The following is a 143,232-nucleotide window of genomic DNA, read 5'->3' on the forward strand; positions in this document are numbered from 1 at the left end:
TGAGTAATACTCAAAACCATAAGCACAACTAAAGAGTATCAATATCAGTGAACATGTGTGGGCACCACAACCCAGTGTATACACACACACACACACTCCTTAGCAGAAACACAGGAAAAAAACCTCATGATGTGGCTAGGATTCATATATATTTGGTCATATATTGGGTCTAAGCAGCAAGAAAAGAACAGTTGCTGGAGCACAGCAGGGAGGACATTTGCCTTGCATGCAACCTTACATGTAATTCCTAGCATTACCCTGTGGCTACCCAGAGCCTGCCAGGAGTGATATTCTGAGTGCAGAGCCCAGGAGTAACCCCTGAATGCTGCCGGGTGTGTCCCCAAAATCATGGGGTCCCGGTGCCAGGCTGCAGAGGGGGAGCACAAAGCCCACAGACCCCAAAGCAGAAGACACATTACCACACAGGAAACATAACACATCCTGTTAGAAAATATTTATTCTAAAAAATCACACTGTACAAATTTAGATAGAACATTCTCAATGCACCTATTTATAAAAATGGGAACATAACAGACGGGAATTAACGAACGCATGTTCATTGCTATCATTTCTTTTTAAATTAAGAAGAAAAAGTGATTCTTTTCAGTTACACTGATGGGAAAGACATCTGCAAGACATCCATGGGGCCAGCACAGGACATGGGACTGCTTTCTTCCGGTGGTCCCCTGAGGTCGGGTGATGGTCCCATGGCCAGCCATGGGTCAAAGCGGAGCAGGAACAACAGCTGAGACATTCTCTGGTTCACTGAAGTCGCCGGAAGAACTCGCAGGAGCCCAGAAGATCTCAGCTCTGCCACTTTGGGCCTCACAGTTGGTTCCATTTCCTCTTCTGAACTTCAACTCTCAGGAACTTTGGCTGGCTGGGCCGGGTTCAGAGGGGTTGTCAGCTGGGTGGGGTCACAGCCAAGGATGCCAGGCAGGGTCCATGCGACACAAGTTGTCCAGACTGTTGGCAGCGGCCACCAGGGTGCTCACTTTGCTCTCACCACCCTCAAACTGGGCGAGGTTGTGCAGGCGGGTCATGATGGCGGTGACAGCCTTCTGCACCAGGGACACCAGCTGCTGCCCATCCATGTTCTCGGGCTGCCCGGCAGCTGACAGTGGGGATGACGTGTCCTCCTGGGTTTTTTTGTGCCAGGCGATGATCTCGTCACGCAGCACCGTCTTCAGGATGCCGTCCACCTGAGCATTAGAGGAGCATGTCACAGGCCTGCATGCAGGGTGTGCGGGGTTCCCATTCATCTCATCCCAGACTTGTCCAGAGGGTCCCCCTATCTGTATGACCCCTTCACTCCAGGCTTACTCCCAGTCAGGTCAGGCCCAGATCCCTGATCCCTATCATGTGTTTCAGACCTAACTCTGTACTTAAAAAATTCTCTGGGGGGAGTCACACCTGGCAGTGCTCAGGAAACCTTTTGGGATGCTGGGAATGGCCCCAGGTCAGTGATGTGCAAGGCCCTCCCCACTGTGCAATCGCTTGGTCCCCTAAACATGAAACTCCGGAGCACACACAGTAACTAGAGCCCGACAAACTCTTTGGGGGCAGGCTGGGGAGAGAAAATCAGTCTCTTGAATTATTAAATCTGTTGGGGAGCCCCTCACTAGGGGCCTCAACACAAGGGGCATACCCAGGAAGTGTAAGACATGGCCACTGTCCTTTCAAGTGGGTTGAGGGTCTGACCTGGGTCTGACACTGGTCCCTGCTCAGTCCCTTGGTCTCTGGTCATGTGTAGTCAGTGGAGAAACTGCTGGGCCCTGCTGGGCGATGATTATTCCAGAGGTGCTCACAGGCCACTGCTTACTCACCTTAAAGTTTGGCTGTGCGAAGCAGCGGGCAACGGCAATCATGGAGGCAGTGAGCGGGCCTGAGACCCCGATGGTGGTGAGGAACTCTGAGATGTTGGGCGTGAGGCGGAAGGGGACTGGGCGGTTGGCGTCCAAGTCCCCCGTGGCGTCATTGATGTCAAAGCGGAAATAGGCGACATTCAGCTTGCCAGTGTCCTGAGAAGAACAGGAGGTGGTCAGGGGCACTACTGGTGGGGGAGGGGGAGGAAGAGAGGGAGGAAGCACCCCTTACCTGGGCGATCTGGAGCATCTCGGGGTTGAGCCTGTTGAGGTGCAGCACAAACTCTGCAAAGCCAATGAGAGCCAGCTGGATGGTGAGCACCTTGCGGAAGGTCCAGTAGTCGGTGGCATTGGGGAGCGCGTGCAGCGCCCACTCACGGAGCATGCTGCGTGGGACCATGTTGCCTTGCACCTCCTTCAGGATGTCTCGGAGCACCTGGAATGGCCCCGCCCAAGATTCACTATGTCACCCCATGCACTTCCTCGCCAGGAGCCAGCCCAGACTCTGGCTGGGTGCTGGGTCAGGCAACCATGGGTGCTGCCAGCCTCAGCACAGTCCCAGGAACAGGAAAGGCAGACTATGCCAGGGCCCCACCTCCTCTAGCTAGGCCCTCATAGGGAAGAGGGAAAATTTCCCACCTCACAGCATTTCAGTCACTGAACAAGCATCCACCAACCCTGAGTTCTACATTCTATTAAATGCCCAATCTGTTTATCTTTCTTTCTTCTTATAGGCCACACCCAGCAGTTACTTGAGGCTTACTCCCAACTGTGCTCAGGGATTACTCCTGACGGGGCGCAGAATGCCACATGAGGGGGTTGAATGTGGGTTGGCCAGGCACAAGGAAAGTGCGTTAGTCCTGATCTCTCTAGCACCATCCAGCATGAAATTAGGCAAGAGGCTCAAGTAAAAAAATAACTGGCACAAGCAACGTCACCTGTCATCATCACTGCCCAAAATGAACTCCCCAAGGCTCTGCAAACCTCCCTGCCCAGCAGGACCCCATCTGTAACTTTGCCAGTTCCTCAGCAGAAATTTACCAAGAGATTGGTAACTAATTGACCTGGCCCCCACATTGCCATGAGCACCAGTGCCCTTAGAAAATCACCCAATCACCCCATCAACTCCCCAGAACTATCCACGGCTCAGAGGGGATGTTCTGCCTAGCACTAGTGCTGAGCCCCAGGAAGCACAGGGCAAAAAGACCCACCTGGTGGCTGGCCTGCGTCCCACGAGCCTGCACTGTGGCCAGCCGGTCATAATAGCGGGAGATGGGGTTGTCGTGCTCGATGCCCTTCTTGGCGCAACGCTGCTTGTAGATCTCCACGAGTGACAGCGAGGATGGGTTGTCTTCCACCAGGCGCATCTGCGGGGACACGGCCACGACTCGGGGCACTGCGGAGGGAAGTGGAGAGGCCACAGTCAGACATCCAGGGGACAGAGCCTGAATGGCCAGAGCACGAGTTAAGGACACAGAAATTGTCCACTAGGCCCACCTGCTCTTCAAGGCCTGAGGGCTTGGCCTTCTCCTGAGCACCGACCCTGGGTGTCCTAGGTTAGAATGACTGAATCTGATGGGAGCTGGACACTTTCAAGGCCCCATGATCCAGATTAAAACAACAACAACAAAAAACTAGCCCCTGAATACGGGGCCTGGGCTACCCTGCCGTGACGTGGCTGTGGGCACAAATGAGCTGGTGCAAGCTCCATTCTGGCTAAATGCTCGGCCCCAGCATTCGGGTGGGTGTGGTGGACTCTCCCTGTCCCCTCAGGTTCTTTCTATACATTTTTGGGGTGCCATCTGGTGCCAGGAATGGAATCCAGGCCTCTAGACCTTCTGTTCTGATCAGTGCCTCAGTTTCTCCAGTGGAGAAATAGGTATTTCAGAGGGCAGCTGACCCCACCTCAGTTGACACCAGGACTAGGTCAGGCCTGACATGGTGTTTCTGTCGAGCACTGGTTGCAGCCTTGTCTCCTGGCACCATTGTCTCCTCTTGTTCTGCCCAGGCCCAATAGGCCACTTGGTCAAACACCCGCTAATCTTCAGCCACTACTCACTTCTGGGCAAGAAGTTCAGAGCAGAACCTGCACCAGGCCCAGAGGCAGTGTGGGTACAACCGGGACTTGGTGCTGAGACCTCATCTGGGCAGGTGCAGCTCAGGAAAAGGCCTGCCCATCAGATGGGGAAGGGTCTTCTCAGGGAAACCTAAGGAGCCACTGCTGCACCCAAGCAAGGAAGAGGCATCACTACACAGAACCCCCTAGAAAGTGCCACTTATTGCCAGTAGGCACCAGAAGGCCTGTGTGGGGCCATGAAAAGAGGGTCATCAGGCGCCTGGGAGAGGTGTAGGTGAGTCTGTCTCTCTCTGATCCATAAAGTCTAAGGACCTCTTGGTGGTCTCACCTGTGAAGAACAGATGCCTCTTGGTGGTCTCCTTCCTCTTCTCTAGGCAGGGGTTGAGCAGCCGCAGCAGCTGCAGCACTCGCTCCTCGCGGCGCGACTCAGTGAGGCAGGCGTCGTTCATCACCAGGTATGGGTAGATCTTGCCGTTGTGCCCGCGGATGTAGAGCCTCCGTGCTGCCGTGTTGTGCTTTTGCACGATCTCCACCCGCGGCATGAACCTGTGGACAGTTGGGCATGCTGACACTGCGTCCAGGTGGGAGCCCACACACAGGGGGCTCAGCAGACTCAGTGACTGCATGGGAATGTCAGGCTCCCTGTGCCCAGGAAAGCCATTGGGGCAGGGAGAGAGAAGGGGGAGCAGCTCCCCACAGCCATGTCCCAAAGGAGAGGCTAGAGGGGACAGTGTGGCCAGGGGGGGACCTGGCCTGAGGGGTGCTTACCTGGCAATCTTGATGTAGTAGTGCGTGGGCTTCGGCATCAGAAACTCGCCTGGAATCTCCACCTCGGCCGTCTGGGCAGAGAAATTGCTCAAGAAACGGCACTTTTCTTCGATGAGGAAAAACTTGGGTAGCTGCTTGGTTTTCGCTTCCAAAATTTTGATCCACTTTTTCAACTTAGAAATGAGATTATGAAGCTTCATTGATCCTGGAACACTGAAATCAAAATCTATAAAACAAAAGGTGATGAAAAGCAGCTTAACTCATTAGGTCATTTTAATCACTAGGCCATTTTGAACCCAGCCTCCTCCCACCACAACCAGACACATGCATGGACCTGGTTGTTTTCCGTGGTGCCAGGGATTGAACCCAGAGCTCACCCCAGCAACAAGGCAAGTGCTTCACAGCACTGTGAGCCATGCCCCAGCCCCAGCACTCTGTTGTGGCCCCATATAAACATGTCTTGAAGTGCAAACCAGGAGGCCCCTTTTGGTGCCCTGTGGGGTACCTTAGTGAGCCCAGAAATCAGCCTATGGCCAGAGGAGAAAAGAGAACCCCGAATTCTAGACAGTTGACAACTGGGTGCTCAGAGGGGCTTGGACATATGGGCATGAAAACCCTCGTCATACTTCTCAGGTCCTAAGTCAATGGAAGGCCAGAGTCACGAAGAGTCCTGCCAAGATGCCAGAGCCACAGCCAGTGACAACTGAAGGCTGGACAATGCCTAGGTCGGTCATGGGCCCAGACAAGCCTTAAGCCTATCCAAAAGCAGCTGCATGTCTCAGCAGGCAGAGGGATGGGGGTTCAGGCCAGAGAAGCAACCAGGAGTCCCTAGACCTGTCCAGACACAACTGCAGGAGTGCATCCTGGGACCAGAGAGGCAAGAAAGGACAGTGGCCCCATGGAAGTATCCCGCAGCATTGTCCACCGTGAGGAATGTCCCAGAGAGTCTGACTGGACACTTGTGCCCAGGGCATTTTATATGTTTGTTATTTTTGTTGTGGGGCATTGGGTACAATGGGTCCTCACTGACTGTGCTCATCACCCCGAAAATGGGGGAGCTGGGACTGGCACAGCTTTGGTGGCCAGGATGTTCCAGGAACCTGGGGCTTGTGATACAAACACACCAGGGGGGAAGCAGGCAGGGCTCCACTGGAACCATCCTCGTTGTAACCCCGAATCCCAGTGTTTCCAGGGAGGTGGCTGGGAGACTGTGGGTACTCACCACTCGTGAACTGGCCCTTGAGCTTCTGGAAGACGGGGTCCTGCGCCGTGGCCTGAGCGCGCCGAGCCAGGGACTCGGAGGCGGCGCTGGAGAACATGGTGGAGACGTTGGACACGTTCTCCAGGCCCACCCCGAATGTGCTCACCAGCTTCTTGACGAAGTTGAGTGTGTGGGGTGTGATCTTGGCATCGGACACGGCTCCGCTCTTCTCAAAGGCCACCGAGTAACACTTGGCCAGGCCCTGCTGCAGCTGCCTGAGCACCTGGTGGGAGAGAGCTCAGGAATCACCCACAAAACGGCAACGTGCAACTGAGATCCTCTGTGGTGTCCCCATCCTGACCCTACCGGCACCCCCACCAGAGAATGGAGATCTCTGATGAGCCGCTGCTGCTGCTGCACAGACAGGACTCCCTCAGGGACGGTAATGGGGACAGCCTGGGGAATGGAATGGAAGTGTCTAAGGGCAGAACTGGCTTCCTGGCTCAGTGTCTCCCTTGGGCAGGACTGCATGGTGTGTGGCTTGCTCCTGCCCTACCACTCCACCAGGCACCCCACAGCCCCAAGCCATCCTTTCGGGAAGAGTAGCCAAAGCCACACAGCAGGCCGCCAGGGCCCCTGGGCAAGAAGTCCTGTGTTCACCGCGCTAAGTACCTCTTCGTGCCAGTTTTCCCGGAACCAGACCATCTGATCGACGATGCCTTCCAGGGAAGACAGGAGGGTGGGGTGGAGCTCCCGCTGCATGTGCATGATTCGGCTGCAGCGCCACATGGGCGCTGTCGCTCTTATGGGCCCTGGATCTGGTGCAGAATGGGACTGGTTACCCACTGAACTGGGCTGCTGCTGTCCAGAATCTGAGAGCGACACACACAACGTCCACGTCAGCGCTTCCCCGAGCCACCTGAGCGCTCGTGCTCCAGAGTGGCACCTCCCAGCCGGGGCCACAGCACAAACCAGGGGGCCAAGTGGGAGGAGACGGGGTGGGGGCGAGGCTGCAGTGGGCAAAGACCCGAGTGTGGCTCCCAAGGCCAGTGGCTGTCCCAGGCATGCCCCAGGCCAGAGAGCAGCTCTGGGGCTCCCGATTGCCTTGGGAGGAGGAAGCCTGGGTTTTGAAGGCAGACACCGCAGGCTATAGCAACTGTGGGGAGCGCAGGGCTCCCCTTAACCGACTGCACCTCTGAACGCCTGCAATGTTCTGGGGAAAGGCTAACCACATGGACATTTGCTCATTTGGGAACTTCAAACCATAAGTGTAAACTGATAATTCAAAAACAAAACAAAACAAAACAAAAAAAAACAGTCACTTGCTAGGTGAGAAATATTCTTCAAACAAAAAAAGCCAAAAACGCCCCAGTTCCGACTTTTCACTTTTCAGTTCAACTTCACTTTACTTTTATTTTCAGTTCAAACAAACAAAAAACCCAAGTCTTCATAAAACCAAACAAAATCCGGGAGCACCCTTCAGTCCTAAGTGAAGGGGGCAGGCCACTCCTTCACAGGGGCAACAGAGCCCAACAAAATACCGTGGGGCGGGACCCCAGGACGAGAGGGTAGGGGGAATAATTCATGCAAGAAACCTCCCGTGAACAGGATTGTAAACCACAATGCCTGGAACAAAATCAACATGAAAAGCATCAAGAGACAACAGAGAACATCCCAACAAATGATCTGGCACCCAATATTAATGCAGCTCACAGGATGCCTCTCTGACTTGCTCTACCTAGGCAAACTTGAAAATCAGCCGTCAGCACAATGCTCTGTTCGTGCAGACCAACTAATCCCCAGGGACACCCACTGGGGATGAGGGAACTGAGACTAGTGGTTCCCAAGTGGCCTCTCCCAGGGGCAGCAGTGAAGATGGATACCCCGACCCACAAGTACTTACCACTCTTATAGCGCTCCCGCTGCTCTATCTTCAGGGTCAGGTAGAGGGTCCGGATGGGGAAGTAGACCGCTTGAGGGTACACTCGTCCAACCTGCTCAAGAGATGGGGAAGAGGGGTATTGCTCAAGATCTGGGTGGCTGGTAGGAAAACAGCCAATGTTGGCCTGTGATGTTGCAGGTCTGTGGCTGGACCCAGGGAGCAAACCAGAAAAGCAGCTGAGGCCAGCAGCAGGGAAACTCCATGCTGAGCCACAGACCTAACAGCCCAGAAGATGCTCAAGGTCTGGGGTGTAGACTCTGAGCCCTGATTTGGGGGGGGGGGGGCTTTGAAATCAAAACCAAATAAACCCCTAGTGCATTCTATCATCGGTACTGCTGGAGACCTTCTAGGACAGAAACATTCACTGGAAGTAACAAACCTGACCAAGGTGAGAAACCGAGTTTCTGGATCTTATTCAGGAAAATAACAGGAGAACACAGACCAGCCAGTCTTGCCACAGTGTTCAGTGAGAAATGTGGACTAATTCTAGATGAAAATTAATGAAACAGTCTGCATAACTGAAAAGTTCCACTTAAAATAATTACCAAACTGGGGTTTTATGGCTGCAAAAAAATATGGAAAGTAGCAAAAATCATACTATGGAAGACTTTCAGTGTGTACAAAAAAAAAGCAAGGGGCTTCCAGGATCTGGCCTAGGGTGGTTAGAAGCAGTGTTGATAGTGGCTGAGAAATGTGGACTAATTCTAGATGAAAATTAATGAAACAGTCTGTATAACTGAAAAGTTCCACTTAAAATAATTACCAAACTGGGGTTTTATGGCTGCAAAAAAATATGGAAAGTAGCAAGAATCATACTATGGAAGACTTTCAGTGTGTACAAAAAGAAGCAAGGGTCTTCCCTTCCAGGATCTGGCCTTGGGTGGTTAGAAGCAGTGTTGATAGTGGCAGTGAAACAACTGTTGATAACTTCCTACTTCTCTTCACCCTGAGACACCTTTCCTCCTCTGAGAGGGGCAGCCAACAAAGTGCTCAGGGGGACATCACATCAGGGCCAGGGTCACCAAGGAAGCTCCAGCCAGACTGTTCCTTGCATATGCTACGAAGTCTGTGACTCCACCTTGGATATTACTTGTATCTTTACCTGCAAGACCCCCCATTCCTGGGAGGGGTCTTGGGAAGGTTAGATAAGGCCTTTGACCCAGGGGATTGAGGTCTTTGCCAGGATGGAGAGGTAAGAGGAGGAGACATGGCTGAAAGAAGTTAAGACGCAGGGCAAGCTAAGTATAGCACGCGTAAATGGTTGAGATTGACCACACATGTGGTGGATAGGGTATGAATAAAGCTGATACTCCCTGAAGCCTATCTGAGTGAGTCTGATTCCCACCTCGACCACCTGAAGATGATGACCTGACGGTTAATGGGTGTTGTGGAGCCAAGTTGTCCTGAGCTGAAGGACAAAGGCCTCCATCTCCACCATCCAAGCCCACCCTAACAGCTGTAACACTACAGGAAGTCAGTGGTGACAATGATCCAACAGCTACCTCATGAATGGGAACTTGCTGAAGAGACGCAGACGTGTATCTGCATCCTACGTGACAACATGTTCAAGCACAGAAACATCATCTTAATATCACGATGCTCTGATGATGGTCTCACCCCTGGCATGTTTTCTCGTATGCTTGCCTTAAGTTAAATCACTGTGCTATTATACCAAGCCACATGTACCCAGCTCTGCAGAATTTCACTGATGTGGCAGCGTGTCTGCCATCTCACAGAGAGGGAGACCAAAGATCCTTTCTGGTGACAGAAACACAGTGATTGCCCCACCTGGCTGATGAGGTTTAGGAGCAGTTTTCCTTCGGAGCCCACCAGGCAGGTGAGCAGCTGCGGGATCCATGACAGCCACTGGATGGGGGGCACACCGATGCAGTACTTGTCCACAGCATCTGCCAGCGTGTTCTTGTCATCATCAAAGCTCAAAAGCCATAGCACCTGGATCGAAAAAGAAAATTCTGGGATTGGAGGAGAATCCTGAGGAGCTTGATCCACTGACTTTTCCAACAGCAAGAGATCCTAAGGATGCTAAGGAGATGTGAGAAACTAACTACCGAGTTGGGTTCACTAAATGTGAACCCAGGACAAAAAGGCCACTGGAACACGTCTCTTGGCAATAGAAATACACTTAGAAGACAGTGACAGTGCAGCAAGATAGTGACCTCAAGGACAAGAGGTAGGAAGGGAGCACCCACTCAGACTGGCCCTAACATCCACATTAATGACACCTATCTGCTGACTCAATAGCAGTCAATAGCCTCCAGAGGGTCACAGACAGCTGGCTGGGACCTGTCCCCCTGAATCACCCTGGCCAGCTCGCAGCCAGTAGTATTTTAGCCCAGAGTGCATAGAAGACATCAACCATGTATCAGGCTCCAAGGTGCTTTTACTATCTCTGGCGGCAGCTTCAACTATGTGCTCATCTATAATCCCAACTCGGACACTAAGTCTGGAGATTCTTCTTTTGTTTTGTTTTGGGGCTATATCCGGGTGATGCTCAGGGGTTAATCCTGGCATTGTTTGGGGATGTCAGACAGGATGCCAGAGATAAAACTTGGGTCGGCTGAGTGCAGGTATTCTACAAGCATCAAACCTCTCACAGACTGATCAGAAAAGCAGGAGACTTACAGCTTCCCAGGAGAACTCTGCCTTTTACCTGCCTGTCTTGGGAGCTGGAAGGAAGCGGCTCTAAAGGAGTAATATCAGCTACATATGATCTATGGGGTCACGTGTCTGTCTGCCAGCAAGTATGTCTGCCCTAGAAGGTTTTTATTTTTATTTATTTATTTTTTTTTAGGTCACACCTGGCGGCTTTCAGGGGTTACTTCTGGCTCTGTGCTCAGAAACTGTTCCTGGCAGGCATGGGGGACTATATGGAATGCTGGGATTTGAACCACCATCAGTCCTGGATCGGCTGTGTGCAAGGCAAATGCCCTATCACTGTGCTATCTCTCAGGCCTTTGCCCTGGAAATTGTGGACCATGGGCTGTGGTCAGTTTCACCAGCACAGAGAGCATCAGCTGGAGGGCAATCCTGCAATCAGGCAGACTTCTCCCAGAGTGCAGATCCCGGGACAACCAGACCCAAACGCCTGGTTCAGCTGAGCTGCTCACCAGTATGGGCTCCACATTATTTCCAGGCTCCCTCCTGGGAACGAAACCCAAGAAGACAGGCAGGTGGAATATAATGGAGTATGAAGGGGGCCAGGAGACATCTATGCAAGCCTCACAGGAGCAAAGCAGCTCACAGCTCTCTACCCATTCTCCCATCTGGGTCTGGGATCACCTTGGCCAGGTACTTCCTGGACTTGCTCTCGTTCTGGTGCCGGCACGCGTGCAGGTAGCAAGTGATGGCAGACACGCCCAGGTGCAGCTGCCGCTCCTTCACGAAGATGTTCTCCAGGTAGTCACCCCACATGGCCCAGGCCTTCACCAGAACATCGTGCATCTGGACCGCTGCAGAGAAGGCCTTGTTGGCCTCCTCCGATCTGATGGCACAGCAGGGAACAGACCATTTGTCACTCACTGAGAGAGCCCTTTAAGAATTTAGGTACCCTTCCCTTATTCAAACTGCAGAACCTGGCACCTTGATCTAGTTGAGGATCATCCCAGTACTCAAGAGCCCTAACCATGAGGCACCCCCAGCCCCTGGGACCGCCATTCTTCTTCAGTGGGTTTCCTTTGTGGGGTGAGAAATACCAGGACTATGGAGTTTTTTCACGGTGGGTTCCCCTCATGGGGATGCTTACACAAACATCCCAGGGCCCTTATGTTTGAACATTTTACCAAAATCCAGCTAACATTCATTTCCCTAAGAATTTCCAAGACAATCTTATTATCTAAAATAGTTTTTTTGGAAAAAGTCCTCAGGCTATTCCCAGAATGTTTCAACCCAGACCCTGGGTTCAAGTCTGTCAGGGATGGGACCAGAGCCTCACTGATGTCCGCCCCCTCCCCACCTTCTCAGTCCTGTATATTCTCCCCCAGCAGCCCTTGTTGTGGCTGCCAAGCCTGTGCACAGATGACCACAGTGCTGGTGTGTTCTACATCAGCTGCACAAACCTGTGATGCTGGCCAGCCTGAGGGGCAGAGCGAGCTGTCCCACTGCCACCTCACTCCCAAATGAAAACAAAGGCAAGCAGCAGTACTCCAGGAAAGAAATGAACTTTGGGGGCCAGCGAGGTGGCGCTAGAGGTAAGGCGTCTGCCTTGCAAGCACTAGCCAAGGAAGGACCGCAGTTCGATCCCCCGGAGTCCCATATGGTCCCCCCAGGCCAGGAGCAATTTCTGAGCGCTTAGCCAGGAGTAACTCCTGAGCATCAAACGGGTGCGGCCCAAAAAACAAAAACAAAAACAAAAAAAGACTTTGGGCCCGGAGAGATAGCACAGCGGCATTTGCCTTGCAAGCAGCAATCCAGGACCAAAGGTGGTTGGTTGGTTCGAATCCCGGTGTCCCATATGGTCTCCCGTGCCTGCCAGGAGCTATTTCTGAGCAGACAGCCAGGAGTAACCCCTGAGCACCACCGGGTGTGGCCCAAAAACCAAAAAAGAAAAAGAAAAAAAAAAAAAGAAATGAACTTTGCTCCAAAAGGCTCATGAGAAAATGGGGGAATGAGTCCATGCTATCACTAGATCTGAGTTTGAACAACTCATTTGGAAAAAGGATCATATGTGCTGCACATTAAAGTGCAAACTTATAGTTACCACCTTCAGAGGTGTGATGCCTAAAATATCAGTCAACTATCATTAAAATCATACCAATTTCTTGCTCAAGTTTCCTACTGACTTCAAGTTATAAATAACTATTGTGGCAAAACAAAACAAAACAAAAAAAACCCACCTCTCGTATACAATATACGTACTTGTTGATCTGCGCCAAGAACATTCCTTTCAGAGCATAGAACTCGGCTGTCATCTCTTTTGTAAAGTATTTCAAGTTTGTAGATTCAATAACTTCAAGGCCCTGTTTCAGAAAAGAAAGGAAAAATCCTTACAATATCTAGATATTAATGTAGAAATGTCATTGAGCTATTTACCTAGGCAATGTGGCCTGAAAGGTCATTGACAAATGTTCTTGAAATTTTTTTTTTTTTTGGTTTTTGAGTCACACCCGGCGGTGCTCAGGGGTTACTCCTGTCTGCTCAGAAATAGCTCCTGGCAAGCACAGGGGACCATATGGGACACCGGGATTCGAACCAACCACCTTTGGTCTTGGATTGGCTGCTTGCAAGGCAAACACCCCTGTGCTATCACTCCAGGCCCATGTTCTTGAAATTGATGAGACTTGCTTACCAGTAGTATTGATCAACTGGCAATACTGATTCAGAGTGATTGACTGTAGCACTGGGGATTGAACCCAGGGCCTCACACAAGACACATGCTCTTACCATTGAGCCATGGCCCTGACCGTAATATTTAAACTGAACCCCCAATTACAATTATACTCAGTTCTGGACACTTTCTGGTCTCATTTTCTCCCACATTATCTGAGGTGACCAGTGTGTGTCACCATTTTTGTCTCCTTCACACCCCTGCCCCATAGTTTCTGATTTTCCTTCCTTCAGCATAGCAACCAGAAAAGATGATTCACACACCTGATGAGTGACTTCCTTTCCTAATGTCCTGGGAGGGCTGTTTCCTTAAAGCTGAGTCTACACAAAGTTCTGGTCCCCACTTCCCTCTGCCAGGGCCCTGCTCACCCTCTCACCAGTACTCACCTGCATACACTCGTTCTTCCCCATGACTCCTGCCAGCTGCAGGTAGCACTTCACCTGCTGGCGAATCTTCTGGAAGCAATCCACGATGGGCACAGTGGGAATCGTGTGGATGCGGCTCAGGATGTCTAGCGCGACGTTGACCAGCCCCTGCTTCCGGGCAATCTTCCCATACTGGATGATGGCAGAGGCTGATGCGTGGACCCCGAGCATGGCGTTGTTGGAGCTGGGGTCATGCTGAGAGCTGTTTTCGTACGCTGTCACGATAGCTACAGAGCAAAGAAACCGAGGGTCAGTCCTCACTAAAGGCTTCTCCAAGTTCTCTACGATCAGACTCAAGTATATACGGGAAGCACATGTGGCGCTTAGAGATTGGGGCAGGCCACACACACACACACACACACACACACACACACACACACACACACACACACACACACACACACACACACACACACACACACACACACACACACACACACACACACACACACACACACACACACACACACACACACACACACACCCCAGGATTGTGCTGGCAATTTTAGAAGGTGACCAGGAACTGGTAGCAATTCTGTTCTAATAGAAGGGATCCCTTCCCTCTTCACCATTCCTTCCTCTGTGCCCTCTTCATTCCAACCACCGCTGACCAAACCAGCCCAAACCCAGGAAATCCGGTAAAGGCAACTGCTGAATCCCCACAAGAAAGATGATGTAAATCAAGTGGAAGGGCAGGTGGGTAGGTGGGGCATCACATGGCGGGCCAGATAGGTTTACCCTGATAATGATGTTGGCGCCACATGAAGACGCTGCTCCAGTGGGACAGGTCATCGGACACGATGGGCAGCCGGTTGCGCCATGTCTTCACGACTGTCTTCATGTCGTGCAGGCTGTTGCTGCGCCCCAGGTTGCTTGGCTGCAGGCCTGCGTTGATCTGTGCAGCCTCCTGGAGCTCGATGATCTGCTGGGCTGCCTGAATGAGGCCGTCCAGGGGCACAGTGTGGGTAATCTTGCACACATACACCAAGACCCTCAGGTAACCCCGTTATGAGAAGACATGTGAGGTTCAGTGATGGAAAGAAACACCCTAACTTAACACACACCTCAGCCCACAGCTAATGCATTCTTCCCTAATTCTACACCCAGATGCCTCCAATCTTAAGTCTCTTGCTCCCGGCTACTGCAGGGAGGAAACTCACAACCACTGTCAGGGAAGGAAAATCTTGCTGTTTTGAACCTCTGTCGGTTGAGTCAGTGGTTTTGCTCCCTTTCAGCTACTCCCACAGGCTGCAGGCTGGCAAGGTGTGTGTCGTGTTCAGTTTTGTGTGCTGTGTGCTTGTGAACACACGCATAGGGGCAAGCCGAGAAGAAACTGCAGCCCTTGCCACAGTCACAGCTCAGAAACACAAAGGAGCTGGGGCTGAGCCTCAACGTCTCTTAGGATGAGACATTTTCACCGAGCCATGGCTTCATGCTGAGGATGGCACAAAGTGTGGGTGTGTGGGTGTGGTGTGGTGTGTTTGGAAAAATTCTCAAAGCAAAATCATGGGAGAAGCCCTGACACTCAGAGAAAAAATGTTCTCTTTGCATTGTGATTCTGGCCCTCCCTTCACTATAGGAGACCTACGGTGGGAGAGAAAAGGAGAAGGGGACGGGAGAGGCGAAAAGATGGGGTGAGGAGGCGTGGGTGTACCTGCAGCAGAGGTGTGTGCACATGTGAGACCACGTGGGGCAGGCGCCGCCACTCTCGGATGGCCAGGCTGCTCGCCATCTCCACCAGGCGCTCGATGAAGTTGAGCTGCTGCTCGTCGGGGTGGCAGATGGCCAGGTACCCGCGGTACATGTTCACTTTCCAGGCCATCTCCTTGGGACAGCTCACCTCAACCTGGGACAGATAGGTCGAGGTGTCAGTGGGACAAGCTAGACCTGCAAACACCAGAGAAGCTGATGCGTGGACTCTGCTCTGTGGGGTCCAAGGAGGTAGCTTTCTCGCCTGCAGGTTGGCCACGAGCTGTTACAGTCGTGATGATCAAAGAAATGTGCCTTTTTTTTTTTTTTTTTGCTTTTTGGGTCACACCCGGCGGTACTCAGGGGTTACTCCTGGCTGTCTGCTCAGAAATAGCTCCTGGCAGGCACGGGGGACCATATGGGACACCGGGATTCAAACCAACCACCTTTGGCCACCTTTGGTCCTGGATCAGCTGCTTGCAAGGCAAATGCCGCTGTGCTATCTCTCCGGGCCCAGAAATGTGCTTTTTAAATGACGACAATGAGCTAAATCTACTCAAGAAGTCTTCAAGGTCTTGTGTAGCAAGAGCAATAGGACATTCCCCTTCTGCAGTGCTTTTGGGAAGAGGTAAGAATCAAACTGACGCTCTGTTCAAATGTTATGAGAATAAAGGGCCGAGAAGCCAGCAGTGAGGCTTGGGGGTGGGGGGGCCCTATCTGAGCCCCGAGCATCTCCAGTTGTGGCCCTGGTGCATCATCCCCTACTCTGTGCCAGAGCAGCATGCCTAGCTTTGGGCCCAGCATGGAACTGTTTGAATCCTTTGACCAAATATCCATACAACTAGCCCCTAGCTCCCTGCATACTGCTTGGCTATCTACCCTCCTCCCTCACCTCAAAGACTATCAGACTCGTAACAACCCACCTGCGCATGCCCGCCGGCCTTCAGTCTGGTACTGAGGGGCCTTCTACACACCTAACCAGGGCTCAACCCCTTGCATCCCATATGGGTCCCCCAATTCCACCAAGATCTCTGAGCATAGCCCACTGCTATGTGTGGCACAGGCACCTCAAAACACCCTCCCCCCCCCCCAAATAAGGTTACCTGAGAATGTACCACTGCAAGTAATCCTATTCTTTTGGGTTTCTTAGGGGAGTCTGGGCTCTCCCTAAACTCCCCTGAAGTTACATGCACTACACCAATATTGCTTCCAAATACACAGAAACCCCGACTATGACCCCATTTCGGCCCTGCCCACACATTCTTTACCCCTAGTGCCTAGGTCAGACGCCTTCCTCATAAGCCACCTCCAACCTGTTCCTTCGGACAAGTTCTGGGGATGAACTAACAACCTGCAATTAAACTCATGACTAGGGGCCGGGTGGTGGCGCTGGAGGTAAGGTGCCTGCCTTGCCTGCGCTAGCCTAGGACGGACCGCGGTTCGATCCCCCGGCGTCCCATATGGTCCCCCAAGCCAGGAGCAACTTCTGAGCGCATAGCCAGGAGTAACCCCTGAGCGTTACCGGGTGTGGCCCAAAAACCAAAAAACAAAACAAAACAAAAAAAACCTCATGACTAGGGAAGAAGCTGAAATACAGAAAAATGACCCTCGCCCGACCAACCCTGGAGATGTTCTTGCAGCTCAGGGGGGCCTGGCCTGGGAAAGGGGAGCTCTCCTGCTCACCTGCACAAGTGCCTCCTTCATGGCCGTCCAGTTGGACACCCGCCAGGCGCACTCCAGCACAAGGTATGGGTTGATGTGCCCTTTGGATTGACCATATTCCGTCAGGGCTTCCCACTGGTTCAGCTCTTTAGAGCACCTGTAAGATCAAAACCTTAGTCACCGACAGACTGAGAGCCCCAGAAAGGTCGGGGGTCCTGGCACATGCGAGGGCTTCCGGCAGTATAAAGCCCCCTTTCACACCGAGAGTGCATGACACAGCATCATAGCACTGACCCAGAGTCATGCAACAGGAAACATGTCTTGCCAGTCTCTGCAACCTAAGCCATAATACCATGAGGCTCTGAGGCACTGTGGTCTAAGGGGATCAAATGAGTCCTCTGCACACAAGACAGGCATAGATGGGCTTGCTGGGAGAAGACCAGGATGAAGCGCAAGCACCCTGTCCCACTCACCGGATCCAGTGATCCTCCCACAGCTGGTACTCGGGAAAAATGGCCGGAGATGCGCTGCTCCGCTCGTGCTCCTTCTTGGCTTTATCCATCGCTTTCTCATAGGACTCCTGGGCCTGAGAGGGGACAATGCCACAAGCTGCTGATCTGCAGGATGCTTCTCTGCAGCCTTGGCTCAGCTGTTTCTGTAGAGCTGGACCACCCCCAGTTCTTCACAGAGGCCCCCCTAGCTGACACCAGAGGGAAAGACTATAGGGGGTATCTAATGCCCCACATAGCACTGTAAGGGGAGAACCCTGTCCTGGAGCCATAGATGAAGTCACAGCCTGTGCCTAGGCTGGAGTGGGGAGCCATGCGCCAATACTCAAACTCTGCGTGTGAAAGCCAACCTTCCACTCACAAGAGCTAGGATAAAAGCCTCTACTCTCTGATGCTTCTGCACAAAGCATTTTTTTTTTTTTTTTGGCCCTTACCTGGTGGCATTCAGGGGTTACTCCTGGTAGGCTCAGGGAAGCTAACCTGGTTGGCCATGTGCAAGGCAAACACCCTTCCTGCTGTGCTATCACTCTGGCCCCCCAAAAAAGCTTCTTTGGGGGAGCTTGGGTCACACCCAGCAGTGCTCAGAGGTTACTCCTGGCTCTGCACTCAGAAATCACTCCTGGCAAGCACAGGGGAGCATATGGCATACTGGCGTCTGTCCTGAATCAGCTGCGTGCAAGGCAAATGCCCTACTGCTGTGCTATCTCTCCAGCCCCTCACAAAAAGCTTCTTATGGTGGATAAACACCACCCAGCACTCTCAACCTCTGGTTGAGGCACCTGGCTCAGCACTAAAGCACAGGTGTGACACATGGATTCGATCCCTAGCACCATAAAGTGAAAATCAAGTGCCGCATTAGGTCGGGCAAAGGGTGGCAAGGATGGCAATGGGAGGTACTGAGACCCACCTGCTCAAAGAAGCCGTGCTGCTCGTAGGCAATGGCCGTGGCCGTCTCTGAGTACTTGCACCGCTTCTGCCACAGGCCGGCCCACATGTCTTCTTCTTGGAGCAATGAGTACAGTTCGGCAAGGGAGTCCAGGATCTCCTATGAACAGGTTCAGTGTCTGAGTGCTTGGGGCCAGGGCATGAGTATGCCCTGGTGGCGCATGTGTGTGTGTCTACCTGCTGAGGTGGGGTTATGCTCTCCTGCTCGTAGAATTCTGTTGTCTGCTTGGGCTTGATCTGCAGGCTCAGACCTTTCTCGAAAGCCTGGTGCTCCAGCATCAGCGTGGAACGGAACCAGAGGTTGTGTGTCTTGCCCAAATACTTGAGGACACAGGGCCGGATGGGAGTGGGGGGCACGCATTGGGACATGGCCTCCACGAAGCAGTTGAGAGCGCTGGGCTGGCAGTCGCGCTGGGCCTGGTGGCTGCCGCTGCACAGGAATGGGCTGATCTCCCCAGCCAGTGCCTGTAAGAAAATGAACGAAGAGCGAGCCCATCAGTAGCTGACACCTGCATGGTAGTGAGGGAACATATGGTCATTCCCTTTCTCACCTTCAGGAGTCCAGGCAAGGTCCTGGGACTTGTCGGACTCCCTCTCTCCCCTGTATTCATCAGAAGCTTCCATTCCATTTTACAAAGGGGCTGACTGTACTCACATGCTGCTGTCTGTCTGACAGGATCTTCCAGAGCCTGGGAAACAGCTGCACCCATGTCTTCTCAGCCAGAGTCGTGGAGATGTGGCACAGCTGGACAAAGGCGCTGAGCAGGGCACCAGTCTGAGAGAGAGAGACATGCAGCTGGGCTCCAGCTCTCAGTTCCCCTCTCCCAAGACACCACCTGCCCCCACTTGGGCCTCCATGAAGCTGAGCAAAAGCACATCCGAGAGAATCTGAGCAGTGGCCCAGCGATGAGGCCAGGGCTCCCTGACAAACAGTAAAAATGAGGTGCCTAGCCCCAAACCCAAAAGACAAAGATGGGAAAGAGAAGTCAGAGAGAAGGAATAGGGTTGGCAGCCAACCCTGCTTCAACCCATGGCACTACAAGGTGCCCTACACTTCACTAGGTGCAGCCCTAAAGGCCTCCAAGCACCCTTGGTTGGCCCAGCCGCCCTCCCCACCACCCCAGCACTGTATCCTCACCAAATCCTCCAGCCCTTGCAAAGGACCATAGGTCCCTCTGCCTCCTGAGCACCACTTGGGAGACCCAGAGGAAGAAGTTAGGTGCCACAGGTGACCCCTAAATTGTGATGGGAAACATCCCTACAGTGGGCCAACCTGACAGGGGCTCAGGGCACTGGGCTGCAGGACACAGGACCCAAGGGCAGGACCCCACTACCCCCTTACAGACCCCACAGACCTTGACCTCACGGAGTGTATCCAAGAACTTGTCATGCCTGTTGGTCAGCATGTGCAGCTGGTTCCCGATGTCCTTCTCAGAAAGCTCTTTGGTTTTGGGCGTGCTTGTCTGATCCCCTGGGGCGAGCTCAATGTCGATCTCTACATCCTGAAACACACACATTCACATCTCAAGATGTCAGATAGTTAAAGAAAACCCAACACAACTGAAACCCAGATATGATTTTGCAAATAAAATTCAACTGAGTTTTCAGGCTGCTGACATAGCTCTGATCCCCAGAGCTTAAACACATGGAGCCACCTGATTCCTGGACACTCGCCTCAGGTGTGGAGTCTCTGGGATTCCTGTTCTACACAGCACCCTGCTCTTCTGTGGGGGTGGAGGGGACCTTACTTTGTCCTAAGGTGCCGAGAAGCCAAAGCTCATCATTAAGCTGCACCCCTAAGTCAGAGCTATCAACACTTTAGTGTGGGCCCCGGAAAAGAAGCACCTCACAAGTGACTTGTTCTTTCCATCTAGAAGGACTATAGAGAAAAGGGCTGGGGGTGGTAGCTCAGCCCACACGCATACTCTTCAAGGAGAAAAAGGAAGGTACTAACAAGTGATCTAGTAGGAAAGGGTAAACCAAACTGGTTCTTGCTAAATGTTAGATCACACCCTGCTTTTACACAAAGCAAAGGTGGTCGGTCCCCCAACTTCCTCTTTCTTTTCACCAAGCCCCTTGACTTGTAAAAGTCCACCTGGATCTCATTAGACCCTCCCCCTCCTGATAAAATAAAAAGGTTTCTCAATTTGGCTTGGCCAAGCAGGAGAGGGGCCATGAGGCAAGAAGCCAACCTACTCCATGATTCTCTCCTGACCAGCTTGGTTTATTAACTCTTTGCAGCTACCCTGCTTCAGATCCATTCACCAGGGGTTGGAAAAATGGCGCATGGAGTGATTTCATAGCTAAAGAGCAGAGACCACACATGGAGGGGATGGCTGACCACCATCGGGCCAGTCAGCTAAACCTAGCACCCAGGTCCCCCAGCTCCCATAACCCAGTGCTCAGAGGAGAGACGAGGTAAGGTTGTGCCTTTAGCAGTTGTGCCAAGAGCAGAGCTGCAGGCTCCCCACACCACACTCCAGAGCAGCACTCGCTGAGACCAGCAGGGATGGACACACTCAGCAGCACAAGTCTCATGATAGCCCAGAGCCCAGAACTGCCCACCAGAATTTGGCACTTCACACCTAGGGCTTCCCGGGGACAGTGCCTACACCCTGCTAGTCCCTTTTTCTAAAGAAACCAAAGAAGCGGGGTTGGGTCATTCGATGGCAGCAGCCTCCCGCCATCACCTCCTCTTTGGACTCGCTGTTCTCACGCTCCCGTGGCTCTTGCTTGACGTGTGTGACCATGGCAAAGGCGGCACGGTCGTGGCTGTCAGCCAGGTTGATGACATTCGTGATGGATGGCAGCATGGCCCCCTGGCAGCTTGTCCCGATGGAGGTGCCCTTCTCACACACGGCCAGGAGAAGCTGCAAGGGGAGGCAACATCAGCTCCTCTCTGTACCCTGCTTCTCAGGGACACAGCCCTTCTACTGGACCCCCCCTCCCCCAGCATAGTCCCCTATACATCTCCCTTGTTTTCTACTGAACAAGCCAACTGCGGTATTTGAGGGAAGCCCTCCTTAACACATACCCATGTGTAAGTGATGAGGGCAGCAGTGGTGGGTGGGCTTGGCTGTGGCCCTTGCCCTTTCCCAGGTCCCAGTCCCTCTTCTTTGATCTGCAGATGCTGACCTTGAGCCAACACTGAGCCCACTGGGAGTTCTGCTCGCCCCAGTGCCACAAGCAAGAGCCCATATGTCCTCCAGCCAGATGGAAACAAGCACACCAGCCCTAACTGAAACATGGCACCACAGTGCACTTCTCTGGACTCATGAAACCAACTGGTCAGGCAGTTTTCTGATCATTCAAGGAAAGTGACAAGGATACTGACAACCACCAGAGGCATCAGTGTTGGTATATTGATGGGTGAGGAAGAAGAGGTGCAGGGTCAGGAGGAGAGGCCAAGAAGTAGCACTGCTACCAAGGAAATGGGCTTCAAGGGAAGCCTAGCAAGGACCCAGACAGTAGCACCCTGCCAACCTGTGTGTACACATATCGAAAGAGAGATGAAAATGCTGATTTATAGTGCAATAAACCTTCTAGAGCACACTTTATTTTTCATGGTGCTGCGGTCCAAACCCAGGGCCTTTTGCTTACAAGGCATGAGCTCTACTGGTGAGCTAACATGCCAGGTCTCATTAGTGACATACCATTTAAAATGAAACTTCATCTATTAACCAAAAACACTGTGTTCAGCTTTCAGGACTGAAAATAACTTTTTTTTTTTTGTTTTGTTTTTGCTTTTTGGGCCACACCCGGCGGTGCTCAGGGGTTACTCCTGGCTGTCTGCTCAGAAATAGCTCCTGGCAGGCACGGGGGACCATATGGGACACCGGGATTCGAACCAACCACCTTTGGTCCTGGATCGGCTGCTTGCAAGGCAAACGCCACTGTGCTATATCTCCGTGAAAATAACTTCTAAAACAAAAATAACCGGAGTGATAGTAGCAGGTAGGGCAGACTCCCCAGAATCCCCTCTGTTCCCCCAAGTCCTGTCAGGAGTGATCCAAAACCAAAACCAAAACCAACCAACCAATCAACTAACCAACCAAAAATACCCTTTTGGAAGAAAATACATCTTTCTCACCACCAGCAAGAAAAGTAACCCTATGGCTGAGATTTCTCATTTGGTGTGTGTGTGGGGGGGGGGGGGGTCACCCCCAGCAGTGCTCAGGGGACCATATGGGATGCCGGGATTCAAACCACTGTCCTTCTGCTTGAAAGGCAAACACCCTACCTCAATGCTATCTCTCTGGCCCCGATGGCTGAGCTAAGGCATAAGCAGAGCTGCCTTACCTCAATGCACTGCTTGATCCAGAAGTGGTTCCCCATGGCCTCCCAGTTCTGGGAGCAGGTCACATACAGCAATCTTTCATAGACCCGGCGCTTCATGGAATTGTCAAAAACCTCGAAGAACTTGGCCCGGATGAGTGGTTGGGCACAGCGCAGGCCAGAAAGGAAGGCGGGCTCGAGTTTAGCCGTCAGTTCACTGCCAGACAGAGTCTCATCCCTGTGACCAGAAACACCAGACAAAGGGAACAGCTCTTATGGGAACCAACAGCACCTCACAACACTGCAAAAGGTTCCTTCTGCCAAAGGTTCCTTCGTGACACCAATATAACTTAGGGATTGTTCATTTATGGTTCATTTACTCGGCTTTTAATACTATTTGTGATACACAAATAAATAGTGACTTAAAAATAAAAGATTAAAAATAAAAAGTTTTGTTAGGCTGGTTAGTCAGAAAACCCAAGGACCAATAATATCCATTAAATCCAAAGTTACCTGTAAACATAATTAACAAGGTCTAAAAACTGGGCGTTTAATTCGAGGTCTTCTGGAAAGCGCTTTTCTATGTAGGTCATCATTTTCACAAGCAAGATGGATTTCTCCCGGAGTGTAGGTGTCTATAAAAACAATTTATTATTTTTAAAGAGCTGAATTATTTCACTTTGACAAAAGAAACATCTGAAAGCATACCAGTTGCCCAATTTGCTACTTATTGAACACCACAAATTTTTAAGTGAAATGAGAAAAACAGAAAAATTAGATGCTTCTATCTTTGGATAATAAATCAAGACAGATGGTGGGGCTAAAGTGATAGGGCAGTGGGGAGGGCGACTGTTTTGCACACAGCCGACCAGGACTTCATCCCAGCATCACCCTAATCAGTGGTTCTCAAATAGTGGGGCGCACCTCCCAGGGTGGGTGCCAGGCTCCGTAAAGGGGGGCGCATTTGACCTCAGCAAACACTGTCATAACAAGCTAAGCCCCGTGTTTATGTCTCTGTATGTCTCTGGAGCTGAGAGTTGCTTTGTCCTGCTTCAAATCCCGCTTCGAAAAGCTATGCAGTGTAAAACGTGCTCATTGTAGCCATTAATCCAGACATCACCTCTGATTAAAAAAAAATCAGCTCAAATTATTTTATAGATTTTTGTTTCGCAGGTTAAAGTTTTCTTGAAATAAAGATACTATTTACAGTTGTGCGGGGGACATGAAAAATGTTTTCTTCTTTCTGGGGGGGCATGACAGAAAATAATTGAGAAGCATTGCTCTATATAGTCCCAAGTTCAGCCAGGAGTGATCCCTGAGCACCACTTGGTGTGGTGGCCCAGAAACAAAACAAAAATAATTCAAGACAGAAACACATTTTCCTTAAGGCTGTAGTTCACTCACTGTGACAACTACAAGACAAAAGAGAACTTATCGACTTCTTGTTATTACTATCACTAGTATAACTTCCAGATTTCCCTTCACCACCATAAAAGAGTAACAGACAGGTTCACTTAGCATTTTAACAGAAGCAGAATCACAGCAAGATGACTAGTGAGTTATGGAAAATTCCTAATTTTAAAAGCTGTAAGAAAAAGTAAAAAAAAAAATGAAAGGTTAAGATTTTCTACAAGAAGAGAGAAGCCGTCAGTCAACTTCCTTCCACAGATAGGGCATGCCATGAGGTGCAGAGTTCCTCGCTCACCTGACTGGCTGCCATCGGGGAGTTATTTTTCACCCATTCTTCCACAATCTTGACCACTGCACGGAGGATTTTGGCATCAGGCGACTTCTCAATGAGAGAGGTCAGGATGGCTTGGATGAAGTTCTTTCGCATCTCCATGCTCATCACGGCCAGACGCGTCTTCACCAGCTCCAGGCTTAGCATCACCAGCTCGCTTGTGCCTGTCCCAGCAAAGATCACAGACGAGTGTCAGCAAGAGGTCTGCCAGAGCCAGCCCATATCTCCCCACGTTTCCTCAGGTAGCCAGAGCTTTGGGACTGGAGTATTATCAACTTCACTTTGTGTGTGTGTGTTACTCCTGACAGTGTGTGTGTGTTACTCCTGATAGTGTGTGTGTGTGTGTGTGTGTGTGTGTGTGTTACTCCTGACAAAGTGCTCAGAAATTGCTCCTGGCTTGGGCGACCATATGGGATGCTGGGGGATCAAACTGTGGTCTGTCCTAGGTTTGTGCTTGCAAGGCAGATGCCTTACTGCTAGCACCACCACTCTGGCCCCTCAACTTTACTTTCTACTCCACCTCCTAAGACAGAGCTGCTGGGACCAGAATAGTCAAGACCTAGACCGCATGCATGGCACTCGACCACTGACCACAGAACCTCTCTGCCCTCACTAACATATCACAACGCCAGATTTGAAGTAGATGGCTGTTAACCCTCCCCAATTCCATATGTTGATATCATCTGGATAGTGAGACCCACTCACAGCAGGGAGGGGGTCTTTGTTTTGGAATAAAGGTGTTGCGGGGGGGGGGGGGGGAAGCAGAGGCAGCAAGGGTGCATGGGGGGCAGCTGAAAGAGGCTGCTTAAAAAGCTTAGCATAGAAACCACGTGAGAAAAATGGAGGTTTAGGCCATGAAATAAAACTGGTTGTGTCCCAAAACTTCAACTGACTGCTTATCCTGCAAGTTTCAGACCCACTGGCCAAGGGCTACAGGCATCATGCCAAGAAAGGCCTTAGGTCTGGAATCTGCAACTTAATGCTTCTTCACAATTCAACACATGTGATGAAGCAACCTGCTTTTCTAGCAAGAGACATCTCACAGGTGAATGTGTCAAATCACATTAGCATTTGACCATATGTCTCTCTTGAACATGTATTCCCTCTGGCTCCTCTCACATATTTTTAAATGAGTTTTGTCCAATAAAAACTATCTTGCTTTGGGGCCGGAGAGATAGCACAGTGGAATGGCAGTTGCCTTAGATGCAGCTGACTCTGGAGGGACCCAGTTCGACTGCTGGCATCCCATATGGTCCCCTAGCCTGCCAGGGGCTATATCTTAGTGCAGAACCAGGAATAACCCCGGAGAGCTGCCAGGTGTGGCCCAAAAACCATTCAATAAATAAAAATAAATAATGTCATTAAAAAAAAACTATCCTGGCTCATAATCCAGTTTTAAAAAGTGCCTTTCAAACACAAAACCAGAACTAACTCCTGAGCCCTGCCAAGGGTGGCTCAAAATCCAAAACAAAACAAAAACAAGAAAACTATCTTGGTTCACTGAAAATAAAATGAAATAAAAATTAAATTAAAAAAACTAGTCTTGGGGCTAGAAAGATAGCACTGAGGTAGGGCATTTGCTTTGCAAGCAGCCAATCCAGAATGAACGGTGATTTGAATCCCGGCATCCCATATAGTCCCGCATGCCTGCCAGAAGGATTTTTAAGTGCAGAGCCAGGAGTAACCCCTGAGCACTGCCAGGTGTAACCCCCCCAAAAAAACAAAAATAAAAAAAAAACAAAAATACTAGTCGGGGCCGGAGTGATGGCGCAAGCCGTAAGGTATCTATCTGCCTTGCGCACGCTAGCCTAGGACAGACTGCGGTTCGATTCTCTGGTGTCCTATATGGTCTCCCAAGCCAGGAGCAATTTCTGAGCACATAGCCAGGAGTAATCCCTGAGTGTCACCGGGTGTGGCCCCAAACCAAAACAAACAAACAAACAAACAAAAAACTAGTGTTAAGGGACTGGAGCAGTAATAGCACAGTGGATAAGGTGTTTGCTTTGCAAGTGGCCAACCCAGTTTTGATCCCTAGAATCTCAAGGGCAAAGCCACGAGTAATTCCTGAGCACTGCTGGGTGTGGCACTCCAAAAACATCTTAAGTTGGTTTTATTTTATTTTATTTTATTTATTTATTTATTTTTTTGGTTTTTGGGCCACACCTGGCGGTGCTCAGGGGTGACTCCTGGCTGTCTGCTCAGAAATAGCTCCTGGCAGGCACGGGGGACCATATGGGACACCGGGATTCGAACCAACCACCTTTGGTCCTGGATCGGCTGCTTGCAAGGCAAACGCTGCTGTGCTATCTCTCCGGGCCCTTAAGTTGGTTTTAAACAAAATGCTCAGAACCTCACTGATGAAGAGTAAGAGCTAAGAAACCACAAGTAATAAACAATGGAAATTCATCTGTGTGTGTCTGATCACGCACAAATCAATCCATTTACGTAATAAGCTAAGGTCAAAGGAGACATTCTAGGCATGAGACCTGAGGCTGCTTCGGTGCTCCCGGAGGCCGTCTGTGGGTTTAGGTGCTCTCGGACCATCTTTTGCAGGGAGCGCATGAAGACGGAGATGAGCCTGTCGATGTAGCTGGGGTTGTTGCTGCAGGCAGACTTGAGGATCATCAGGGTGCCTGAAACAGAGAAGGGCCCATGAGATGTGGCTTTTGCCAGAAATACATAAAAATTTTGAGAAAGACCAGAGCAATAAAATAGTGGGCAGGGTGTTTGCTTTGCACATGGCTGGTGACAGTTTCATCCCCGGTATCCCATATGGTCCGAGTGTTCCAGGATTGAGTGATTCCTGAGCACAGACAGAGCCAGGAGTAGAGTAATCCTTGAGCTCTGCTAGGTGAGGTCCCAAAATAAAAAAAATAAAAAAAATTTGAATAAAAATAACCACCTTATTTTCTCTGCTAGACTGATAAATAACTTAGAATTAAATGTATTCCTCAGTTTGAAAAACCACAGTAGATCAAAATCAGCAAAACTAACACCAGAAAACATAAATCTTGAGTTTGGAGAACATCTCTCAGTCACTTATTCCCACAGGCCCTTCATCCAGGCTTGACACCTTGTCTGTGAAGCGGGGCAGAGTCTGGGCAGCCCAAACACAGGATGGGAGAGCTCAGCCAAAGTGGGGGAGACTTGGGACAGCAAGCACAGTCTGGTGGGTGTGGGGATGGGCAGTGCCCTGGAAACGAGGAGGGAGCCAGATGGGCAGAGGTGCTCACCAAAGAGCTGGGAGGGGTTGGCGCTAGTGGCCTTCTCGTAGTTGTTGAGGCCCTCATAGATGACCTTTCCTACCGCCGCATACAGACACTCCAGCTCCTCGTGTTTGGAGGCCACACTTGAAGTACCTAGAACACAGCAGAATGTCCTCACTCAAGGGACTTAACAGTTCAGGGACCCCCATTAAGAACACACAGTGTTGTGTCTGGGCAGACTCCGATCGAAGAGCTAAGTAACAATCTTCCACTGCATCAAACCATGATGGAAACACTCCTGATGCACTTACCCTTTGCACTTATATGCAAAGACAAGCCCCTCTTCGTTTTCTCCTTCCCTTTCTTGCAGTGCCAGGGATTGAACCTAGAGCCCCAGACACCTAGAGCAAGTGCTCTGCCCCAGAGCTAGAGATATCCCAGCCCCAACTACGTTTTCTTCACCACCTCACATTATCACGTCCAACCATGGAAGAGCTGGCAGAAATGAAAAGGACAGCCAGTTACTAAGACTAGGTTCTCTTTCCTCTGTGTTTCTTCAGATTCAGGCAGAAGGTGCCTGGGAAGCCAGGAGAGTTGCCCTGTCCCCCACCACCTCGCCTCCAAGTGACCTACTCGGCTCTGTTGGGAAGATGCTCATCAGGCGTGACAGGAGGCTGTGTACGGCCCGCAGCACCTTCGTGTTCCCACATGTCATGCAGGCAGCAATGCCTCGCTGGAGCGGCTTGAAGCTGCTGAGGATGGCGGGAGACTGGAGGACCGTCAGCAGGAAGCTCAGCACCTCTAAGCCAGTGCAGATATTCCCATAGTTGACCTGATTTGGCTGCTCCTAAAACGCAGAACACAGGCCACACAGAAACAGAATAAATGCTCCATATGGCAGCTTGAGCACCAATAAAGTTTGCAGTGGTTTTTTGTTTTGGGTTTTTGGTTTTTGGGCCACACCTGGTGATGCTCAGGGGTTACTCCTGACTATGCGCTCAGAAATCTCTCCTGGCTTGGGGGAACCAAACCACGGTCTATCCTAGGTCAGCACGTACAAGGAAAATGCCCTACTATTTGCGTCACCGCGCTGGCCCAAAAGTGTGCATTTTTGAGACTTATGCTAAATAAATACATGTGCACTCCAAGCTCATGCTCAGGGCCTGGTGACAGCTTCTAGAAACTGTTGACAGGACATTCAACCATGCTGCATTTCATAGGGAAGGATCTCTTTCAGAGAAAAAAGAAAGCCTGCAGACAACTGGCAAGTTATAAACCAACCAGAATCAATGCACACATTCACGAAGCAACAATGGGTGTTGAAGCCTCATCCATAAGGACGAAATGCAACAGGTGTGAGCATCCCCAACACGCAGCAACACCCCAGAGAGGAAGGCTTGCAAGAGGCTCCCAGTCCCAACAACGAGCTTTCTAACACCATCAGGCAAACCAGAACTGAACTGTGTCACGGTGTTCAAACAGATCAGGCAAGGAACAAAGCTTTGGCAGATGCCAGAAAATGACAAGGTGGTCATATTTCTGTCTACAACAGCCAAAATCAGTTCTCGTGGTAATTGTTCTATTCCTGGCCAGAGAAGACTCAAAAGCAGCCTGTGAAAGGCAAAAAAGAATCGTCTTGTTCTCAAAACGCCAAACAGGACTTATGCCTGGGCACTGACTTTGTGAAAGGCCTTTTTAGCTGCCAGATTTTGAAGTGGAAGAGGCCATGCAGCACAGAGGGATGGAGGGACAGATGAACAGAGAGACAGAGGGTACAGGCACTTACCACACTCATCAGCAGCTTGTCAAACCACTGCAGCTTGAGCTCGGATTTGGACCACATGTCGGGCCGCAGGGCCGTCTTGAGCAGTGTCACACAGCGGCGGGACAACAACTCCCCGGGAGAGCCGGCAGTGCTGGTGGTGTCGTTCACCTGCAAATGCACAAATGCATGCATATACGTCAGGGCTGACTATGAACCCAGTGTAAAAGGTTTAAGCTTAGGAGCCACATCTGTTGGCTAGGGCCTGAATAAAGCTGATGTCTCCTGAAACCTGTCTGTGGATCTTTTCCTCACTGCTATCCTGAACCCTCAAACCCACCGGCTGAAGGGGGTTGCAGACACATGGCCTGGGCCGGCAGAGAAAGGCCCCTCCATCCATCCCATTACCATCCAGCCCCATCCAGGGCTGTTATTCAACACATTTAGTCATGCTATGCGCATCACATACACCTCCAGCTTTTCACCAGGCCCCAGCACCCCAAGCTCAGGGCCACCTCCTCATCCATGGGCCTCAACCCAGCACTCTCCTTTGGGACTCAGTGGCTCTTTGCAATCAGCAGTGCTTGAGTGATTTAACACCACAAGGCTCCCCAAGAGCGAGGCAAGACCCATGTCTCTCCTAACCAAACCCCCAAGGACAGGCCTCTTCACATGCTACAGCATGTAGACTAGGCTTTTACTAGGTGCCTTGAAAGATACAAGTTTAAAAAAAAAAAAAAAGAAAGACACACGTTTTTTCTTGGTAACTATGGAAGCTTGGTGCATACCTGGCAGGCCACACGGATGAGGAAGTTCACCACCGTGTCTGTGTGCTGCTTCTCGATGGGCTTGGCAAGTAGAGAGTCAGCACCTGGCAAGGACTGGCTCCGCCCAAACACCTGGAAGGCCAGGGAGAGTCCTCAATGCACCTCCACCCATTGAATCACACACACCCTCCTCCCAACCAGCCCCTTGGGACACCAGGGACACCATGTTGTAGAGGAAGTAGGGATCCAGGAAGAGAGGGGGCGCATGTCTGCAGACAGAGAAGCAGACAACAGAGGGGAAGAAGAAACTGCCGGGCAGGACAATTGGACACAAGGAGAGGATCTAAGACCAGGTCACCTGGGCTAGAAAGATGGACCATGTCTAAACAGATGCATCATCACCCCCACAGAGCACATGTGCGTGGAGTATATGCACCGCATCTCACCGCACTGATGGCGCCCGTGGCCGTCCGGAAGCGCTTCACTTCCTGTGCTGAATCCACCGACAGACCTCTCTTAATGGACGAGGACACGGAGCTCACACCTTCGCCACTCGAATTGGGGTCCACGTCAGAATCAGGCTGAAACAACACACACACAGCTTCAATGTCGGCCTCCTCGGCACTTTCCCGAAACTGCTGGGACAACACAAACAAACCGGGGAGGCTCCCTACCTGCTGGTCCTTGATTCTCTGCAGCTCCCACTTGATGACCACCTCAGACAGGTCCACGGCCAGTCTCCGCTGCTCAATGGTGACACTGGGTGTAAAGCCAAGCCTCTGCATGGCGCTCACCATGTGCTGCACCAAGTGATGCCGGACCGGGTAGTACACCTGAATAAGGGCCGATGGTCAGTGGCACAGGGGACCCCACAACAAGGTTTTACATATGCATGCATACCAATGGACCGACCACATCTATACCAAGTGTAATAACAGTCAGGTTCTTACAGTTAACTTAAGCAAGGAAATTCTCATTTCTTTAGGCAGATGCTCGAGTGATCATCACCTCCCAGCAGTAAAAGGATGTCCTAGCCTTTATTCCACCTTAAGAAATGTTAATGCTCTACTGGATTAGGCTGAGTCACACAGACTAAACTTTCAGAAATTACTTTGTCAAATTTTTAAGTAGCAAAGTTCCCCATTGCAAATCCCTGATTCTCCAAGAGACGACTAGGAAAGAATCAGTGTCAAACTTCATCCTTTTAACTCTCCATAAAACTGCTGCAGACTCTGTACCCAACAATCATGCCATAAAGTGGGTGAATGGACTAGAGAAGGTGCCAGAAATAATGTCCCTTGTCAGGGCAGTAACAGGAATGACTCCCACTTTAAGGTGCCCATACTCCATATCCAATTAACTGGGTACATACAAGGTAAAACAGCCTGACAAGAATCCAAGACTGTCTATATCCAACTCCTGCTAACAAAGCTCCCTTCCCAGACTAACCAAGGGAGCACAAACACCACGGACCACAGATGAATGATGGGCTTCACCGCTGCACACGTAAGCCAAAGTTCCAGATGGATGATGGAAACAGACACCACCCCGAAGGCCATGTGTACCTTAAAATGCTGCACAATCAGATGCAGGATGTGTACCAGCTGAGGCACTGTGTGGCCCTCCTCCACGATTATCTTGCGCGTCCAGTGGGTCAGCATCTGGTGTCCGTCTTCCATCCTGGCTGGAACTGCTGGCGTCAGAATAGCCATCGCCTGTCTGACGATGGCGCGTGCCTCCATGGCATGAGCCTTGAGAAGACTGTGGAATACCTGTAGGGCAAGATTCTTGGGTGAGAGCCTGGCATGAGCTCTGAGTTCTGAGCAGGGGCTCTGGGACAGCTGCTTCAGGTGCCAGGGATCAAATTCAAAGTCAGCACTCAAATGTATGAGGCCTGTGCCCTGTCACCTCCCAGCTTGCAAGAGGATCTCTGCCTCTGAGCTGACAACTGTGGAGAAACAATGGCTGCATGCATACAGAACACTAATGGCGGAAGCTTCCCAGTACCTGCAGGACAATCTTCTTGTGGATGGCGAACTTGGCGATGATGTGTGCCAACAGCAGGTGGCCACTGTACTTGCAGGCAGGGTCCACACAGGCCTTGGAGAGCAGGCAGGGCCAGGCGAAGGTCATGAGGCGGCGCAGCTTGCTGTTGCGGTTCTTGTTGTTGTCGTGGATGTGGTGTGGCGCGTGTTCCACAAGCAGTGTGGCAAACTGCAGCAGGTAGATCCTCAGCGAGTCCAGCATGTCTGCCTGCTTCTCAGGGTCCAGCACCTACCATGGAGGGAACTGGTGGTTTTCAGCAGATCCCCATCCACGCACCCCCACACACACCCACACCCATGAAGCAGTCCAGCTGGTCCCACCTTGGTGATGAACACACTGGTGATACTTTCAGGGTTATCACCTTCCGGATTGGGTGGTCCCAGGAGCTGCTCTCCTTCCCCCTTCTCAAAGCTGTGTAAGAAAGCAGGGTTCAAGATGTGCTGCAGAACCTACAGAGTTGGAAATGATGGAGAGAGAAAGCAGAAGGAAACAGTCAAATATCAAATTCCTTATATGGGGCCACACTGCAGAGATAGAATTCAATCAAGAGAGTAACAACAAACTTCTTAAAAGGAACAGTTAGACAAGGTGAAAACTGTGGTAGGACGGGTTAGAGATATTATTGGATCATGCAGTCAACCCTGGTTTAATCCCCACAACCACCAAGAGCAATCCAAGAGCACAGAGCCAGGCGTTACCCCCAAACACTTCCCCAAATTTGCTTTTTTTTTCTTGGTTGGTTGGTTATTTATTTATTTATTTATTTATTTGGTTTTTTGGGCCACACCCGGCTTTATTTTATTTATTTATTTATTTATTTATTTATTTATTTATTTATTTATTTATTTATTTATTTATTTGGTTTTTTGGGCCACACCTGGCGTTGCTCAGGGGTTACTCCTGGCTGTCTGCTCAGAAATAGCTCCTGGCAGGCAAGGGGGACCATATGGGACACCGGGATTCGAACCAACCACCTTTGGTCCTGGATCGGCTGCTTGCAAGGCAAACGCTGCTGAGCTATCTCTCCAGGCCCTTTACTTGGTAATTTAACACACACACACACACACACACACACACACACACACACACACACACACACACACACACACGGGAAAAAAACATGAGTTGTCCTGCTCTAGAAAGACATAGGAGAAAGACTGCTTTTCAACACTGCCTCAGAGATGCAGGTGCCTGGCTTCACTCACAAGATATGTTCAGACACTGAAGAACAGACACAGCAGCACTGGCCCCCTAGAGAATCATCCCCAGGGCCCGTGGCTTTAACACTGAGACTGTGAGATTCACCTTGGCTTTGAGTTCATCGCCAAAGTTGGGGTCAACGAACTCCACAAAGCGGAAAAACAGAGCTCGCTTCTGAGCAATGCTATAGTTCTTAGGGATCTCTTCCTCCATGTACTCTTTCAGGAAGGTCATGTTACACAGGAAACGCCCAGTAAAGGCTCGCAGCAGCTGGAACAGCAGCTCTATGTCTCCGTAGTTCCTTCTGTGGGTGCACAAGACAGTGTCAGAGCTCGGCAAACTTTCTGCTGCTAACTAGCTCTTTGAAGAACTTGCCCTTTAAAGCTTAAAGATCCGGTCCATCTGCTTGAACCCATCTAGGTCTGTATGTGTAGGGATGCACCCTGTGAGTGGAAGGACTGCCTGCCAGGAAGCAGGAGACACACGCTCACTTGCAGTAACTCAGCAGACAGTAGGCCAGCAGTTTGGGCTCCTTCCAGTTGGTGGCCGCCATATTCTCCTTGCGATGCCGTTCTTGGAAGGTGTCACTCACCCACACACGCCTCAGCTGGCTCACCAGGGAATGCTGGCTGGCGAGCCACGAGTCGTCGTTCTTGACTATGATACTAATGATCTGCGCAAGAAGAGAGGATAAGCAGACTGTGTGGCCTGACTGGGCCAAGGGTGCAGGACATGGGCTAGTTCAGAGGCACTTGCTACCTTGACGGCCTGGAACTGCAGGTCTAGGCGCAGGGTGCTGGTGCTGGGGGAGCCAGGCCGCACAGCCGCCTGTGTGCCGCATGGCAGCAGCAGCGTGATGAAGCGGTTGGGGTTCGCAGCCAGCACATCGCGCAGAGGCCTGGAGTCTTTGTGCTTTAAAAAGCTCTGGAAACAAGACACAATGTGGTGCTTTAAGCTACCAAGGCTCCTCAAAGGTAGAGGCTACAAACATTTATGGCATAACTAAGAGTTTCTTACTCCTAACACATTCTTTTATAAGCTACAGAGGAAGGATTCCTGGACTGGACTTAAAACTTTTCATTTGTATGCTAGCATTTCGAAGATTAAAACACACACACACACACAATCTCTCCTGGACTTAAAATTTTTATATGCACGCTAGCATTTCAAAGATTTAAACACACATTCATTTACTCTCTCTCTCTCCCCCTCCCTTCCTCCTTTCCTCCCTCCCTAACCCTAAAAAAGACTAGGAGTCAACTGCACCCATGGCTGTGCACAGCACCTACCATGAACATGCGGCTCCACTGGGGGTCATTGAGCGTGGCTTCCATCATGAACAGCTCCACCGTCTGTGATGGGTGCCGGGTCAGGAACTTGATCAGAGGCTCTCGGAAGGGACTGCCGGCCTAAAACACATGAGGGACAAGCTACAGCTTCTCAAACAGTGGCATGGGGCCCCTCTCCCAGTCCTTCTCCCTGGCAGCACAGGCGTCTGGCTGCTTTATACTGCAGGAAAGCTCACTCCTTCAAACACGACAGAGCCAACAGGCAGAGATCAAGTCAAGACTCGTGGCAGAAGTGGAGGATTACCTCAATCAACATAGCCCGTTCTGTTTTCATCACGACCTCTAACAGTGGCTTGACCAGAGTCTGAGGGGCAGCCGGGATCAGGTGAAAAAGGTTTATAATCGCAGAACAGATTTTCATTTCCTATTGAAGAAAAGCAGAAATGACGGAACAGAAGGAGTAAATTCTGCTCCAGCAACATGACTACAGCTCCGACTATGTTCTAGCTACATTTGCCAGGCGCCAACAGAAGCCAAGAGTTACCACGGACAGAGCCACGACTTACCAACCTCAAGAAAGAGGTGTGACCTAAGGAAGCTGCGTGCCACCGGCCTTCGGGCTTCCTGTGAGCACCTACTTGTGGCTGTGTTTGTTCATGCACACCGACAGTGTTGGAAGGCACCCTGGGGCCACGCTAGCCCCTCAAAGAAACCAGGACGGTCATACCCATGGGCTGGGCAACCTGAAGGCCCCCACTTTGCTGGGATGCCATGGGATCTCTCAATTCTTTACATTATAAGGGCATGGTCTTCTTGTACCCTCCAGTGTCAGTATGGGGTGAAGTCGTTGGGAACGACTGCAGCACTTGCTGAGAATTAAATCAAAGCCTGAGTGACTGGCCCACAGTGCTAAGTTTTTGTCAACCAGGTTTAAGAGTAAAGCTGACAAATCACTCATGGGGCATCTGTGAGCCCCCAAGGATGCTGTGCTAACACAGCTAACAACCCACTGCTCCGTCATCCAGTCTTGGTGCCAGCTCTCCACTGTGTCTGTACCTCAAAAGGGCTCTACGTGGATTCGGGGAGTTCCAACCTGCCCGTGTGCAAAAGCAAAGCCATGACTCTGAGCAGAGTAAAATGGGGGGATATGCACTGGCCTCAAGGGACCACCTTCCTGCAGCCTTTCATGACATTTCTCACTCCCTCGAACCAAAAGGTAGAGCAGGGAGATGGAGAAGGAAATCAAAACAGTGAAGCCCCAAATTTTCCTACCACACTGTCAGAAATCTTAATCTATGGCATCAGCCAGGACGATCTATCCTGAAAACAAAACCTCTGAGGAACAGCACTTTGACGGTAGGGCTGTCTGTCTTCCAAGCAGTGTCATGGAACTACTTTCTATGAGTCGGCAGATGGGAAGGCCACAGCCACCACCCCATTTTACAGAGATAAAAGCTCAGAGTTTGTTGTTCCCCCCCATCACCTCGGCGAGATGGCACGAGAAGGGGGAACACAGGGTGCAATGAAGTTTCCGATCCAAGGCTCTAAGGCCAGGAACTCCCAGCTCTTGGTAGCTAAGATCTCGGCTCTCTGTGGCTTTTCCGCTATAAGGTTGTTTGTTAGCTGCGGTCTAAAGAACACTGCTAGCAAAAATCCAAATCGACTCTTTATTAGGAGTTGTACAAAGAGACAGAAATGGGACAGGGAGGGAAAGTGACGGGGGCATTTGAAAACATCCTAACAGGGAGACATGCGTGGCCCCCGGACAATTCACAGCAAGGAGACTAGCACAACTCGGCCACAGACAGACAATACGGCTCACTGCACTCCAAGGCACGACGCACTCTGTGCACCACAGAACCACAAAGTCACAGCAGAACCAGAGACAACGACCACCCGCAGGGCCTCCACTGGCATTCTCACCTCTACCCCTTCCATGGCAGGCTGAACCAAAACAAAAATTACAGCATGAACAAAAAGGGCAACGCAAAGGGGGGGGGAAAAAAAGAAAAGAAAACAGAAACTGTTCTTCAAGTCAAAAGCTGACTTTTGAATGGTTGGGTTTTTTTTTCTCACCTCAAACTGACAGAATGGAGACAAGGAACATCTCCCGCACTCTGACATGCTCTCCTGAGAAGGGGGAGGAAAAGCGGCTGTTTTCTAGGCACGTTATTTACACACGAACTTCCCAGATACTCAGACACAGTCAGGAGTGTGGGGGAGCACGAGACAAAGACACAACAATCGGGCAGCACAGTCACTGACGGATGCTCCCTGCAGAGCCTGCTGCCCGCAGGGCCCAGCTTACATCTCCCTATCAGAACCAGAACTTTTCTGGGGTGCTGTCTGAGGCGGGGACAGAGGAACGTGAATGAGAACAAGGAAGAACTTGCTGCAGGCAAAGACTTGTAATGTTCTGGTTTCTTTAGAGAAAGTGACAAGATGCCACGATAGCCCTGAGCCATCAAGAGCAGCTTCTCTCTTTCCATCTCAAGTCAGGAGAATCCTAGTGGGTTTTAGGGCATCAGTGAGGCGCAGACAAGTCCCCCAGCCCAGACGGCTAAAAAGTATGTGTGGCTGGGCAGAAGGCAGTCACCTGTAGGTTCAAAGTATTAAAGTGGAAACGACTCTGCTCTGCAGGCTAGTCTAGTACTGATCGCTGGGGCTCCTGACACAAACGAACATGGATGGGGTCCACTGCCACTGTTTTCCATCTAACCTGTGACTCAACAGGCCATAGGGCTTAATTAATGGGGGATTCTGTCAGTAAAGACAAACTACTTTCAAAGACCTGCTGCCAATTCTCTCTGGCTTGAAGAGAAAGGCAGACTGGCCCTGGTCTGGGTCCAAGGCTATGGCGGCTATAGCTGTCGGGAGAGCCACTGTCAGGTGCTCTGGAATCTCAGGGCACTCCAGGACTCCCAGACAATCCCTTTGGGGTCCCCCACTGTGCAGTCAGCTCTGACATAACTGTGCTCACATGTCTGCCTACAGGCTTCCTAGTGTCTGGTCTAAAACCAGCTGTGTTAGTATGTTAAGTGTGTTGGTGGGCTTACTAAAGAAAATCTGCCTGCACTTCTGAGCAGAGACAGCAAACACAGGAGAGAAGCCCTTGCATCTCTTCTCAAAAGAAGGGGACCCAGAAATCTCCCCACCCGGACTCATCTTCCTGTAGGTGAAAAGTAACAAAACCCTCAAAGCAGTCAAGGGTTGAGTTGGTTTAACACCCCGAAGTCTCTCCAAATCCCAGAGCAGTTTTGCTTAGCGGGCTATTTAGAAGCAGCAGGAAACAAGACTTACACGGAAACGAAACACCTCAACACAGAATGGGGAAAACAAAGCGTAATAAGGCCGAAAATAAACAAATGAACTCCAGCCAGGCAGAGACACAGCACCTGACAGACAGGCACGAAGGGCAAGCACTGCAGGGCCAGGCTCTGAGGAGCAGCTGGAGGCCCCACCCAGGCTATAGCTGTGTCCATAGAGGGGAGCGAAAACTTGGGGAACAATCCCACGGACAACACACAACTCACAAATACTTTAGGAAAGAAAACAGATACAAAGGATTAAGGTGTGAAATAGCAAAGATCCTTTTTGTTGTTTTGTTTTTGCTTTGGGGCCACATCTTGCCATGCTCAAGGATTACTCCTGGCAGGGCCTGGGGGATCATATGGGATGCCTGGGACTGAACCCGGGTCAACCGTGTGCATGGCAAGCACCCTTCCCACCGAGGACCCTTAACTTTTAAGAGTCTTTGATGACCAATATCAGATATTTCGTTAACTAAGCTGTTCTTCAAAGTCCCAAGTGTGAAAACAAAACAAAACAAAGTCCCAAGTGTGTTCTGAGGCAAAGGCACTTGACTCTTGGCCGATTGTGGACTATGGAAATTGAGGTCTGGACAATATACATCGCCAGTATTTACAGGGCAAGTTAAGTCCTAGAACTAGCAGCATGTGCCTTTGTGAGGTGAGTTACAGAAAGGCATCACCAGGCAAGCACCTGCTGCGAAGAAAACTCAGAATACATTGTGCAGACTTTAGAGAAGGGCTGAGGGAAAAAAATCTGGCATTTCAAACCCCCAGGGTGCTCATCAACAGAAACATCCAAGTGAACAAAGGGAGAATGCCAAAAAAAAAAAAAAAAAGGAGGGGGTTTTAGCACTTGGGAGCATCAGCAGCCAGATGAAACACTAGTGGAACGGTGGAGAGGTGAGTGGACTGGACTGGGCCGTGTGTCCAGGCCTAAGTGGGCACTATGAAAGACAGTGTTGTTCCCACACCAGCAGGGGGCAGCAGCACTCACGGCTTGCTCTTTCCCAAAACAAAGAGGCACTCACATTCCCGTCACTCCTCTGGCCCCCTTTGTGGGTGAGGACCACCACTTCCATCCACTTTCGAAGATGTTGCTGTGAAGAGAAACACATGCTTAGCCATGGCCGCCCCATCTAGGAAACACCTCTGCACCGTGTCAGCCAGGTGCTGTCCATCTGTCTGTTGGTCCGTCTGTTAGTGCAAGCTCAACATGCAGCTGGTGACGTGCAGTACACATTTTACACCTTTGGGATATAGCACTTATTCCAGTGAATATCTATCTGGGAGGCTTTTGCATAGAAAGTGCCTAACTACTGTGCTTTTCGTACATAACACACACATTTTCCCCCAAAAAGTGCCTCTTATGGAGCAAAAGTCACCTGGAGCTGAAGCCTGAGTGTAGGGGAGGAGAGCATCTAAAAACTATGTGTGTCTTATGGTCAGGTGCATCTTATAGAATGAAAAATAAGATATATCTTTGAGCTTACCATCATCTGATCACAGAATTTGTCGTTGAAGGAGTTTGGGAAGAGCCTGGTGACCGAGGTCAGCCGGTTCACAACATTCAGGGTCAGGCTCCGGTAGTCCCCCAGCATCATCAATAAGGGCCGCATATGAGTGTGGATCTGATCAACTTCTATGGTTGCACCTTCTAAAAACTATGGGAAAAGAGCAGTTATGAAAATAATAAAGGAATAATAAAATTTTATCATAGAGAGCAACGCAAAACAGACTCTACTAGCAAATCCTCCATGTTTTTGGTACAAAATGGAAACAAAACCATCCAGTCCAGATGTTTATGACAAAATGAGGAAAAATATTCACTACACACCTCCCCCCCCCCCTGCTTCTTCTGAGGTGCTGGATTTGCACCCAGGGCCTTACACAAGCAAGGTCAGGTCAAGGCATAAAGCTAGATCCTTTGTGCTATTTAAAAAGGTTCAAAAGGGGCCCGAGCCATAATACAGCACTTGCCTTACAAGTGGCCGACCTAGGTTGGATCCCCATCCTCCCACACCGTCCCTGGAGTGATTTCTGAGCAGAGAGCCAAAAGTAATGCCTGAACACCGCCAGGTGTGGCCCCAAACCCAAAAATAAATAAAAATAAAAAGGTTCAATAGTTCTGGAACAGAGACATAATATTCTAGGGCAAAATTTTGGGGGTTCACCCTAAGGAGACACCTAAACACCCAAGGGCTACACTTGGTGAGATGCCTGAGGGACCACCTAGCAGCCAGGAACTGAATTCAGGACTCCTAAATGCAAATCTACAGCCAGCCCAGCCAGGGGATCCGGACCACCCCACCTTCCTCATGCAGGCTTCCCCAGCCTCCTGGAGCTCACTGTTGGTGGAATTAAGGGCTTTGAAGAGAGCAGCGATGATCTTCTCTCGAGACTGAGGGAGGTAGTTACAGGCAGCAAGTGCGTCTTGAGGGAGAGAAAAGATAATTTGGCTATCATTAACTGGAAAAATGTATCAATGGCTTCCATGTCTAAAAACTCAATGTACGAAAAAGGGAGAAAATCGCCAACCCTTCCTCCTTGGATTCTGCAGTTTTTACCTGAGGGAAGCCAAGTGCTTTCCAGAGGCCAGGACCCATCTTAGCCCATCAGAGAGCAGAAAGGCTGAGGGGAGAGTACAGGGAAGCCCCTGCCTCAGCCCCCAGACACCCTCATGGTAGGGATGCTGACTGCTAGCACCTTCACTGCTGACAAGTGCTAAGGGAAGAGACATACGAGCTCTTCTCCCCACCGCCCCATCTCTCTCATTAGGTGGCTACCCCTGAACAGGAGGAAAACCCTGACAGGCAGAACTAAGGAAGAGGCCTCCACATACAGCCATTTGCTAGCTGAGAGCAGTTAAACAGGAGTAATGCCCATCCTCAATAATGAAATGCAGAAAAAAGAGTAATGCCCATCCTCAACAATGAAATGCAGAAAAAAAGGCATGTGGGAAGCTGCAAACTTCAGCCCGGTGCCCTTCTCTTGCTAGGGCCTGGCTGTGAATTAAAAACTTAGGCCCATTCTCAAAATTAAGGTATGTCCCTTCCTCAGCCCTTCTACCACCACCTCAAGGATTCTGGCAAGATTTTATTAGGTATGTGAGAATCAACAAAGGAAGAAACTAAAAAAAAATGGGTAATGGAAATTAAAAGAAAAATAAAGGGTCTGACTTTCTTAAAGCAAAGGCAAAAGCACGTATATTTTCTAGTTAGCACAATTCTGTTATTCGTACCTAACGCTTCTCAGGAAGTTTGAGGAGACAGCCCAGAGAGTTCCGCATGCCAGAGCCCCAAGTTTGGTCCCCCCAGATTCTATTGAAAGCCCCTCCCACAAAAGCTCTGTACTGAGCACCATGGGACTTGATTTGGAAACCAGAACATGGATTTCTCAGGTATTTCAGAATCCTTGCATCTCTGAAGGCTGCAGTGAACCTGAAGTTGGGACTCGGTGGAAACAGCATTAGATTGTGATGACTCTCCTACAGCTACTGGGTCTTAAGAAATGAACCGAACTGAGCATAATGCCAGAGCCACACCTTTTCTGAGGGAGCAAGTACAAATAGCAGAAGCCATATGACTCACAGCGCGCACTGGAGCCCTCCAGAAAGCACAGGGACAGTGCAGGGGAGCCACAGGGTGGACCTGGGGGCGCCTGTTTCCTGCATGGAGGGCAGTGGGCCGAAGAAGCCTGAGAACCTCAGGTCCATGTATGTGCTCTGTGGGAATCTTGTTAAAATAATCTGAAACGGGAAATGTGATTCCTGCTCTGACCTTTAAAGGGCCCATATGACTTTCTTTGACTAGAAAGTGGAGAATGGCGCTGGGCCCAGCCTCTCCCCTGAAGTTGTTCAACTGAAACATTGAACATTCAGTTGAATGTTCAAATGTTGAATGTTCAGTTGTTCAACTGAAATGTTCTGATCCCACCATTGCCCCATGAGGCTGAGTAAGCCAAAGAAAATAAGACAATGAGTCGCGATTCCCGGGACATACTTAACGCAGCGATTCGCAGAGGCACCAGGGACGGAAGGCTCTTGTAACAGGGCAGCTTGGTTAAAGCCGAGTCTTCAGCTTCACACAGATTCAAGAGCTATAAAAGGAAAGCAGAAAAATTTAAGCTACTCCCATGGCAGAGATGAAGTGATGGCAACGGGACACCCCATCTTCCAAACACACAAACTGCAACAGAAGTAAAAATGACAAAGTAAACTCAACCCCTACAGATTTTATGCATCAAAACAAAACGGAATTTCCTTGTTGAAAGCTAAAGACCTTCCTGGTAAAGCAAATTCTCGGACATGTTTCTCACTTTTGCAGAGTCCCCTGAGCACAGACGTGTATGAACATTCGAACCCCCACTTCGAGCCCTGGCACTGAACATTCCCTGCCATCAGGTGCAGCAGCCATTCTCCCCTCACCCCTCTATCCTGAGCACCACCTGGGTGTTGCCTCCAAACAAAACAAAATCAACAGAAAAAAAATGTCTTCATTGTAAATTTAGACTCAGGGAGAACCAGGATGAATTTGCTTCTTTATCATTTCTGCCTTGGTTTACTCTAACCATGCTCCCAAACATATGATTCACGTCTCACAAAAATCTCAAATTGAAGGGCTGGAGCAATAGTGCAGCAGGGAGAACATTTTCCTTACAAACAAGGTTTAATCCCTGACATCGCTTATAGTCCCCCAGAGCCCACCAGGACTGAGCCCTGAGTACAGAGCCAGGGATTAGTCATGAGAAGTGCTGGGTGTGGCCCAAAAACAAAAACAAAAAAATCTCTGATTGAGACTAAGTACCAGACCCAATCCTTCGTGTCCCAAGAATGAATGAATCCTAATAATCTGGCTGGTCTCCAGCTTAATTTCTCATCATTGTCTGAATGCCCCTCCCAACCTCCTCCCCACCCCCCCGGTCTGGGATAGTCTCAGGAACAGATCAAGGTTCCAGTGCCACCATCTCGTCTCAGCTCAGGGAATAAGTCAAGTCCTCTCCTAAGCACAAAGACCCTGGCAGGACAGTGCAGGGACCAGCATCCATCGCAAAGACAACAATGGAGTAGTCACAGCTCACCTAGAGCTTCAGGTGCTTAGCAGAACCCTAAGGATGCTCACATGTAGTTGGCAACAGTGTGTGGCACCGCTAAGGGATTAGTTACTTGCCCAGTACCAGTTGTAGCCTGGAGGCAGGGGCAGCAAAGACAGGTGAGCTGGTCTTCAAAGGCCCCAAGGAGTGAGTCAGGAGCTCAAGGCTGTGAATCTGGGCCCCAGCAGATCTCTGCCCAATCCCAGGGCCAAGCCAGGCTTTGACTGGCCCCACTCAGACATTTCTGGACTCTGTCCTACCTCTGTATAGAACACCTTATGCTCCACCACATTGAGGTCCATGGTGAAGAGCCGCGGCTGCAGCGTGGTGCAGAACGTGTTTCCCTCCATCAGGCCGATTTGGGCATTGGCTGGTTGGTGCCGTAGCAGGTGTTTCTTGGGAGGGACCATGTCCTGGAGGACCTGCACAGGCAAGAGGAAGCAGCACTAACCCCTTGGAGAGCGATGCTCTCTCATTCCTATAGTTAGAGACGGCTCACTGAACCTCAGTAAGCTGAAGCCACAGCAGTTGCCCTTAAGGGAGAAACGGGAGGCTAGAGGGCCCCAGAGACTACAGTGGGACCCCCACTACATATACATACAGAAAAGGCAAAGCAGCACTACAGTGTGCTGGCCAATCGGCCTCCAGATGCTTCCCCACCACCTGGAAAGTGACATCGAAGTCAAGAGCAAAGCCCAGCAGCATCCCTGGACCTGGGCATCTGGGAACAAGACCTACCTCTTTGTGGGGTTCCATAATGACAGTGACGCTCTTGCCGGTGACCTGGGCCAGCACCTGCAGCGAGTGCATGGCCTGCTTCCGCACTGTGGGGTTGGGGGACGTGACTTCGCGCACCAGGTCATGTGTCACATGGTGGAAGGATTTCTCCTGTGCCCCTACAATGTCCTCGGCACGCTCCTCATCCTTCAGCGGGGCAGCACAGCGCATCAGGAGCTGCTCTAGCGTGGTCTTGGCCATGGCCACAGCCCCGTTCGATACCTGTAGGTCAGGGGCTCCTTAGTACGCAAGGACAGGGCTGGGGCTGAACCTCCACACCCCCCCCACCCCCCCGTCCCCAAACATACCCCCAAATACACACACACACACACTGTCCTAGGGGATAGGTCACACACACACACATACATTCTCTCTTCTCTCCTCTCTCTCTCTCTCCTCTCTCTCTCTGTCCGTCCTAGGGGACAGGTGACCCATACAGCCTAGGGGAGAAGCTCTAGGGATGCTACAAACCACTGCACTTGGGCAGAGCTGACCTGCAATTATCTCCTGCCAACTATAGCCCCACCAAGCCTGCTCCCTGACAGCAGGTGGAGCTCCCTTCCTAGCTACCGCCACCGCCGCCGCCGTACCTCCCCGGTTAGGTCCATCATGACAAAGAGCAGCGCTTTGAGGAAGGTCTGCTGGTTCTGCAGCACCCAGGTGAGAGGCAGCCGCTCCATGAGGAACTTGATGGACACCACACCACCTAGCTTGGCGTACCAGGCCTGCTCATAGCAGCAAGCACACAAGCGCTCCACGATGTAAGAAAACAGGGGCAGCTGGCATGCCTGGAGAGAGAAAGACCAGAGCTGAGCATTTTGCAGCCGTTCTTTGTACTCTAGATTTTCTAGAACGATTGCACAACTGACGCCACTCCCAGGCCCTCCTTACCCTCTCCTTTGAGCCCAGGATGATACTAGCAACATCAAATATCACGGCAAGCGCAACCTCCCCGATCTTGCAGAGCTCCTTCTCTTCGTAGGCCATGCAGATGGCTATGGCGTCAATGAGCACCAAGGGGTCCATCCCCTTCGACCCATTCTCCTCGCTGTGAAACATGGCCGTGCTGGGCTGGCTGCCCGCCTGGTAGCATGGCAGCAAGAAAGGACCTGAAGGCAGAGTGCGTGAGAGCTTGAGAGCTGGCCAGAGACACAGGCACAAGTGAGCACTGGCTTTAGAGCCCAAAAAAGGGGGTGGCCCCAAAATTGGCCTGGGGAAGATCAGTGGTAAGGTGATTCCAAAACATCTCCAACATTAGGGTGTATGCAAATTCAAGGCCCCATTTTTCATGAAAAACAAATGGGCCAAATACATAGTAAACTAAATACATAATATGTATGAATGCATTTTCAGTATTAGATGACTTGATATATAAATAGCAATAATAAGCCTATTAGTATTTATTATAAAATAATAAAGAGTGCTTTTTGTTTGTTTGTTTTTGGGTCATGCCTGCCAGTGCTCAGGGGACCATATGGAATAACAGGGATCAAACCCTGACTGGCCAAGTGCCACCCTGCTATGCTATCGCTCTGGCCCTAAAAGTACATTTTTTCAAAAACCCAGGAGTCACTTTTGTTTGTTGGTAGAGGCTTTAGCATTTCACAACTTTCAAGTAAGTATGCCCATTATCCAATACCACTCATTCCTATTCATGTAGGTAAAAAATGAAAATCTGAACTGACCAATAAAAACTAGCCTCTAAGTTTGGCCTGGCTGGACTCCCCTGAGCTAAGTGCCAGGGCCACACTCACCACATTGCTGGGCCACAGCCACCATGGTGTAATGGCGGATCAGGCTGGCCACAAAGGGCAGCGCGCTGGGCCGGAGATCTTTGATGACGGCAGACATGAAGGCCCCAGTCAGCGCCTGCTCAAATGTCTTCCGAGCGGGGGTATCCTGTGCTTTGTAGCGATGGGAGATGATGACGTTAGGGATGGTCTTTTCTGTGAAGCTGCAAGACAGAGTTAAACCCACTTCTGAGCAGATGCTCCGTACATTTTCCAGCCCGTTTCCCTCATGCGCAGACATGCTGGGTTGAGTTCGTTGCATGGCTCCACATGATGCTATAACAGCAAAGACCAGCCTCATTGGGAGGCCATGTCCAGCCTCCCCGCTTCCTGAAGCAGAAGTTGATTGCCCACGTACTTGGGGTGCGCCAATAGCTGGTAGAGGGCATGCTTGTTGTCCTCCAGGCTCATCATGGCCACCAAGAAGCACTTGATCACCTCCCAGGCCTGTCTGCGGTAGTAGGGCTCCGTGTTGGCACTCTTCAGGCAGTCCAGGGCCGTCTCAATGGCCTACAACCAAGAACATCCACTAAAGGGAATTGTGGTGGCAAGAAGGCCTTCAATGAGGCCTGGGCAGGGGTCCTTATGAGATCTTTTCTGGTGGGGCATGACATTCTCTTAGGGCTCACAGAGAAGCAATAAGAAATGCTGCGGGGAAAATAGTGCCCAAGTTCCGCAACAGAGACTGGGCTGCGAGAGAGTTGGCACCTGGGAAAGAGCAGCACAAACACTTGGTAGGTTATGGAGAGCCCAGTGTGTAAGATGGCCTCATAGGGCTGCTCAGCCCCTTCATGCCATGGGCACCCTGGGCCCTGCAGAACAGGTCTGGCTGTGGCTGATGGTTAGGGGAGGACATAGGCCTCCTCTAGTACTTGATTCTACCCCTCCCAGTTGCCTGGAGGAGCTACTGCTATTTCGGGGATTTTTTTGGTGATGCTCAGGGGTTACTCCTGGCTATCGCTCAGAAATCACTCCTGACATGGGGGACCATATGGGACACCTGGGATCGAACTGAGGTCTATTCTGGATCAGCCACACAAAAGGCAAACGTCCTACCGCTGTGCTATCATTCCAAGCCAGATTTTTTTTTTTAAGTGAAGCAAGAGTTTTTATTGAAGAAAACTTGCTTAGAAAGATTTGAGGGGGGGGACAGAGATATAGCATGGAGGTAGGGTGTTTGCCTTGCTCATAGAAGGACGGTGGTCCGAATCCTGGCATCCCAAGCCTGCCAGGAGTGATTTCTGAGTGTAGAGCCAGGAGTAACCCCTGAGCACTGCCGGGTATAACCCAAAAACCAAAAAAAAAAAAAAAAAAAAAGATTTGAGAGGGGAAAGAGCGAGAAATGTCTTTATGGGAAAACACAGGTTTTTTTCCAGAACAGAAATGAGTCATACAAATGAGACCCCCGGGCTTAAAGAGGCAGCCCTAAGGGACTGGCTCACCCACGTTGGGTTCTGCAGACTCCTATCACACTCTGTACTGATTTGGCTGCTGCAAACAGGGTCCTCAGTGAGGACATCACGGATCCACAGCACCTGTCACTAGTCCACTTAGGGGCTAGTCATGCTTGTCTGGGGAAATCTAACCAAGATCTGTGAGAGTTGGAGACAGGCCTCACCCTATGGAATGAGGTGACAAGACAACACCTGTGTTTGAGGTAGGTGCCCAATGACAGGAGAGAAGCTGCTTACATGGAAGGCAAATGTGCTGAGTTCTGGAGAAGGATGCAAATGACAGAGTTAGCTCAAGACTGAGCTAACTAAGGGCAGGAAATGATGGTTCCAGACCATCCATCAGGCACTGGTGTAAGGTGGACTGTGACAGCAGTAGGGGATGCCAGCTGGCCTGTGGTAGGCTGGGCACTCAGACATACATGGGAGAGGTGTCACACCCTCTAAAAAAAGACCAGCACAGAGCTTGAAGAATGTGTGTGTGTGTGTGTGGGTGACTCAGATCAATCTGACTAAGTTACAATTAAATACTGTGCATGAGACAGGTAGTCATACAAGCAGGTGTGTGCGTGTGTGTGCAGGAAGTTTTCAAGGGGCCAGAGAGTACAGCAGGAAGGGCACTGAGTTTACAAGAGGCTGGTGGTCTGGGTTCAATTCCTGATATCCCATATGGTCCCCCAAGTCTGTCAGGAGTGGGCCTGAGTGCAGAGTCAGGAGGAAGGTCAAAGCATCGCTGGGTGTGACCCTTCCCACCCAAAAATCAGTTTGCTTCAATTCCCACATACCTTCTCCATTGGGAGCTGGAGAGACGCTTTGCAGTCAGCAAACTCCACGGTGATGCTGGGACCCTGAACCTCGCTCACAACGTAGTGCAGCTTCTGGGATTCCTTCAGCATCTTTCTGTTACTGCCGCCAAACTTGCCCAGGACGCGGTAGGCCACATGGGAGATGCTGTCGGCAGGATTCCGCAGAGTACGCCACAAGGCCTGGAGACATGAGCACTGTTGTTAGAGCCCAGCCACGGGATGCAGCCCCGTGATCTGCCAAGCAAAATTTGCATCATGCCAGACCACATAAGGGAGACCCTGGTTTTGGGTATTTCTGGAGTAAAGTTTGTCACTCCACCAGGAATAAACTTGAGTGAAGTCAAGAGTAACTGCTGAGCAGTGCTAGGAGTGGCCCAAAACTAAAGGCAAAGCATCAAGGTGAACAAAGCTTGATCTTTGGTCTTTGACATAAGTTCTAACAAGCAGAAATTCTGAAGTGTTTTTCCAAACAGCTTCATCCGTCATCTGCTCCACTTTCCTTGAAATGTAATGGGGAGCCCCAGCTCACTTTACGAGATTTTATTCCTTTCCTAAAAATGGGATAATAAACCTCTAGAGGAAAGATGGCCCTGGGCAAGAACAGCCAGAGATAATGGGGACACCACTACAGCCCTCAACTGCAATCAAGACTCCTTAAGAGTCAGCACCACCACAACAAAAACCTACTTCAACAGACTTTTTCTCAGGTCTCTCCTCAGCCTGAACATCCACAAAGGAAGCTGAAAGCAACACCCCTTCCTCTTGCAAATCCCACAGCTGAGCAGAGCAGAGAAGAGTGGAGCGGTACAGTGAGGTGCCCAGAAACACTGGTGATACGCGCCGCACCTGGAGAAGGCAGCAGACTTACCTGCATGAGCTCCGCGCGCACAGGCTGAATATGGTCGTAGAGGAAGTCAGGCTGCAGGTTGTCCACGCACAACTCCAGAGTCCTCAGGCCCTGGCTGACTAAGGTCTGTGAGCCATTGAGCGCAGACACCAGTGGGTCCATGAGCATGGGCAGGTAGGGCAGGAGCGAGCTCAGCCGCACGGGCACGGTGAGGCACAGCTCCACGAACAGGTCCTTCATGTGCTGCTTGTGCAGGCCGCTCTGCAGCATGTTCAGCCCTGCAAGAAGGGCAAGGGGATGGGGCACACTCACTCTCGGTTTCTCAGCTTGGGTCCAAGCCCACCAGATTCCAGCCTCAGTCTGCCTCCTGCTATGGTTGCAATCCCCTTGTCTGTCGCGCTCACAGCAGCAAGAATGGGATGCACTTATTTTGTTTGAGGGTCACAGCCAGCAATGCACAGGAATCACTCCTGGCTCTGTGCTCAGGAATCACTCCCGACCTTTAGCGGGGCCGAAGATGTAACCAAGCAACTCAGCGCATAGGACTAACGCCAACCCAGCCCATCCCAGTGTATTACCTTGCAGGAGGTTGGGCAACAAAGGCAGAAACTCCTGGTACAGGAGGTCATGGCTGCCCCCTCCAATGGAGCGGAACAGGGCCCGAAGCAGCAGGAAGTAGTTGTAGGGCTCCTTGGCGGTCTGGGCGAGCTCCATGGAGCTGTTCACAATCTTGTGCAGGTGAGGCTGCGGGGGAGAAAGAGGCCGACAGGTTCTAAATGAAGAGGGCTCAAGGCATGACACAGAAATGGGGGTGAAGGGGGCAATTCTGATGGGCTTATCCCCCACTCAACTTGACCGTACAATCTTTCGTTCTAAACTAACTGTCCTTAAAATAAAGGAATGACACATGTATCCTTCTTAAAAGCTCTAGAAAATCAACAACCCTCCCAGCATCTAGGGTCAGGTCAGTCCTGTCAAATCTTGTCTCTCTTGCTGTGGCCAGCAGAACTGGATCTAACATGGGCAGAATCTGAATTACTTGGCAATACTGAACTATGTGGATACAAGTTACAATAAATGTGATTTTTCTTAGGTAATTTTGAATAGCTTTCCTTTTTTATTAAACATAAAAGTAGCCTGTGATTGGTAACTGATTGCTAAATAACTGAAAATTCTGGGAAACTGTAACATACAATTGTAATCAGAGGTACTGTCAGTATTTTTACATTGACTGGGGGGGGAGGGGAAATACCATATTTTCCAGTGTATAAGATAACTGGGTGTATAAAACGACCCCCTACTTTTCCTGTTAAAATACAGAGTTTGGGCTATATTCGCCGTATAAGACTATCTTTCTTTCTTTCTTTTTTTTTTGTGGTTTTTGGGTCACACCCGGCAGTGCTCAGGGGTTATTCCTGGCTTCACGCTCAGAAATTGCTCCTGGCAGGCACAGGGGACCATATGGGACACTGGGATTCGAACTGATGACCTCCTGCATGAAAGGCAAACACCTTACCTCCATGCTATCTCTCCGGCCCCAAGACTATCTTTCTTTTAATGCACACCAAATAGAAATTAAAAAACTTAAGAGAATGAGACCGGAGCTGTGGCACCAGAGGTTAAGGCAGGTCTGCCTTGCAAGTGCTAGCTTAGAACAGACTGCGCTCGGTTCAATCCCCCCAGTGTCCAATATGGTCCCCCCAAGCCAGGAACGATTTCTGAGCACATAGCCAGGAGTAACCCCTGAGCATCAATGGGTGTGGCCCCCCAAAAAAATAAGAGAAAAAGAGTAGAACCCTCAATGGTTAACAGTATTTGTTTAATAAAACTAGACTTTGGAGTGCCAACAATCATTTTACATTAGTCGTCTGTAGTGCGTGACTGTGATTTAATTGTGAGAGCAGGGAGAAGGGACTCCTCCAAGAGCAGCTGGCTGGGATGCAGTGATTAATAGGACAGCTAGAGGGAGACAGAGCGCCTCCTCTGTGTCCCATAAAAGCTGAACAGAAGACTAAGCACCAGAAAGCCGCATACTGGGGAAATCCGTATACCAGGCGGCTGGATGAGATGGCGGCGCTTGGTAACTCAGCTCCTCTGTGTGCCCTGAAAGATTAAGCAGGACAAGCAGAGGACTGAGTGATGACACCTGGCAGCTGGATGGGTAAGAGGGGGACAGACCACTCGTCCCTGAAGCTGGAGAAAGTTTCAGCATGCCGAATACGGGCATATAAGACAACCCTTGACTTTTTTGTTTTTGTTTTGGGTCACACCCAGCAGCACTCAGGGGTTCCTCCTGGCTCTACGCTCAGAAATCACTCCTGGCAGGCTCGGGGACCATATGGGATGCCGGCATTTGAACCACCACTTCTACATCCAAGGCAAATGCCCTGCCTCCATGCAATCTCTCCGGCCCCACGACCCCCAACTTTTATGAAGTTTTACATGGGTTAAAAAGTCATCTTATGGGCCCGGAGAGATAGCACAGCGGCGTTTGCCTTGCAAGCAGCCGATCCAGGACCAAAGGTGGTTGGTTCGAATTCCAGTGTCCCATATGGTCCCCTGTGCCTGCCAGGAGCTATTTCTGAGCAGGCAGCCAGGAGTAACCCTTGAGCACCGCCGGGTGTGACCCAAAAACCAAAAACCAAAAAAAAAAGGTCATCTTATATGCCGGAAAATACGGTTATGAAAAAGATGGCACTTCCAAATTGAAAACGCCCCCCTGGTGACAATATTCAACTTTCAGTAGTAATTAGTAAATGAAGAGAATTGGGGACTGGGTTGGGGTTGGGGACCAAACCAGTAAAAAACTACATAGTCATTTACAAAAAGTTGAAGACAAAAAGTCCTTAGCCCCTGTAGTATGTCTGCCCCTATATGTGAATTTTTATAAGATTTTTCTTTCTGGGGCCGGGAAGGTGGCGCTAGAGGTAAGGTGTCTCTGCCTTGCAAGCGCTAGCATAGGATGAACCTCGGTTCGATTCCCCAGCGTCCCATTCGGTCCCCCCAAGCCAGGGGCGATTTCTGAGTGCATAGCCAGGAGTAGCCCCTGAGCGTCAAACGGGTGTGGCCCAAAAACAAACAAACAAAAAAAAAACAAAAAATTTTTTTTTTCTTTCTGCCACCTGCTTTTCAGTGGTGAGGTAAGATCAGCTATATAAAATTTGTCCTCTACAGAAATGTCATATGAAACAGGTTCCTCTCCGATACCTTAACAAAGCAACACAAACTGGTCAGAACTCCTGATTTAATGGAAGAAAATCAACAACAGTCCTCCTAGAAAGGGTATTATGGATTGTCCTAGAAGTACAAGGGTAGAGAAAAGCAGCAAAGTTAAGGCAGAAATGGGGCTGGAGTGGTGGCTCTAGAGGTAAGGCGCGATTTCTGAGAGCATAGCTACGAGTAACCCCTGAACATTTGGGTATGGCCCAAACAAACAAAAAAAAGTTAAGGCAGAAAGCAGCCAACTGACGGGAGCTTTTAGTAAGTGATGCCTTGTCCTCACTGGATTTGGGAAGGAAGAAACCTGTTACCTCCCTCCCCCAATGCCATATGCTAATCTCACCTGGATGGTCAGGCCCACCCACACACACCTGAGAGGGTCTATTGTTTGGGACAGAGGATAACAGAGAGGCTGGGGAGAGGGGTAGAGAGAAAATTTGCAACTAGGATGAATGCAGAGGAGCAAAAGAGAGGTGGCTTAGCTTAGAAGCCATGTGGCACATGGCGGTCAAGGCCTTGTAATAAATTTGGATATCTCCTGAAGCTTCAACTGTGAAATGATTTCACCACTGCTACCCTGCAACCTTCAGACCCACCAGCCATAGGGGCTGCAGGCACCAGGCCAAGCTGAGAAAGGCCTCACCACCCCACACCATTAGGACACATTAATTTATATGAATACAACACAACCCTCCCCTATATGCCTTCTGTTTGGTACCGGGGTCAAATTCACAAGGGAAACCTGTGCTCAGCCAACTGAGCCACCTCTACGGTGCAACTGTTTCACAGCAGCAACCTCCCAGCGGTGCCTGGAAGCAAGGCCACCCCTGCTTTCAGGGACAAACTCAGCCTCCTTTCCCCCTCTCCCCCCAGTCACGTCCTCTGGGACTGAGTCTGCCCTGGCCCAAAGCACTCTGGCCCCTCACTTTGATTTCTAGTTTGGAAAGGAGGGGCCTCTGTTTCCTCTCCTCTAACTTCCTACCTAACTCACCTAGATGGTGAGACCCTCTCACAGCTGGGAGGGGTCTGTGGTTGGTAATTAAGAAGTAGCCTTCAGAAAGGAGACAGAGAAGCAGTAATGAAGGAGATCAAAGACAGGATGGATGCAGAGAGGATGCTTAGCTTAGAGACATGTGAGAAATATGCACATGGAGGTTAGGACCTTATAAAAAAGCTGGATGTCTCCAGAAACTTCATCTGACTGCCTGTAGATCATTTCTTCATTGTCACCCTGCAACTACAGACCCGCCAGGCCATAGGGGCTGCAGGCGCCGGGCCAAGAAAGGCCTCACCCATCCATCTGTCCACCACATTAAAACTCATTAATTAATAATTAATGCAACACCCTCTATGTTTATTTGTATAACTGAAAAAAGAAATTAAGTTTTTGGTTTTTGAGGAGAAGCCCACACCCTGCCGTTTCTAGCAGTGACCCCTAGTGGTGCTGGGATTGACCACAAGTGGTACCTGGAATGGAACCAGGTTGGCTACCTATGAGGCATCTTGCACCATCTCTCCAGGCCAAGAAACTGAGTTTAAAAATGGAAATCAGTGCCAGCAAAGCTAATGACAATTTAGTGACCACCTAAGAGTACTGAAGTTTTTGCTTTAAATGCACCAGATAGGGGCCAGAGAGGTGGCGTTAGAGGTTAAGGCGTCTGCCTTGCAAGACGAACTGTGGTTCAAAATCCCGGCATCCCATAGGGTCCCCCAAGCCAGGGGCAATTTTTGAGCACATAGCCAGGAGTAACCCCTGAGCGTCAAACAGGTGTGGCTCAAAAAACAAAGAAAAAATAAAACAAAAAAAAAATACACCAGATAAATGAAGCTCTACTTAGAAACACCTATTTATATTTGTACTTGTTTGTTCATATTAGGCCCCTAATTGTTGCAAGTATGTCTTTAAAAGCACTTTATAGAGTTGCTCCACTTTCTATTCAAAAATAAAAACAAGTACCGTATTTTTTGGTGTATAAGACGACTTTTGAAATGAAAAAAGTCAACCGAAAATCGGATGTCGCTGAGTATATCGCGAAAAACGTTTTGATATGCCACTAAATGAAAATCAGAACATCATCTGGATATTGCCACAAAACTAATTTTCGAACTCGATCCTGCACCAATCACTGCAAGGCTGCTCGGACCGCCTCTCTAATTCAGCCAATCCAAGCAGGCTTTTTATGCATGCAAATTAGACAATGTATAAACTTATGCAATATATAAATTACATACAATTTATACAATGTTTATACAATTTATACAATGTTTATACAATATTCAATTTATACAATGTACCCGGATCTACACTGTCAAAAGCCTGCTCAGATTGGCCAGAGTCAGAGAGGAAGTCTATGACAGTAGAGTCTTTGAACCTTTGTTTTATAGAAAGTAATGTTTACTTAGCCACTGACTTCAGAAATCTCTTTGAGTGCTATTCTCCATACATCGCATATTCCATTTCCTTAACTACAAATAGTCAAGAATAATAATATTTTTGGACTGTTAAAAAGGGTAAATGTCGCGCGGGCGCATCTGCGCCCGCGCGCTTTTAAAAAAGGTTGAGATAAATCTGCTTTGGCTAGCTGTCCAGGGGTTCTTTGGCTAGCTGTCCAGCCCAGTGCTCACCACATGCCAGTGCAAGGGACCAACTCCTGGCGTGCAGCTTCTCCAGGCCCAGTTTTCTGCCTCTGTTGCTTGTGAATGAATGGATGGGGCAGAGTTTTGCTCCACCCATCCCATCCCCCAAGGCCCAGGTTACCAGATCAGGCCATAAAGCCCCTCTGGCGTGGGGGAGTCTGGGCCCTCGGACCGAGGTGAACCTATGTTTTAATTGTAAAATTAGGGGGTCATTTTATATGCCAGAAAATATGGTATTAACTACCACCATCCTACTCACAAAATCCTACTACTCTGAGCCAAACAAGCTTTACCTTCAGCATTTGTTCATTTTCAGCTGCGAAGAGGGAAACTGAGCCGAAGACCAACTTGAAGAGTTTGAGGTATAGGTTCGAGAGCTCAACGTTGGATCCCATCTCAGGCAAGCGGTCAAGCAGGTACTCCACCAGGATCGTGGCGAACAGGGCAGAGGTAGTAGGATTAGCCAAGAAGGAATTGGCAACAATCTGCCAAAGAAACACACTCCTGTTAGAACACCAGTGCTTCCCCCATGCAACTCTTTTTCTTAAAGACTTTTCTTTTTTTTGTGTGTGTGGTTTTTGGGTCACACCCGGCAGTGCCCAGGGGTTATTTCTGGCTCCAGGCTCAGAAATTGCTCCTGGCAGGCACGGGGGACCATATGGGACACCGGGATTCGAACCGATGACCTCCTGCATGAAAGGCAAACGCCTTACCTCCATGCTATCTCTCCGGCCCGTCTTAAAGACTTTTCTTTTCTTTCTGGGTCATAGCTAGCAATGCTCAGGTCTGACTCCTGAAAATGGTCAGGAGACCATATGCATAAGTGATGGGAACTGAGCCAGGGTTGACTGCGCGAAAGGCACGTGCCTTAAGCCCTGTTCTATCTATCTAGTCCAATTAAGCATAAACTTTTCAAAAATATATTAGCAGGCACCCCAGAAATTAGTTTTCCACTGGAAAAAAACAAACATGAAATACATTTACAAGACACTAGGGAATTCAGTTTGCTTCAAGTATGGAATGAGCTACTCTATTCTTAGGGTCAAAAATCAACAACAGTCCACACCCAACACATGTAATTGGTAGGAATGAAAAAAAAAAAAAAAAAAAAACCTGTCTCAATGCATCTTATTCTTCTGTTTGTTTGGTTTATTTTGGAGCCATACAGTGACACTCTGAGGTAAGTTACTCCTGACTTTGACTCAGGAATTACTCCTGGTAGTACTGAGGGACCATCTGGGATGCTGGAGAACTGAACCCAGATAGGCCACATGCAAGGTAAACATCCTCTCCATTGTACTTTCCTTTTTTATTTTTTTTTTTGGGCCACACCCTGTGGTGCTCAGGGGTTACTCCTGGCTGTCTGCTCAGAAATAGCTCCTGGCAGGCACAGGGGACCATATGGGACACCGGGATTCGAACCAACCACCTTTGGTCCTGGATCGGCTGCTTGCAAGGCAAACGCCACTGTGCTATCTCTCCGGGCCCTGTACTATCATTCTTAATCTTTGGGGGAAAAAAAACTTTTTTTTTTTGTTTTTGGGCCACACCCGGCGGTGCTCAGGGGTTACTCCTGGCTGTCTGCTAAGAAATAGCTCCTGGCAGGCACGGGGGACCATATGGGACACCGGGATTCGAACCAACCACCTTTGGTCCTGGATTGGCTGCTTGCAAGGCAAATGCCGCTGTGCTATCTCTCCGGGCCAAAAAAAAAAAAAACTTTTTAAAATGACAAACTACAACTTCTCTAAAATCTTATTCTACAAGTAAATCTTTACACATATATTGAGAAAAATCTTCCAAGTACAGAAATAATATCAAGTACTTGAGACATAAAGGAGTCCCTTTTTAGAGGAGATTTCCCTGGGCAATTCCCGGAATGCAGTTTTGGGTCCAGCTGTGGTCAAGGTTACCAGGGATATGCATAGCTATGCCCAGAGGGTCATGCCATGTGGGGATCAAACTCAGAAGCCTGTGAAAGCCTGTGATCACAGGGCATGTAGCTATCTCCCTGGCCCTCACACTGATGTAGACAGAAATGCAAGAAATAAGGCTTTATACCTGAAGAGCATAGTTTTTGGAGATTCGTTCCACCATGTAAGGGACAGTTGTCTGGAAAATTTCCTTAAATGTTAAGGGATTCATCATCGTAAACACACCAGCAAAGTGCTCCAACACCTCCTTCTCTTCCTTCATTCGAACAGTTTGGCAGTTTGCTACGCGAATGTATGTCTGTCCATTTCCTGCAATCTGGACCTAGGTGGAGGGGGTAGAACACAAAATACCCAAGAACACTGAAGTGAAGCCCAATATTTCTGATCAGATTCCAAACAATCAGATGGCAAGAGCGGGATAAATGACCCATCTTTTATATTTTTAATTGGTTTTGGGGCTACACCTGGCTATCCTCAGAGGTTGCCCTTAATTCTGTGCTCCTGGCAGGCTTGGGGACCACATGGGGTGCTGGGGATGGAACCTGGGTTGGCTGCATGCAAGGTAAATAAATGCCTTGCCCACTCTGGTCTTTTTCCAGCCCCAATGGCCCATCTTTTCAAAAGTCTAGTCTCCTTAATTTCAGAAAACATCTGTTGGGAAGAGGTGGGAGGAGGGGCATTTCATTAAAAAACAAATTTCATAAACTTGAATCTTGTGTTGTCAACTGCAGAGCATGACACAGTCCCAGAGGAACCATGCTCACCATCAATGCAACCACACCCGTTAGAGAGCAGAAACAATCCCAGGTGTTTGAAACACTGGCCCTGGTCTGAATAGTAGGTTTCTCAAGCCATGACCTAATTCTAAGCGGCCTTTTCCCTCCTGTCTACTTCCAGGGAAAGGGTCCTCCTTACCTGATAAATGTCCAAAGCCTGCATCGCATACTTGACAAGTTTTATGTAAATCTGAGTCTCTTTGGGCTGTAACTGCTTGTTAGGAATGAACTGAGCTTCTGGAAAAGAAACAGCGTATTAAATGACCGAAATGCAAACCCACCCCGTGAACAGAATTGTCTATGGAAACACTGAAGAGTAAATTACCACCAGGGGCTTTGCAGGATGTGATGCCCCACGTGATGGTCTTCACGCCACAGACCAAGGTCTTCACCAGACTCCGGCAGTCTGTGACCTGGAATGTCTGCTTGTCCTCCTTGTCCTTTTCTCCTTGCTTCTCGAAGGGAGGCACAGGAGCTGGCGTAACAGGGGTGGCGGGGGTCGGGGGTGGCGGTGGAGGCGGTGCAGGGGCAGGCACGGGTGCAGGCGAGGGAGAAGGGCCTGGCGCCGCGGGGGCAGTTGGCACACCGGGTAGAGCGGCGTCCACAGCACCAAGTTCTGACTGAGGCTTGCACTTCTTAAAAATGGCAGCGAGCTGGTATCGAGCAATCGTGTGGAACTTCAAAACAAACACCTGCACAGAGAGGCAGTGGAATGAGGAGACAGCTGCTCCTCAGGACAGGTCAGCCAGGCTTTCGGAAGACTGACAGTGAGCTGCTGGATCCCATGGCCTGAGTTGCTTCTGCAAGATCCCCTGCTCTCCCTCCCACAGGGAGGGTCTGGCTGAGGAAGGCATGGAGTTGCCAAGTGCAGCCAGCCAGCCCCATGTCCAAATCCCACCCACAACTAGACTTTCTATCACCTAGGTAGGAACTGAGCTGGGCACCTCCCAGCAAAGCTCCCAGGAAACAGCTCTTAGGAAACTGGGTGTTGATGTGTCCTTCCCATTCATGCTTGCCAACTCCCCACCCACCAGCCCCCACAGCCAAGACAGTATCTCGGTTAGCAGGCAACTGACTGGCGCTGACCAACTAACGGGGAGTGGGGAGTCAGGACTTGAAGCCGGGTGGCAGTCACATAGGCCCAGGAACTCACAGGTCAGGCCCTAGCCGGGCAATCATACCTCCAACATCCGCATCAAGACGTCCCTCCCGTTGCCACTCTCCTGCTCGCTCTTAGAGCGAATGCAGTCCACCAGGTTGAGCAGCAGCTTGCAGGACATGGTCTGGATGCTGCTGGGCAGAGACTCGTCATCGATGTTTTTGGCAAAGAGCTGAACAGCGAGGGAGAGGTCGCTGAGGGGCAGGTGCTGTCGGACGTGGTGCACCAGGTCAGCCAGAGTGCTATAGGCAAGGGGCCTGCAGGACAAGACAGGAGTGGCAAAAGGTCAAGGTGGGGCAGAAGCAAATGCCAGGGAAGCTGCCATAGCTTGCTCTGAGAGTTAAGGAGCAATAAGACCTCAAGGCCAGTGCTGTTTTGGACCCCCAAATGTGACTCAGCTCAGAGTCACTTCAGAAGAGCCAGGAATAGCCCTGAACACCCATTCCAGATGGGCGCCATAAAAACAAAAAGAGAAATAAGCATAACCAGTCACATTATCAGAATTCCTCCTTGTGGAGAATTGATTTTTATTTCTTTCCATCTTCTTGGTGGATTATCAAATACTCTTTTTATCAAAATAAGATATATTTATTTTATAGAAAGCAAAATACCAGCATCAGTCAGAGCAATCACTTACAATTTATGGCAAAACAACCACTCTGGTTTCTCCTTTTAAAATAAGAGAAAGAAAATAAGAAACTTTTTTTTTTTTTTTTTTTTTAAGGCCACACCTGGTGGTGCTCAGGGCTTATTATATTACTCTTAGTTTTGGAATCAAGGATCACTCCTGGAATGCCAGAGATTAAACCCGAGTCAACCATATGCAAAGCCTGCATCCCATCTGCTATACTCTCTCTCAGCCACCAACGAACAGTTTGTTTTTTGAAAGGAGGAAGAAAAGGACGTGGCTGCAGCTCTAATAGTAGAGCACAGGTGCTGGATACTGGGGTTCATTCCCATGTGATCCCTACATCAATTAACAAGATAAAACAAGATTGGGGTGTGTTCGCCTTGCACGCAGCTGACCCAGGACAAACGTGGGTTTGATCCCCAGCATCCCATTTGGTCCCCCAAGCCAGGAGTGATTTCTGAGCAAGAGCCAGAAGTAACCTGAACACTGCTGGGTGTGCCCCCCTCCCCAAAATTTACAAGGTACAACCAGGAATGATCCCTGAGTGCAAAGGCAGAAGTAACTCCTGAGCATTGCTGTGTATAGCACAACACACACAGTCTAAGACACTTCTAAAAAGTCCTAGAACTTTAAATTGGAGGAAAAAAAAAAAAAAAAAACCTCAATAGCATGTTTCTTGAAACACTTTTAAATTCCTAGTGGCCCTACACCAGGAGTGACAAAGTTACCATGGGTCTGATCACATACCTGAGCGTCTCACGAGCAGTGTATCCTGAGCCAATCAGGATGGACTCATCAAACAGCTTGTCCATGCATGGGATGAACTCTGGAACACAAAGATCTAGTACTCAGTGCCACCCACTATAAATCAAGACACACCCCTTGCCATCCCAGTACTGCCCCCAGATTCTGGGAAAAGGGTATGAGCTAAAAAGAGCCAGAAGGAGCACAAGGGACTAGGGCACAAGCTTTTTAGGGGGAGGTGCAAATTTGGTCCTAGGCACCAGAGATTCCCTGAGGTACTCCTCCACCCCAGTAACCAAGTCCCAGTGGGTGAGAGGCAGAGAAAGGTGAAGAGAGTAGAATGGAAGAAAAGACACAAAATCTAAAGCAGGGGTCTCAAACTCGCAGCCCTCCGTACAACATTTTGTGGCCCTGCCCTAGAGGAGTCTTTTTTGTTTTGTTTTGTTTTAGTTGTTTGGGTCACACCCCCCAATGTTAGGCTTACTACTGACTTTGCACTCAAGGATCACCCCGACTTTGCCTCCTGCGGCCCCCAGATAAATTGAGTTTGAGACCCCTGGTCTAAAGGTTTGAGGGATTGAAGACTCAGCACAGAGGCTAACAGTGACAGAGTCCCAGCCAGGGCGAGCAAGACATACGGTTTCTGAGCTCTGTGGTGAGGATGTGCTTGGCGGCGATCAGAAGCTCCTTCCGGAGATGTGCTGTCTCAGCTGGACAGTTGGAAAGCAACTGTAACATCCCCTTTACCATCTGCTGAGAATATTTGGTCACCAGCTCCTGAGAAAACAAAGAGCAGATCGATGGTTAAAAAGAGGTGGGGGTGGGAAATTCTTATATTCTCTTTCACTGCGATAGCAAAGCCAGGTCTTGTGCATGCTTGTGCTTTACCACTGAGCCACATCTTGGGCCCCAGGACCATTTCAAAAATCTTCAAAAAACACAGTTAAGATTAGGCTTGAGGGCCCGGAGAGATAGCACAGTGGCGTTTGCCTTGCAAGCAGCCGATCCAGGACCAAAGGTGGTTGGTTTGAGTCCCGGTGTCTCAAATGGTCCCCCGTGCCTGCCAGGAGTTATTTCTGAGCAGACAGCCAGGAGTAACCCCTGAGCACCGCTGGGTGTGGCCAAAAAACCAAAAAAAAAAAAAAAAAAAAAAAAGATTAGGCTTGAGGGGCCAGAGAGATAGCACAACAGTAAGGCATTTGCCTTGCAAGCAGCCAACCCAGGACCATCAGTGGTTCGAATGCCAGCATCCCATATGGTCCCCTAAGCCTGCCAGAAGTGACTTCTGAGCGCAGAGCCAGGAGTAACTCCTGAGCGCCGCAGGATGTGACCCCTAAACCAACAACAACAACAACAACAACAACAACAAAAGATTAAACTGGAGTCCAAAGTGGCAGATCTCAAAACAAGCAGCAGCCAGTTTTTAGATCTGTGTGTACACAGAGTGACATATTGGGGAAAAAAAATAACGATTTCCCAGGGGTCAGGGTCCAGTCCCACACAGAACCTGCCAGCACCACTAACACCACTAACAGCACTGCTAAGAGTAGCCCCTGGCCCAAAAGAGAAAATGAGCAGCTCCTACAGAGTGGTTTTATGGATGTCTTGCTGAGACTTTCTATAGATTTAGGCATGAACATGCACAATTTTACTATGTGATAACGAGAGAAGAAAACTTAAAAAAAATTTTATATAAATATGGTAACCATAGGGTTAATATAAGTTCTTACACTAGAGACATCAACTCAGAATAAAGTCTACTCTTTATGCAGTTTTAGGGAGGCAATTCGCCAAAAACCAAAGCTAACTAAACCCAAAATGTAGATTTATTACACCATGTTTCCACTTTCTCAAAAGACCTCGAGAAGCATGTCCGAAAACATTTGGAAAGGTTACAGATGCTCTCAAGGTACAATTTCGATTTAGAGCTCGTTTTCACTTTTGTTTTCCTGAAATAAAACCCCAAATTAACCTCTAGGACAACTCTAACTGCTATAACAGTACGATGTTTATTTCATACTTTAGGGCCTTATACATGGATTTTATTCAAAAATGCTGTATGATTGATGGCATAGGAAACATTGTTTTTTCTTCATGGTTTTCTCATTTGAGCAGACAAGACTAAACAGCAAATTGAAAAAATAAAAGTGAAACTATGTCATACTCTTCAAGAAAAAAAAACCACTCACACTTCTGTTATCAGTTTGACAATGCCACATTTTAAGTTTCAACCCCTCCCTCATTATGTTAAACAACTCCAAAAAAATAAGCTAAAAACCAGTTAAGTGTCGATATAGATTTCAGAAGGGCAAATTACATTGTGTGAACTAATAACCCTATCTGTCAGTGCTCAGGACTTACTCCTGGCGAGGTGTGGGGGACCGACCATGTAGGTGCTGGGGATCTAACCTGGGTTTGGCACATGCAAAGCAGGCCCTTAACCACCATGGCATTTCTCTGGCCTGAGAGTGATATCTTAAAGCTTCTTTGCCTACATTGGAAATAACCCCCAAATATTCATCAACAACTGATGGACAGCAGAGACATGGTGGTACATTCAAAGGATGCCATATTCCACCTCATCCCAAGTCCACAGGCTAGAGCCCAACCCCCAGCATGACTCTACTAGAGTCTGAAGGTGGTCATAGGGGTGCATGTCTGATATTGAATCAGGAAGACAGCGCATTTTCCTGTCCCCATCGTGTGCAGACATGCCAAGAAATCTCCATCTTCTGCAAGTTGAGGAAAGAGCCCTCAGCGGGCACCCCATTTGCTGGCATCATGAACTTGACCTTTCTAAAATCCCAAACATGTTCACTATTTAAACTACTCAGCCCATGGGATTGTGTTGGGGCAGCCTGAGACCACCAGCCCAAAGAAAGCAATGAGAAAAAAAAAATCTCCAGATCACTAGTCAGAAGAGCAGCCACACTCAAAAGGTTATATACAGGAGAGATAGCACACAGTAGGCCATTGCCTTACACAGCCAATCTCAGACGGACGATGGTTTGAATCCCGGCATCCCATATGGTCCCCCGAGCCTGCCAGGAGCGCAGAGCCAGGAGTAACCCTGAGTGCTGCCAGTTATATACCACCTACCACAGTGTAATTCATTTATAAGGCAATCTAGGAAAGGCAAAACTATAGGGACTGAAACACACCAGTGCCTGTCAGGGGCTGGGGTAGAAGGAGGTAATAGGTACAAATATATACAAGGATACACACCCAGAAGGGTGATGAAAATGCTGTTCATTTGACTTGGTGGTTACAAACAACTGGAAATCCCAGAACTCTACACCTACAAAAGGTGAATTTTTTTTTTTTTTTTTGCAGAGGGGAGGGTGGTTGGTGGCCACATCTGGCAATATCTAGGGCTCATTCTTGGCTCTGTGCTCAAGAAATATTCCTGGAAGGCTAAGGGGGCCATATGGGGTGCCAGCCAGGTCAGCTGCAAGCAAGGCAAGTATCTGCTGTATTACCTCCTCAGTCCCAAAAGGTGAATTTTATTACACACTAATAATCTCTCAAGAAAATACAATTTAAAACAAAGTCAAAAAAAAAAAAACTTACCTGATAAATTCTGATGATATATGCTAAAAATGACAATGTCTTAATCTGAGCAGCAATGAAATCAGCATACAATTCCTTGTTGTAAAGCTTATGTTGCCTGGATATAAAATAAAATTTCAAGGTTAGGACTTAAGTCTTTACATGAGGATCGGATTAAAAATTTACAAATCTGGGGCCAGAGAAATAGCATGGCAGTAGGGCATTTGCCTAGCATGCGGCTGACCCAGGACAGACTGTAGTTCAATCCCAGGCATCCCATAAAGTCTCCCAAACCAGGAGCAATTTTTGAGAGCATAGCCAGGAGTAATCCCTGAGCGTCACTGTGGCCCAAAAAAAAAAAAAAAAAAAAAAAAACAAGCAAAAATTACAAAAACTAAGAAGACCCTAGAAGGTTTAGAGCATAAAGCCAGCAGTTCTCCTGGGCACGGTTTAGCACTTCTAGACTGAAGCCCATTGGCACCACCAACACACCCATTCTGCAGAGAGCATGGGGCCTGGACCAAACAACAGGGGCCACCAGAGCTAATTCACCCTCCCTCGGACACTGCCCTCAATCCAATGAAGAAGCCAGAATGGCTGGGTTTGTTGTTTGTTGTCTTAACAGGAAGGTTCCAAAGTGGAAGAAAAGCTTCATGAGTGGCTGTCGAGGGTGAACACAATGGGTCAGTGGAGTGATGAAGGGAGATGGTTGGGACAAATGTCCTTACTACATTCAAGTGCAAGTATCAGCAGCAAGAACAGGGCTGGAGGGGGAAGAAGGCTTAGCAACCCTCAAGTAATAAGTACAGAGATCCCTAGTTTACAACACACCAAGAAACCACCGTATTATTTCTCAAAATAAAAACAAAAACAAAAACAAAAACAAAACAAAACAAAAAAAACCCTATTCCTGCCAACAGCACTGACTCAAACATAATGTTTTGCTTTTTTTGTGTGTGTGTGGTTTTTGGGTCACACCTGGCAGTACTCAGGATACTCCTGGCTCCATGCTCAGAAATTACTCCTGGCAGGCACGGGGGACCATATGGGATGCCGGGATTCAAACCGATGACCTTCTGCATGAAAGGCAAAGGCCTTACACCTCCATGCTCTCCAGCCCCACAAACATATGTTGCCACACTCATGACTTTCACGTCTTGCTAAAAAATGGGAACAAGTGGCCTAGGGCTAGGAACTAAAGCTCAGGGCAGCAGCCATCCCCACACATCTCACCTGGCTTGTGCAGACACTTGAATCGCAATAGTATTCATAATCAGTGGCACAAACTCAGCAACAACATTGTGGATGTTCAGTTTGTAGAGCTAAAAGCAAATAAATGCGCATGCTTAGACACTCTAACACTGCAAGACACTATAATTCATGATATCACTTATCATGATATGTAGATTCATCGAATTCTCACAGATAAGTAAGAGTGCCAAAGACCCTAAAAAAATTAAACACTCGTACTTGACATTTATTATGATGCACATACCTGGTACATTAATACAACAATAATGGGCAATTCTGCCAATACTTTGAGAGACAGAGATCCTCTTGGAATGATGGAATGCTATAAGAAATAAACAAGCAAGAATGTGGTCAGCATTCCAGCATTTAAAATACCCCGAATCAGAAATATCACCAGTAAATATCACCTCCTGAGATGCAGGGAAAAAAACTAACACATCTTTGCAAATATTTTCTTAAAATGCAAACTTTTCTGAAATCATAGTGCAAGAACTATTAAATAGTTTTAAATTTTCCAATGAAATCACCTTAAAAGGACTAGGTAGGTAGATTTTCTCGGAAAAAAATATATCAAAACTTAGAAATGCTTTTGCTTTCTTTAAAAAGGAACCATAAGTTTACCCAATTTTATTCAAAAATTTCATCAACAGAACAATGCTTATAATAAACAGGGAAAAAATGTCAAAATATTATAGCTTACAAAATAGGTAAGGAAAATGTCAAAACACAGATGGGCAATGGATAGGAACAGACAAAACAGACTACAGACAGAAAACAACTTTGTAATGTATTTATTATCCAAGCACAACCCAAAACATTCCACAAAACCATTTCAGTTTCTAGATGATATAGGATAAAAATTTTAATTTGATCTATGCGTGTCACTTAGGTGCACAAATATGTTACCTGAACATAATACCTGTGTTACCTTCACAAAATTCCGTGAGACAGGATTTTCAGATGACGAGAGGAAAAATAAGGTCAGAATGAAGGATCATAAACTTCCTTACAGTGAGAAACTCCCAGGGGAGACCTGGGCTATCGCCCCAGTTCTCTGCCCACTCTCAGCAGTGACCCATAGCCTCTAAGCTATAACAGAGCTTCGTAATGCCCCAGCCCAGGATGACCAGAGTTAAGCAGGCAGGCAGGCAGGCTGGCCTGCATTTCACAACACTCTCTCCACCTCCCCTCACAAGGGCAGACCACACTGCAACATCAGTGCTGCCTTCACATGGACAAGTACCTTAGTTTATCTCCCCTGCCTCCAAATGTTTGAGGAAAAAGGCAGAAAGCACAGTAAGTGGTGGGAAAAGGGAATTACTACTGCATCTCACCCCTCCACCATGCAGAGAAGACCTGGGTCACACCAAGCAAAATATCCAAGCAAACTTACTGTTCTTGTCTCACTGTCCTCACGCTCGGGATTGACTTTCACAGCGATGGTTGTGATCATACCAACCATTTCGGGGGGAGGAACTGTGTTCTCAGGGATCACCTGAGGGTTCTCAAAGTAGCGGTTCTACAGAAAACAAAGAAACCTGTTTTCCCAAGGCCAACCACAGCATTCCTCCAGGAGAGTCACCCAGCACAAGATGGAAGGAACCAGACATCCCATGTATTGATGAGACAACTCTGAACATAAAGTCCGGTGAGGATGACCCTGTTGGAACGACAGGCAGGGACCAGGTTTCCCATCCCCAGCAAGTGAGGGAGCACTGCTCACAATGTTCCTTGCTCCTCTTTCTCCCTGCCTGACATTGTTTTGTGTAATGTTTTCCCTACAGGGTGCTAACTTAGGGAGGAAAGGATAGTACATGACCCTGTTGAATCAATGGAGGCAGGAACAGGAACAAGAAACAGAAACATTTGTAGAAGTCAGGATGTCACTGGCAACTCTATTTCTTAAGTGAAGTTTAGACATCAAACTAGACAAAACCGTTTCTTACACAAAGCAGCTCTGAGGCCCTGGCAGAAACAGAAGGCAGCAGACTGAAAAGCTCCAAATGTATTTATACTTGGAGTTTCTAAATTCTCAGCTAAAGCTCCTTTAAGTCCCAGGGGACAGAGAGACAGTACAGAGGGGAAGGTTTTTGCTTTGCATGCAGCTCAGATTCAGTGCCCAGCGCCCCAATTGATCCCATAAACCCCACCATGAAAGATCCCTGAGTGCAGAGTTAGAAGCTCTAAGCACAGAGGACTGTGACCCCCAAATCCCAACTTATTTTTGAGGGGCTTTTGGGTCACATCCAGTGGCGCTCAGGGTTACTCCTGAGTCTGCGCTCAGAAATTGCTCCTGGCTGGCTTGGGGGACCATATGGGATGTTGGGATTCAAACCACCATTGGGCCTGGTTCAGCTACATGCAAGGCAAACACCCTACCGCTGTGCTATCTCTCCGGCACCCCCCAAACATTTAAGAAAAAAGCATAAAATAACATAAAGCCCCAAATTTGCCATTAAGTTAATAGTTTTCTAAGGTTATTTTTTTTATTGTTTTCTAAGGTTTTAAGAAAAAATATTTTAAAAATTGATTTTTGAGTTTTGGGGCCTCACCTGGCGGTGCTCAGGGGTTACTCCTGGCTCTTCACTCAGAAACACTCCTGGCACGCTCGGGGGACCATATGGGATTTCGAAGATTGAGCTCAGGTCCATCCTGGGTCAGCAGAGTGCAAGGCAAACACCCTACCAATGTGTTACCACTTTGGCCCCATAAAAAAAAAACTCATAAGAAAAATATCCAGGGCCAGAGTAATAGCACAGCAATAAGGCGTTTGCCTTGTAAGCGGCTAACACAGGATAGACCCCAGTTCAAATCCCAGCATCCTATATGGTCCCCTGAGCCTGCCAGGAGTGACTTCTGAGTGCAGAGCCAGGAATAATTCCTGAGCGCTGCCAGGTTTAACCAAACAAACAAACAAACAAACAAACCAAAAAACAAAACAAAACAAAAAAAGATAAATATTCAGTCACATGGTGAACCAGGGAAAAAGACAAACAGTTCAGGAGGTTAAAGTGCTCATCTGGCACATAACTGATCCCACTTGGATCCCCAACACCACAAGGGAACAGAGTGAAATCTCTGACATGGATCCCAGAGTGGTCCCCGAGTACTGCCAGACATGACCCAAACACTTCATCTCAGTATAGAAAACTGGAAGAATTTTTTGTCTTTTTTTTTGGGGGGGGGCACACCCGGTGATGCTCAGGGGTCACTCCTGGCTGTCTGCTCAGAAATAGCTCCTGGCAGGCACGGGGGACCATATGGGACACCGGGATTCGAACCAACCCCCTTTGGTTCTGGATCGGCTGCTTGCAAGGCAAACACCGCTGTGCTATCTCTCCGGACCCTTGTCTTTTTTTTTCCCCCTTGGTTTTTGGGTCATACCCAGCAGTGCTCAGGGATTACTCCTGGCTCTATATTCAGGAATTACTGCTGGCAGTGCACAGAAATTATATGAGGTACCAAGGATCAAAACTGGGTCAGCTGCATGCAAGGCAAGTGCCCTCTCTACCATACTATTACTCTGGTCCCCAAAAAGAACTCTTTTAAAAGGCTTATTTGTCCACCAAGATTCAGACTACCTCTAAATATTCACCATTCTGAAATCAGCTTCCCCGATTACACGCTCAACTCAATTGTTTACTCCCTTTGTGCTGACTTAGTAATATAATAAGTATTGAAAAGATATCAAAACATACCACTACTTTTGGAAGCTCCTTATAAATCTGTTTCACAAAATCCAAGAAATGATGAATCTAAGGGGACAAAAAGATAAGATGAGGTATTTATATACAGAAAAGTACTAAATTAAGAAAAAAAATTAAATATGAATGTTAATGTGTAACCAAATTAATACATCAGAAAACAAGTACCTAATATACAAGAAATAAAACCTGAGTGTGCAAGAGCTCAAAAACAAATGATAAAATTGTCAGAGTCAAAATATAAATTTTGGTCTTTGGGACACCGGGAAGGAAATAGGCATTCTGGTGATAAGATGTGGTACTAGGAACCGGAGAGATAGCAACAGCAGTAGGGTGTTTGCCTTGCAAGCAGCGATCCAGGATAGACGGTGGTTCGAATCCTGGCATCCCATATGGTCCACCCCCCACCCCATCCCCCATGCCTGCCAGGAGTAACCCTGAGCACCACTGGGTGCTGGAATGATGAGTTCTAAAAGTATAATAGAGTTATAAATCTGGAACACCTCAATAAAAAATGGTGAAAATATTTTTTTTACTAAGTAGCTCAATATAAACATTAACATATAGACATCCTATATCTATAAGGACTAAGTTTGATATCTGGCATCACCCAAAAAGAGTACATGATAATGGGCCCGGAGAAATAGCACAGCGGTGTTTGCCTTGCAAGCAGCCGATCCAGGACCAAAGGTGGTTGGTTCGAATCCTGGTGTCCCATATGGTCCCCCGTGCCTGCCGGGAGCTATTTCTAAGCAGCCAGCCAGGAGTAACTCCTGAGCACCGCTGGGTGTGGCCCAAAAACAAACAAACAAAAAAGAGTACATGATAAGACTATATTAGCAGACAAGTGTCTAAAGGATGTACTGCTAAAACCTTCTGGAAACTGGGGCCGGCGTGGTGGCACTAGAGGTAAGGTGTCTGCCTTGCCAGCGCTAGCCTAGGACAGACCGTGGTTCGATCCCCTGGCGTCCCCCAAGCCAGGAGTGACTTCTGATCACATAGCCAGGAGTAACCCCTGAGCGTTACCAGGTGTGGCCCAAAAACCAAAAAAACAAAAACCTTCTGGAAACTAATTTAACCAAGTATCAAGTAGCAGTAAAGCATTAACACCTTTTCACCTTTGGGCTTTATAGGAACAGAATTATCAAGCCAGTCGCAAAATCATCTAATAGGTAAATAAAATATTTGGTTAGTAAGTAGTAAAATACCTTAGATATCAAAAAATTTCATAAAAAATAGTGTGCATCCACTAAAAAGAAACTTTACAAAGGATTTTTGTATGGGACCAGAAATATAGTACAGTGAGCAAGGACCTTGCCTTTCATGCAGCCAAGCCAGGTTCAATTCCCAGCACCCCAGATGCTCCACTGACACAGAGCCAGGAGTAAGCCCCAAGCACAAAAATCTAAAAGTTTCTATGAAAATAGCTAAGATATTAAATATTGTTTGGGGGCTAGAGTGATAGGAGGCAGGGTGCTTGTCTTGCACACAGATAATCCAAGTTTGATCCCCAGCATCCCATAATGGTCATTTGACCACCGCTAGGGGTAATTTTTGAGTAAGTCCTGAGCATTGATGGGTGTAGCCCAAAAAAATAAATACTGTTTTTTTGTTTTGGTTTGGTTTTTGGTTTTTGGGCCACACCCGGCGGTGCTCAGGGGTCACGCCTGGCTGTCTGCTCAGAAATAGCTCCTGGCAGGCACGGGGGACCATATGGGACACCGGGATTCGAACCAACCGCCTTTGGTCCTGGATCGGCTGCTTGCATGGCAAATACCGCTGTGCTATCTCTCCGGGCCCATAAATACTGTTTTGTGTGTGTGTGTGTTTGTGGTTTTTTTGGGTCACACCCGGCAGTGCTCAGGAGATACTCCTGGCTCCATGCTCAGAAATTGCTCCTGGCAGGCACAGGGGACCATATAGGACGCCGGGATTCGAACTGATGACCTTCTGCATGAAAGGCAAACGCCTTACCTCCATGCTATCTCTCCGGCCCCAAATACTGTTTTTTAAGATGAAAAAATATTCTATTTTGTTATGTTTTAAATTTCTAATCATCATGGATGGCCATTTCGGAACACTGGACCACTCTCAGTAATACCTGGACTCCACAATCTTTGCTAACCCCATAAAAAAAAAAAAAACTTCCTCCAATTTAGAGCTACACTGCTTACACATAAAGGAACCACATATTCCCTTAACATTGAGAGTAAAAACTTTGCACAACCAAGGAACTTGTTGGTGCTTTAGAAAACATATTAGCATAGAACACTTACTTCTTGTGTGATGGGTGGACGGAACTGTTTGTGAAGCTCAATAATTATTCGCAGGCAAATAAGAACATTTTCTTCATTTTCCGTCTACAAAAGTAACATATTTTAAAAATCATACTTTGGAGGATCAAGAGATCAGACACTTTTCTGAGTTTTTTCTGCACTTAGATTTGATGATGTGTCATAGCTTCTCATGACAGGAAGCTCTCGAGGTCTCTAAGGACAATCACCCTGCTGAAAACACTGTCCAGAGAACAACTAAGCACTCACCACACACCAACCCCGGTGCTTGGCATTTTACAAACAAAACACTAAGTGGGGGTGGGTGTCATCCACATCTTCCCCATGTGGAAGCTATATAATGTGGCTAATATAACATACCTAATAAACTCCAGATACCTTTTCAAGAGGGACTAGAAGCATAACAGATTTTTCAATACATCAAGCCAAAGAACAGCAAAAAAATAAAAAACAGAAGTTAGGGGCCAGAGAGCTAGCACAGTGGTAGGACATTTGCCTTGCACACGGCCGACCCGGGACAGACCCGGGTTTGATTCCCAGTATCCCATGTGGTCCCCAGAACTTGCCAGGAGGGATCTCTGAGCGCAGGGACAGGAGTAACCCCTGAACACTGGCAGGTGTGACCCCAAAACAAAAACAAAACAAAATAAAAAAGAAGTTAATTTAGCAGGTACCAATGAGTCACACAGAGTGCTGGAACTCCTGGACTTCAGCATCTGCTAAGTCTGACATGACAATGATGCTAGTAGGGTGAAGGTGTCAACCACAGCCTAAAAGGTTTCTCATCACTAGGTTCACCTAGTGAGCCTACAGTAAGAGAAATTTTACTCCTGTGCACAGAATTTTAGAGAAATGAAAAGTTTTAGTACAGAAATGTTCTGTGCACAGAACTTTAGAGAAATGAAAAATTTTAGTACAGAAATAAATAAAAAAAAATCAATGTTTGAATAATAAGCATTTAAAATAAAATTTAAAGGTTACCTCTAAAAAGCGAAACATCACAGACAAAACATTTTTTGTGTGTGGTCGAAGATGTTCATTGGTTGGTATCCTGTGGATTATTTCAAGAACTAGCTTCCGTAGTTGCTGGCAAAGAAAAGAAAATTAAATATAAAAATTTTTGAAGAGCATAATATCTTTCACATCCTAGAAGTGTCCCCCCACACACATACTAGTCTTAAAGTAAATCCTATTTTAGAAATAGTCCTATTACTTAAATATAATTCAGTGTGTGAGCTGTAAACCCTAATTTGTAATATTTCTACTCTGGCATACCAAATTGATTAAGCCAATCTTCCCTTTTTTTTTTACCTGGTGGTGCTGGGGGTTACTCCTGGCTGTCTGCTCAGAAATAGCTCCTGGCAGGCACAGAAGACCCTATGGGACACCAGGATTCGAACCAACCACCTTTGGTCCTGGATCGGCTGCTTGCAAGGCAAACCCCGCTGTGCTATCTCTCCGGGCCCAATCTTCCCATTTTTATAACTTACCAGGTTCTTTTGTTTTCAGTTTTTAGGGTCATACCAACTATGTAAAGGGGTTATTCCTGGCTCTGTGCTCAGGAATAAATCCTGTTCTTGCTCAAGGAGACCATAAGGGATGCCAGGGATCAAGACCAGGTCATCCATGTGCAAAGCAAGCATTCTGCCCACTGCACTCTCTCTCTGGCCCCTTTACCAGTGTATCTTTTCGGACTTAATCTCACTAATATTCTCTTCAGTTATCTGGGGCCTGAAAACTAATTCCATCTTAGTGGTACTGGGAGACTGAGAACTAAGTCAAAGCTGCAAAATCTGAACTGAATGATGCTTCATTTAGCAATAAACTTTGCAGTCTTATTAAGGTATTTTTGTTTGGAGCAACACACTGTGGTGCTTGAAATCACTTTAGTGATGGGGTGCAGGGAATCAAACCTGGCATTCATCCATTTAAAGCATGCACTACAGCCCTTTGACTATCCATTTTTATTATAGCAATTTTAAGAGCTTTTTTTTTTTTTTTTTAAGGAAAAAGGCGGGGGTGATGGGCAGAAATGTTTAAGAAAAAGACTTTGGGCCAGAGAGATAGCACAGCAGTGTTTGCCTTGCAAGCAGCCGACCCAGACCTAAGGTGGTTGGCTCGAATCCTGGCGTTCCATATGGTCCCCCGTGCCTCCCAGGAGCTATTTCTGAGCTTATAGCCAGGACCAACCCCTGAGCACCTCGGGGTGTGGCCCAAAAACAAAACAAAACAAAACAAAACAAAACAAAAATCCTACTGTTTCCAATCCCTCTCAACTCCTCTGTTGGGGCTGGAGAGCTAGCACAGTGGTGTTTGCCTTGCAAGCTGCTGATCCAAGACCTAAGGTGGTTGGTTCAAATCCCAGCATACCATGTAATCCCCGTACCTGCCAGGAGCCATTTCTGAGCAGATAGCCAGGAGTAACCCCTGAGCACTGCCAGGTGTGGCCCAAAAACCAAAAAAGAAAAGAAAAGAAAAAAGAAAAAGACTTTATGGTCCCCAGCACTGCCAAGTGTTCCTGAGATCAGAGTTAGGCCTGAACACCACTGGGTGTGGTCCAATAACCTCAAAAAATTTTTTTTGGATATCAATTAAGTACCCGACACCATATATGGATTCTGGAGCACCACCAGACGTGATCCCTGCATACAAAGCCAGGGAGTAAGCCCAAGCATACAGATGGAGGAGCAAAAATAATAACAACAAAACAAAAAGTATCAAGGTGGGGAGGCAGTGCCAATCCAATAAAATTAACCCTGACTTACTAGAACTGAAAATAAAAGAACTGAAAAATTTTGAGTAGTGTCAGTGGACTAATGTTTCCTTTTTTGTACATCTTAGAATAGGTCTACAGCAAACAATATGCACACAGCAGCCTGAACAAAATAAAAATGCTTTTCACTGATAAGTAATGATCTGGATAAAGTTATTCTCAATCAACAATTTTCTTTCTTCTTTTTCTTTGATTTTTGGGCCCCAATCTGTGGTGTTTAGTGCTTGTTCCAGGCTCTCTGGGTTCGAGGGATCACTCCTCCTAGCCTGTGGAGCTGGTAACGGAACCGGGTCAGCTGCTGTTATCTCTCTTAGCCTCAGAACATCTTTCATTTTTATGTGTTCTGAGTGATTTTTAAATCATAAACACTTGTAACTTCCCAACATGAAGTCTTTTCCTCCCTAGTGTACCTGGGCTGGCTTCTCCTGCAAGAACTGCACTTCTCCATCTTGAAGAAACGTAAGAAACCGAGGGATGATATGTTCCAGGAACGTCGAATATTGGGGAGATGATGTGACATTCTGGTTATGTAAAAACAAAAACAAAAACAGCCCATTGGTCTATTTGTTTTCATCTCTCAGTCACACATCATAACAACGTCAAAACTATAAAGCATGCTTATAGAATCAACAGTTACTTTTAAAACTTTTAGATGCTTTGACAGTTCTAAATAAATTAGGGTAATCTCTACTTCTGAAAATCAGTTCAGGAGAAATAAATGCTGGAATGTATTGCTAAAACGGGAAAGTCCAATGCTGTGAAAAAGGTTGAATCTGAGCCCGTTGTGGACAATGTCAATATACCTATGAGAAACCATTTATGGGCCGGAGAGATAGCATGGAGGTAAGGCATTTGCCTTGCAATGCAGAGGTCATTGGTTTGAATCCCAGCATCCCATATGATCCCCCGAGCCTGTCAGAAGCGATTTCTGAGCATGGAGCCAGGAGTAACCCCTGAGCACTACCGGTTGTGACCCAAAAACCAAAAAAAAAAAAGAAAAGAAAAGAAAAAGAAAAAAAGAAAAACCATTTTGGCTTTTCTGCTCTAGGGCCACACCCAGTGGTTCTCAGGGTTTACTCCTGGCTCTGTACTAGCGACCACTCCATTCCCAACAGGGCTCACAGGACCACACGAGGTGCCAGGGGGCTAATCTGGGTAGGTTCATGCAAAAGCAAATGCCTTACCTGCTATACTATGTCTTCAGGCCCAAGCCTGAAGCTTTTAAAGGTTTTAGTTTTTTTTTGTTTTTTGTTTTTTGTTTTTTTGTTTTTTTTTTTGATTTTTGGACCACACTGGCCGCACTCGGGTCACACCTGGCTCTGAACTCAGGAATCACCCCTGGCAAGCTGGGGGACCATATGGGATGCTGGAGATCAAACTCAGGTTGACCGACCGTGTGCAAGGCAAACAGCCTAGCCGCTGCACTATCGCTCCGGCACTTAGACTAACTTCATCTCTTCACCTAGGAAATAAAGACTACAACACCTTTCACCACCCTAAAAATCTAAATGATAGGCAATGGGCAGGTGGGGTGCAGCCCTGTTCCATTTAGAAAGCATGTATGCCCCACACTGGTGTGGAAACTCTGTCAGTTTCCCAAGCAGTGATGCAATGCTTCGTGCTTCCTGGACTCAGTTCAAGAATCCATGAAAACTAAAAAAAAGCTTGGATTACGTCTACAGTCAGTGCTCAGTTGGGTATACGCTAACATCAGGGCACCAGCGTGGGGGAAGTTTACCCACTTCCAACAAGTCCAGGAGGGACATATTCATTTATAGAAAAAGATAGATGCCCCGAGGCAGCCTGGTTTCTAGTCTGTCCTCCAGAATACAGTCAATTGTAGCCAAAAATCATAAACTTGCTAAAAGGTAACAAGATTCATAAACTTGCTAAAAGGTAACAAGGTTCAGCAGTGGATTCAAGTCAGGTATACCTCAGACTTGAATTCTTTTTCTTTCTTTAAGAGTGCCTTATATGGGGCCGGGAAGGTGGCGCTAGAGGTAAGGTGTCTGCCTTACAAGCGCTAGCCAAGGAACGGACCGACCGCGGTTCGATCCCCGGGCGTCCCATATGGTCCCCCCAAGCCAGGGGCGATTTCTGAGCACATAGCCAGGAGTAACCCCTGAGCGTCAAACGGGTGTGGCCCAAAAACCAAAAAAAAAAAAAAAAGAGTGCCTTATAAGGGCCGAAGCAATTGCACAGGGAGGAGGGCATTTGCCTTGCACGTGGCTGACCCAGGTTCAATCCCTAGCATCCCATACGGACCCCCAAGCCTGCCAAGAGTGATTCCTGAGCACAGAGCCAGGAATAATCCCTGGATGCTACACTGATTCCTGAGCACAGAGCCAGGAATAATCCCTGGATGCTACAGGGTGTGGCCTCAAAAGAGTTCGCTTGCTCATTCAACTAGTATTTATTGAGATCCCATCGGGTGTTTAATTAAGACCAAATGAAGAAGCAGAGAAACTCAGCTGCAACAGGAGTGAAGACAGGTGCCAGAGAAAGGTCACCAAAGAATGATGTCAGGCTGTATGTACTAAGGCTGTAGAGGCAAGCAAGAAACAGAGAATGGCAAAACGCCATGGACCAGACAAAGCCAGGAGCTCGCCCATGCCAGGTGGAGAGCAGAAAAGACCACCCTGAACAAAGATACAACAAGGACATCTGCAAGGACACAGCCCATGAAAGAGGGAGACTCCCATGAGACTCAAGGTCCAGTGTGGAAAGGATTAGAGCTTCAGAGGGACAAATTGGGGAGTGAGGTGCATTCCTGGGGGCCATCTGCAGTCCTACTCTCAATGGGTAGGAAAGGACGTCCTGGGGTTACTCATCACTTAAAGTCACCTCAAAGATACCAGGGAAACAGGGAGGCCCAGGAAAGGGGACTGCCAATTCCTGGCCTGTGCTCCCAAAACTCTCTCCAGGGCCCACACAATTCTGAATGGGAGCTGCCCCACGGCCTCTCTCCAAATGGACTCACCAGGGCAGGAACTGTGCTTTGAGGTCAAGGTTCAGAGAAAGAGGCAGAAGGGACCGAGCTCATCCATGCACAATACTGCACTACTCGGGCATGAAGGGTTGCTGAGCTGCTACTTGGCCCTCTGGCTACTCCCATGCTGTCCCTAGCTTTTGAACCCAAAGGTGGTTTCCATGGGACTTCTAACTGGATGAATCTTTTGATGGTTTGTTGTTGTTGTTGTTGTTAATTGGTTTTGGGTTTTGGGCCACACCAGTAGCACTCAGGGATTACTACAGGCTCTACACCCAGAAATCACTCCTGGCAGGCTTGGGGGGACCCTATGGGATGCTGGGGATCAAACCCAGATCAGCCATGTGGAAGGCAAACACCCTCCCCACTGTGCTATCACTCCAGCCCCTATTGATGGATTCTTTTTCTGTCCTAAAAGCTGGCCCACATTCTGAAGGAGAGCCCAGACGCTCATCGTTCAGGCAGTCGGAGGAATAAATTAATTTCTTTTTTAGTACTACGGACTGGATTTGGGACCAGAATAAATTTCTGTCAAAGACTCTGGAAATCACTGGGTTATTTTCTTTTTCATTTTTACCCAGTTATGCATTTTTCTAGGGTGGTGATGACACCAATTTAGAATCACCTTCTGGGAGTCATTCTAAACTAGAACTGCATGTTGGAATCCGTTGAGCTTCTTTGAAGGTCAGTGTTTACACCAGAATTCAGAAGGCACGCACAGAAAAAGCCCGGATATACGGACTAACTTGTGATTCAGTGCAACTGTGACCAAAACCAGGCACCTGCTTGCTAAGTGCCACCTGCTTGCTAAGCGGTCAGACATCACCAGGCCTGGGTCAGGCCCAAGCACTTATTCCCATAGAATCCCAAATGGTCCCACAAGTGCCTCTCCTGAACCCGGAACAGCTGTGTACTTTGCTCCGTCTTCAAAAGATGCAGACTATAAGGTCTGGTGTGTTCTACCTTCCACCCCCACTTTTAATTTTTAACAGTTTGCTTTAGTGTAGAAGAGAAAGTTCTTTACTTCTGTCTCTAATCTAAAAAAAAATTTTTTTTCCTTTGGGGTGGGGAATAGGCCACATCTCACAGTGCTCAGTGCTTACTCCTGGGAAGTACTCAGAGGACCATATGGGGTTTCAGGGATTGAATCCAGATCAGCCACAAGTAAGGCAATGTCCTATCCACTATACTATCTCTTGGGCCCAGGAACTTTTTTTTTTCTAGCTCAGTCTAAGGCCACAAATCCCAAAAATGTCTCATTAAAACAAAATTAAAAACCCACCAAACTAAGAATTAAAAGTCACTTTTAAAAAAAAAGTGGGTTAGGGCCAGAGAGATAGCACAGAGAAAGGGTGTTTGCCTTGCAAGCGGCTGACTCAGGATGGACGGCTATTTGAATCCCGGCATCCCATATGGTCCCCCGAGCATGCCAGGAGCGATTTCTGGGCACAGAGCCAGGAGTAACCCAAGTGTCGCCAGGTGTGACCCAACCTCCCCCAAATTAAAAAGTGGAGCCAGAGAGATAGTACAGCCAGTGAGGCAATTGCCTTGCAATATGCCTAACCCCCAGGTTCTATTCTAGGCACCTCCCAGATTTTACTAGGAGTAAGTCCTGAGCATTACTGGATGTGACACACCACCACACCCAATAACCTGGCACCATAAGACAAGGAGATCCTTAAACTGCATTCGGGAGTTCCAGGTTCAATCTCCAGCACACACAGTTCCCTAAGGACCTGAACCCCCAAAACAGAGCTGGGAGTAGCCCTTGAACAGAGCTGGATGTGGCTCCAAAAACCAAAACAAAGATTCCCTGGCACCAGACCCACTATGAAGTGAGGGAAAATATGAACTTTTCAGGAATTTGGAAAAAAAAGCCGTGCAAGGTCCCAGGAGGAATTGAAGATAAATGGAGACTCATTTCTTTTTTTTTGGTTTTTGGGCCACACCTGGCGGTGCTCAGGGGTTACTCCTGGCTGTCTGCTCAGAAATAGCTCCTGGCGGGGCCGGGTGGTGGCGCTAGAGGTAAGGTGCCTGCCTTGCCTGCGCTAGCCGGAACGAACCACGGTTCGATCCCCCGGCGTCCCATATGGTCCCCCAAGCCAGGAGCAACTTCTGAGCGCATAGCCAGGAGTAACCCCTGAGCGTCAACGGGTGTGGCCCAAAAACAAAAAAAAAAGAAAAAAAAAAAAAAAAAGAAATAGCTCCTGGCAGGCACGGGGACCATATGGGACACTGGGATTCGAACCAACCACCTTTTGTCCTGGATCGGCTGCTTGCAAGGCAAACACCGCTGTGCTATCTCTCCAGGCCCGAGACTCATTTCTGACCGAGACAGATAGTGGGGTGCCAAAAGAAAACAACTAAGGAGGAACCAGGTTTCAAGGTACTCAGACCTAGCCCCAGAGGCTGGAAGGGCAGAACCCATAGGGGAAAGGGACTATCAGATGGGAGCTGAGCTGGTCACCTCGAGGCCCACCTGAGGCCAGGCAAGACTTGCTACCTGCACTCATCAATGCTCAAGGCTCCCAGAGTCAGCACTGGGATGAGGCTACATTTCTCAAACAGCACAATGCCAAGACCTTCATACTACAATAATACCTCAGTATCAGCTGAGCATCAACCATGCTTCCAAGAGATCAACAAACTGATTGGCCTACCAGCCTTTTTTCAGATACAGGGGGAATAAATCACTCAGACCCCCATGAATTGTTCCAGCATACCCTGGGAATGGCACTGCCAATTGGAAAACATGGTCTCTGAGAAAGGCCTCAGAATATATCCAAATAAAGCCCCCCCCAAGGTCTTTTTGTTTTGTTTTGGTTTGGTTTTGGGCCACACCTGGCAGTGCTCAGGAGTTACTCCAGGCTCTGTATTCAGAAATCGTTCCTGGCAGGCTAGGGAGACCATATGGGATGCCAGGGATCAAACCTGGTTCTATCCGAGTTGGCTGCGTGCAAGGCAAACACCCTACCACTGTGCTATCTCTAAGGCCCCAAGTGAATTTTTTTAAGTGAATTATTTTTAAAAGTCATATTTTCTTTTGATTCTTTGCAACCCAACCCAGGACGGATAGATTCCCAGCATCTCATATGGTCCCCTACCAGGGGAGTTTTGTTGAGCTCAGAGCCAGGAGGTTTCTGAGCATTGCCGGGTATAACCCAAAAACCAAAAAATATAAATAAATAAAAATAATTCACTTTAGGGGCCAGAGAGATAGCATGGAGGTAAAGCATTTGCCTTTTATGCAGGAGGTCATCGGTTCAAATCCCAGCATCCCATATGGTCCCCCGTGCCTGCCAGGAGCAATTTCTGAGCCTGGAGCCAGGAATAACCCGAGCACTGCCGGGTGTGACCCAAAAACCACACACACACACACACACACACACACACACACACACACAAATTCACTTTAGGGATAGAGAGATAGCATGGCAGGTAGGGCGTTTGTCTTGCATGCAGCTGACCCGGGTTCTATTCCTGCAATCCTATATGATCCCCAGAGCCTTCCAGGAATCATTCCTTGAGAGCAGAGCCAGGAGTAATACCTGAGCGCTGCTGGGTGTGGCCCCAAACCAAACCAAACCAAACCAAAAATCCACTTTAGTTGATAGGCCAGATATCTATTAAGGACCATGTATGCAAAAATGTGAGGAACAGGTTATGCAGGAAAAGTTTATCTCTCTACCTTGGAGAGTCAGTCAGCTGAAAGGCAATGAATGAATCCTCATGGGATAAATGAAGTGAGCTTTAGGATTTTAATAAACTTTTATAACTATAACAAATAATGACAATCTCGGCAGAAAAGGAAAGACATTCTAAAATCTAAAGTACCTAACTAAAATTGTAATTTGAAAGCACAATGCAGGGACCAGAAATAGGATAAGATGAATCCTACATGGCACAACTGGCCCAGGCACCAAACATAGGCCCCCTCCAATAAAATGAAATGAACAAAACGTTCAACCAAAACAACATTGGGTTTTTTTTGTTGTTTTTTTGTTTTGTTTTTGGTTTTGGTTTTGGTTTTTGGGTCACACCCAGCGGTGCTCAGGGGTTACTATCTAAAGTACCTAACTAAAATTGTAATTTGAAAGCACAATGCAGGGACCAGAGATAGGATAAGATGAATCCTACATGACACAACTGGCCCAGGCACCAAACATAGGCCCCCTCCAATAAAATGAAATGAACAAAACGTTCAACCAAAGCAACATTGTTTTTTGTTTTTGTTTTTGTTATTGTTTTTTTTTTTGGTTTTTGGGTCACACCCAGCGGTGCTCAGGGGTTACTCCTGGCTGGCTGCTCAGAAATAGCTCCTGGCAGGCACGGGAGACCATATCGCAGCTGTGCTATCTCTCCGGCCCCCCCCCCCCCCCGGCCCCCCCGCCCCCCCCCCCCCCCCCCCGGCCCCCCCCCCAACATTGTTTTGAAGTCAGTATCAAGCCTGTGATAATGGACAATACTGGCAACATTGTTGTTTTTTGTTTTTGTTATTGTTTTTTTTTGGTTTTTGGGTCACACCCAGCGGTGCTCAGGGGTTACTCCTGGCTGGCTGCTCAGAAATAGCTCCTGGCAGGCACGGGAGACCGGGCCGCAACATTGTTTTGAAGTCAGTATCAAGCCTGTGATAACGGACAATACTGGGAACCAATGTTCAAATCCCAGTTCTGAAATACAATAGTATTTTACATTTTACTTTTACAATACTAGCAGAAAGAACCACAAGAGGAAAAGTCCAAAAGAGTAATCTCATACCTCAAAATTTTCACTAACTTCTTGCATCATTTTTAACTTTGTTTCATCGGCTGAAAATAACAAGACAAACCATCAGATAACTTGCAACTATGTTTTCCATGTCCCTTCAGTGACAGGATTTGATCATTTTAAGAGAAGCAATCAGATCTTATCAGTTCGACTGTCATTGTCCAACAGAAGGCACGTCACTAACTAATCCCTACCACTTTCACACACATTCATACTCCTGTCATACATGCACACGCACAAATACACACAAACACACACACATGTGCCTTGTTGAGTCTCTAGTGAGTAATGCTCATCACTTTGCTTCTCCACCAACAGACAAAATAAACTATATAATGAAAGTAAACGTTCCCATTTTTCTCAAAATTCATTTAGAACTGAAATGAATGGGTCAAAGAAATGCCTTTCTTTCCATTTTTAAGTGCTTTTCATTTTTTGGCAGTGCTGGGCCAAATGACAAAAAGGACCAACTTACGTGTATTCACATCTGTGAGTGCTGCCACAAACTGAAGGTACTTTTTCATCAGCGTGGTTTGGTCAACCACTGTGGCCCCTTGTGTTGCAACAAACGCCATTTTTTTTTTTTTTTTTTTAGTAAATTGGTTTGCTTCTCAGGAGAAACGTATTAGGTCCATGAGTCCACCTGACCTAGAAAGAGGACAAACAAGAAATTAAGGACCTTATTAAGGACCAGGGCACTATTCCTCTAAAAATCTTCACCGAGTGACTGACAGTAAAAATACTTTTGCATTAATCCACAATATACTGTCTCCTCCAGTTTTGGACAAACCAGTAATTCACTTTAGTCTGTTTTGTCTCTAATTCCTAAGTAGAATTTGTCACACAGATGCTTTCCTGCTCTGCCCAAGCCTTTCTCTAGGTAAGGGTGAACATGCTATAAAGCACCATATAGAAAACAAGTTAGGTTCTGGGGCAACAGGAAGAAAAATATAACAGCCTAGCTGGAATACAAGAAAAACTTGAAATCTCTGGACCCTGACAACTAAATTTGATAGAATTCGAACACTTATCTTTGATAAGCTATTTGCAAACAGGTATGCAGGTGGTGATAAGACCAGGGGGATGAGACAGGGCTCTAGCAATTTTAAGTGGCCAATCCAGAATATTTTATTTTTTGGGCAACACTTAGAGGTACTCAAGGGTTAGTTACTCTTGGCCCTGGACTCAGGATTTACTACAGGTGGGCACAGGGAACCTTTTGGGATGTTGGAGATTGAACCCAAGTCAGCAAGTCAAAAATGCCCTCCCCGTTGTGCTATGGCTCTGGATCCCAGGTTCAATTTTTGAGTCAGGCCAAGAGAAACTTGAGCACAAAACAAAGAGAAAGCCCTGAGCACTGCCAGTAAACCAGACATCAGGAATGGGGAGACTCGATATGTTGGGGCCCAGGCAGCAGCCCCAAATTCAATCCTTAGTCCAACTACCCACCTCTCCCAAATTTAAAGCCTTTTTTTTTTAAATGAAAACAAAGACAGGCCATCGGGTTGAATTTAGTCTATTAGTAGTGCCTATTTCAGGAGCGCCAGATGCCCAGGGTGGGTCTCCCAGCCTCAACACCCTACTACTGGAAGGTCCCAGAATTGGGGGGGATGCAGTGGGCCGGCCAACAGGGCTCCCCAAACCCATGAGCGGGAACAAGCGGCTGCAAGCAAGCAGTGTGGGATACTGATCAGACTCAGAATGGGGGGCACGGGGTGGGTGAGAGTCTGGACTCCCCTCTTAGGAAATGAGATATGGGGGCACCTGGGGGAGTCAGTCTGCAGCCCGGCCTGGACCCCCACCCTACTTGCATCAGGCCCTGCTTTCCCCCCTCCCCTTACCCCTCCAGCCCCACTTGTACCCGGGGTGGAAACACCCCATACCACAATCCATCTGGGGTGGAGGAGTGGGTCTGGATTTAGAATTTAGGGCTGCTGTCCTTAGGGGAAAAAAAAAGGCTACCAAATTTTAGGCGTCAGCAAGAGGATTTCTTCTGAGAACTCTATTTATGGGCGATTGTTCTTTCACTGTAACTTTACCTTGTCCTCTTTGCATCATTGTTCTCATAATTAAAAATTAAAAAAAAAAAAAGAAGGCTACCAAATCACGAGGGGGGGGGCGTCTCTCAGGTCCTACAAAATCCCTCAAAAATTTGCTCCTCAAAAATCCCAGGGCCCCGCCCCCGGATCACCACCAGCTCCGCGCGCCCCAAGTCAGGAGAGCTGGGTACCCCTCGATCACCCGCCATCAGCTCTTTCCTATCGCGAGACCCCGAATGCTAGAGCGTCCCGGAGTCCCCCACCCCTGAAACCAACAGCCCCATCGCCCGCCCGCCCGCCCAGGAGGCGCCGCCAGGCCGCAAGGGGGCGCTGTGGCCGCCGCCACCTTCGCTCTCTCCGCGCCCGCTCCGGTCCGGCCCGGCCGCCAGGTGCCTGCGAGGCGATCAAGCTGGATCCAGGCCCGGGGGGCGGCACCTCCGGGGTGTGGCGGCCCCCCACAACCCCGATCCCGACTCCGATCCCGACCCCGATCCTGACCCGCGGCCTCAGTTTTCTCCTTTTGTCGGCGGCCTCGGCACCGGCCTTGCCCGGCCCGCAGCGCGCTACGGCGTCCGCCGAGGGCCAAACCGCGCGCCCACAGCGCCTGCGCTTCCCGCGCCTCCCGCGCCTCCGCCCGTCCAGCCGCGGATGCAGCAGCGCCCTGGGGTGCAATCGGGGCCCCCCCGGGAGCTCGGAGCGTCACCCTGCAGAGTCAACGCGCTGCAGAGGGCCTCCCCGGTCCCGGGCCCCACAGCATCCGCTCCCCAGACGCTGCTGCTGCTGCTGCACGCGCCTTCTCCCGGGGCCTCCCCGTAACTCACGAGCCTGGGCAGTCAAAGCAACCTGGGGCCCCCGGTGCACCCCGGAGCCTCGCCACAGCCACCGCCGCCGCTCGTCCCGCCCCCGCAGCTTGCAGCCGCGCTGCCGAGCGAAGAAATAGGCCCGAGCGCGCCGCCCCCAAAGTGGGTGCGGCCTGATCGGGGCGGCAGGCGGGGAGGGGCGTCGCGTCCTGGGGATGGGGGGCCCCTCCAGGACCTTTAAATGAAATTCCCGCCAACCCGGGCCGACCTGAGTTGGAGGGGCCCCGAGTTGGGGTGAGAGTGGGGGGCCCCCCACAGGTACCAGATGTCAGTGCAGGTGCACCCCGGGAGCCCCCTCCGAGAGAAATCGGTGTGCATCCCATATACACACACCTCAAACCTGCCGCAGGCGGGCCCTGGCCTGGTCGAATCTAGCTTCAAACTGAATTGAAACCCTGCAGGCAGGCAGGCAGGGCGGAGGCGGGGGCGGGCCCCCCACGCTCCTTCCCAGGGTGAGTCTCTTCTGTTGCAGGATAAAGTGTAAGGGAGGTGGAGGAGTGAGGGAGACGTTGCAAAAGGCCTGAAAGGCCCCATTTCTGCAGTAGGTGGCCCAGTCTGTGAGTGCTCCTGCAGCTGCGTCACTCTTTCCTGTCGCCCATGTCTGCTGGACCTTGTGGTCCAGCCCCTGCCGGCAGATGCAGTGATCCGAAAAAGGAAGGGACAGAGGAAGGTTCATACGTCCCAGTTGTCCCAGTTGGGGATGCACGAGCTAGACGCATGAGCCGTGCATTATCTTAGGCGGTGCCTGGATCCTCCATTCTGGGAGAGCGACGGGTTTGGAGGCCAGAGCTGACCAGTGATCACAATCTCCCAGGGCACCTGGGTTATCTCCTGACACTTACGGGCAGTTCCCCAGAACCCCAGCACTGGCCAAAATTTGGGGCTTTCTTCCAGACATGCATGTCACAATGCAGCTGGCAATGCCCGAAGGAGATGCGCCCAGTTTAGAAACACAATGAACGTTTGTTTAGCCAAGCTAAAACTATCCCCCAACTTAGTTTTAGAATCTAAATAGATGCACTTAGTGCCCACTACTAATGTCCCAGGACTTAATAACTCCTCCCCCACCCCCACTCACTTGCAAACTGCTTACAGGCCAGCAAAATCTTCTCCAAGAGAAGGAAGATTGAGCAATTCCAGGCTGAAATCAGTACTAACTGCTTTTTAATAATTGTTTGAGGAGGGGCGGGAGTGATAGCATAGAGGGAAGGGTGTTTGCCTTGCACATTGCTGACCTGGGTACCATTCCCATCATTCCTTATGGTCCTGCCATAAAAAGATTGCCGAGGGCAGAGCTAGGAGTAGCTCCTGAGAGCACAGGGTGTGACCCAAGAAAACAATATTGCTTGAGAACGGGGCTGTAGTCAGATAAAGCACAGTCCTGCATAGATTCGATCCCCCAACACCCCATGTGGTCTCCCTGAGAGCTGAGCCCTTTTCACAGCTGTACCATAGCCCAGAAAACCAATATTTGGGGAGGAGTCCTAGGGTCCAGAGAGACAGTATACAGCAGGTAAGGTGTGTTCCTGACTTGCAGCTGGCCTACGTTCGATTCCCCAGTCACCCGTATGGTCCCTTGAGTCCCATCAGGAGTGGTCACTGAGCAGAGCAAGAAGTGCTCCCCCCTGCACTAAACAGGAACGCAAATTACTCCATAATGGCATTCTAGAGACCAGCAAAGAGGTTGCTAACATGGGTAAAATTATCTGCCAGCAGGAATTTATATGTATCAGAGGTTAAATTTAAGCGGACAGTGTCAACTATGTATCTTCTGTCTGCCTGGGATGGTTCTGCTTGCACTTGTTTTCCCTTGTTCTTTCCCAGTTCCTTCAGGGCTTTGCTACCTTTCTGCCAACTGTACCCTGATCTAGCCACAGTGTCCTTGCTGCTGCCACCTCCATCCTCCAGCCCAGCCTCCATCCGGGCAAACTTTCCCCCTCCATGCTGGCCTTTTCCATCGAGTCCCCAAAGTCTCCTCAGCATAAATCTGGGGTAATTGTTTTGGTGCCAGAGCTCCCAACAGCTTCCTACAGTGTGACAGGTTTGGGGATAAAAGTCCAGACTCAGGCTGGAGAGATAACATGGAGGTAGAGTGTTTGCCTTGCATGCAGAACCGTGATTCGAATACTAGCAATCCCAAAAAAAAAAGGGACGGAGAGGTGGCGCTAGAGTTAAGGTGCCTACCTTGCAAGCACTAGCCAAGGAAGGACCGCGGTTCAATCCCCCGGCGTCCCATATGGTCCCCCCAAGCCAGGGGCAACTTCTGAGTGCTTAGCCAGGAGTAACTCCTGAGCATCAAATGGGTGTGACCAAAAAAAAAAAAAAACAGAAAACGAATACTAGCATCCCATATGGTTCCCCGAGCCTGCCAGGAGCGATTTCTGAGTATAGAGCCAGGAGTAACCCCTGAGCACTGCCGGATGTGACCCTCCCCCCCAAAAGTCCAGACTCAAGGACAGTTCACTAGCTGCACCTTCCTTTCAAGGACGACCACAGCCCCAAGCCGTCCCAGGAAGAAATGTAGCTGTGAGAATCAACTTGGGCTTGAGCAATAACACAGCGGGGAAGCTGTTTGCCTTGCAGGTGGCTGATATCCTGACATCCCATAGAGCAGGCCAGGAGTAACCCCTGAGGGCTCGTGGGTGTGACCCAAACAACAACAAAAAAGAATCAACAACAGGTGCAAAGGCGCCATTGCCTGGGACCCTCCTGAAATAGTCAAAACTCTGCTTCTCAAGGTCAAAATCTGCTTCTCCAGATTATGCTCTAATGAAACACCCCTTTATGGGTGGCAAATGACTGCTTTCCTGTAGGATCTGCACAATATGTGTGGTATGCGTCTATGTGTCTGTATGTGAAGGGGATACAGTGATCCTATTTTTTTTTTTTTTTTTTTTTTGGTTTTTGGGCCACACCCAGCGGTGCTCAGGGGTTACTCCTGGCTGTCTGCTCAGAAATTGCTCCTGGCAGGCACAGGGGACCATATGGGACACCGGGATTCGAACCAACCACCTTTGGTCCTGGATCGGCTGCTTGCAAGGCAAACACCACTGTGCTATCTCTCCGGGCCCCAGTGATCCTATTTCTTTGAGAATGCTAAATGCCTTCATGAAGCTCTGCCCAGCCTGTTCAAGGCCTATGGTGAATTCTCAAGCTGTGGCTTCAGGCTGGGTCACCTCAGGAGGCCTGGACTCATCTTAGCACCAAATACCCTGTCTCCCTGCCCCACAGCACTAGGTGCTAACCTCTTGTTCTTCAGGTGTAGCCAGAGTAGCTCCCAAAACTGCCAGGTCTTACCTTTCCCTCAATCCCAAAAACCCCACATCCAGTGGCACTCAAAGGTTACTCCTAACTCTGCGCTCAGAAATCGCTCCTGGCAGGCTCCGGGGACCATATGGAAAGCTGGGAACTGAACCCGGCAAATACCCTGCCACCGTACTAACGGTCCAGACTCAAATTCAACACAATTACAGTAAATCCCACTCTAAGGTGGCTCCTTAGAATGTTTAAAACCCACCTTGGCTCACTTTAAATTTCCAGCCAACAACAGTTCCTTCGAAGCACTAGTACAGAGGGGAGGGCGTTGGCCTTGCACATGGCCAACTTGGGCTGGATCTCCTGTATCCTACAGGGTCCCTTCAAACACCACCAGGAGTAATTCCTGAGTGCAAAGCCAGTGAATATCTCCTGAGCAATTGCTGTGTGTAATCTTCAAAACAACAATAAAAAAAAACAAAGAATTGGGCTTTGGGGGCTGGAGTAGTGGCGTGGAGCAGTAAGGCGGTGCTAGCCTAGGAGCTAGCGGTTCAATTCCCCAGCATCCCATATGGTCCTTTAACCCAGGAGGGATTTCTGAGTGCGTGGCGGGGAGTAACCCCTGAGCATCACCTGGTGAGCATCACCTGGTGTGGCCGAAAGAGAAGGGGTTACATTGTCTACTGCTCACTGGCCTTGAGGGTGATTGCAGCATTCAGGGACTGTAACTTTATTCTGTAATAAAGTTGCAGGTCAGAGACTGTGAATCCAGGGCTGGGGAGAGAGCCCTGAGGACTCAACACATAGAACTGGAAAGATCATGGTAGGGTCAAGGCACTGCCTAGCCCCAGCTGCAGCTAAGCCTTGTTGAAGGAATAAATGAGAGTTCGTGAGGGCGGGGGTCTGAATTGAGCTAGCACAGTGCTCCTGGCTCAGGAAACATTTACACCTGTGACACCCCCTCTTTGCCAACGCCCCAGTACAGAGACCCTTGTGCAGCCCCAGGAAATGTAGAAAAAGGGTCCATCTCCAGCCTCATGGAAGCTTCTGATATTCAGCCTCATATGAAGATCTGGCTTGTTAAGGAGTCCACAAATATACCAAATGTATGCACAAAATAAGATTTTTGTTTGTTTTGGGTCACACCTGACAGAACTCAGAAGTTACTCCTAGCTCCACGGTCAGAATCACTTCTGGCAGGCTTTGGGGGTCATATGGGATGCCAGAGATCGAACCCGGATTGGCCGCATGCAAGGCAAATGCCCTACCTGCTGTAATATTTCTCTGGCCCAAAATAAGATTTTACTTATTTCTTTTTTTTTTTTTGGTTTTTGGGCCACACCCGGCAGTGCTCAGGGGTTACTCCTGGCTGTCTGCTCAGAAATAGCTCCTGGCAGGCACGGGGGACCATATGGGACACCGGGATTCGAACCAATCACCTTTGGTCCTGGATCGGCTGCTTGCAAGGCAAATGCCACTGTGCTATCTCTCTGGGCCCAGATTTTACTTATTTCTTACCCCATCAGTCCTAAGAGTTCTCCTAGGAGCGGGGAATCACTTACTGGGTTACTCGACCCTGCTGACCAGAGACAGCAGAGCCATATCAGTTGGTGCCAGAGCAGTGCCAGGATCAAAGTCAAGGCTCAGTGCATGCCAGCAAATGCTCCAGCTCTTCTCCTGGGGCAAGAAGTTAGGGCAGTGATCAGGGCTTCTTTCTGGCTCTGCACTCAGGGATCGTACCTGATGGTCCTTAGGACCAAAAAGAATAGTCAGGGATGAAACTCATGTCTGTTGTGTGCAAGGCAAATGCCTGACCCACTGTTGTACATCGTTCCAGCTCTCACCTGTAATCTCCACAATCTCTCCAGGCCTAGCAACCTTCATGGAAGAAAGAGGTTCCATTCTGTGGTGACAGATATAAGCGCATGTATGAGTCCCATACCCCTTATTCCAGCTCTATGACAGTGCTGCCATTGCAACAGGTCAGGGGTTGAGCAGAGGATTTGAACTAAGCTGGTACTCCTTACAGGGTCCTTGCATTTAAACCCGGTAGGGCCTTCTGTCTCCTGAAGGACAGGATTGTTGGGTGGGAGATCTGCAGCTCCTGGCCCCAGGGCTGTATCCCTGGCCCCACTGTGCACATACAGAAGCCTCAAGAGGCATCATCTAAGGACATGCAACCTGAGTTGAGTCAGAGTGCAGAACCTCAAGGGCCATTGTGACGCGAGAGGCAGACGCTGACCAGAATAGGCACATGAAAGCAGGAGCATGATCCTGAGAGGAAAGCAGATGGTTCACAGGCTGGGGGCCCTGCTGATGTGGGCCCTATTGGCTGTGGGCTATGTGTGGGCCAGCATGACACTGTATCCAGGGAGAAGACAAGTGAGCACTGCCTGCTGAGCATTGCCTGCTCCTCGTACTGCCTGACAACCAGGTTTCCTCACCCCACACCAGCCTGCATGGTCCCTGCACCATCCTCTCCTTTTCCTCTATCTCTAAAGACTAGAGCCAGTTGGTTCTGAGAGGCCCAAAGGACAGTAAGCAATTGCTATCACAGTCTACTATGCTTGTCTGCGGCCTGTGAGTGTCTCCCCCAGTTCTGTCCCATCTTTCAGGCCCCTGACAGGCATTGCCTAATCCTAGGGTCTGGCAGGCCCTGTGACCTGTGACATGTTTGGGGTACCTGAGCCCTGAGCCCTAAGTCTGTTGCAAAGATAGACCTGAGGCCACATTCTTGGGAGCCTCAAGCAGAGTGGGGGCTTGGGGTCAGAGAGAAGAAAGAGTCTGTGGGTAACTCCAGGGCCCTGCGACATGTTGGGTTACTGATCCTCCCCTAATCAATAATTGTGCCCCACCCTAGGATGTGACCTGGTGATAGTATATTGGATTATTCCTTACTTGGTATTCTGCTCCCATTCTAGGGTGGCACCTGATTCTTGTGTATAAAAGCAAGGGTCTGGGCCCGGAGAAATAGCACAGCGGTGTTTGCCTTGCAAGCAGCCCATCCAGGACCTAAGGTGGTTGGTTCGAATCCCGGTGTCCCATATGGTTTCCCGTGCCTGCCAGGAGCTATTTCTGAGCAGATAACCAGGAGTAACCCCTGAGCAACACCGGGTGTGGCCCAAAAACCAAAAAAAAAAAAAAAAAAAGCAAGGGTCTGAGGAAGATGGGGGGGGGGGGGAGTCATTCTGAAACAGATTTTTCATTCTTCTTCCACTGAATAAAACTGATATCTCCTGAAGCCTGACCGCCTGTGAGTTTCTACTCGCTGCTATCCTGAACCCTCAGACCCGCTGGCTGAACAGAGTGGCAGACAAGTGGTCCAAGCTGGAGGAGAAAGACCTCATCTTCCATCCCATCACCTTCCAGCCCCATGAAGGGCTGACTTGCAACATATGACATTACTCCTCCTCACCCCCCCCCACTGACTTGTCGCACACCTATAGCAGTCTCGTGGGGGCAGCCTGGCAGTCTAGCCAGTGCAGGACTCGAATCCAGGACAGCTTCCCTCAGACTCTGGGCTCTTCCTGCTCTGGCTGTGGCTTCCTGGACACAAAATGAGGGAGTTGGGCCAGAGAGATAGCACAACATTAAGGCATTTGCCTTGCATGCAACTGATCCAGGACAGATGGTGGTTCGAATCCCGGCATCCCATATGGTCCCCCATGCCTGCCAGGAGGGATTTCTGAGCTCAAAGCCAGGAGTAACCCCTGAGCATCGATGCCGGGTGTGATCTAAAAACAAAAACAAAAAACAAAATGAGGGAATTGAACCCAGCTGGGGGTACCTTGATGCCACAGCAGCCCCAGGCCTGCTCAGTGGCTCCACATCCCTCCTGTCCCTAAACTGTCACCCCGGTAGGGCTGGGAGGAAGGAGTCTGGGTGTTCTTAGTGTTCTGAAGGCCAATGTGTCCTTTAACCCTCCTGTCATTCCTCACTCATCCTGTCCCACAGCCTGTCTTCACTTGCAGGTGGGAACTTCATGACACCTCTGTTACTCTCAGGACCAGACAATAGCACAGTGGGGTGGGCGCTGGCCTTGCACAAGACTGATCCGGTTTTGATCCTTGGCATCTCATAGGAACCCCCCCTCCCCCCGAGAGCCCCACCAGGAGTAATCCCTGAGCTCTGCGGGGTGTAGCCCAGCCCCTCCACACAAAAGAAAATTACTGTCAATATAATTGGGTGCTGAAAGGAGATAAAGTGAAAGACATGATACCCCTCAGTAACAATATTGCAAACCACAGAGTTTAAAGAGGGTGGAGAGAGAGAGAGAGAGAGAGAGAGAGAGAGAGAGAGAGAGAGAGAGAGAGACAGAGAGAGAGAGACAGAGAGACAGAGAGAGAGGGAGAGGGAGAGGGAGAGAGAGAGAAGAAAAATATCTGCCCCATAGGCAGGCAAAAGGGAGGACAGGAGCCTGGGCACATTGGTGGCAGGGCACCGGTGAAGGGTGTAGACATTGTATTACTGTAACACAATCATGAACAACTTTGTGGGGGAAAAACAACTGTATTATGGAACAACCTGTAACCATGTGTTGATACAAAGTAACGACGTATAAAGTTTAAAGTAATGAATAAAATCGTATAAAGTTTAAAGTAATGAATAAAAGGGGCCGGAGAGGTAGCATGGAGGTAGGGCATTTGCCTTACATCCAGAAGGATGGTAGTTTGAATCCCAGCATCCCATATGGTCCCCCGTGCCTGCCAGGGGAGATTTCTGAGCACAGAGCCAGAGTAACCCCTGAACGCTTCTGGGTGTGACCCAAAAACCAAAAAAAAAAAGAATAAAAAAATAAAATAAAAAAATAAAAATGACTGTCAAGTGCATTAAAAACAGTGACCCCCTCCCATGCACCCTGACTTGGTTTTCCTTGAAACACTGGAGTTGTGTACTGGGCTATAATGCATCAGGTCCTGTAGGGGGCAACGCTGAGTCTCTTTGCGCTGACAGCCATGACCCCCAGGCACACACCTTGGCTTTTGCTCTCCCTTGTGTCTCACCCCTCACCCAAACACAGACAAGATCTGAAAGGAGAAATAGCATTACATTCTAATAATATCTGCATATAGTTATCTAAGGAGGCTCACAGGGGCTTGGAGACCAGGAGGGCACAACTTGATTTCAACATTATTTAAAGGCCCAGGGGTCCTGCTCTCCTCCTGGACAAGCCTACACACATCCCAGTGTAACCAGCAGGTGGCAGCCCAGCCCAGCCTAGCCCAGCTTCTTTCTGGGCCCCAAACCCTTCCTACTAATCCCCCCCCCCACCTTGTTCACTGAACCAACAGGGGCTGTGGGACACAACCCAGCCACCTGCAAACACGCATGCACTGCGGACACACGTGAACACACGAGCAAGAATGCACACACACGATGAGCCACATTGTGGAAGCAGAGTCCAGGGCCTCCAACTCCTTCCAGAACAGAAACATTTTTAGGTGTCTTGTTCTTGGGTGGGGTCCTTTCAGAAGAAGGGGGAGCTGGTTATTCTGCATCATTTCTCCCCTCTCAGCTTTTCAGGGTCCTGTAAACGGAACAGCTTTTCTTGTCCCTGCATGAGAGACAGGAGCCAAACAGCCACAGTTACAAAGCATTGTGGAAGGGGCTGGGTGAGAAGAAAGAGAGGGGGTTCGGGTGCAGTGGGAGCCTCAGGCAGGTCAGGCTGGACCACCAAAGTTCCATAAGTTGCAGAAGAAAATGCATGTATCCCAGGAAGAAGTGTGGAACAACTCATCCCCAGTAATGCTGGCCAAATACTGTGCCCCAGAACCCAGGAAAAAAAAAAACAAAAAACAAGATAGAAACCATTGAGCTAGAAGGTGGGGGCACTTCAACAGTGCATCAGCAGGAGATGAGACCTTGACACAGCAGGGGTGTTTGTCAGCCTTCACACAGGCATTCATGTGCTGAAGTACAGGGATGCCTCTCTTTGTACATGTGGTTCCTGATACCCCACATCAGACAGAGTGACCCACTCTGTGCAGATTTCACCATGTAAATATTTTCAATGAGAGAGAGAGAGGGTTAAAGGGGGAAAGGAGAGAGAGAAAGAGAAAAGGAGGAGGGGGAGAGAGGGGTGAGAAAAAGAGGGGGAGAGAGAGAAGGAGAAAGAGGGGAAAGAAAAGGAAAGAGAGTGAGAAAGAGGGGGAATGGAGAGAGTGGATGCTTCTCCTAGGCCTTCATTCTGGAACATTCTAGGGCCATCAGCCAGCTTCTGCTCCAGATTCTGGACATAGAATATTTGTCCTCTTGTTGCTTCATGGCAAAGTGCGATTGCGGGGGCCTGAAGATTCTGGAAGATTCTGGATGGATGAGTGTGAGGCACCTTTCCCCATCACCCCAATATCCTGCCCTCAACAGAATCAGGTACTAGACTGAGGTTAGTCTCCTGCTGCAAGCAGATGACATCTCTGTCTAGGGTCTCTCAGGCTACTCTGTGGTGGCAGGCACTATGGCACCCCCACTCCCAGACATTCCTGAAAGCCCCTAATCTCAGAGTGGTGAGGAAGTGGTTACCCTCCCCTGAACAGGGCTGGGGTATGGGGGAAGGTGAAAGGACCCAGGGCACACTGACCACAGTAACTCATTGCTTCCTCCTCAGCACTGGGGATGACTGCTTCCATCTTCTCCCTCTGTTTCTCTTGCACCCCACCTCCCCTCTGGGCTCTCCCCATACACGGGTGGGTGTTTTTCCTAGCTGGTGGATGACTGGCATTGACTGCACATGTGGTTGAAGAATAGTCCTCCTGCCTTCCTTTCCCTGAGGGAAGCCCCAAGACCTACGCTCTTTTCTAGGCACGGCCAGCAGGGGGAGCTGCTGCCTTTCCTGAGAAGCTGCAGCAGAAAAATCCGTTCTGTGTCCCCACTTTCCTGCAGCTCCCTAGGGTTCCTGCCCAGGATCCAGGAGGCCAACCTGCTTCTGGGTCCTGCCGGTGGCACCAGAACTAGGCCTGGTAAGAAACCACACTCTATTTTCCTGTATGTGTGATGCTTCCAGGGAATCTTAAGATTATTCTTGTGGGGCCGGGTAGGTGGCGCTGGAGGTAAGGTGTCTGCCTTGCAAGCGCTAGCCAAGGAAGGACCGCGGTTCGATCCCCCGGTGTCCCATATGGTCCCCCCAAGCCAGGGGCGATTTCTGAGCACATAGCCAGGAGTAACCCCTGAGCGTCAAACGGGTGTGGCCCAAAAACCAAAAAAAAAAAAAAAAAAAGATTATTCTTGTGACACTCCATTAGAAGGACCAGGCGTTCCAATGAGCCTCAGTTTACCCAGAATGATACCTTGACAGTCTGTAGGGGAGCGTGAGGAAGGGCTTTTGCTCCTGCAGTTCTAGGTCCTCTTGAGGACAGGAACAGAGCTGAGGGCTTTTCTCTGTGCAGAGAGACTTATGGGGGTGCAGGGAGGATTCTGAATTAAAGAGATATTACCTGTGGATGTCAGGGGGAAACAGTACAGGGGGCAGCCTCAACCCAGAGCAGCACCTGGATTGAGGACAAGGGATCCCCAAGCACTGGTCAAGTGGACCGCAGAGAGGATGGTCCAGGTAAAGAAGGGTACCCCCAAGAATGCCTGGAGAGGGGGGCAAAGAGCATGGAGATAGGGCATTTGCCTTGCATGCAGAAGGATGGTGGTTTGAATCCTGGCATCCCATATGGTCCCTCAAGCCTGCCAGGAGCGATTTCTGTGCATAGAGCTAGGAGTAACCCCTGAGTACTGCTGGGTGTGACCCCCCAAAAAATGCCTGGAGGAGGAGGGTGGGGCATGTCAAGGGGATAGTTGTGGGGCATGTCAAAGGGCTTGATCTGGGGGTATCCCAGAGCTTCCCCTCCCAATTGTCCCCTGATTGCCTGGTGACCTTCAGAGAATATTTGCTGTGATTTTCCTCACAGCCATCCTGCAGTCCCATCTTTAAAAATAGTTGCAGAGAAGCCCATTGCTTATTCAATGAGACCTTTTGTCGGGGTGGGGTGGATGAGGGGGGGAATCCAGTCTTGCAGCTTGTGCTTGTTTCATCCCTAAAAGGTCCAGTGCAATGATGAGATGAGAGAAGCTGCTCATTAGAGGAAAATGAGATTCTGAGCAGGGTGGAGAGGGCAGGGGTGGCTAGGAGAGCCAGCCCCAGGCTGGACTGCGGCTGAGGGGTCTCCTGCCCCAGCCGCCCTGGAAACTCCCGGGTCAGAGCCAGAAATGGTCCTTAGAATTGGGGGCTTAGAACTGCCCCCACCTGCTCGGAAAGAAGTAACATTCTCCTCCTAAGCACCTCAGGGATGCTGCAAATATTTGCCTGGGAGCCCAGCACTGTACCTGGGGGCCTCAGGTTCTCAAATGCTGGGGTTCCCCTGAGATCCAGACCCTGTGCTGCTCCCCACTACCCTGTCTCTCAGGGTGCCTCTTGCCCTTCTGTTGCTCAGGATGTTGGTCCTAGGCCTTCCTCAGGACAAACTTTCCTGTTTTGCTGTTGTGAACCTAAAAATGTGGCACTTGGGCCCTGGAGTGATAATAGCACAGCAGGGAGTGTATTTGCCTTGTATGTGGCTGACTGGAATTCCATCCCCAACACCCCTTGTGGTCCCCCGAGTTGGCCAGGGGTGATTCCTGAATACAGAGCCAAAAGTAACACCTGAGTGCTGCCAAATGTGGTCCCCAAATCAAACCAAGTCAAAAACTGGCACTTTCAAAAACTACCCTCTGTAGTTGGGTGAGCCTGTCACTTGCAGATGTTGGGGGAAGATGACCGTGTGTGTGTGTGTGTGTGTGTGTGTGTGTGTGTGTGTGTGTGTGTGTGTGTGTGTGTGTGTGTGTGTGTCTTCTTATGCATCACTCACTCATCACCCTGGCCCAGGTCTGGAGAGCCCCCTTCACCAGAGTCACTGGAGGTTGGTTTTGTTTGTGTTTGGGGGGAGTGTCTCTGCACCCAGAAGTGCTTAGGAGTTACTGCAAGCAGGACACTGCTCCTAGTGGTGCTAAAATGGAAATGGAGGCTCCTGTGGATTGAGGGAAGCAAGACCCCCTCAGGCCCAGATCTTGAGGGACAGGGACAGGAGATGGGTCAGAATTGGTGCTTTCCTGAGAGGTTGAGCAGGGATTACTCACTGGAGGACAGGCTAGTCAGCAAGGAACACGACAGAGACAGAATCTGTCCTGAGGTGTGGGGGTTCTTTCTCCTCTCTTCTCAGGAAGTATCAGTCTAGGAATATTCCATACTGGGGCTTTCCCAGTGATGAAACCTAAATGGGGAATCATTTAGGGACCCGGAGCCTGGAATTCCATGGAATCAAATCAGTCTATTGAAGGGGAATCTTGAGGCAGCTCAGCTGGTCCACAGAGCTGACTGGGAAGGACTCTGATGTTGTGTTAAAATAAAATATAAGAAAAAATTTAAAATAAAACAAACGGTACAAGGCTGTACTATAGCTCTCGCCTCAATAATGTTACTTATATATTTACAAACTCATGCCCAGGAGAGCCAAAGATTCTCTCATGTAAGGTCTGTGAGGTGGGGAACTTTGTTTTCTGCAGTGCCCCAGAAACTAGAACTGGGCCTGATTTAGTAATTATTATGGAAAGAATGAATGAAATGTAAACTTTAAATCTCTTCACTAGAGTAATCCAATTACAATTTAGTTCATTAACTAGATTAAATATATATTTAATATCCTGTATCACAGTTCTTTTCAAATGAAAATAAAAATTCAGTGTAATAAAGTAACCAACTTTATTAAAAATAAAATAGAGGGGCTGGAGAGATAGCATGGAGGTAAGGCATTTGCCTTACATGCAGAAGGACGGGGGTTTGAATCCCGGCATCCCATGTGGTCCCCTGAGCCTGCCAGGAGCGATTTCTGAGCGTAGAGCCAGGAGTAACCCCTGAGCGCTGCTAGGTGTGACCCAAAAACCAAAAAAAAAAAAACAAAAACAAAAACAAAAAAAACAAAACAAAAAAAAAACAACCCAAAACAAGCAAAACCAAAACCAAACAAACAAACAAGGGGCCAGAGAGATAGAATGGAGGTAGGGCATTTGCCTTGCATGCAGAAGGACGGTAGTTTAAATCCCGGCATCCCATATGGTCCCCTGAGCCTGCCAGGAGCAATTTCTGAGCATAGAGCCAGGAGTAATCCCTGAGTACTGCTGGGTGTGACCCAAAACCAAAATAAATAAATAAATAAATAAAATAAAAGGTCCTAGGTTGGAGGTGAGACCTTTCTCAGCATGGCATAGTGCCTGTAGCCCCTTCAGCCAGCCCCTTCTGAAGGTGCAGGATAAGGGGGTAGAAATAACCACAAGCAGTCAGAGTTTCATCAGAATCAGCTCAGTTTATTCCATGGCCCTATCCAACATATGCACAGGATCTCTCTCTGTCTCTCTGTCTCTCTCTCTGTCTCTCTCTCTCTGTCTCTCTCTCTCTGTCTCTCTCTCTCTCTGTCTCTCTCTCTCTCTCTGTCTCTCTCTGTCTCTCTCTGTCTCTCTCTCTCTCCGCCTGGGATGTCTGTCAAAGAAACTGCCAGCCTCTGTGTTGGTGTCTGTGTTGGCTGTGTTGGCTCCTGGCCTTGGATTCAGAAGACCAGAGCTTCCCGCTTCCAGAACTAGCAGCCCCAGCTTAGATTAGGCAGCTTGTAAAATAAAAATCCACGGGTTGTGAGATCATCCCAGACATTGTATTTGGGGGTGGGGTCACACCCAGCAGCGTTCAGGGGTTACTCCTGGTTCTATGCTCAGAAATCACTCCTGGCAGGCTCAAGGGACCATATGGGATGCTGGGATTCGAACCACCGAAGACCTGCATGAAAGGCAAACACCTTACCTCCATGCTATCTCTCCAGTCCCCAAGACACTGTATTTCTAAACCTCAGATCTGATGAAGCAGGATAGCAGCGAAGAAATAATCAACCAAGCCAGTCAGGAAAGGATGATCCTGGTGTCCGTGGCTTTTTGCCTCATCTTCTCTGCCTGAGCCAAAAGCCAGAACTCCTCTTTATTAAAACCATTCCTCCCCCACCCCATACCAGCATCAGGGAAGGTCAAATAATCCAGGTGGGCTTTTACATATCAAAAGAGAGATCTATGGAATAGAGGAAGATGGGGAACATCTTCGTTTTGGGTTAATAGCCGGGTGTCATCTTACAAGTCCACTCTGGCTGTTTAAGACAAAACAACGTAAAAAATGAAAAGGTACAAAAGTTTTGTTCTACTTTTCTCCACCAGAGGCAGAAACCCTAGAGCAGCTGACCTGCTCCAGGACCTGTTTTCTTTCCACACAGTCCTCTATTCCACCAGTCACATTCCAGTTCAGGTGTCTCTAGTAGGGTTCTAAACTGTTTCTAAAATGACCCAGGGACCTGATGCCTTCTAGAGTCCCACGGTGTTCCCAGCTTCTAGATTAATAGGTTCTGGAGAATGGCGTTAGACTAGGGACTGGCCAGAATTAGTGGGGAGTCCCTCTGGATTGAATTCTTATAGAAGCAGGCCTGGAGGTGGCAACAGCAAGGCAAGGGGCCTTGGCCAGGACAGCTTCAGGGGCAGGGGCCGCCTTGGGCCCCCAGTCTGGGGTGCAGGACTGTGACGCGCCCATGGCAGCAGGTCCCTGGCACTGAGGATGTGCCCCTGGAGCAGGGACAGCTGGCAGCGGGTGAGGCCGGTCGCCCGGCAGATGGAGAATTCAGCGAAAGCTGGTATTCAGTGCCAGGCGGGCCTGGAACCACGTCAGCATGCAGATCCCCAGGGAATGAGGGGGGCAGGAGGGGCAGAGGGGAACCAGGGATTCAGGGGTATAGAGGGGAGGACTGGCTCCCTCCCAGGCACTGGCCATGCCTCAAGGCCGATTATGTTAAAATGCACAGGGACAAGGTGACCTCAGCTGCTGGCAGCCGGTGGGTGATGGGAGAGGCTGGCAAAGGGAGGATAAAGCAGGTGCCACGATTCAGGCTCATCCATGCACATACAGGCAGGAGGGGTGCAAAGCGGGTGTCGGCACCCCTGGGAGCCATGGTCAGGAGTAGAAATACCTGGTGAGCACACGTGCTCCTCTTGTGTACATGAGCACCTTCATGGATGCACACACAGAACAAGTGATAAGCACCTCTGGAGGTATGCTCTCACCTGTGTAGGTCGCACAAGCCCCTGTCATTCACAAACGCTCATGCCCGGAACCATCTGGCTAAACCTTTCCGCTCCTCGATACACTGTCCTGGAAATCCCTCGGTCGGTGCCATGCTGAGGAGTCTTGGCGCGGCAGCTCGTTCTCCCTCCTGCCCTGAGGCCCTGCCAGCAGCAGCTCATTTATTCCGGGCACCGAGACGAGATGCACCGGCGGGCGCCCTGCCGATGTCTCAGTGGTGTTTTCATTGCTCCAACACCCACACGGCTGGTGCTTCTTCTGGCAGGGACAGTGGGGGCCAGAGTCCCCTCTCTTGGGTGGCGACCCAGATCCCCGCATGTTAGCCCCTCACTTGGTCCTCCTTGCACCCCCCTTCTCGATCTGTTGGGATGGCCATGTGCAGACTCCAGCTGGGCGCAGTTGGTGAGGGGCCAGGACTAGCCTGGGGCAGGACCCAGCACATTCTGTAGTTTCCATTTCTCGCCCACATGGGCACCTGGATGGCACCCCCAAGTGCCCCCAGAATTGTGTCCTGGATTTTTTTCCAGTTTCCATCACCTACTTCCGGCAGATCCCCACATGTTGACCTCTGTTTCCTGCTCCTCGAGAAGTCAAGCTGGCGCTGCCCAAAGCTTTCACCCCAGACCTGCCGGTCCCACAACGAGACTCTGGGAATCCCCATTTGTACCAACCTGAACCTCCTGAGGTAGGAACCTTGAGGCTGCTGGGGGCACAGGCCAGCTTGTCTCTGGATAAGGGGAATGCTTTATTGTTTGTTTTCTGAAGTGTTTTGTTTTGTTTTGTTTTGGTGGGAGGGGAGCTACTCAGTGCTCAGGGCTTACTTCTGTTTCCGCGCTCAGAGATCACTCTTGACAGGACTCAGGAAACACTCTGGAATGACGGAGATTGAACCAGTGTTGGCCATGTATGTACAAGGCAAGTGCCTTCCCCACTGTCCTATCACTCCAGCCCCACAAGGATTGTTCTTGGGTAGACCTGGGCTCAGGATCCTCAGATGAGGTCCGAGATCCCCCTAAGTCTCTTGTTTTCACTTTTGGGGTTACAGCAGCATCCTTCCTGCCAGAGGGTGCTGTGGTGTGCTCTCTTCCATGCAACCCACAGACTGGTCACCCAACTCATACCTGGTACTCAGGAAGGGGAGGGGTGTCCTTACTCAGCCCCAGGCCTGAGCGGGTGATTCAGCCCAGCCTCGGGGATCGCAGATCTCAGGTCCTCGGCCAGTGGCCAGCTTGGGGGACTCTTCACAGTGGAGCCGGACGCCCACGGGGTGAAGCCTAGAAGAGCCCAGCTGGGCTTCTGGCTTCAGTCTATCCCTGCAGCCTCTGTGATGAATTATAAAGAGCTCAGGCCTCCAGCTGCGAGGGGGAGCCAGGAGAGATGCGTGTCTGATGGCTGGGAAGGGAGACAACTGGTTCTTCCCTGCACCCTGCACAGGGGCATCTTGGTGAGCTCAGATCTGAGCAACATAGAGCCAGAAACAGTAGAATCCTGCCTGGAAAAGGCAGCAGGGCAGACCCAGTGACTAGGGGATGCTGTGGGGATAGAGAATGGGCCGAGTGAGCATCTCTCTGTGAGCAGGCGTTTTCTGTCTCTCACCCCAGGGACTGTGCTAATGGTCCAGGGCCCCCAGGACAGGGAAAATAGGTGGGCAAGGAGCTCACACCCTTGCTTGAGGCACTAAGAGCAGAAAAGGGGCTGAATTACTGCGGGCAAGCTTGGTCCTCACCGCTCTGCCTGATGTATCAGCTTCCTCCTGCGGTAAGCCAGCTCCTGGGTGCTTCTCTAAACAGAGGCCGATGGCATCAGAACTCTGGGACACTCAGGACCTCCCAGGGCTCAGAGACACTCGGCCCCTCTCCAGGCAGCCCTGATAAAGCCTTGGGGCTGTCCTGCTTGTCCTTTTAGGGGAAGCAGAGCCTTACCATGAGCCCTTGGAGGCACTACCCTCACCTCTGCCTGGTTCTCCCTCCTAGTACCCCCCACTTCTCCCTTGCATCCACAATCTGCCAGACTTGTGCCCGTGGGGCCACCTGTCACGGCCTTCCAGCGACTGTTCCCCTCTTATCTGGACTCTCCAGGCCCTACCCAGGGGCCAGTTTCCAAAAATACATCCGGACACAGCGTGTGACTGAAGGCCAGGACACCTGGGACCTGGGCTGATGTCGGGAATGGGGGTTGGTGTCATCTGAGAGTCAGCAACTGCTCTTGGGGTGGAAAATTCTACCTGGACTCCTGGAAATGCGGCACAGAAAGAGACCCAGACACCGGCCCAGAGCGAAGGGCACATGCATGTATACATTCACACACATAAAATCACACATACGCTCACAAACATATATTCACACACATATATACACTCATATATATGTACCTTCATGCATTCATGCACACAAATTCCCAACTGGTATGTGGGACATCAGGTTTACCTGTGCCACTCCTGTGCCTTGGGTCTTCCCAGGTGCCCTCAAAAGACTTGTTCCCATGAGAGTGTAGGATAGAGGGTAGCTTCCGGTACATCTGTGCAAGGCCTAGAGCAGAAGTTTGATCTCGTTGGTGCAGGCTTGTATGCAGCCCCCCTACCCCCCCAGAGCTGTTCTCTTTAGAGCACTGGCAGCGAGTGTCTCAGTGAGGTTCCAGCTTCTGCATGTTTAATGCGTTATTCTCTCCATTAAAATGCCGCTCCATTAAAGTACAGGGAAGGGAGGGAACAGATCACTAGTGAAAAGCATAATATATTCACAAAATAATGATGTTGCTTCTCATATTAATCAGATAAATCACAGCATTCCCAGGCTGTTGAACAAGTTCCAAAGGGTTGACTTCCTGCTGCTACAGGGTTCATGCTGCTGGAACCTAGGACTCCCCTGAGGTGGTCTTCATGCTGGAAGGAAGGTAGCTCCCCTGTTTCAGCCTACACCCTCCCCTGCACCAAATCCCCCAGTCTGCTGAGACACAGAGACTGGGGGATGGAGTGTCAGTTAGAACCAGCTGGGATGGGTCCTGGGGAGAGGAGAAATGAAGCAGACAAAGGCACCATGGGGGGGTCTCAACTTCTTCTCAGCAATGACCAGGTGTTTGCTGGGCTCGAATGTGACCTCCTGGTGACTCAATACACCTTTTAGCACTCTTAGAGAAAAGGAAGATTCTAGAGAACCAAATGTGCCCAACAGGCAGACTCAGGGCCAATGTAGTGGGTGTTGCCATGGTTACAATGGGGGGTCACAGATAGAATTTCCCACTCCCCAATTCTCACCACTCTTTCTCTTACAACCTTGAAACATCTCTGAGAAAACCCTGCCTGAGTTGGGGGTAGGGAGCCCCCACTATGCCCACAGGGTATCCGGCAGAGCTGCAGGCTGCAGGGTTACTCTTCCAGATGCTGGAGAAACACGCGGGGCTTCTGGCTGTGGCCAACAGGTATTGGCCCTCAGCCTATCTGGGTCACCCTGATGGTGGCTGCCTTCTCAGGGCTGGATTCCCTCTGGGCAGCCAAGGCCACCTCTGCTCCTGAACAGGGGCCCTATCAGCGTGGGGAGCCCCACTCTGTGTCCAATTGAATGGTGGAGCCCCCCAGTGCCCTCACACCCTGTGCATGGGTGTCTGTGAGTTAGTGGTGGTTAGGGTGCTAATCTAGGAACAATGGGAACAGGAAGTAGCCAGGGAGCCCTCAGAATTGTGGGTGATAAAGAGGGGAAGGAAAGACATCAGCATTCAGTGTTAAGAAGCCTATCCCAATCACAAAGAGGGGACCCGGCTTCTGCAAAGCTTAGCCGGTTTTTATGTTCTGGAGACCCGACCTGAAAATGGCCTCTGGGAGAGCGATTTTTCTGGAGCCTCTTTTCGGCTCACTCCCAAGAGGCTCACGCAAGAGGACAGACAATGGGGACCTCACCAGAGACAAAATAATTGGGGTGCCCTGCCTATCCCCACATGTGGGCTCTCAGCTCTCATCTCTGAGTCAGCATCTAGGACTTAACCCTCCAGAATGTGTGTGACCTGGGACCCTAAGTGTCAGCCTAGATCAGCCAAGGAGGGACCGCTGGACACCTGCTGCTTCTTCCCTTCCTGTCCCTCAGGGGCACCCTGTGTGCTGACAGGTCCCCCATAGTCACTTCACCACAGGAAGACAGTGGGGTCCCCAGTGCCTCACAGCCCTGCCTGCATTCTCTGAGTCTGACTCAGAGGCCCTGCCAGTTGCAGGGTGGGGTGTGAGTGGGGCTGCCTGGGTCCCCTTTCACCCCTAGCTCATGCTATGCCCTCTGGCTCCCCCACATGTGTTCATCAGCCTCGGGTGGGGGGGGGGAAGCCCCGGAGCTCCGGGTAGTCAGGCTGACTCCGGTTTCCATGGCAATGTAGCTGGCTGACTGTTACCAGGAGGCGACAGGGGACAGCAGTCACTGCCCGGGAGCATAGGATGAGAACAGGTGGGTGGTTGGCCTATGGTGGAGTCTGGAAGCCTCAATCCCACCTGCCCCCCAGGCTGCGATACTCAGGAGTAGAAAGAGCTGGGCCAAGGGCCAAGATGGGGTGTTGGATGATGCACATAAGTGTGTCTGTGTGCATCTGTGTATCTATGTGTGCCTATGAATCTATGTGTCCCTGTGTCTGTGTGTGTACCTGTTTGTTTGACTGTGCGCACACGTGTGTCTGTGTTTGCGTATATGCCTGCATGTTTGTGTGTTTGCCCTTGTGTCTATGTAAGTGTACACCTGAGCGGAAGACCCCAGACCTCCTCCCTGGGCACTCAGGCCCATCCACCCTCCCTCCTGCCCCAACCAGCTTTGCCCCCTGGTACCCTAAACTCAGCCTCCTTCTGACACAGGGAACCTCTCACAATCCTGCTACTCACAGTTCTCAGGAATCCTTCTACTTCCTGCTCTGGATCTGAGCTTATGTCTGTCTGCACAAGTGAGGGGCTGAAAATGAACACCCCCCCCCCCCCACCAATAACACCCACAGCAACTTAATACCTAGGACAGCCCAGATGGCACTCCTTTCTCTTCCTTGACCAAGGGGGACCCTGAGATCAGCTAGGAAGGTCACACTGAGCCAGTCCTTGGCATCTGACTTGCTGTCTCTTCCCTGGGTGAGCCAGTGTCACACCTAGCAGGTATTCCCAGGGTTGGGTTCCCTCTGCTGGCATTCCTTCTCACAACCTACCTTCTGGGCTCTGCCTGGGCCCAGCACAGCCTCCCCTTGCTCCTGGGACTGAACCTAGATCTGTACCTGGTGGTTGGTGGAGATGAGCCAAGTTCCTTGCTGAGTATCCCATCATGGGTCAGAGGCCTCCAGGATTCCTCCATTGTTTCTCAAAGGGACATGGAGTGCCAGAGGTTACACCCAGGTGCTTGTACATACAAAGCCTGCACCCAACCCTGGGCCATCTCATGTCCTGCATGGGGCCTTTCTTTAGTTACTAGGAGCAGGTACACCTGGGCACTGAGTGGCAGGATCAGTGGCCACTTTGCTGTGAACTGGGGTGCTCAGCCCTCCGTACCATGCCTGTCTGCACTGGCGAGGAGAAGCCTGGCACATCTTTCCTCAAGTACCTTGTGGCTAGCCCAGCTCCAAGGCTGTGCTGTGGGGAGTTATCCTCTGCAATCCTCCCAGCAGGCAGTATGGGGGCAGCTGACACTTTGATCTCATCAAGCTTCCAAGAGAGAGAAGAGGCACTTTGATTGGGTGACCACATGATACCCCAAGGGGGATTCTCAGGGCTGGAGGAGGGGAGGGGAGCAGCAGCTGTACAATTCCTGTTCCCCCACACCCCCAAAGCTAGTTACCAGGCACTACCACCCACCTGGCAGGAAACACAACTAAACATGGCAATCAAACTGAATGTCACTTAACAGTGTGGATTAGCTGGGCAGAGACAGATCCCTGAGCACAGAACTGGGAGTACAGCCGATGTAGCCCCAAAGCCTGAAATATAAAAGCAAAAACAAAGGCAGCTGGTCTGAGCATGACTGGACCCATCAGATCATGGGATGTCTCTGTGATCCAGCTTCTATATATTTTGTTTATTTTCTTGTTCAGTTTTGGAGCCACACCTGATGGTGCTCAGGGCTTACCCCTTTGTGCTCAGGAGATTATACATGGTCTTGGGGACTGAAACCAGGTCAGCCATGCACAGGTAAATAAACGTCTTCCAGCTGTAGTACTATCTCTCTGACACTTTTAAAGGATTTTTCTAGTGGCTGGAGAGATAGCACAGCAGTAGGGTGTTTGCCTTGTACACAGCCGATCCAGGACAAACGGTGGTTTGAATCCTGACATCCCATATGGTCTCCTGCCCAAGCCTGCCAGGAGCGATTTCTGAGCGCAGAGCCAGGAGTAACCCCTGAGCACTGCTGGGTGTGACCCAAAAACCAAAAAAAAAAAGGGGGGGTTCCTTTTTGTTTGTTTGTTTTGTTTTTCTTTGGTTTTGGGGGCCACACCCATTTGATGCTCAGGGGTTACTCCTGGCTATGTGCTCAGAAATCTCCCCTGGCTTGGGGGGACCATATGGGACACTGGGGTACCGCAATCCATCCTAGGCTAGTGCTTGCAAGAAAGATGTCTTACCTCTAGCGCCACCTCTTCAGCTCTCCCCCCCCTTTTTTTTTTGACAAGTTTTGGCTTGGGGACATGGTTCAAAGGGCTGATCTGGAGCCCTAGGTTCAGTCCCCAGGAGTGCAGAGTTCCCAAGAACTTGGGGGGATGAACCACAAATCTCACGTAGGGAAAAGCCTCTGCCAGTGTGACCCAAAAACCAGCACGCTAAAAGTAAATGCAGAATTGAAAAGGCTTCAGTGGCATTTATACCAGGGTACAGTTAGAGGCACAATCTTCCATCTGGTAAGAGATGTCCAAGTTTCAGGGGTCAGTGGGAGAAGGTCTAGCTGAGACAAAATCAGCTGGACAGAATCAGTTGGGATGGGATGAGCTGGGACAGAACCAACTGGGCCAAGATCAACTGAGAAGGAAGAGATGGGATTGACTATGAAGGGATCAACTATGACAGGATCAACTGGGTCAATATTAGCTGAGACAGGATCAGCTATGACAGGACCAACTAGGACAAGATCAGCTGTGACACTCTCTTCTGGAAGGTTTAAACTCTGTGAGCAGAATATCAGAAAGGGGGTGCAGTTCTTTTGGTTCACTGAACCTAGCTGACTAGGGAGTTCTGCACCTCATTTTTCTGACCTTCTCGCTGGCACCCAGGAGCCTCATTCCTGCCCCTAAAGGGATCCTAGAGACCTCATGTCCTGCCTACACTGTGTATATGTAGATGTGTCGATATGTCTGTCCACAGAATCGAAGAGCAATGCTTGTCCTCCAGGAGCTTTCATTCCCATCACCTCACCCCACCTCCTGCTGAACTGGCAGTGCTCAGGGACTTGAAGAGGCACCTGGGCCCCTTGTGGTGGCCCCCAGTCCATCCCTCTACCACTTCCTCCCCTATCTTGAGAACTAAGACAGGAGACAAGTTGATCAGACGTGAATATGCTCAAGCACCTCGTTCATTTGGTGCAGTAATTAAATAGAAGCTGTTTGGAAATATGATTATAGATTGGCCCATCAAAGCAAATTACATCTTTGAAGAGTAATGGCCTAATTAGCTTCAAGATTCTGTCATTAAAGGAGTCCGAAGGCCACGTTGTCCCCAACTTGGAGGGGGGGGGGCAAAAACAGAGGCCCAGCTGTGAAAGGCATCAAGGGGACACAGTAGTAGGTGGGTGTAGATTCGAGTGTGTGTGTGTGTGTGTGTGTGTGTGTGTGTGTGTGTGTGTGTAGGAGGGGCTGTGGGTGTGGACTCATTTGTTAAGATTTGAAACTCAGTGCCTCACTTATTTTTCGTTTCATGATCTTTTCATTTGAACATTATCGTATTAAATTGTCCACCGGGGCTTCCTGGCTCCTGTTCCTCTCCTAGTCCCTGGAGTTGGCTCCTCACTTAACACTCTCTCCAGAACAAGCTAATCCCCACCAATCCCGTTCCCCTTGTCTTCCTGATGATCTGGAAGATGAGGTTCTGGAAAGTTCTGGAGTGTCTGGAAAATCTGGGCTCCTGACTCTACAGGGTACTAAGTCCCTGACACTAGATGCAATTCTGTAATCTTTGAAGAGTTGTGCCATGTTTCTAAGTGGACACCAGCCATCTCTCTGGGTCCTCTGGGGCTGAGGATGGGCACGTGACCCTATCTGGCCAGTCAGAATGCTCGGATCACCCTTTGGTGTTAGTGATTGGTCAAGAGTGATCATGTGACCCAAACCTGGCCAATCAGAATGCTTGGCTCCTCTTTTGGTGTTAGTGATTGGTCGAGAGTGAGCATGTGACCTATATCTGGTCAATCAGCAATGGATATGCAGTGCTCCTTCTTCAAAGAGGTGAGGCACTCAGGAGATCCTTACTAATGGCTGATGGCAATCCTTGCTGGATCCCCACTGTGGAGTAGAGAGGAGAGTTGGGGACTCCACTTCATCCCTTTAGTTGCTCTTCAAGCCTCACCTCTTTTCCTCAATTAGTGCTAGCAGCACGATGGAAGATACTGGAATCCTGCAGGCTAATTTTTCTTAGACTCCCAGTTGCTCCTAGCTTCATAGCTCCAGCTCTCTTTCCACCTAGAGTGACATATGGAACATCATCCTTACAGGTCCCCTCAAAAGCACATGGGTCCCCAAAATGGAATGCTGAGTGTGTGTTCAGATTAATTAACCCAAAATGCCTGTGTGAAGTGAGAAGTTAGGAAAAGGGGTATAAGGGGAACCCAGGTGGTATGATGGAGTGGAGTAACAGAGTAGGATTTGGTGGGTGCCAGTGAGGACATGTTGATCCTGCACCCCTCAGAGACCTCACTCTGGCTGTCACTCTCCAAGAGGAAAGACCCCAAGTGGACCCTGACAACATGTAGATGGAGAAAAGCATGTTTGTGTTGCGCATGGGGACCCCTGACTCCCACCCCCACGGATACCAGAGCTCTCTGACCCACCTGTGGTCCCATCTTTGTGTCAATCGCTGAGCTCAGGGTCCTCATTGGAGAAATCTCTGCTGGGGAACTTTGTCATTGCAGCTGTCCATTCATCCCTTCCCTCTGCCTGGTGCTTCCCGCAGCCAGAGCTATACCAGGCATTGGGGGCTGGTTATTGGGACTGGCAATCTAGGGTTCTATCTACTCAGAACGTGACAAAAATAAATCCGAATTAAAAGTATAACGTGGCTGTTGCATTAAGCCCTTAAGCTGGGGCCGGGCGGTGGCGCTGGAGGTAAGGTGCCTGCCTTGCCTACGCTAGCCTAGGACGGACCGCGGTTCGATCCCCCGGCGTCCCATATGGTCCCCCAAGAAGCCAGGAGCAACTTCTGAGCGCATAGCCAGGAGTAACCCCTGAGCGTCACAGGGTGTGGCCCAAAAACCAAAAAAAAAAAAAAAAAAAAAAAAAAAGCCCTTAAGCTCTGATGCAATAGTGGCTAACAGGACTGGAGCAATAGCACATTGGGGATGGAGTTTACCTTGCACGAGGACAACCTGGGTTCGATCCCCAGCATCCCATAGGATCCCACAGCCTGCCAGGAGTGATTTCTAAGCTCAGAGCCTGGAGTAACCTCTGAGCACTGCTGGGTGTGTCCCAAAAACCAAAAAAATAAAAGTATGAGTGATTGTCAGTGTCAGGATAGAGGAGCTCCGTGTGCATGTGTGACTATGCTATACTCATATGTGAGTGGATACATGTGTAGGGCACATGCACACATGTGTGTGCCTATATATGCGTGTACATGTGCAGGGCATTCAATGGAGAATCCCGGTGCTGCTCAAGTCCTGCGATTCTGGGGCTCCACACTACATCCGCTGATGCTCAGAAGTCCATGCAGCACCAGATCTTAGCAAAGGAGTCCACATTGGCTGGTAGGAAGAAGTGTAGGCCTGCTCATTTCTGACTATCAGGGGGAGACCCCAGCTAAGGTCCCAAGATCCCAAGGACCTGGGCTACCCACCTCTTCCAGAAGAGACTACCAAGGACCCCAAGCCGCCCCAAAGGGGCAGGAGCACTGTCGAGAGATGGTCCCCAGCAGGAGGAAGCATGCAGATTGCAGACAGGGTGGAAGAATTCTCACAGGTTGGGAGAATTCACTGGGAAGTGTGAGGCTGGGTTTTCTGGGGCACAGCGAGCGTCACTGTGGGTGCCAGGAGTATCCTGACTCCAAGGAAGAAAGCAAGTGGGTCTTTAGGCTCAGAACCAGCCAAGGGCTAGAGCAGTGGCACAAGCAGTAGGGCATCTGCCTTGCATGTGCTAACCTAGGACTGACCGCAGTTCTATCCCCCTGACGTCCCATATGGTCCCCCAAGCCAGGAGAGATTTCTGAGCACATAGCCAGGAGTAACTCCTAAGTGTCACCGGTGTGGCCCCAAAACAAAAATAAATAAATAAATAAATAAATAAAATAGAACCAGCTGAGAGTGGCCTGGGAGCTGGGCCAGAGATGGTTTAGAGAGCAAGTATGTGTGCTCAGTCCATCCCTGACACTGCATGGATCCCTAGTACAACCAGGCCTGGCCCCCTCCAGGTGTAGACCTCTCTAAAGAGCAGTCCCCTAGGGGATCTGGACTGCTACCCCCAAAAGCAAGCCTTAAGCACCCCAGCCTGAAGTGTCCCCAGCCCTCTTTTCCCCACAACCCAATCTCTCCCCATTAGCAGCAGGTGAAGGCCCAGAGTCTAAAATTATTCCTGTTCATTCAGGAGGAGCTGTGTGGAGCCTTGGGGAGGACGGGCTGGCGGCCGGGCTGCAAATGAAAATCCAACACATTGCAAATTACGAAGCTCACAGAGAACCCTGGAAAGCAGCCTCCTTCATTCAGCTCCAGCTCCGGAGGCCAGGGATGCCGTATCCGTGGCAACATGTTCGGAGAGAAACTAGGCGAACTCTGCTGCCAGCCCGACATTTCATAGACCAGGCTTCCGTCTGTCCTTCTGTCCTCCGGGGCTGGGCCTCTCTCCAGCTTCCGGCTCCATATTTATTTGAAAACGTTGATCTGGCTGGGAGGAGGAAACGTTTTAGAATTGCAGAGTTGCAGAATAGGGCCTGAGAGATATCAGAGGGAGCATCCCAGGAGGTGTCATTCTCCAAAGTGTGGTGAAACAGTTTCCCTGTCTCTATTTCTGTAATCTCTCTGGCCAGTTTGTCCATGGATTCCATAACTTTCTGAGACGTGAACCCACAAATCCTTTGAGTCTAGGGGGTCAAACAATGATATCAGGGATAAATGAGTTCTTGTATTACATTGAACTCCCTACTGGTTTTCCCCAATGCAAAGAGGACACTTTCCTGGAAGCTAATTCAGTTAGAAAATGGAAGTTAGCACATTGGGAGGGAGTTTGCCTTGCACAAAGCTGACCAGGCTTTGATCCCTTACATCCTCTTTGGTCCCCAAGCCTGCCAGGAGTAATTTCTGAGTGCAAAGCCAGGAGTTAACCCTGAGCATCACTGGGTGTGGCCAAACAAAAACATATAAACAAAAAAGGGTAAATTTAGAGATTTATGACCAAGATGCTGAGATCTGGTGTGTGATGGTACAGAAAGCTGGGGTGGAGAGGCAGGCAAGAGTTGGGCAGAGGGGCCATAAGACCATGTCAAGGGCTGAAACCCTGGCTTTGAAGGTGGGAGACCAGGATTTGATCCCTGGCACTGCATGGTCCCCCAAGTACTGCTGGTGGTATCCACTCCTTCCAACTACCCACCCCACCCAGCCAAAAGACTACATATAGCCATAGCGCAAGGTTCTGGGAGACATGAATTAAGGAGTAGAGGTTACAGGTTTCAGGGGTCTGGAGAACCATAAAAGGGAGGGCATGACCCTAGAGCCCATGACAGGAGTGGATATATCTGTCCCAGGGCCCCACCTGGCTAACCAGGAAGGGAAGAAACAGGGAAAGAGAGACAGCTTGAAAAGTTCTGAAGAAAGGACCTTGGAACCTTCCTGAGAACTAAAATGTGCCCATATTAACAATTACATGTTTTTTTACAGGGGACCACACAATTTCAACTTTTATAAAAATCCTTTTAGGTTGTTTTTTTTTTTTTTGAGGGGGTGGTCATCCCCAGCTGTACTGAGGGCTTACTCCTGGCTCTATAGAATGTAATCCTGTTGGATTTGGGGATCCTGTGCGGGGCTGGGGGATCAGAACCTGGGTTGATCATGTACAAGGCAAGCGCTTTCCCCATTGCACTATCTATCACTCTCCTGTCTTTTCTGCCTTTTGCATGTCTGGGTTCTCCTCCCCTGCTCTTGGGGACAAGGGCTGTCCCGACACCCACATTACAGAATAGGCCATAGAGGCTCATAGATAGGAGCTGGCCCAAGATCATATAATGTGTGTGTGTGTGTGTGTGTGTGCGTACGCATGCGTCTGCGTGTGTTGCGTGTTAAGGGGGTGAGGAGATCAAGGACTCAAACCCAGAGCCCCAAGCTGGCCCCCCATCATACGGGGAGGTCTCATGATCAACGTGGAACTAGGAAGGCAGCAGGTAGAATTAGGGAAGGAGACCCCCATTTTCCTGAATTGGAAAATAGTGGGGTATCTTGAAGGTGGGCCATGAGATAGCAGTTTAGATGAAATGGACCATGGGGACAGTGGCCCCAGCTCAGCCAGTGTCCAAGCTGTGGGGAACTGTGGAGTTCAGTAGACAATTGGGGCGGGGGTATAGTCATAGACACCAGCAACCCTACTCCCCTACACACAATGCAAAGCCTCTGTTTCTGCTTGAACAGTATCCCCTCCTGCTTGCTCTGCTCCCACAATCCCTCCAAAGCCCTTGCTGGTCGTGAGGTTTTGAATCATCGGATTTTGCTCTGAATTTATTTCCTAGAAATGTCAAACCTCACAAGAGCGAGAGAGAATGGGACATGCATTGTACCAGCCCTTTGTTCACAGCTTTCTCTTCGCCTGTACAGACCTGTCATTTCAGCCCACAGTGCTGGGGCAGCTTGAATCTGGACTAAGTCAAGAGCTTTGACTCTGCCTGCTGCATGGAAGCCATGTTGAAAATAAATGTGTGAGCTTTGTGGGGTTTTTTTGTTTGTTTGTTTCAGGGGGGGCATACTCTCCAGTGCTAGGGACTTACTCCTGGCTCTGTGCTCAGGTATCACATTGACACCTCATTGGGTCCCAGGAACTATGACCTCCCAAGGCGAACTATGACCTCCAAGACAATAACCTGGATTCCAACCCCTGTAGCTCGCTGGAGCCTCTTAAATGAGTGATGGAGAGAAACATCAGGTCCTTCAGTCAAGGTCATTGTCATCAGTACTGACAAGGAGCTTTGCCATTTTGCAGATGGGAGGTCCCTCTTCTTGCTGATGGGCAGGTCCCTCTTCTTCCTGATGGGCAGGACCTGAGATCCTCCATAAGCTGTTCACACACTGTCTAGGCCAGGTTTGGGGGCCATACCTATTGGTGCTCAGGGATGACCCCTGGCTCTTTCTCAGGATCTGAACTCTGTGCTTGCTCCTGGTGGAACCCAGAGACAGTTTTCTGTACACGATGGGAAACTTCCATCATCACACTCAGGGCGAGGTGTTGGCTCTCCTCACAATGGAAACCACTTTATGGAACATTATTGTTTGTTGGTTGGTTTTTAAATAATGACCAAGCTATAGCTTCTGGACCAACTATCACGAAGGTGACAGATACTGTCCTCTGTCTGTCCTCTGTCCAAGTAAACTTTGGATTTACTGCCCTTCAGCTTTTTCCAGTGACCCACCATGGAATTTAACAGCGGGCCTGAATCCTTCACTCTGTCCTTTAGTGCAGCATCTAATCTCATGGTTTCTCCATCCTGAATGCGGCAGCTCCTGAGGTGTGAGTGCAGCCCTGATTTTTATCATTTGCAACGTTTTGAGAACAACGCAGCCACTATAAATCAGAGCCTTTATTGGGCGGCTTGAATTGGTGCTTTAAACACAGAAGATTTGGTGCCTTTGATTTATCTGCGGAAATCTGAGGAGTAAGCGAGGCCTTTCCAATGAGATCTGACAGCCTCCTGAAAGGCATTTCTTCCTGACAGTCTTGACTTTCACCCTTGTGGCAAGGGGCTAGTCATGGGGAGCCAGAAATATGAACCCCAGCTCTGACAGAATATGCTGTATGACCTCCTGAGAACCAAGGAAAGTCTCTTCCAGTCTTGTCTTTCTTTTCTTTTTTCTTTGTTTATTTTCTTTCTTTTCTTTTCTTTTTCTTTTTTCTTTTTATTTTTTTTTTCGGTTTTTGGGTCACAACCAGCACCACTCAGGGCTTACTCCTGGCTCTATGCTCAGAAATCACTCCTGGCAGGCTCAGGGGACCATATGGGATGCCGGGATTCGAACCACCATTCTTCTGCATAAAAGGCAAATGCCTTGCCTCCATGCTATCTCTCTGGCCCCTTCCTTTCTTCCTTCTTTCCGTCTTTCTTTCCTTCCTTCCTTCCTTCCTTCCTTCCTTCCTTCCTTCCTTCCTTCCTTCCTTCCTTCCTTCCTTCCTTCCTTCTTTCTTCTTTCTTCTTTCTTCTTTCTTTCTTCTTCTCTTTTCTTTCTTTCTTTCTTCTTTCTTTCTTTCTCTTTCTTTCTTTCTTTCTTTCTTTTCTTTCTTTCTTTCTTTCTTTCTTTCTTTTTCTTTCTTTCTTTCTTTCTTTCTTTCTTCCTTTCTTCTTCCTCTTTCTCTCCCTCCCTCCCTCCCTCCTTCCTTCCTTCCCTCCCTCCCTCCCTCCCTCCTTCCTTCCTTCCTTCCTTCCTTCCTTCCTTCCTTCCTTCCTTCCTTCCTTCCTTCCTTCCTTCCTTCCTTCCTTCCTTCCTTCCTTCCTTCCTTCCTTCCTTTCCTTTTCCTTTTCATCTGCAATAACCCCTCCCACTCTCTTTCCAGCTAGTCCAGGGAAGATACAGGAGTAGTCACATTCCTGTGCAGGCATCAGACTGTGCCACTAGCTCTTTCTCCTTCTAGAAACGTCTCCCTGACAGAAATTCCATGGCAGAAATTCTGGGAAAGGTAAAGGTTCCTATGGGTGACTCAACCTGCTGGGCACAGGGCTGGGCACAGGGCCAATGAAGGCTGGTTGCTTGGAGAGGTGAGGTCCTGTCCAGGTGCCCGCCATGTCTGAGCTGTCTCCCTGGGGGGCGCTCAAGGGTCACCCCACTTCTCCACACAGCTAGACTAGCCTTCCAGCCCTCAGCCCCCACAGTTTGGCAGGTTCTTCCTGCAGGCCTCGGCCTTCAGGCCCCAGCTTGTGCCACATCCGCTCTGAAACGGGGTTAGTGACCCCTTGGCAATCACCCTGCATGGGCTGGGGGACATGAAGGGACCTGTGGGTAGGGATTTAGCAATCCAATGGGGGGCTGCTGCATGTTACACACCCTTGGGGACATCCCAGCAGGAACAACTCAAATCGGGGTATGGGACCTGGTATGAATTTAGGAGTTACTGACTGCTAAAGGTGTATGTGGGCATTTTAAGGATTCCCAGGGGCAGTGGGAGTGGAGGAAGAGACACATGGCCCAAGCCCTGGACTCTGCAGGGAGGATGACATGGAGTTGGGGTGTGGGGAGATTCAGCCTCAAAGCCAGGAGATGGCTGGTATGATTTTGGGGGGACTAAGTGAGAGGCTGTGTCCCCATTTGCCATGGCCTGGGAAGAAGTGGCGTGAGGACTGAGCCCCTCCAATGGGGCAGGACACTCTCTGCCTCTGCTCCCCACACACTCTGCACAGCCAAGGATCTGCAAACATGCTCGAGACCCCTCTCTCCTGCCTGGGCACCCACGTCTTGGAACTTGCACCAGGTGCAGAAGGAATCAGGGTGCGGCCTGCCAGCACCCACGACCACCCCCGGACAGATGCCACAGCTCCCCCGCCCACAATTGCCCCTTCCTCCCCCGCCCTTGCTGAATAATTTAGGTGCTATTCTGAGTGGAAGCCAAATAAAGGATTTGGAGTGACTAATTTCATGTGAAGTGTGTGTTCACCAAATGTCCCGCTGGTGCTTATGTTCCCTACTTTATTGGAGCCACAGCCTCTGGAAGGGACTTGATCCCTGATCCTGTGAAGCGAAGGTGGCTTCAATTTCAGGAACCCAGAAAGTGGAGAAGAGGTCTGTGGGAGCCCTCTGGGATCTATCCTTGTGGTATTCAGGGACAAGTTGGGGGAAAATACACTTGCTCATCCATGTTGCCAGTCATAAAACCTTCATGGCACTTCACAGAAGGTGGACAGAGAGACCCTAGACCCCTTCCCAGAGAGACTGTGGGCCCCCAGGACAGAGATCACTGCTATGTCATTGCTGCACCTAGAACCAGCCCTACCTGAAGCCCCACCAACTGCTTCTACATCCTTTTTTCTCCTCCCTCTGACCTGATTAATCCAAGGTGTGCCTTTAATTTTCCAATGCTCGTGCTGACCTCTTCCACATTTGATCTGTCAGTGGAAACAGTGGATTGCCTCAAAGAGGATTCTGGGAAGTCAGGCAAAAAGTTTGGAAATGGGGCTGTGCAATGTGACAACAGAGAGCTGGACAGTGCATGCCCTTGTCACAGAGGGGACAATTCGGGTCTGGACTAGTGATTTAGAAGCAGCCTGCTAGACTGGGGGTGGTGAGCTGGCAGGGAAGGGCCAGGACAAGGAGTGGGGGGAGGAGGGTTCGTTGGGATCCTGAAACAAAGCAGGTCAGTAGGAGCTCATGTAACTGTGAGGGAACCTTCAGACCACCCCTGGACCCCCTATTCCCACTCCTTCACTAGTACCACCCATATGTGGCTGCTAAAAACACATCCATATCTCCACCAGCATATGAGGCATGTTTGCTGCAGAAACACTTTTCGGGTGAAAGGGCCCCCAAGAAGTGTTCAGGAGTGCTTGGGTTCCACCATGATTCTCAGCAAATAATACCAATGGATCCAAGCAAGGGCCTGAGGCCACAGGGCCGGGATGACCCAGGCCACCAGGATAGTGCAGGAGACCGTGGGGTACCAGGAATCCAAATGGCACACATACTCGCTCCCATTTCAGCCGAGGAGCAGAGCTGCCCAACCACAGCTTCATGCATCCTCGGGAATGCAGGATTCTGAAATGTTCTCTGAGCCTTGTGCACAGAGCTGATGGGGTTTAGGGATGCCCGGAGCTGTGAGGATCTTGCAGAATTCTGATCAGCCCCTCAATTGGCAAGAGATGAACTTGTTTATTAAGGCAGCAGTGGCAGATCCCCGGTGAAGATGTGGAGCAGAAACTTCTCTTGCAATGATGCTCCTCGGGGTGGGAGAACATTCAGGGCATAGAGGAGCACTGCCTGGACTCAGGAAAAGGAAAGCAGAGGGGTCGGGCCCCTCCTCTTTCTGGGTTCCTACCTGAGGGGACAGGGGAGCTGGCAGTGCCTACTGAGCTGCAGGAGGGCCCAACAGAGATGATGCATTGGTGGAAATTCTCTTCAGTTCTATGGAAGCTGGGCAGGGTGTGTGGGTGGGCTGAGCCAGTAGATTCTGCTGGAACTGCCCAAGGTGGGGTGGTCAGTCACTGAAAACTGAGCCCCAGATAGCGCTTGGGGCACCCTTGCCTGGTCTACATGGTGCCTGCTCAGATCCACCCAGGACCTTTCTGCTGACCAAAGTTCCACATGGCTGTCCCCGTACCTTTGCACATGGCATAAGAAGGCTCAGACTGTATCCTAGACTCCTGCTGGGTCCCCTCACTCTTACAGGCACTACAGACTCCCAGAGGGCTGCCGGATCTGTCCATGGTGCTGCCAAGAGTGAGGTGGAAATACAGTCTGCAGCTCATACTGGGAGTCTGTGTCCAGGCCAGCAGACAGAGTGGGGGGGCCAGTGTGATTGAGTTGAGCTCTGCTGGGGTCTCTGAGTGGAGGACAATGAAGATGCTGGCTGGGGAGCTGCAGAGAGCTGTGGCCCCTCCGTTCTATGTGAGAATCTCAGCTTTGTCCTGAGCTCAACTTTTTTACCATTTTCCCCCCCACATCCGGCAGTGCTCAGAGGTTACTCCTGTCTCTGCACTCAGAAGTCACTCCTGGCAGTACTTCTGGGGGACCATATGGGATGCTGAGCCTGCCAGAAGTGATTTCTGAACTCAGAGCCAGGAGTAACCCCATAGCACCCCTGGGTGTGGCCCCAAAAACAAAGAAAAAAATTGATTCAAGAATGAAAATGCCTCACACAGAATGTGAATAAGGGCGTAAAATCAAAGCATAAAACGAGTGAAATGAAAGGGTGTGTTCTCTGCCTGCGGCAGATTCAGAGGTTGTTCAAGCAGACTTGGTCCTCTCTGAGATCAGAGACACAGCAGGAAGCATCACTCTAGAGTTTTGTAAATCAGATTCACTTCTCTGCCAAGACTGTAGATGTGCCCTGGCCTTCATTAAGTGTCCTGGTCCCAGAATCCCCATATCTCTGCTTGCAAGGCCTGGCTGAGGTCTACTGTCTCTCGACCTGTTTGGGGCTGGTGTTCAGGCTCAGAGGCCAAATCTGTGTCTTAGGCTGGTTCATCTACCTGATGGTGTTCAGCAGACTGTATTTGGGCTCATGGCTGGGGCCCCCAGTGGGGTTGGGGCTAAAATAGGGGTCTCTTGCATGCAAAAAGCTTTTGTATTTTAGCTTTTGGCATCATCTCCTTGGCCCCTCAGATCGAACAGGAACAGGGCTATTGGCAGCTGATTCCAGGCGGTGTGGACAATCAGGCTGGCCACCAACCCTGCTGAAACTTTCCTTTCAAGAGTCCACATGGCAAGCAGCTGACCAGGTCCCAATAGGTCGCCGGGTATGGAGACTTTACCAGCCTTTTTCCCACTGTCAACTGGCCCAAAGGGAGGCCAATTAAATTTTACAATCAGACTGTTGAACTTACCACTCTTCCCACCACCCTTCCTTCCCTCAACTTCTTCTACTGAGCCACTTCCCTGTTTTTTTTTTTCTTTTTTTCCTTCTGTAAATACAGAGACCATATTACCATTAGCAGCAGCATGATTTCTCATTCATGCTTTTCTCAACCATTGGCACCTCTGCTTCTGGGCGAATCTGGAGTGATTTGCTTTCTGACAGCTGCAATCAAATATCTTAAGGCCCGCCATGAGCAAAGCAGTAAATCTGGGCCTGGCTGCGGCCCAAACAGACAAGAGAGCTGGTCTCGCTTAGAAGCGATAAAGAAGAAATGCCGGCAGCACGCACCAGTTTTAGGTTCATCATTCAGAACCATAGCAAGTCAGTTAAGAGAGAAGAGGCACTAAGAAACCGCATGTCTGCTGTTCCACCACTTCCCCATCTTTGCTCTCTCCTGGGGCCACGTTGTGATTTTAGTTATTAGTTCCTGGGCCTAGTGAGCCCCGATGAGCAGACACAGCCAGAAGATGCATTTGTGCAGACAAAACAGCAGAAAAGCAAACAGATGTAGATTTATATGAGTCAAATATGAGTCAGGCACAACCCTCTGCCCTTTGACTCCCTTGGCCTTATGAACAACCCCCTCCACCCTTGTATTCACAGAGATCTGGGATGAGGTAGGAGGCACGAGTTACCAGCACAAATCACCCCCCAAATCTTCCAACAGCTCCACGACCAAACCAAATATTTCTCTGTTTGCTTTTTCTGTGGTTCAGGAGTTGGTGTCACTGGGAGATAAAGGGGGGCAGAGGGATCTCTCATGGGGTTCAGTGGTAACACCTATCAGGATCATGCTCACCGGATGGCATGGCCATATGGGGTCATCGAGTTAAGATTCAGCTGTCAGGGGCATGAGTGATAGCACAGCACAAAAAGTGTTTGCCTTGCATGTGGCCAACCTGGGTTGGATCCCTGGCATCCCATAGGGTCCCCTGAGCCTGCCAAGAGTAATTTCTGAGTGCAGAGTTAGGAGTAATACCTGAGTGCTGCTGAGTGTGACCCCAAAACAAACAGTCAGCTGTGGAGTAAGACCAAGGTACCAGTCCAAGTGGATGCTGTCTTGGGAAAGTTTGAGGGTCCCTCCACCCTCTCCTCCAGAGAGAGACACATACAAGAAAAAGCAAGAAAGAATTCATGGCAACATCTAGCATTTGTGGGGTCCTCAACATAAGCAATTGATCATCTAAGTCAGTACATTAACCGTGGAAAGATCCAGCCCAGCATCTGTGTACATGGAGAGTGGGACAGATGTTTTTCGATTATTATATTTTTCCAGAGGTTTGAACTGAGGGTCTCACACATAGAAGGTGGGTGCTCTAGGATGGAGCCACAATCCTGGTCCGGGGTAGGGGTTCAGGCCAAGGAAGGAAGAAGGCTGAGCATGCGGCTGTATCTCAGAGCCATAGGCCCACTTAAGTCATTTGTGGCAAACACTGTGGTTCATTGCAGTGACTTTCTAGTTGCAGAGCTGAGAGTGAATGCAATGAAGAGTTGCCAGGGAAGTGTCTGGAGCTGAAACCCACTGACACATGGATGACAGTGTGGCTGCAACTTGGGTGGATGAAACCACAGCCATGAACATGAGCCACTGGTGGTCATGGCTGCGTCCATGTGTTGAACTTAAAGCACTTCTGTGGGCCTTTCTGTCATGCTCCTGAGGTGAGACCCAGTCTCTGAAGGCCCCAAAGATCAGAATGAGACAGGGCTGGGGGCAGGAGGAGAACTGGGTTCTCCTGACAGGGGCCCTCCAATATTGTGCCTGTGGGGTGTAGCAGCTATTCCAATAAATGGGGATCCCCAATTCCTTGGAAATGTTGGATGATAATGGTCAGGGATTCCTCTTATGTCCTATATAAGCATCTAACTCCTCTCCTCCTGCACCCCAAAATATGACTATTTAGAATTGGAGCAACCAGAGAAAAATGACATGCAATGGTGATCATGTGGGCAGGAGTGATGATGGGGATTTTACAAGAAGGGGGGATAAGGACAAGGGGGGTGCATGTGGTGGCTATGTGGGGAGGGCCTGGGAGGAGATGGAGGCACCAAACCTGGGGCTCACATCTGAGAAATCAGGAACCAGTGGGGGCTCGGAAGGAGCCAGTTAGTTCTCAGAGCCCAATAAGAACTGCTCCATCTGGTCCCCCAGTTGCTGGGTGTGGGCCCCAAACTTTAAGCAATCTAATCTTTCATAGCTGAAGCTCCTTGAAGATAATTTTCCGTTTGACTCAGAGGAAGACTTTGCGAACATGCTGGTGTGGTTCTTAGTATCCGTCTGTCCTCGTCTGTCTGTCTCCACCCCCCCCTTCCCTCCACAATCCTTTTTATAACGAGACATTTAAGATGCTCTCCTTAGTGTACATCTTCTGTGTCAGGAAACTAAAAATAGTCTCTAATGAGTCACGGCATCTCAAGGCTCTGCTTCCCCTACAACGTGGGGTTTGGGGGACGAGGCATGTGGAGGAGGACATGGTCACCTGCTGGCAGTACTCCTGTTTGTGATGGGCTCAGAGCCATGGTCTGCAGGGGTCAGGGGAGTACAGTGCATGCTGGGAAGGTGATGCTGGGGCCACTTTCTGAGAGTGTTGCCCATGTTCACCCTCCTACATAAACTTAATTTTCTTGGGGTGAGAGGAATGGGCCGTGCCTGGTTGTGCTCAGGGCCACTTATGAAGATGCTCAAGGAAACATACGTGGTGCCAGGGACTGAGCTGGGACCATCACGCACAAGGCCAGTGCTTTCTTCTGTCCTCTCTGTATCAGCTCTTTTGTTTTGTTTTGTTGGGGGCCACACTCAGTGGTGCTCAGGACTTACTCCTGGCTCAGTAGTCAGGGATCACTCTTGGTGGAGCTGGGGACCTATATGGGGTGCTGAGAACCTGGATGGACCCAGCACCTTCCCAGGCTAACTTCTAAGATTTGTTCCCTTCCCTAAGGTCAGAGAGAATTGGAGTTCCCAGCACTGAACTCTGGGCACCTCTGATGGCAGCCAGGTGGGTTAAATTGGGGCTTGAGACATTCCCTATTCCCTGCATCCATCCCCCTCCCTCCCATTCGGTGATGTCCCCTACAATCTTATGATGAGAATCACTCCTCCCTCTAACATCTCCAAACTTCCTCCCCTTCCCCAAGTAAAGGGCTGAAAACTGTATTAAACAGTTTGATTTGTAAGCCTGAGCCGTGATAGCACAGTAGGGAGGACATTTGCCTTGCACGAGGCCAAACTGGGTTCAGTCCCCCAGCATCCCATATAGTCCCATGAGCCTGCCAGGGTGATTCCTGAGTGTAGAGCCCTAAACACCATCAGGTGGCCCCCTTAAAAAAACTGACTCATTGGGAATGGGACTTAAAGGTGCAGCAGGAGGGCCTGAGGCATCAGGGGTACTGAGCTTCTGGTCCTGAGTTTATGTCCCCAGGCTCATCCCACAGGGGCACCTAGTGGGTAGAGAGTTGGGGGAAGCACAGGGCAAAGCGGGAACCCTGTGATGCCTGGGACTGATGTGGGGGTTACAGCAAACAAGGCAGATTTGCTCTCTAGTCACAGAACCGAGGTCTCTGTCCTGTGCTGAGTGACAGTCCAAGTTGGAAGGTCCAATTTGCCTAGAGCCTGAATATTTGAATTCTGCCCCTAAGTCTCAGAACAGATGGAGGGCTGTGAATCTGCGCCAGGCTAAGGGGCACAAGTTTTCACTCCGGGAGCTGGGGACGCCTTCTGCTGTGACTGTGATGTGGGTGCTAATGTCTAGAGCCCCATTTGGAGGAGAGGAGGGGAAGGGAGCACTCCTACGCACACACATGGGCTCTGAGCCAGAGGACCAACATGCCTAGAAACTCCCAAAATCGTGCTCCTTTACCTCTTTCCTGTGGGTCTGGGGGAGTGGGAGGAGAGAGGGTGAGGTTCTTCCAAAGCTGTTTCAAGGTTGTGGACCTTGGCCTCAGCCAAGGGCATCCAAATCTCTTAGAGAATGAACTCACATTTCCTCTTGTGTCTGAATAAATGCTCTTCGTGGTTTAAAGAACTGGCAGAACATTGGCTGCTTGTGTTTGCAGTCAGTTATGGGTTCTGTGGCCAACATTGTGTCTCGCTCGGGGATGTGTGCTAATGAATGGAATTCTGGCCCACTTGTTTGCTTGAAGTGAAAATTTGGCCAATTAATTTTCCCAACCTTGTCCGCTCTTACAGATTTTTGAACCTCATGACTATGGGACCAGGTTTGGTGAATAAAACTCTCCAATGTAGATGGCACAGATGTCAATTTAATTCAGATGGGTTTGGATTTCTTTTTTTCTAAACTTTGCTATTGGGACAAAAAACTTAATTATGATTATGATTGATTGGTGCTTTAGCTTTTTTTTTTTTTTTTTTTTTTTAGCCACACCCGGCGGTGCTCAGGGGTTACTCCTGGCTGTCTGCTCAGAAATAGTTCCTGGCAGGCACGGGGGACCATATGGGACACCGGGATTTGAACCAACCACCTTAGGTCCTGGATCGGCTGCTTGCAAGGCCAATGCCCCGGTGCTTTACCTTTTAACAAGGCAGAATAAAAGATATTTCGGGGGCAGAGCGATAGCACAACTAGTAGGGCGTTTGCCTTGCACGTGGTTGACTCGAGTTCAATCCCTAGCATCACATATGGTCCCCTGAGCCTGCCAGGAGTGATTTTTGCTTGCAGAGGCAGGAGTAACCCCTGAGCACCACTGGATATGGCCCTAAAACAAACAAACAAACAAACAAAGATATTTTGGGGTGGGGTGAGAGTTTAAGTCACATCTGACTGTACTCAGGACTTATTCTTGTTTCTTTGCTCAGGGATCACACCTGACAGTACTGGAGGGACCATAGGTGGTACTGAGGTTCAAATCCAGTTTGGCATCGTTTAAAGCAAGTGCTGTGAGCCCAAATCTATCCCTGGACAAAGAATAATTTTCTTCTGCTTTTTTGGAGGGGTTCACACTGTGCAGTGCTCAACAGTTAGTCCTGGCTCTGTGCCCAGGAATTATTCCTGGTGGTACTCAGGACCATATGGGATGCTGAGGATTGTACCCAGGTTGACCTATGCAAGACAAGTAACCTCTCAGCTGTGCTATTGCTCCAGCCCAGAATAATAATTTTTTTTAATTTCTGATAATATTTTTGTATCCTTTATTGTTGCTAATAATCTACTCCAGCTTTATTTGGGTTTTGTATTGTAAATGTCTCCATATATTATTTTCTTTCACATTTATAAAAATGCAAGCCTGTTTTCACTATAAGCCAGCCAGCTAGTGGAGTTGGCAAATAATTTCTTGTCTGAGCTGCCAATATCGGTCACCTCTACAGAACTATTTACCTTCCAACAATTACTTTCATGTTGGAACTAAGTCTACTCATTATTATATTTTTGTAGTCCCTCTGTTTTGGCTGTTCTTTCCTTTATTTATGCCTCTTTTTGTATTTGTCAAATAAATTTCCGTGTAACATTAAATTTTCACGATTGATATTTTAACTGTTTTCTTGTGCCAGTTTGCTGTTTCTTCAGATGTGAGTAATAAATTAAAGAGCATTTTAAATTTATCACTAAGTTCAAATAATATTCTACTATGTAGCAAACTGGTGTACTTCTAGTTACTTCTTTAGTTTTTTGACTCTAGTTACTTCTTTAGTTACTTCTAGTTACTTCTAGTTACTTCTTTAGTTTATTGACTCCTGTCATGGATCTTAGTTATTTAGTAGAATGTTGTTATTATTTTGTTTTGTTGTCACACCTGACAATATTCAGGGGTTACTCCTGGCTCTGCACTCAAGAATCACTTTTAGCATGTTTAGGTGACCATATGGGGTGCCAGGGAGCCAGGTCAGCTGCATGTAAGGCAAGTGCCCTGCCCACTGTACTATTCTTTCTGCTCCCACAATGTTATTTTTTATTGTTAAACACAGTAAATAGTGGGGCCGGAGAGATAGCATAGTGGTAAGGCGTTTGCCTTGCATGCAGAAGGATGGTGGTTTGAATCCCAGTATCCTATATGGTCCCCCATGCCTGCCAGGGGCAATTTCTGAGCGTAGAGCCAGGAGTAACCCCTAAGAGCTGCCGGTTGTGACCCCCCCCAAAAAAAACAAAAAACAAAACAAAAAAAACAGTAAATAGTTCAAGAAGGAGCTCAAGTACACGTAATACATATACACAATCTGTACATATAATAATGCATAATAACACCCTTGGCCCCAGAGTATAGGTGGGGAGAAGGAAAGAAATTGAATGAAGGAGGGGAAGCACAAAGATGAAAGGATGGAGCCAGGGGCCAAATGGTCTTAGGTGCATTGGTAGTGTTGAAGAAGGACAGAACTAAATATCAAAGCCAAAGTCAGCAACAATGAAATTGTGAGACCCAAAATTTTACAATCAAAACTTCAAATGGGGACCGGAGAGATAGCACAGCGGTAAGGCGTTTGCCTTGCATGCAGAAGGACGATGTTCGAATCCTGGCACCCCATATGGTCCCCTGAGCCTTCTGGGGCAATTTCTGAGCATAGAGCCAGAAGTAGCCTCGAGCACTGCCAGGTGTGACCCCAAAACCAAACCAACCAACAAACAAACGAAAAACAACTTAAAATGGGCCTCTTATGTTGGCAGGCTGGGGGCAGGAGGTGGTAGTATGGGATGGACTCTGGGAACATTGGTGGAGGGAGGTCGACACTGATGGTAGGAATGGCCCTGATTCATTTCATGTCTGAAATCTAACTATGAAGAACTTTGTAAATCATAATGGTTTCTATAAAATATTTTAATAATATATTATTACACAGATATATATCATTTATATAGAAATTCAGATGTAATTATATGCTTAATTCTATCTGATTCTTTTCTGTATCATGTCTCCTCACCAAAAAGATATAATTTCTTTCATTTTCTAAAAAAGCATGACTAGATTTTATTCTTCACATAATTAGTTTCATGTAGTTTTTTAAAATTTTATTTTAGGGGGGCCGGGCGGTGGCGCTAAAGGTAAGGTGCGCCTGCCTTGCCTGCGCTAGCCTTGGATGGACCGCGGTTCGATCCCCCGGTGTCCCATATGGTCCCCCAAGCCAGGAGCAACTTCTGAGCGCATAGCCAGGAGTAACCCCTGAGCGTTACCGGGTGTGGCCCAAAAACCAAAAAAAAAAAATTTTATTTTAGGCTCTGTGATTGACATTACTGATAAGGGCTAGGTTTCATGCATAAAACATTTCAGCACCCCATTCCAGCATGCTCCCAGATATGCTCTGCCATATTCCACTGGCACCATACTACCACATACTACTATATACCACAGTACTACATACATGAGGTAATTTTCCTATAAAGACCACTTCTCCATGCGTTTTGCCTTTAGGCATTGGTGATTCCTCAACTCTGTTCCTTATGTTCCACATGAGAGAGTCATTCTCTGTCTGTCCTCGTCCGACTAACCACCCTCAGCATGATACTCTTCAGATCCATTCACGTAGTACCAAATCGTATAGTCTCTATTTTTTGTTTATTTATTTTTGGTTTTGGGGCCATACCCTGTGTGCTCAGAGGTTACTCCTGACTCTTTGCTTAGACCTGGCAGGCTTGGAGGACCAAATGAAATGCCAGGCATTGAATATGGGTCTGTCCCAAATTGGCAACATGCAAAGCAAATGCCCTACCGCTGTGCTATCACTCAGCCGCTTTTAATTTTCCTTTCCTTTCCTTTTCTTTTCTTCTTTTCTTTTCCTTTTTTTCTTTCCTTTCTGTTTTTTTCCTTTTTTTTTCTTTTCAGTTTTTGGACCACCCTGTGGCCCTCACTGGTTACTCCTGGCTCTGCACTTAGAAATTACTCCTGGTATTGGGGTACAGCAGTAGGGTGTTTGCCTTGCACTCAGTTAACCTGAGACAAACCTGGATTAGATCCCTAGCATCCCAAATGGTCCCCTGAGCCTGCTAGGAACAATGGCTGAGTAGTATTTTGTATGTATGTATGTATGTATGTATGTATGTATGTATGTATGTATATGTACTACATATATGTATGTGGTGTGTATGTATCATAGTTTTTCTATACAGTCTTCTGTTCTTTTTTTTTTTTTTGGTGTGGCTTTTGGGTCATACCCGGCAGTGCTCAGGGGTTATTCCTGGCTCCATGCTCAGAAATTGCTCCTGGCAGGCACGGGGGACCATATGGGACGCCGGGATTCGAATCGATGACCTTCTGCATGAAAGGCAAACGCCTTACCTCCATGCTATCTCTCCGGTCCCAGTCTTCTGTTCTTGAACAGAGTGATCCTTCTGAAAACCACTCCTCTAGTGGTTGTTCAACTAAAATATTTCATTTTTTTTTAACCTGAGAAATGCCTTTATCTATAAAAGGTTACTGATAGAGACCCACTCACAGAGCTAGATATAAAAATCTAAGTTGATGATTTTTATTTTACTTTTCTATTGTCCTTTATACATATTTTATAATGTCTTTATTGCATTATATTATTTATGCACATTATAAAATATTTATTATAAAAATAAATATCACCATCATCAGTTCTGTCTCTGTTGATAAGTCAGTGACAATCTTGCTGCTTTTTCTTTTTTTCCCTCTACCTGGCTTAAAATGCTTTTTTTTATTGACTGTTTCAAAAGTTAGACCAGCTCGGGGCCGGAAAGATAGCATGGAGGTAAGGCATTTGCCTTTCATGCAGGAGGTCATCGGTTCGAATCCCGGCGTCCCATATGGTCCCCTGTGCCTGCCAGGAGCAATTTCTGAGCCTGGAGTCAGGAATAACCCCTGAGCACTGCCAGGTGTGACCCAAAAACCACAAAAAAAAAAAAAAAAAAAAAAAAAAAGTTAGACCAGCTTAATATGACATGGCCTGTTAATAATAAATAATAATAATAATAATAAAATAAAATAATAATAATAATAATAATAGGCTGAAGAGATGGCTCAGAGCATGTGTGAGAGGCTGGGAGCCATAGCACAGCAGGTAGTGAAAATAAGGGGTCTTTAAAGCTCAATGTCTCTTGAGGAGACAAATCAGGCAGAAGATCTGCTGTTATTACTATGGCTTAAAGCTCACACCAAATGCAAGGCTTCTGCACTCTTAATGTTTCTACAAAACGCCTATGGAACTTGTTAATCTGCAGCCCCAGATTTAGTGGTGCGAGTTTCCGCCTTTCCAACAATGCCTGGCCTTGGGCTTTAATTAGCAAAACACCGGAACTTTGGGATCTAAATTGAAAGTGTGAAAAATGGTGACTGTGATGATCACCTCTGTGGCTGTACTTTACAAGCACCTGGAAACCTTGAGTGAAATCTGAGTTCTTTGTCCTGAACTGTCTGGGACAGATAAATGAGGCATATAGTACCAATTAGCCATGTAGTTTTAAAAGATGAATCTAAAGGGCAGGGTTCGGGGCAATAGCATAGTGGTAAAGGGTTTGCCTTATATGTGGCCAACATAAGATGGACCTTGGTTTGAATCCTGGCATCTCATATGGACCCCCTGAGCACTGCCAGGTGTGACCTAAAAACCAAAAATAAAGGGGGAGGGAGCAAAAGACTTAGACTCAGACAACAGAATGGGGGTTACCCAAGGGGTGGAGAAAAGAGGGTGAATAAAATGCATAAAAGGGATCAATTAGGGACTGGAGTGATAATACAATGGATAGGGCATTTGCCTTGCACATAGCCTACCCAGGTTCAATTCCTGGCATCCCATATGGTCCCAGAGCCTGCCAGAAGAGGTTTCTGAGCACAGAGTCAGGAGTAACTCCTGAGCACTGCTGGGTGTGCCCCCCCCAAAAAAGAGGGGGTAATAGTAGAGGGTGGCCGGAAACCAGACTTTGGTGACCATCCTACAGCATGCAATATTCTAAGCTATATTACCTCAAGAAAAAATTAAAGGATAAAAAGATAAGTTCCAATGGTAGGAAAAATATATCAGTGCAGCCTGAAAGGGGGTCCAGGTGGAGACCCCACACTTTGGGGATTTAGGGTGATAACAAAGTTGGTGGCCTGGCCAGCCCAGGACCCACAGACACCCTCTGTGGGGAGCCTAGCTGATGAAACCTGGGACATAGGACACCTCAGTAATTCCTAATCTGGTCACCCACGTGACCAAAAGGCCCATGCCTTGAGAACAAAGGAAATAGACAAAAATAAAGTAATTCAGAGCAGCCCAATATATCCAGCCAGAAAGAAAAATATAGAGTTTGCCTTTGTGTTAGCAAACATTATTAAGAACTCTGTTTGAATCTTATGCCTTTTAGTAAAACGTGCTCAGGTCTACCTCTTTGCCCCTCCCTACTACCTGCCCCAGTTTATGCTAATGAATGCTTGTAACTGTGATTGGTGTAAAATTTGTAACACCCCTGACGTGTTTCAGCCCTTAAAAGCTGATCCCCCAACAATAAACTTCCCTTTTTGAACAGCATGCGTTGTCTTGAAGGCTTCTGTTACTAATTTCTCTAGTTCTTCTTTACAGGTCGGTTCTGCTCGAGTGAACCCACTAATAACTAGCAACTTTCATTTCCACACCCCCGAGGGTCGGGGGACTCCCACGAAAGTTGCAACCCTCTTTTATGCTAATGTGATTGCAAAGCAGCATCTAGAAAAATAAACGTCTCATCACAGAGATGTGCAAAGTGGATTTTGATCTCACTCTGGGAGAGAAGAATAAAGCCTGACACGGGGCACAGGTGGTACTTACTGGCTTGGCCCCATCATCTTCTCATCGTCACAGAAACAGGCCCAAAGCAAACTGGGAAACATTGATGTGAGAGTTCTCAGCCCTACGCTCCCTCTGCTCCCGTCATGATACATTCTGGCTCAAGCAGGACCAATTTTCAGGCCAAATAATTCTTGACTCTGTCAAAATACTAACATAATACACCCTGGTGCCCTCCTGGCAGCTCGGCTTAAATTCTGGCTGGGAAATCCACAGAAATGTCTGTTCTCTAATCCTTCCCTGGAGCTAATGAGGTCTGCATGGATCAGTACACTGAGATGGTTTCCAAAAAAATGTGGCCAATCTCCTCTCCTGTGCACTGGTAAGAAGGCCAGGCTGGGGGTCAGAGTGTTAGTATAGAGGGGAGGACATTTTGCCTTGCACACAGTTGATCTGGGTTTGATCCCTTGTATCCCATATGGTCCCAGGAGCTTACAGGAGTGATTCTTGAGCACAGAGCCAGGGGTAATCCCCAAGTGCCACTGATTTTGGCAATAAATAAATAAATAAGAATAAAAGAAGGGTAATTGGATATAGAAGGTTTAGGGTGCTGAGCTGGAAACCCCCTCCAGGAAAATCAGACTCAGCAATGATGGGTGGGGTGTGTTCTAAACTCTATGTCCCAAGGAGCTCAGATCTGGGAGGTGAATTTGGGAAGCCTGGGAAATGTGGGCCCCAATTCTTTCCACATCCACACTGAGTGGAGATCATGGGAGTGGTCAGGAGCCCACAGGCTGGCCCCCAAGAGCAGGAGACCCAGATACTGGTGTCTGTGTCCCCCAGGCTGGCACGAGACAGGGAGCATCCCCAAGAGGGGAGAGCTCATGGCTGTTCCATCCTTGCCCACTTCTCAATTTCCATTGGAACATGAAATGGGCTTCAGAGTTACTGGTAGTTACATTGAATCCAAAAAAAAAAAAAATCCTGGGTAGAGGGTAGACTGGATCCATGAAGTGAAGCCCCTCCCCCAACTCCCAGTTCTCCTCATTAGCAGGGTCTCACTTGGTGCAAAGTTACCTCTGTTCCCATCCCTGCTCCCCTTTCCCCAAGAACCCTGTTTTTCCATCTGGCAGGTGCTCCCCAGGTTGGGTTTTAAAAGCAAAGTTCAGGGATTTCCCCAGTCTCTGGTCTAAACAGACCATGGGGGACGATGATATGGAATGCAGCAAGGAAATCCAATTCCAGAAGGTACTTAGGAGAAGACAATTTGAGAGATCTCAAGTTGAGATTTTCCACACCTGTATCCCATTTCACAGAGAAAACTAGATGCAAATGTTCTTCTGCCCTATTGGGGATTCACTGGAAGGCAGAGGATTAGCTCCCTGGCTTCCCTCTCCAACGTCAATGGGGAGTCAGGGGGCATGACTGTGAATGGACCGTGCTATGAATGTTGTCACATGACTTGAATATCTGGGGTGCATGGCCCTAATTAACCCCTGTCCCTTTGCCTCTCTGTGTTTCATGTACCTGCTGTTTTTAAGATTATAATTTTTTTTTTGTTTTTGGTTTTTGGGTCACACCCGGCAGTGCTCAGGGGTTATTCCTGGCTCCATGCTCAGAAATTGCTCCTGGCAAGCACAGGAGACCATATGGGATGCAGGGATTCGAACTGATGACCTACTGCATGAAAGGCAAACACCTTACCTCCATGCTATCTCTCCGGCTCCAAGATTATAATTTTTTTTAAAGAAAGAAGAAAAATTGACGCTGAATTTCTGCCTCATTCCACATGACGCTCAGTCATCAATTTCAGAACCAATAGCGGGCAGAAAGACGTCTCCATCTATCTCATAAAGAGACGAAACCCTAACATAATTTTATTTTCCTGCTTACTAATTACTCATAAAATGTCTAAGGAATTGGTCTTGATGAATTGGAAGCTCATAATTTACTGTTGTTAGCTCAAACCAGAAGAATTTGATTGTGTGTGTGTGTGTGTGTGTGTGTGTGTGTGTGTGTGTGTTTAACTCCAGAGTTTTATAGTCACAGGTAATTAAAAAATGTGATTTCAACTTACACTTTTTTTTTTGTTGGGAGAACAGTGATAGGGTGATTAATAAAACACTTTCAAGCATAAAAATAGATTGCATTAGAATACAATTATGGGGGGAAATGGGATGAAAATATGAGTTTAAAGAGAGGCAGGAAAACGAGAAAAAAATTGACCATTAAAAAGGAGTTTGTACGAAAAGCACTTATGCATGTCTCTCTAAATAAATGATGATAGATCTAAAATTAGAGCAACTGCTAGATTTCACGAATACAGAGAAGACAGTGATTTAGCTGTTTTATTTGGAAATTTTTAATATTTGCAATGCAAAAGAAACTTTATCCTTGCAGCCCTTTAAATGGATGGGGATTGTTTAGATGTCAAAAATACACAAGCATATGCAATATTTTCAGTGCAACATGTTGGTGGAAGAAGATTGATAACCAAATAACAATAAAACTTCTAGTCCTCTGAGAACCTTGAGTCTTACCTGGAAACCGTTAAGGCTTTTTTTTTTTTTTTTTTTTCATTTTATTTTGTTTTTAATTTCTTCAAAAAGTGCTAGCAAGTTCATTTATTCAGACTGCCAGGCTGCAACTACTACAAGAGACAAAAATGGGGGTGGGTAATAGAGGGGTAACCTGAAGGAGGGGGGGCCAGATTAAAATAATTATACAGAGAAAGGAAACAAGGGTCAGAATGAGAGTACAACAGGTATGGCACTTGTCTTGCAAACACAACTCAGGTTCCATCCTGAGCACTATATATGGTCCCATGAGCACCACCAAAAGTGATCCCTGAATGCAAAGCCAAGTGAGCCCTGATCACTGCTGTGACCTAATTAGCAAAAACAAAAGAAAACAGAGATCAGAGACCTGAAAATTACAGATCAGAATCTGAGGGTTACATTTTCCTCTGAGGCAACATCTGCCCACACCTGGCCTGCCCTGGTCCACACCTGGCCCATACCTGGCCCACATCTGGTCTACAACTTGCCTGTACCTGGCCACCTTTCTACCTGTCAGGCATATCCAATGACAAGTGTGCACAGTGAGAACTACATGCCACACATCATGGCAGCAGCCCTGGGAGATTAAAGAGCCATGTAGATGGAGGGCTGCATTCACAGATGTGGTAATTGGCATGTTTCACCTCTGAGGAAAAAGTTTTCCCCCAACAAGTTCTGGTGGGCACACTTTGACAGCTTCCAGCTAGATGACTCGCTTACACACAGGGGAGGTGATCTTACTATGAAGGCACTGGAGGACAGTGTCCTGGCTGCTAACACTCAGTGCCCATTCCTCAGAGCTATATGTGTGATAATTAGGAGTCATGCGTGGGCTAACCAAGTCCTGGTGTCCAGGCAGCAGGATTCAGGATTTTGACACTGGGGTTAACCTGGATTTAGAGAAAAGCACCAGTAACTCTGCTTCAATAATAGGAGGATGAGGACCCAGTTGGAATAGAAGGTGTCAGAGTTGATGAGAATAAAGAAGCCCATGGGCTAAAGGCTCCTTCTCAGAAGTGGGATGTGGCCCAGGATTTCTGATCCCCAAATTCTGGTCTAATTCTTTTTTTTGTGTGTGTGTGTGGTTTTTGGGTCACACCCGGCAGTGCTCAGGGGTTATTCCTGGCTCCATGCTCAGAAATTGCTCCTGGCAGGCACGGGGGACCATATGGGGCGCCGGGATTCGAATCAATGACCTCCTGCATGAAAGGCAAATGCCTTACCTCCATGCTATCTCTCCGGCCCCTGGTCTAATTCTATTTCTGGTTAGGGAGTATCTCTGAACACCCATAGGGGGCGCTTTAAACATAGGAAATACAGAACAAGGCTCCAGGGACCAAGATGGGTGTGTGTGTGTGTGTGTGTGTGTGTGTGTATGTATGTATATATGTAAGAGTTGGACAGATGAAGCTAGACACAGAATTCCCAGGGGGTCCCCCACCCCTATGCCCATGATGCTCCCACTCTGCAAAACACTATGGGGGGGATAGACAAGTGGGTCATGACTGAGTTCCAGTACGGGGTGCGGCTAGTCAAGACCCAAGGTGAAGAATATTCATGAATGAAGCCACCATGGCAGGGGCACAGTGGGCCATGGTGACATAGAGGAACGGAGGGGGACAGTCCAAAGTGGGGGGGTGCATTAGGGAAAGATGGGGCTTCCATGATCAGATTTACCTCCCACCCATTCCAAGAACTAAGTGGCGTGTTGACCTCACCGAATGACTCTAATGACTGTGCAGCCTCAGATTCTTTTCCTTTAATGTGAGGGGGGAAGTTCCTGAGTAGTACTCAGGGGATCCAAGGGAGACTCCTGGAAATACCTGGCCCAGTAGTGCAGGTCAATGCCCAGCTCATGTTTGAGCCCAGTGATAATGCATAAACTGGCTGAGCCCTCTCATAAACTCTCTTGATCCTGGTGTTGGTCCAGCATCAGAGAAAAAAGCAACTCACCTTTCTTTCAATAATTAACCAACAGGATTAAATTCAGCAACTGCTAGGGCCTGAACACTATTAGTTAGGGGTTGCACACAGCCAACCTGGTTTGGTCCTCTGCACCCCATAGGGTCCCCTGAGTCCTGCCAGGAGTGATCCCCAAGCACAAAATCCAGAATAAGCCCTGAATATTACCTGGCTTTTCAGCTCAAAAGTTAAAAAAACAAACAAACAGTAATTCTGGTTCTTTATTCCCCCCTCCCCATCTACTTTACAAAATATGTACTTAAGTACTTAAATGATAACTGTGGGGGGCTGGGAAGGTGGCGCTAGAGATAAGGTGTCTGCCTTGTAAGCTCTGCCAAGGAACGGACCGCGGTTCGATCCCCCGGCGTCCCATATGGTCCCCCAAGCCAGGGGCGATTTCTGAGCACATAGCCAGGAGTAACCCCTGAGCGTCAAACGGGTGTGGCCCAAAAACCAAAAAAAAAAAAAAAAAAATGATAACTGTGAAGTGGAAATTATTTCTACCATTACTTATAACGTGTGTGTATATATTTATTTATAGGTCGCAAGAAACCTGCTCTTTTTACATAACAGAGAACCTGGACCTTTTGCCAAAACGATATACTTGAGTGAGAGCCAGGACCTAACCTTACAATTCAGAAATCTGCATTCTGGATGATTCTATGCACTTTGCAGGCTGAACGTCGCCAGAACATTTGGAAACCTCGTGACCTTAAGCCGAGAAGCAGCTGTTCCTACCTTGACGACATTCTCTTCGCCGCAACTGAATCTTTCCCCGGTCACCGCGGTAACATTGATCCATTCATTTCATTTTCATGCTTAATGATATTTTCTCTTTTTTGTTCCCCGAATCAATGTGGCCACATGAAGTGCTTCTTTCCACAAAGTCCTGTAGATGACATGATTCATTTTCCATCTTGATATGAAACCAAATCCCAGCTATTAATAATCCAGTGACTTTGGGAAGAAATCATTAACCACCGGTGCCCTGCAGCCCTTTTTTATAGGAAATCTTTCTTTTGAGTCTTAGAGGGTCCGCCTGCAAATACTGTTTGGGAAAAACATTTGTTGCACACCATTAAACATTATTTCTGATGCTTCCAAGTTTTCCCATAATTTTGATGTGGCCTATGCAGTATTCAGAGAGGAAACTGGCCTTTCTATGTTTTATAAAGCTTAAGGTAAATGAAAAAAAAATCTTAAGTCTAATTTCTTTGGGATGTTAATAATCCTCCAAGAGAAATGAGCCCTACATGATGTGAAAAACAGCCTTTCCTGACTTAAAATATATTTGGGTTGGGGGCCTGAGAGATAGTACAGAGGGCAGGGCCCTTGCCTTGCATGTGGCCACCTCTGGTTTCATCATTGGCACCCCAAACACCAGCAGAAGTGATCCCTAAGCACAGAGCCATGGTAAGCCCTGAACACTGCCAGGTATGGTACTAATAAACAAAATATTATTTGGTTTTCATTTTGAACATACTTTCAAAGAAGTTTGGTTAAAGTTTGCAGCACTATTTCTGTTTAGCTGCCGTCTGCCTGAACTCAGAGCCCTGACTCACATCTGTGTGGTTTGGTGACTTTCCACCTTGGACCTCACCCTGGGAAATGTGGGAGACACTATTGACAGCTCATTCCCTGCATCTTCTCTCATTCTCTAACTAGGCAAGTTGCACAGACACTTTTTTATTTTTTGGTTTTGGGGCCACACCCAATGCTGCTCAGGGGTTACTCCTGGCTCTGCACTCAGAAATCACTCCTGGCAGGTTCGGGGGAACATATGGGATGTTGGGAGTTGAACATGGGTCATCTGTGTGCAAGGCAAACACCCTAGCACACCCATAAATACTTTTTATTTCAAGACATGTCACTTTGGTTGATGCAGAGCTCTTGGATGTAGGTCCTGTGGGGACATGCAGGAAGTAATGGCAACAATATCTGGACTGTTTTTCCAACTGCTGAGCAATTGATTTGCTCTCCTGAAGGGGGGAAGAAATGAGTATTATGAAGATGGGGGTCCATGACTCAGCATGAGGACCAGGAGGTCAGAGATTAGCATCTTTCCTAGCCACCTCTTCTGCTAATTTGCGACTCCAAATTCCTACTTACAGATATCAGTGCCACTCTGGTTGCTGTGATTAATTAGAGTCGGACCTCACCTATCCCAGGAACCCCTTTACTTTGCATCCATCCCAGGACCCACTGTCCCCTCCCAAGTCACAGCGCTATGGTCGGCGCAGCCCTTGCCGCCTTCCCTGACACATAGGTATAGACTGGGTACTTGTAGCTTCTTCTGGGAGAAGGTCTCCAGGGAACTGACAGGCTCCCTAACTCTGAATGTGAGATGAAGCCGCTGCCTTTGATGGTGGGAGATGAAAGGCGGGTGTCCAGGAGATGGGGTGCCATGCAATATTTACGCAGCTGCCCACGGAAGAGAACCAGCCCCCATACCTCCCGTGGGTGGCTCCAGGGAGAAGCCGTGACGCTCAGCATTAGACCCAGAGCTCAAATACTCATTTCTCCTGTCTTGCTCTTTGCCTTCGTTTCCTTTGAAGTTTACAAGCCCCAAGTGCTCGCTGACGTCAGGGGCTCTGTAGAGAGGTGGCCCCTGAGGTGGATACCCCATTTTCTCTGAGCGGGAACTGAGACTTCCTGAGGGGGGAGGCAGCCTGGTGGGAAGCAGGTTTGTACCTCGGAGAGCTGATTCAGCTCGAGCACTCAGTCCTTCCTTTCTCTTCTTTCTGCTTTTTTGCTTGACATAGAGGAAAAAGCAGAAAGAATGCGGGGCTGTCCCTCTGAGTCCTGCTGTCAGCGTCTGATTCCCAGAACCCTGAATGCAGGTACACTTGGAGAAGGGTCCCCTAGGAGGTCATGATGTTGATAAAAGTCACTAGAATGGGTGCTGGTGCAGCAGATCTGAGGTGTTTATAAGAGGAGATGAGGGGCCGGAGTGATAGCACAGCAGGGAGGGCATTTGCCTTGCACGTAGTTGAGCCAAGTTCAATTTCTGACATTTCATATGATCCACTGAGTATTGCCAGGAATAATTTCTGAGCACTTGAGAGCCAGGAGTAACTCCTGAATGCTGTCAGGAGTGGCCCCTAAAAAAAAACAAACAACAACAATATAAAAAAAAAATGGAGGTGAAGATTGCCAGAACACATCAGGGAGGATGCTTCTTTGCCAACCCCAGTGTGATCCCCAATACCCCATAAGGTCCTTGGGTACTGCCAGGTATGCTCCCTGAGCACAGAGCCAGGAGTAAGCCCTGAGCATACCACAGAAGAAGAGATGAGACACGAACATGCACAGAGGCAGAGCCATGGGGTCACTTGGAGAGGGTGACACCGCAATGGAAGCTTCGTTAGGGCATCAAGAACAAGTATTCCAGTAGGATGTGAGGCTGGGGGCGTTCCAAGTGCTACGAGTTTCCTGGGATTCTGTGGACAGATGCCCAGGGAAGTACCAGAGGTAATGTGAAGCTGCCCAAGAAGATGCCTGGAGCCCCCAACCCAGCAAGAGTTGATACACAGTTGTGGAAGCTATGGCTGATAGCCTCATACCTGTTCCTGCCACAGTACCAGCGTGAAGGGGCAGAGGGTTACTTCTGGCCAGGAAGGCTGAAGGTTTGGCTGGGCAAGGTTTCAGGCGGCCTTAGTACTGAAACTGTGGGCACTGAGCATGACCTAGCTAACCAAGAACTGAACTGCACCTACTTCCTCTATGAAGCCATCCATACTTGCAGGGCAGCATTAGGAACCCTGTTTTTGAGCCCAGATCCAAATGTGTTGGCCACACTCTCAAATCACTGCATAGACTGATCCACACAGCCCAAGACCTCAGTGTTCCCTCTTTGTCCACAGCTGCTCCAACCACCCATAGCCCTGTGCTTTCTAGAAAGGTCCCTGGTCAAGTTCAAGTCCTGGTGGAAGAGAAGGCAGGCTGACAGTGGAAGGAGAAAAATACCCCAGAACTAGCAAAAGTTGGAGATGGGCAAGACAGGGACCACCCCACAAGTCTGCTGTTGGGGAGAGACGTATGGGAAGGACATTCTGACCAGGCCCCATTCTGGATGTTTGTGCTCACCCATAATAATTTTGCCAAGAGGGTTCCCCAAGATCACCATGACAGTAATAGTTGGAAATAATCATACTGACCAGGAACTGGGAATTAATTGAAAGGAAGCAACATGATGTGAACGAAGTTCTTTCAGTAACAGAATTGTAAACCATGGTACCCAAAAGGGAAAAAGGGAGGAAAGAGAGTGAGAGAGTGAGAGAGTGAGTGAGAGAGAGAGAGAGAGAGAGAGAGAGAGAGAGAGAGAGAGAGAGAGAGAGAGAGAAGTCTCTGCCACAAAGACAGGCTAAGGGGTACTGGAGGAAACTGGGAACATTGGTGGTAGGAAATGACTAGTGGTAAAGGGAAGAGAGTTGGAATATAGTATGATCCAAACTCAACCATCAACAACAACTTCTTTTTTTGCTTGTCTGTTTGTTTTTGGCCATACCCTGCTGTGTTCAGAGGTTACTCCTGGCTCTTCGTTCAGCAGTTATTCCTCATAGACTTGGGAGACCCTATGGAATGTTGGGGATTGAATTCAGGCTGGCTGTGTGCAAGGCAAACCCCTTACTTGCTGTGTTATCACTCTGTCCCCCATCTACAACTTCTTAACTTTGTATCTCACAGTGATTTAATAAAAATAATTTTTTTTTACAAAAAAGGTCCCTCACAGGGGCCAGAGAGATAGCATGGAGGTAGGGCATTTGCTTTGCATGCAGAAGGATGGTGGTTCGAATCCTGGCATCCCATATGGTCCCCCAAATCTGCAGTAGCGATTTCTGAGCATAAGCCAGGAGTAACCCCTGAATGCTGCAGGGTGCAACCCCCAAAAATTTTTTTTAAAAAAGGTCTCTCACATCAGATTCTGCCCCAGGCTGCTCCTTTGAAACTTCTGAAAATTCCTGCAACCTACACAAGACCTGAAGAAAAGAACAGAGCTGTGTTTTGAGTCTCTGAGCCAAGTTGGACCTTCTTTTGTCCAGGGTGCAAGCCAGAGCCTGAACAGGGGAAGCGGCTAGGGAGTGAATGGAGCCGGCATCATTTGCATGCTATCAGATTATTAAAAATAAATTCTCATAATCAGCTATTGATTCCACCCACGGAAATGCAAACGAAGCCAGACAACCGAGCATGGAATGCAGCTCTTTCTTTCTCTCTCTTTTTTTTTTTTTTAAGGTAATTACAAGATTTCGTTTGCAACCGTCTTTTATTGTCAAGCCCTTTGGCAGGGATGTTGAAAATGAGCAAGCGAAGCCAGTGACGTACTCAACTTGCTGATTCACACTAGCTCCCAGGACAGGCACAGGGACAGCACAAACATTGCTGGGACACCAGGATGTCACAGCACAAAGTCCACACCAGGATTGGGTCTCCTAAGGGGCTGCCCATCCACTTCATGCTGAGTGTTGACCAAAGCCACAGAGAAAGAAACAAACTCACGGCGGCAGCAGATTCAAGCAGGACAAGAAGTTGGGGGTGGTATTCCAGGGTTACAGGTGAGAGTCAGGGGAGGCTGAAACAAAGGCAGTCACAGGCCTGCTGCTTCTGGATCCCTGGAACCTAGCTGGCAGGGCACAGGGCACCTGTCTGACAGTGGGTACAGACACAATCTTCACAGCTGCAAGCACCAACAGTCCTCCTTCTTGCAGCACACACCAGGGCACAGTCTAGCAGAGAAGGCTGGAAACATCTCACTGGTCAGGCCCAGGTCTTGAGCAAGCAGGCCACGAAGCTCACTCCAGCCCTTGGGTGGAGGATTATGTTCCAGGCAGGCCCTGGGGGTAGGGGAAAAAGTCAGACAGACAAGTAGTGTCATGAACTTGAGTAGCCAAAAGATACCAGTGTCTTTCGTGCTCTGGACATCACAGATCCTAACCACCCTGAGAAGTTTCTAGACACCCCCTTCAAATGGCTGATGCTGCAGACAGACAAATGTGGGGTTGCAGGGATAGAGCAGGGGTGAAGGCCATACATGTAGCTGACTCTGGTTCAATCCCTGGCACTACCACTCTGGTGCCCTGAGCACCGTCAGGAGTGATTCCTGAGTGTAGAGCCAGGAGTAAGCCCTGAGCACCGCTGGGTGTGGCCCCCAAACAAAATGCAAACCAACAACAAAAATGCTCATGAATCTCCAGGAGAAACATACAATGCAGTAGAAAATGGATCTCTTGTCTTTGGTAACCAAAAGTGACAGGAAGAAACTGAAGAAACTGTAGTTTTAATCCCTGACACTGCATGATCCTGGAACACTGCTGGGAGTGACCTCTGAGCACCGCACCAAAGAAAATCATCCTTTTGCACAAGCTGGTTTGTGTGGGGTTTCCCACCAGTGGCAATATATTCCCTCAAGAAATTTACTAAAAAACAGGGGCCAGGGGTGGGGGGAACAAAAAAACTGGGGCTGGAGTTATAGCACAGAGGTAAGGCATTTGCCTTGCATGCGGCTGACCTACGACAGACCTGGGTTCTATCCCTGGCATCCCATAGCCAGGGAGAGATTTCTGAGCACATAGCCAGGAGTAACCCCTGAGCATCACCGGGTGTGGCCCAAAAAACAAAACAACAAAAAAGAGAAATTTCAGGCCCAGAGAGATAGCACAGTGGTGTTTGCCTTGCAAGCAGCTGATCCAGGACCTAAGGTGGTTGGTTCGAATCCTGGTGTCCCATATGGTCCCCAGTGCCTGCCAGGAGCTATTTCTGAGCTGACAGCCAGGAGAAACCCCTGAGCACTGCTGGGTGTAGCCAAAAAAAAACAAAAAAAAAACAAAAAAAAAAAAAAAGAGAAATTTCCTAAAAACAGTTCCCACCCACCAAAGTTCTTTCCTCCTGCTTTCTATCCTAACAGGCCTTTCTCCCCTGGTCACCGCTTGCATTTTGCTCCTAGATACACAGTTGATTAGATCGTGGCTAGAATGAAAACCCAGGGCTTATCTTGTGGAAGACACCCCTTTTTCTGGCCCACTCAGCACCCCACCCCCACCCCAGCTTGGCAGCAGCTCCCCTGAATGAATGCGTTAGCCTCAGGCTCCGGAAATAAAGTACCATTGCATTGTTGAGCTGGGTTAATTAAAGATGTGTATCACGGGTGGAACTGTCTCTTTCGAACCCCCAAATTAATTATGCTTCCTTGGCCTGCTGTCCAGATGTGAAAAACAAACCAACACATGCCTGTGGGTTCTTTCCAGCTCCTCCAGTGGACGGACTCCATCCTCTGGCTTAGCGAGGACAATGGCCCCGATGTGTAAGAAAACAGACCAGAGAGAGAAACACTTTCTTCCTGGGACATGTATGTGTGGGATCACAGAGTTGAACTCAAGAGCCAGCAGCCAGGGAAGCCCCCAGATCTTAGATGTATCTGTTGTTCATCTTGAATTAGGAATGGGGCCAGAGCAATAGGGCAATGAGGAGGGTGTTTGCCTTGCACACAGCCAACCTGAGATTGGTCCCCAGCATCCTGTATGGTTCCTCGAACCCCATCAGGAGTGGTTCCTAAGCTCAGAGCCAGGAATAAACCCCGAGCACTACTGGTTGTGCACCCCCCCCCCCCAATTATAAATAGGAATGTGTGAGTTCCCGCATCCGCTTTTCCTTCCTAGCCCATTTGGATATTTATAATGTAGCCCCAGGGACTGTCCTCGTCTGCATGGGGGAAGTTGGTCTCACAGGAGGCAGAGGAGCAGCTGCTGAGAAGGACCATGCCAGCAGGGCAGGTGTGAGGACAAGTCTGGACATGTCCAAGGCCCAGTATGAGGGCCTGGACTGAGAGTGACCCATCAAATTCCACTCCTCCCCCATCAAATTCCAGATCCATTCAAGCAACAGGGGTCTGGGAAATCACATTTGTGGACTCAGGCATTGAGATTTTCAGGGGGTCTTCCAGGGAGCTCACTTGGACCAAGTCCACCTTGAAGAGATGGAAATATGGGTTTAGGCTGCCTGAGCCTCTCTGCTTGCAGATGAAGTGGGTGGGTGGGGGGTGAGGAGGGTTTTATAATTCCTGCAATACATATGCCAGTCCGTGGCCTCCTGCAAAATTGCCAGCTTAGAAAGGCTCAAGTGAGATCTTGCCAGATCCCATTTTAAGCCCCAAGATTAACCAGCAGCACGACTGGCAGCCTCAACACAGCGGGCTATGCTCCCCTCCTGTCCCAAGTGTTTCCTGTGTTTGTCTTGGAAATCCCTTAGGAAGGCCAGTGAGGGGGCTTTGCAGAGGGATAGTTTGGCCAGCTTGAGAGCCAGCAGGAGGCTGGAAGCAGTGTTGGCTCTCTGCAGCGTCTCTGGTCTCTGGGGCTAGAGGGTAGAGCCTGGGGCCCCAGCAGGACCCTCAGTGTTGCAGCCCGTTGGCACCTGTAGAATCTGCCCTGGAACTGAGGGCTGAACTGCCTCATTAGATTCTCTCTCTCTCTCTCTCTCTCTCTCTCTCTCTCTCTCTCTCTCTCTCTCTCTCTCTCTCTCTCTCTCTCTCTCTCCCTCTCTCTCTCTCCCTCCCTCCCTCTTCCTCTCTCTACCTCTCCCTCTCCCTGACACATTCACACACACACACACACACACACACACACACACACACACACACACTTCATTCTCAAAGCAGCATCTGTCCACATCCCTAATTCTCCAACACCTGGAGCTCATTAGCAGCTAAAATGATATCCCAGTTGTCAGGAAAGCTGGCTTCTTGTTTTGATTTTGGGCTACACCCCATGGTGCCCAGAGCTTCCTGCTGGCTCAGTGTTCAGGTATCACTCCTGGCAGGGCCCAGGAAACCTTATGTGGTGATAGGGATGAGCCACTTAGAAGGTAAGTGCCTTTTCTCTGTGCCGTTTCTCCCTGACTCTGGATTTGCAAGGAAACACGGCTGCTGGATGAAGGAGCTTTGCTGGGACCTTTATTAATTCACTCATTTGTTCCTCGGCACAAAAACATTGTTAGCTATGGCTCAGCAACTGGCCAGGGCCTCTCTAGTCTCTTTGAGCAGCAGACAAGGGGCTGTAACAGTTCAAGTAAGAGGCTGCCAGCAGGGACTGGAATGATAGCACAGCAGGTGGCCTACCTGGGTTCAATCTTTGGCCTCCCTTATTATCCCCTGAGTACTGCCAGAAGTGATTTCTGAGCACAGAGCTAGTAGTAACCTCTGAGTGTTACTGAGTGTGGCCCCAAAACAAAACAAAAGAGGTACCAGTCCAGCTTCTCAGCTTCTCATCAAGGTATCCTTGGCTGTCAGCAACCTGGGTGGATTTTGCAAGTTCCAAAGTCAGAATGTGGTTTATTGTTGGCTGGAGCCAGAATACTGATCTTGAGGTCACTCCTAGAATGAACACCAGGCTACAGTGTCACCCCAAAGCTCAGGTCACCCTGGGGGATAGTGGTCCCTCCTATGGTCCTTTTTGCAGCTCTGCTCCTGTCTCACCTCCTGTCTCTTGTTGAGTAAGGGATTGGGGCTTTCTGAGTGAGCTCCTAAGCCTCACTGGGTCTCTCATAGCACAGAGCAAGGGATTGTGGGCAGCAGAGTCACTGTCACTAGGGTCCCACATGTGGGAATCAAACTTGAGTAGCTATGCCTGCAGGCATATGATCCACATGACTGGGCGAACCTCAAGGTTAAGCTTCACCCCTGCCCTGTGTTCCCAGGGAGGTTGGG

At 49.0% G+C, this 143,232-nt stretch overlaps 1 protein-coding gene and 1 non-coding gene across 2 annotated transcripts; both read right to left on the reverse strand.

Annotated features, from left to right (window-relative positions):
- Positions 1-439: 439 nt before the first annotated feature.
- On the reverse strand, positions 440-84,181 carry TRRAP (transformation/transcription domain associated protein). Its single transcript, XM_049788567.1, has 73 exons — positions 84,071-84,181; positions 81,686-81,858; positions 81,202-81,251; positions 73,865-73,975; positions 71,663-71,767; positions 70,664-70,747; positions 68,382-68,438; positions 66,077-66,202; positions 64,928-65,005; positions 64,666-64,754; positions 63,454-63,550; positions 60,522-60,660; positions 59,887-59,965; positions 58,531-58,765; positions 57,675-58,041; positions 57,489-57,586; positions 56,701-56,895; positions 54,933-55,124; positions 49,362-49,527; positions 48,805-49,061; positions 47,916-48,116; positions 46,038-46,189; positions 45,644-45,843; positions 44,781-44,998; positions 44,480-44,677; positions 43,851-44,111; positions 43,373-43,534; positions 42,023-42,119; positions 40,333-40,454; positions 39,515-39,685; positions 39,053-39,121; positions 36,790-36,843; positions 36,637-36,657; positions 35,018-35,137; positions 34,714-34,833; positions 34,184-34,348; positions 33,916-34,097; positions 33,530-33,728; positions 32,545-32,673; positions 32,186-32,452; positions 31,744-31,950; positions 30,853-31,011; positions 30,625-30,759; positions 30,200-30,310; positions 29,436-29,582; positions 28,283-28,496; positions 27,677-27,802; positions 26,930-27,076; positions 24,408-24,607; positions 23,216-23,337; positions 22,727-22,940; positions 21,118-21,297; positions 19,783-19,929; positions 19,083-19,202; positions 18,605-18,892; positions 18,390-18,527; positions 17,447-17,559; positions 16,995-17,130; positions 15,277-15,468; positions 14,361-14,556; positions 13,584-13,849; positions 12,729-12,829; positions 11,154-11,355; positions 9,642-9,806; positions 7,815-7,905; positions 6,584-6,783; positions 5,933-6,194; positions 4,711-4,936; positions 4,271-4,488; positions 3,077-3,261; positions 2,098-2,301; positions 1,827-2,021; positions 440-1,202 (listed from the first exon to the last, which is right to left on the reverse strand). The coding sequence occupies exons 2-73, from the start codon at positions 81,783-81,785 to the stop codon at positions 918-920; spliced, it is 11,625 nt and encodes a 3,874-aa protein (XP_049644524.1). The 5' UTR covers positions 81,786-81,858; positions 84,071-84,181; the 3' UTR covers positions 440-917.
- On the reverse strand, positions 81,336-81,520 carry LOC126031460 (small nucleolar RNA ZL1). Its single transcript, XR_007503332.1, has one exon. It is a non-coding gene; the product is annotated as a small nucleolar RNA ZL1 (small nucleolar RNA).
- Positions 84,182-143,232: the final 59,051 nt, after the last annotated feature.

This window comes from Suncus etruscus, chromosome 15 (genome assembly GCF_024139225.1).
Source record: "Suncus etruscus isolate mSunEtr1 chromosome 15, mSunEtr1.pri.cur, whole genome shotgun sequence".
Taxonomy (NCBI): Eukaryota; Metazoa; Chordata; class Mammalia; order Eulipotyphla; family Soricidae; genus Suncus; species Suncus etruscus.

Coding starts and splice junctions, on each gene's coding strand:
- TRRAP (XM_049788567.1), bottom strand. CDS start 81,785: ATGGCGTTTGTTGCAACACAAGGGGCCACAGTGGTTGACCAAACCACG. Junction 44,678..44,780: donor TCCTGGGCTCAAAGGAGAGG/GTAAGGAGGGCC, acceptor TTCTCTCTCCAG/GCATGCCAGCTGCCCCTGTT. Junction 12,830..13,583: donor GGAAGAACGAGTGTATGCAG/GTGAGTACTGGT, acceptor TTTCTGAAACAG/GGCCTTGAAGTTATTGAATC.